This window comes from Trachypithecus francoisi, unplaced genomic scaffold (genome assembly GCF_009764315.1).
Source record: "Trachypithecus francoisi isolate TF-2019V2 unplaced genomic scaffold, Tfra_2.0 Lachesis_group1, whole genome shotgun sequence".
NCBI classification, from domain to species: Eukaryota; Metazoa; Chordata; class Mammalia; order Primates; family Cercopithecidae; genus Trachypithecus; species Trachypithecus francoisi.
The window spans coordinates 65,201,075-65,309,354 of NW_022681454.1; the positions used below are offsets into that span (position 1 = coordinate 65,201,075).

The window sequence follows — 108,280 nt, forward strand, 5'->3', positions numbered from 1 at the left end:
GATTATGAATCATGCTACTGTAAAGAAACATTCACAGGTGTGTTTATTGTGGCACTATTCACAATAGCAAAGACTTGGAACCAATCCAAATGTCCATCAATGATAGACTGGATTAAGAAAATATGGCACATATACACCATGGAATACTATGCAACCATAAAAAGGATGAGCTCACATCCTTTGTAGGGACATGGATGAAGCTGGAAACCATCATTCTGAGCAAACTATTGCAAGTACAAAAAACCAAAGACCGCATGTTCTCACTCATAGGTGGGAACTGAACAATGATAACAGGTGGACACAGGGTGGGGAACATCACACACCGGGGCCTGTTGTGGGGTGGAGGGATGGGGGAGCGATAGCATTAGGAGAAATACCTAATGTAAATGATGAGTTAATAGGTGCAGCAAACCAACACGGCACATGTATACATATGTAACAAACCTGCACGTTGTGCACATGTACCCTAGAACTTAAAGTATAATAAAAATAAATAAATGAATAAATAAATAATTAAAATACCATAGGCTAGGTGATTTAAACATAAGATTTAATTCTTACAGTTCTGTTGGCTGCGAAGTCTGAGATCAGGCTGATCACGTGGACGGGTTCTGGTGAGGGCCACTGTGGCTTGAAGATTGTTGCCTTTTGACTGTATCTTCACATAGGAAGGGAGGAGAGAGAGACAGAGAGAGAGAAAGTGAGAGCACACTCTCATCTCTTTTTATAAGGATGCTAATCCCATCATGAGGGGCCTGCCATCACAAGTATATTTGAAACTACCTCCCAAAGGCCCCACCTCCTATAATACCATCACATTAGAGGTTAGGGCTTCAACAGATTAATCTGGGGAGACACAAGCATTCCATCCATACAGTGTCTGAAGGCCATCCCTCCCTCTTCAAGTAAGTAAATCACATCCCTGACTAAGATGCCCCATTGCTGTTTGTCTTCTCACTGTCTAGTAACGTCCTTCCATTTTCAGACATCTGCATATCATCCATTTGTCATTCATGAAAACAGTCATCATCCTACTACCTCCCAAAGGCCCCACCTCCTATAATACCATCACATTAGAGGTTAGGGCTTCAACAGATTAATCTGGGGAGACACAAGCATTCCATCCATACAGTGTCTGAAGGCCATCCCTCCCTCTTCAAGTAAGTAAATCACATCCCTGGCTAAGATGCCCCATTGCTGTTTGTCTTCTCACTGTCTAGTAATGTCCTTCCATTTTTAGACATCTGCATATCATCCATTTGTCATTCATGAAAACAGTCATCATCCTAAAACAGTATTGAGCCCCCATGTGAATGATATCCTGTGTGGAAACCCCTATTTTCATCAGTCTACACCATGAGGAGTGGTGGTGGTGTGGAAAAGGAAGCTCAGCATCAATACTTGAGTGGAACTGGACAGTGACAAATTCCTATACCAGTTCACTCTTAGCTCTGTGAAACCTATACAGACACTCTTATCTCTATGAAACCATCTCCTCCTGGTCTTCCTCCTACCTCACTAGCAGTTTTTCCTCGGTGTTTTCCCTTTTCCTCTTCTACCTAACATTTATGTGGGCTCATATTTAGGGATTCTTGGTTTGTTTGTTCATTCTCTTCTCCTTGGGAATATCACCCAATTCTATATATGTGTATGTGTTTGTACGTACATGTTTGTGCACAAAAAAGTGCATGCATATATATATAATTAAATTTATTTATTTATATAATCTATATTAATATACAAACTGATATATATATTTAGCTCAGATGTCTCTCGTGTGCTATGGAGTCATAGATCCAAATTCTTACTTGGTTTCTCCAAATGCACAGCCATTAGACATCTTAAACTAAATAAGTCTGTAATGTTATAATGAACTCTCCATCTCTCCCCTAAATCACTTTCTCATCTATTCTTCCCATCTCAGTGAAAGCACCAACACTGCCCATTTTTTTCAAGCCAAAACCTGGGACTCATCCTTTATTCATCTTTCACTGGTATCTTATATTCCAGCCTGTCAACAAGTCTAATTCACTCAGTCTGAAAAATATTTCCCAAATCTCTATCTCCATTTTACAAATCTCCATTTCACAAATTTATATCTCCATTGTTACTGATCTAGTCCTATCTGTCATCACTTCTATCACCTGATTAGAGCCACATTCTTCTCACCGATTTCCTATTGCTCTCCTATAACTGATTCTCCACTATGCAACTAGAATGCTCTTTTCAAAATATAATCAAAATATAACTCACCTACATAAAATCCTTAATGACTCCCCATTGCACTTAAAATAAAATCTGGATTTCCTTCCTTGATGTTCTTTTTTTTTTTTTTTTTTTTTTTTTTGAGACGGAGTCTTGCTCTGCCACCCAGGCTGGAGTGCAGTGGCCGGATCTCAGCTCACTGCAAGCTCCGCCTCCCGGTTTACGCCATTCTCCTGCCTCAGCCTCCCGAGTAGCTGGGACTACAGGCGCCCGCCTCGTCGCCCGGCTAGTTTTTTTTTTGTATTTTTAAGTAGAGACAGGGTTTCACCGTATTAGCCAGGATGGTCTCGATCTCCTGACCTCGTGATCCGCCCGTCTCGGCCTCCCAAAGTGCTGGGATTACAGGCTTGAGCCACCGCGCCCGGCCCCTTCCTTGATGTTCTAAAGAAACTTTGAACAATAGTTCCTGGCTTCAGGCTGAAAGGCTTTGGGACTTTGACAATGTAACATTTTTCCTTCTCCTGGGAAAAGATAGAATTAATAAAATGTCATCATTGTTCCTAAAGAATAACACAGCAAGGCCTACCCTATACTCCAGGGAAAAATATATGTGTATATGTAATATATATTTTATAGATATATCTATATTTAATAGATACCTGTGTATCTGTATATGCACATATATACACATGAATATATACATGTATATAGACATATGTACACATATATACATGTGTAATACATACACAAAATATATAATATATGCCTGTATAATATATAATTTATATGTAATATAATTATATATAATTATAAATATAATTTATATATCATTTATAATGCATATAGATTATATATATTTGTAATTTTATAAATATATTTATATATACATACTAAGAGAAATAACATACTCAAAGCTCTGCAAAATTCTTTATGATACCTTTGTGTAGAAATGATACAAGTTTGCTATCTCAATGTTTTTATTAGATACCAGAGAAAAATACTACCTTTATCAGTTAGAATGCTTTAAGCTACAAGTAACTGAAAACACAACTAAAAATGGCTTAAGCAAAAAGACATTTACTATTTCACATAACAATCAATCCCAGGGTGAGTTGATTCAGAACTCCAGTGAATTTAGGACTTCAGCATATTCACTCTGTCAAGTTTTTGATCTCAGGCTTCTCCATAATGGTCAGGAGAAACCTCTAACAGTTACAAGTGTCACTCCTTCATAGAACAATCCCAAAGACACAAAAAGGAGTATTTTCTTAGTTTGTCTGTTCTTATCAAAAGGAATAATCTTCTTTAGTCACCCATCTGTAAGACTATCCCACACTTATTATCCAGAATTGTCTCACATGCCAATGCCTAAGTCAATTCACTTTTGAGTGGACTGGGATTATGATTATTTTAGACCAATTGTTACAGGACCACCAGGTTCATATGCCTGCTATGGAATAACAGACCAATACACTGAGACAGCAGAGTTAGCAGCAGAGAGTTTAGTGATTACAGGGCAGCTGAGCAAGGACATGGAAAAAACCCTGAAATCCATCTCCATGATGAGTTCTGGGCTGAGGTTTTTAAGGGGTTATGGACAGCTAGGGGTTGGAAAACTGAGGTTGCTGATGGGTCAGGAGAGAGAGATGAAATCATCAGGATGTGAAAACTGCATTCTTTGGTGAGTCAACACCTCATCACCTCATGGGGTCCTTCAGACCTGCTGGCATCAGTAGTTTCACATCAGTAGTTTCACCGGTATGCAGGACTTCCAAGAATATCTCAAATGGAAAAAAGCTTCACAATGCTTACGATGTTATCTAGGGGAACTATAATCTTGTGACAGAGTCTATATGATTCTAGGGCAACAGTCAGGAAACAACCATGAGGAAGCAGGTCAGACAGCAAACTGACCTAATGATTAATGCTGAATGTTCTCCAAGCTTGGTTCATTTTTGTTTCTCTCCTTCCCTTCTTCCCTGGTTAATTTTATGCAGTTGATAGGGACAGTTTCACAGTCATAACTCAGTGTGAAACGCTAGGGAAAAACAGCCTGTCATGAAGCTCATGGCAGCACTACATCTGAACAAAATTGGGGTCCTGTTAGCAGGAAGAAGGGAGATCTCTTAAGAAACAAGGAATATGGTGTCTGTCACACTATCAGCAACTAAATAGAATTTGTGATTAGGTGTCATCAATGTCCATCATTTCTGTCTAGTGGAAGTAATAAAAGTAATGGGACCATCTGGCACTTAAAGCATTCATCAGATTTATCCACAAAACTTTAAGGTGTAAAATCTATTTCTGACCTATTTCCTTCATCTCTAATTTCCCAAGACATAGAAATAACTATGGAATCTCACCAGCAGAGGGCTAAGAATTTATGCAGGTAATTTTATTATTATTATCTTTATTTGATAATAAAGAACATGTAAGAAAACTTTTATGAGTAGTGTTTACCTGTTGGCATACTAAAACTGTCATTTTACTCCTTCATAAAAATAGATACTTTGATTCTCAGTTAGTAGGAGATGATAACCTGGACTTAGTATTTGCTCTCACATCTTTACTTCCTATCCCTGCCACTATGCATTAAAGCATCCCTAACTACATCGGTGAGGGTATTATCCAGATTGTAAATAACTTGTAGGAGTTCTAATGCATGGAATATAAAATTTAGCCCAAATCCAATGCCAAACAATAAGAGCATTCTGAGAGAAGATGACTCTTTCAACACCTTCTTCAACGGGACTATTGTGGTCAAGCATGACTCCACAAAACTGTTTGTGGACCTAGAGCCAACACTTGGTGATGAAGTTTGCCCTAGGATGCGACCACTAGCTAAGAAGATGCATCAAATAGCTTTGCCTCTAGTCACCACACCATTGAAAAGGAAAGCATTGACCAAGTGTTGGATAGGATTTAGAAGCTAGCTGACCTAAATACAGGTCTTCAGGCTTTCTTGAATTTTTGCTGGTTGGTGGTAAATACAGTTTTTATTTTGCCTTTCTGTTGATAGAATCTCTATCAGTTGATTATAGGACCAAAATTCTCCATTTTCCCAGCTCCTTAGCTTTCCTTAGCTTAAGCTGAGGTCTTCAACTCCATCAACTCTTTAGCACTTTGATTGTGTCTTCATATTAGATAATGAGGCCATCTGTAATATTTATGTAGAAACCTTAATATTGCATAGCCAATATACGATAACCTTAAGCACATTTGCAACCAGTGTGTATTCTCCATCACTGTTCCTCTCAGATTTCACGGTGTTTTGAATGTCAATATATCAAAATTTTATACTTATTCTCTATCTTTATGTTTACTTCCCTCCATATATATATCCCACCTATCTCTGCTTGGAAAACCTACCACAAACATTTTCTGTAGCAGAGATAACTTGTGCTTGCTCTGAGCTAGCCGACCAGATAATATGCAACACTTGAAATGATAAATGTATGACTCACTACCTATTGTACAGTATTATGGTGATAATGTGTTATTACTATATCAGCATAATATGGTTTCCACAAATATGAAGATTGCATTGCCACCATCAAGACAAGTTTGCAGATCTGTGCCTCTCTGGCTTCAAGGTTGGCATCAATTATCAGTGTCCCACTGCAGTTCTAGTAAAGACTGCCAAAACAAATGCAGTTGTGTACTCATGGAGCAATACTGCAGTCATAGCTGAAGCCTGGGCTTGCCTAGACCACAAGTTGGTCATGCCAAGAGTGCCTTTGTTCATTCTGTATAAGGGCGAAGAGATGAAAGAAGGGGAGTATTCAGAAGCATGGATGGCCTAGGGAAAGATTATAAGGTAATGTGGATTTCAGAGGATGGGGGAAAGAAGGAGAGAAATATAAGTTGTCTATTCCCTTTAACTTGCCACATCTTAGCACAGCTTATCTTTAATTTAAATCATCAGTGCCTAGTTAGATTGTCTTTACTTTCAAATGTGATCACTCCTACATAACTCATGTGTACCTACAATTTTTTTTTCTATTTTCATCCATGAAAGTAAAGGCTTTAACAAACAGAATGACATATAGATGTGTGTATGCATGAGGGTGTGTGGAGAGAGATGACAGAAAGAATAAGTTTAAGGCTGCATGTGGTGGCTCACACCTGTAATCCCAGCACTTTGGGAGGCCCAGGCAGGTGGATCACTAGATCAGGAGTTCAAGACCAGCCTGCTGAATATGGTGAAATCCCCCTACACTAAAAGTACAAAAATTATCTGAGAGTCGTGGAGGACACCTGGAGGGTGCCTGTAATCCCAACTACTTAGAAGGCTGAGGCAGGAGAATCAATTGAACCTTGGAGGCAGAGGTTGCAGCAAGCCAAGATCTCACTACTGCACTCCAGCCTGGGCAACACAGCAAGATTGCATCAAAGAAAAGAAAAGAAAAGAAGAGAAAAGAAAAGAAAAGAAAAGAAAAGAAAAGGCTTAAGAAGGAAAGACTATCATCCCTGAACTCGAACCTGAAATACTTGTTGTATTTACAAATCCCAAGTAACTCTGCTCATGCTCCTCTCCAGTTTTATTTTGAACACTCTTCCTCTTACTGACTACAGTCTAGCTGCATTAGCAGGTAGATCCTGATGCATTTATACCAAAAAGCCTAGAAAGTCATTTTATGTTATATACTTTTATTATTATATTTTGAAGTTATTATATTTTGTCTCCAGTCACTGTTTCTTAAGTAGTCAAGTCGAACAATAAAGTGTGAAGATAGAGGTGTTGGCAGCAGCAGAGGAACAAGCGGCCCAGGCTGGTCCCAAGTAGCGGAGGCAGCAGAGCTGAGTGGCGCCCCAAGTGCTGGATGCCTCAGCTGGAGGCCATCAGCAAGCTGGGCTGCTGTCACTCGCTGGAAGAGACAGTGAGGCCAGAGCGCCACCCAGTGCCCCCGGGCATGCCTGCAGCTGCCCTGCCTGCTGCTCTGCCTGGCTGACCCAGTGAAGCAGTTATGTTGTCTGGGGTATATACCCTGGAGTTCATCCTTGCATGCCAGGAAAATTTAGGACACGGACACACACCAAGAATTTTGGAGAGGAGGTTTAATAGACAGAAGAGAAGAGAAAGAGAAACAGCTCTCTTTATAGAGAGAGGGGTCCCTGAGCTGAAAGGACCACCTGCTCGGCCAATGCACCTGATTTTTTAGTCAGGTTTGAGGAGGCAGTGTATGATTTACATAGGGCTCACAGATTCGTTCTGTCAGGTATGACTTTTACATAGCGAGTGAGAAAGACTGATCACCCCACCCTAATCTTATTATGCAAATAGACTTTCCAGTTGATCCCGGCGCCATCTTGTCTGGTCCTAACTTTACACTGGCCAGCAGAGAAGGGAGGATGGAGCCGCCATCTTAAACATATCTAGTCCCTAGTTCCTGCTGGCATTCCTCCCTGCAAGCTCCCAACTTGCTTGTCTATGTCTGCAGTTCAACTTTACAAGGCTGCCCTTTGTTAGAAAATGATTTGGGGCTGCTTTTCATTAAAAAGAAAAGCATTACCGAGGACTCCCATACCCTTACTATTGGCCTAAGTAATTTCTTCTTTATCACCAGCAGAAAGTGCAGCACTCTAGCTGCACACCTGCTGGGCCTAGGCCTGCAGTGTGCCATGTGGCCCCAGTGAGGCCCTACAGAGCAGGCAGCCATGGGAGGTCTGCAAGGTGCTGTGTAGGGCACTCTGCAGCTGTCCTACCTGGCAGTGGGCTTAGGAGACACTTCGTTTGTTCCCTACCTGGGCACCATGTGTTTCCATTGTTGAAGAAAAGACTCAAACTTTGTAAAATATTTGGAGAGATTTATTCTAAGCCAAATTTGAGTGACCATGACCCGTGACATAGCCCTCAGGAGACCCTGAGAACATGTACCCAAGGTGGTCAGGGAGCAGCTTGGTTTTATATATTTTAGGGAAACATGAGACTTCAAGTACATTTAAGAAATACATTGGTTCCATCCAGAAAGGCAGGAGAACTCAAAGGGTGGGGAGGGAAGGGGAGCATGGAGTTTCCAGTCTATAGGCAGATTTTAAAAATTTTTAGTTGACTATTGGTTAAGTTTATCTAAAGACCTGGGATCAATGGAAAGGAAATATCTGGGTTGCTATAAGAGGTTATGGAGAGCAAAGTTTTATCATACAGATGAAGCCTCCGAGGTAGTGGGCTTCAGAAAGAATGGGTTGTAAAAGTTTCTTAGACTTACGGTTTATGTTGATGTTAATGCTGGAGAGTTATAATGAGGCATGTCCAACCCCCACTTCCCATCATGACCTGAACCAGTCTCTCAGGTTACATTTTAAGAGTGCCCTGGCTGAGGAGGAAGCCCATACAGATAGTCTGGCTGGTGGAGGACTTAGAATTTTATTTTTGGCTTACACCATTAGCTCAGAGGCTCATTGATGATATCCCTCAAGTCTGACAAGCGGAGACCTCTTCTGGTGGTGTTACTGCAACACTGGCCTGAGTTCTTTGGCTCACTCATAAGTAAAAATTAACACCAGTGCAAACAGGAATTTATTTCAGGCAAATTTTAATAGGCTTGTGGCTCTAGCAGCATAAGGGAGCAGAGTATAGAAAAGGAGTCCTGATGTTATCTCCCAAAAGGGCTCTGCTCTTGTCATTTTAAGGAAGTTGAGGCAGGAAAAAGGAGCAATGTGTAGGCAATGTTTAGGAAGGGTATTCTCTGTACCTACACAGTGAGGTCTCATGCCCAAACATAAGGCACATGTGTCACAGACATTTGAACCAGAGTCACTCCATCTGGAATAGGGGCTGGGTAAAATAAGGTTGACACCTACTGGGCTGCATTCCTAAGAGATTAGGCATTCTTACTCACAGGATGAGATAGGAGGTCGGCACTAAGTACAGGTCACAAAGACCTTGCTGATAAAAAGAGTGGTAAAGAAGCCAGCTAAAACCAGCCAAAACCCACCAAAACCAAAATGGCAACAAAAATGACCTTGGGTCATCCTCACTGCTCATGCATTAGCATGCTAAAAGATACCTACCAATGGTGGCTGAGGCTCCAGCAAGAGAAGAAGCCTAACATCTTGAACAACACGATCAAGGAGTTCAGAGTGGTACCAGGGAATGTGGACCCAATGCTGGAGAAGAGGTCGGTGGGCTGCTGGCGCTGTGCTGTTGTGGGCAACTCAGGCAACCTGAGGCAATCGTCGTATGGGCCTGAGATAGACAGTCACAATTTTGTGCTCAAGATGAACAAGGCACCCACGGCAGGGCTTGAAGCTGATGCTGGGAGCAAAACAGCCCACCTCTGGGGTACCCTGAGAGCTTCCGGGAGTTGGGGGACAATGTAAGCATGGTCCTGGTGCCCTTCAAGACCATCGACTTGTCGTGGGGGGTAAGAGCCACCACACGGGTGCCATTTCCCACACCTACACCCCATTTCCTGCGAAGATCAGGGTGAAACAAGATAAGATCCTGATCTACCACCCAGCCTTCATGAAGTATGTCTTCAATAACTGACTGCAGAGCCACAGGTGGTACCCATCCACTGGCATCTTCTCAGTCATCTTCTCAATGCACGTCTGAGATTAGGTGGACTTGTATAGCTTCTGAGCAGACAGCAAAGGGAACTTACACCACTACTGGGAGAACAACCCGTCTGTGAGGCCTTTTTGTAAGATTGGGGTGCACGATGCAGACTTTGAGTCTAACGTGACAGCCACCTTGGCTTCATCAATAAAATCCGGATCTTCAAGGGGAGATGATGCAGTGAAGGGTTGAGGACGGATGCACTGTCATGCCTCTGTGTTTCCAGCTCCAGCATCTTGCCGGAGTCAGTTCATCCAGGAGCTTGGAGGGTCAGCCTCAGGTGTGTGCCCGGGTGCCACTCGCAGCCTCTTGCACCCAGTTGTTGGCAGCATCTACTCAGGAAAGTCACCACCCAGCGTGGCAGAGCACATCTCAAAACCTGTCTTGGGTGGGGACAACGTCCCCCTCACTGCTGCCCCAAGGCTGGGGAGATGCTGGAAAAGGTTCAACCTCCACACATTAAAATCATTTTGACTTCTGGGGTGGGCTTGGGGAACAAATGTGGAAGATGTCCATATTCTGAGAGACAGCATGGTTTCCCAAGGAAGATAGACAGAGAGACTTGAGGGGTGATTACCTCCAGCGCAGAGACACGCCAGGCGGTGTCGGCGCTGGGGGCGAGATGCTGCCCTTCTTTGCATGAAGTCTGGCCTCTCCCTTGGCGTGATAACCCTGCCATCCCCTTCTTCCCAAAGCTCATTTAAGCGCCACCAGAGGCTTCTACCCCAAACATTTTCACAGAAACTTGAGGCCAGGTGCTGTGGCTCACACCTGTAATCCCAACAATTTGGGAGGCCAAGGCAGGAGGATCATTTAAGCCCAGGAGTTCAAGACGAGCCTGGACAACATAGTGAGACTCCTGTCTCTGCAAAAATAAAAGATTTTTAAAAAATTAGCCAGGCATGGTGGCACACACTTGTAGCCCCAACTACTAGGGAGGCTGAGGTGGGAGAATCTCTTGTACCCAGGAGTTCAAGGCTGCAACGAGCTGTGATCACACCCAGAATTTTCCCCAAGGGCCCAAGCTCAGGGTCCAGTCCCTTCTCGCCACCTTGGGGCTGTCACTGGGGGGCTGGGTCAGGGACATCCCAGGAATGGTGACTGGCACATACTTTATCTTCTCGCTCCCCAGCTACTCTCTTTTCCTCGTTAGCCTTCCTGATTATTGATTTTTTATTTTTAATTCAATTGACATTGTTTGCACTGGGGCTCTGTTGGTGGTCCTGTTTTAATGAAACTTGCCTCACTCAGCAGCTGGGAAATAGGGGGGCTTAAGGAAGGCTTAAGGAGTCCTTGGACTTGGGATATTGGTGGTATCTAGAGATTGGATGGTTTGTGGAACGTCCACAGTATCCTCCCGTTCCAATCCAACCTTCCTTCTTCCTCACTGTGGACTTGGATTCATTCTCAGGCTAGGAGTCTCCAAAACTCTGTGAAACCTTATTGCTGCTGGGTAGGGAGTGAAGAGTGACAGGCATGGTGGGGACAGTGATTGTTGGCTCCAGTTACTAATGTTTAAGCAGAAAAACCACTTTTCTTGTTAAAAAAAACACATCTCTTAAAAGGCCACTGCTGCTCTGAGGAGGTGTGACCTTATCCTGGTGGAGTGTGAAGGAGGCATGGGGCCTGTGCTCCCAGACTTGGGGAACCCGCCTCTACACACTGGGAGGGAGGAGCTTGGGAACACCAGTCATGGGTAACAGATGGCTTCAGGCCATTCACAAGAGTCCCTGGAAATCGCATGCCAAGTTTGGTTTTTTCCTTGAATCTCTGCATATAAGCATTTTTCTGGAGAGAGGTTCCATAGCTTTCATTAGATTCTCAAGGGTTCAGAACATGGAAAGTGTTAAACAAACAAAAAACCTGTTTCAGCTTTAAAATCCTCCAAAACTTTAAGACTTTTTTTCTGATAAAGGTTGGTAAACCACTGAGTCATCATCATTCACATATATCCTCGAAGGGCAGAACTCACAGACAGGTATGACATGAAGAATTAAGCAAACATTTGTTGATGTCTAGTCAAACACTGATAGAAAGAGTGATGCTGTCTGCTGAACTCTTCCCCTTCTCCTAAAAGTGAATCTATTCAGGGATGACTGGTTCAGGCTGAGCAATCAACTTCTCTGGGGTTTGCTGAGTAAGAATAGGTCCCTCAAAATGAAGATACGTCTGTGTCTGAGCCGGATGCTGCTTGGGTCGCTCATCTGCTCTCTGTCTGATCTCCCTCCGTCCCACCAGGATGTTCAAGCTGTGAGATATCTTCCAGCCTCCAAATTCAGCTCTCCCATTTTACTGATAAGAAAAGCAAGGCCACATTGCAGTCGGTGGGGAGTGGAGAGTGACAGGCATGGGAAGACACTGATTGTTGACTCTAGTTACTGAGTCAACAAGACTTTTACCAAAAGAAAGCCATGCTAGAGGCCAGTCCCACCTGGACGTGACTCTGGCTTCTTGGCAAAGGTGGAATAAAACCACAGAGAACATTTAGAACTGGGATGTTGCTTTGAGGTAATCTGAAAACAAGACTAGTTAAAAGTCTTAAAGTTTTGGAGGATTTTAAAGGTGTAACTAGTTTAATCAGCAAAAACACCTTTACTGTTGAGCACATTTCCTAAAAGGCCGCTACTGCATGGGGAGGCGTGGCCTTTTCCTGGTGGAGTACGAAGGAGGGAAGTGACTGGCAATCATGAACTGGCTGGGACAGACAGCACAAGTCAGAGTTTTAGCAACAACAGGGTGTTCCTGGCGCCATGTTTAAATTGTGTGGAGGCAGGCTTTCCCAGCGAGTCTCCATTCAGCATCTCAGAAAAGTGTAACCGGAATGGAAGTGTCTTACTCTCCTCTGCTCTCTCAGCACTGAGCTGTGTCCGCAGGGTGCCTGGATGGCCCTGGGCAAGCTTTTGTCTCTGCCTTCTCACACCCTCCAGTGCAGGAAATGGCATTTCTCTTATGAGACATAAAAGAAGCCCAGCAGACATCTCTTATGTCTCATTGGCTTAGCAATGAGCACTTAATGGAATAAAAGCCACTTGTTGTGGCCAGAATTAAATGTATCAGTTTGGCTTAAACCAACTGGAACCCTGGGGTAAAGGTGGCTGGGAATTAGACAAGAGTGTTAGCCAAAGGGCAACATGTGTGCTGTCAGCAGGAGAATGAGGAGCACTCTTGCTGGACAGGCAGTGGCAGGGGCTCCCTCAGGCCCCTGACTCCCAGCCTAGGGCTCTTTCTACTCTGCAGGCAGAGAGTTCCTTGGAGACCGGCCCTGGGCTCAGGCAGGGAGTAGATGGATCCCTGACTGCAGCACCCAGAGCTGAACCTGAAGCCACAAAGATAGGCTGACAAGGTGGCCCATGAGGTGTCAGCAACATCCCAGCCCCCTGGGTCTCCCCAGTGAGTCAGGTACTGATTTGCTATAGCTGGAGCTACATGCCCCTTCCCTCCCCTCAGTCACTTTTTAGGGGAGAAAGGAGGGCAGATTTGTAACCTCTGGTGCTCTGCAGGGATCCTGGGCTGGAAGAAAGTTCATAAATGGATGAATGCCTTTTAAAATTCTGGCTTGTCCAAGCATCATTCAGCAAAGCATTTGGCTAGGCTTAGAGAGAAAAGCCAGATATGAGAAAATAGAATGTAAAATAGAAAAAAAAAAAAAAAAAGTCAAGAAGGTCAAGAGGGCAATTAAGATCTGGGTGATTCTTTAGGGAAAGGGCTGGTTGAGAGGTTTTGATGGAATCCCATTCTCTGACGTGGCCAGAAGGCCATGCTAGAGGCCAGTCCTACCTGGATGTGACTCCGGCTTCTTGGCAAAGGTGAAATAAAACCACAGAGAACATTTAGAACTGGGATGTTTGCTTTGAGGTAATCTGAAAACAAGTAACAGAGAAACCAAAAGAACTCACTCTCCCTCACCTGGTTAGGATCAAAACTACTTTATGCAGGGAAGCCCACGCCCTGAGGGGCCACTGTCCAGCTAAAGATCACTAGATGCCAGGCATGTGTCATCAGGAACCAGCACCTATCCTCACCCCTATGAAAAGCCCTGGGGCTATCATTATATCCATCATGAGCATCTCGTTTGCAGCAAATGGGACTACATGCCACAAAGATCATCCTGCTCCGTGGACTGGGCTAGCCAGTTTTGATATAGAGTCAACCTCCCTCTTCTTGTTTGTCATGAAAACACCAGCTCCTGCACCCCTGGGGTGCTACCTGACACCTGTGCAAAGAAAAGGAGGAAGACTAAGAAGAAAAGGCAGAGACAGGCAAAGCAGCATCTCAGCTTGTCAGGATCAGGACATTACTGACTTTTTTTTCTTACCAAAAGATCACCGAATTTCCTACTGGCAGTGAGTCGCCTTTGCACCTCCTGTTCTCCCTCCCAGCCTATCAGGTGATACCATCACCTAGCCTCATCATTCAGCTTCTTCCTAGTACAAAACTGCCATCAGTTGCACATTCTGAGCTGTGCGATGTCAGATTTAGCCATAGCCTGCGTCAGGGCCTCCCCCTCCGGCCCTTGCCCCTTAGGGTGATCATGGGTTTATTCCCTTCCTCCTACACAGTCGTTTCCCTTCACCGAATTCCCTTCAAAGGCAAAGTTTCTTGAGCACTTTTTCCTCTGTGCAATCTGTGTGTTTGTTTGGCTGTTAGTGTTTTAAAATTTGCTCTCTATTCTCCCTCACCTCTCTCTGTGTTGTTGTGCAGCTGAGTACTGGTTGGGATGCATTTGAATGATGTTAGCAAGATCCTGTTTTCCTCATCCCCTGCTCTGATTTATTTATTGTTGAATATTTCCAATGATCCAAATCAAAGTGACTAAAAAAAGAGCTATTTTACTTAAAAAAAAAAATACTACCATAGATTGGGTGGCTTCTAAATGACAGAAACTTATTTCTCACAGTTTTGGAGTTTGGGAAGTTGAAGGTTAAGATACTGGCAGACTCGGTGTCTAATGAGGGTGCACATCCTAATTTATAGACAGCTGTCTTCTCACCTGCCCATGGCTAAAAAGGCAAGGGAGTTCTCTAAGCTCTCATGTCACAAAGACTTCATATGACACTGGGAATTAGGTTTGAATATATGAATTTGGTGGGAATATAACATTGTGTATAGCACACATATTCTAATTTATAGATAATTTAAGTAGATAATTATTCACATTTATTGAAAGGGTTATTTTCTTTACCATGGAATTCCCTCCGGGTTCTAAGTAGCCTCCAACTAGTTCAAATGTTACTACAACACCTTTGGGCAAAGAAGCTATTCTTCAAACGCGAAAGGTCAGCTGCTCTCCAGCTGTGTTCATGAAGGCCTGACCTCAGGACTCAGTATTTCCTAGTCTTTTTGATAGTCACAAAACAGATGTTCCAATTTTTGATGTCTGGGCATAATATACTAGAAAAACACTAGATTAGGAAGAAAACTAGGTTCTAGTCCTGACTCTGCATCTACAATTATGTGAATTTATTCAAGCCATTTAATGTCTTTGGGTCATCCTCTGTGAAACAAAGGGCTTGAACATTTAGATGATGGTAAAGCATTCTTTCTGTGCTAATACTCAATAATTCAGGAGTATAGAGTAAAAGCAATACATTTTAAAATGTTCTGTAACTATAAAACATTGGCATCTGACACCAGGGAGAGGCCATTTCCTGATGGTCCACGCCTATTGCACTAAAGTGTTCACTGAATGCAGATGCCAGTGAGAAGCAACTTCCTGAGCATGTGCATTAAGAGACAAAATGGCAGAACATGAGCTTCCAGGGGCACAACACCGGAAAAGGGAAGAAAGCCTCAAATGGGCATACATACAACTTCCTAAACACACTGCTTGTGCTCACTTCCCAAGTGTAACGAGGGCACTCTACATGCAGGCATTTCACCTTAAGGGAAGAATTATGGGAAAGGGGTACAAGACACGGGAAGGAGGGCCAGCCTATGAGGTCCTGGAATCAAGGTTAAACACTGCATTTGACCTTCTCAGTGCCCACTTGGGTCTCTTCCAAGCACACTTTCCTTTCTTTCCTACTCCAAAGCTTTTTAATAAACTTTTATTCCTGCTCTGAAACTTACCTTGGTGTCTTTTTCTGCCTTATGCCCCTCACTCTTTTTTCTGAAGAGGCAAGAATTGAGGTTGCTGCAGACCCATGGCCCCACTGGATTTTGGACTTGCATGGGGCCTATAACCCTGTCATTTAGGCCAATTTCTTCCATCTGAAATGGGTGAATTTACCCAATGCCTGTACCTCCATTGTATCTAGGAAGTAACTAACTGGTTTTTGATTTTACAGGCTTATAGGTAGAAGGGATTTACCTTGTCTCAGATGAGACTTTGGACTGTGGACTTTTGAGTTAATGCCAAAATAAGTTAAGACTTTGGGGTACTGTTGGAAAGGCCTGATTGGTTTTGGAATGTGAGGACATGAAAGTTTGGGAGGGGCCAGAGTTGGAACGATATGGTTTGGCTATGTCCCCACCCAAATCTCATCTTGAATGGTAGCTTCCATAATTCCCATGTATCATGGGAGGGAACTGGTGGGAGATAACTGAATCACTGGGGCGGATTTTTCCCATGCTGTTCTCACGGCAGTGAATACCTCTCATGAGATCTGATGGTTATATAAAGGGCAGTTCCCCAGCATACGCGCTCTTGCCTGCTGCCATGTAAGATGTGCCCTTGCTCCTCCTTCAACTTCTGCCATGACTGTGAGGCCTCCCCAACCATGTGGAACTGTGAGTCCATTAAACCTATATTTCTTTATAAATTACCTAGTCTTGGATATTTCTTCATAGCAGTAAGAAAACTGACTAATCCACATGCAAATGCAAACCAAATGTGAGCAGGAATAGCTGTACTTTTATATAATACAGCAGTCTTTAAGTCAAAAGCAACAAAAAGAGACAAGGTTGTTATATAATGATAAAGGGATCAATTTAAAAGAAGACATAATGATTGTAAATATATATGCAAAACATCGGAGCACCCTGATATTTAAAACAAATATTACATATAAAGGAAGAGATAGGCTCCAATACAATAATAGTTGGGGATATCAACACCTTGCTCAGGCATTTGACAGGTCATCTACACAAAAAATTAACAAAGAAATATTTAATTTAAACTGCACTTCAGATCAAATGGACCTAATAGATATTTATAGCACATTTCATCCAACAGTCAGAGAATGCACATTCTTTTCATCACACATGGAAAATTTTCCAGAATAGATCACACGTTAGGCCACAAAACAAGTCTCAAAAAATATTAAAAAATTGAAATCATATCAAGTATCTTTTCTGTCCACAATGAAAACTATAAATCAATAACAAGAAAATCTTTCAAAACTATACAAATGCATGGAAGTTAAACAACATACTCCTGAATGATCAATGGATCAATGTAGATATTAGAAAGGAAATCTAAAATTTTTCTGGAATCAAATGAAAATAAAAACATATGATACCAAAACCAATGGAATATAGCAAAAGAATATTGAAAAAAAGCATTATATTGCTTTTATAGCAATAAACACCTGCATCAAAAAAATAGAAAGACTTCAATTAAATCTAATAGTGCATTTCAAGGAACTAGAAAAGCAAGAACAAAACAACCTCAAAACTAGTAGAAAATAAATAATAAAACCAGAGCAGAAATAAACAAAATTGAGATTAAAAAACCATTAGGTAGACTAACCAAGAAAGAAAAAAAAAGACCCAAATTTTAAAAATCAGAAATGAAAAAGGAGATATTACCACTGATACCACAGAACTAAAAGGATCATTAGAGACTATTAAGAATAACTATACACCAACAAATTGGCAAGCCTAATAATGAAAATGAATAAATTCCTGAACATTTACACCTACCAAGATTGAACCAAGAACAAATAGGAAACCCAAACAGACCAACTACAAGTAATTAAATTGAATTAGTAATAAAAAGTGTCCCATCAAAGAAAAATCCAGGACCTGGCGGCTTCACTGTTGAATACTATCAAACATTTAAGGAACTAATATCAATTCTTCTCAAACTCTTCAAATTAAAGAGAAGAGAATTCTTTCAACTTATTCTGAGACCAGCGTACCCTGATACCAAAACCAGACAAGGACACAACAAAAAAAGAAAACTATAGGACAATATCTAAGATGAACATAGATGCAAAAGTCATCAACAAAATACCAGCAAACTGAATCCAGCAGCACATTAAAAAGATCATTCACCATGATCAAGTGGAATTTACCCTAGGGATGCAAGGATGGATTAACATATGAAAATCAATAAACATGATACATCACATCAACAAAATGAAGGACAAAAACCACTTAATCAACTGGGTGCAGTGGCTCATGCCTGGAATCCCAGCACTTTAGGAGGCCAAGGCAGGCAGATCATGTGAGGTCAGGAGTTCAAGACCAGCCTGGCCAACATGGTGAAACCCCATCTCTACTAAAAGTACAAAAATTAGCTGGGCGTGATGACGCATGCCTGTAGTCCCAGCTACTTGGGAGGCTGAGGCAGGAAAATTGCTGGAACCCGGGAGGAGGAGGTTGCAGTGAGCTGAGATCCCGCCATTGCACTCCAGCCTGGGCAACAGAGCGAGACTCCATCCCAATCTATCCCCTCCCCCCAAAATATAAAAAAAAATGCCACTTAATCATTTCAATAGTTGTTGGAAAAGTATTAATAAAATGCAACACCCTTCATAATAAAAGTCTTCCAGGTATAGACTAGGTTTAAAAGAACATAACTCAATACAATAAAGGCCATATATGATAAACCTAAGGCTAAGATTATGCTAAATGGGGAAAAGCTGAAAGCTTTTCCTCTAAGAACTAAAATAAGACATGGATATTCACTTTCACCACTCTTATTCAGTGTAGTTCTGCAAGTCCTAACCAGAGCAATTAGGCAAGAGAAAGAATAAAAGGCATTCAGATTGTAAAGAGGAAAGTCAAATTGTCCCTGTTTGCAGACAACATAATCTTATATAAAGAAAGCTTTTAAAGATTTATCAAAATACTATTAGAACTGATTAAAAAAAAACTCAGTAAAATTGCAGGATACAAAATTAACATACAAAAATGAGTAGTGTTTTTATATATCAACAAGAAACTAGTGAAAACAGAAATCAAGAAAGCAATCTGATTTATAATACTTACAAAAAAAGAAACCCTATGATATGGTTTGGCTGTATCCTCACCCAAATCTCATCATGAATTGTAACTCCCACAATTCCCACTTGTCATGGGAGGAAGCCAGTGGTAAGTGATTGAATTATGGGAGCAGGTCTTTCCTATACTGTTCCCATGATAGTGAATGAGTGTCATGAGATCTGATGGTTTTAAAATGGGGAGTTTCCCTGCACAAGTTCTCTTCTATTGTTTGTTACCACGTAAGAGGTGCGTTTCACCTTCCACCATGATTGTGAGGCCTCCCCAGCCATGTGGAACTGCAAGTCCAATAAACCTTTCTTTTGTAAATTGCCCAGTCTCAGGTACATCTTTATCAGCAACGTGAAAATGGAGTAATACACCCTAGAAATAAATTTAACCAAGGAGGTGAAAAATTGTTATAAGGAAAATTATGAAACACTGATTAAGAAAATTGAAGAGGTCACATACAAAAATGAAAAGATATCACATGCTTACAGACTGGAAGAATTAATATTTTTTAAATGACCACAAGCCAAAAGTCATTCACAGATTCAATGCAATAACTATCAAACTTCCAATGACATTCTTCACAGAAATAGAAAAAAAACTCCTAGCGTTCATATGGAGCCACAAAAGACCCTGAAGAGCCATAGCAATCCTGAGCAAAAAGAACAAAGCTGGAGGCATCACAGTATACTTCAAAATATACTACAGAGGATCACAGTACTGGTATAAAAACATACACAGAGAGCAATGAGACAGAAGAGAGAACATGTAGAGAATAGAGAAACAAAAGGCATTCAAATTGCAAAGGAGAAAGTGAAATTGTACCTATTTGCAGACAACATGATATTATACTTTTTAAAAAGTCCTAAAAGCTTCATCATAATACTTTTAAAGCTGATAAACAAATTCAGTGACGTTCAACTTATTTACAACAAAAGTGTTAAGAACATTCAGTGAGGAAAGGACAGTCTTTTCAATAAATGGTGCTGGGAAAAACTAAATATCCATATGCAGAAAAATGAAATTAGATTGCTATGCCTCATCATAGGCAAAAATCAAATCAAAATGCATTAAAGTCTTACATACAAGACTTGAACCTATGACACACCTAGAAGAAAACATTAAGGACATACTTTAGGACATTGGTCTGCGCAAAAAATTTTGGAGTAAGACCTCAAAACTATAAGCAATCAAAGCAAAAATTGACAAATGGAATTACCTCTAGCTAAAATTATTCTGCGTAGCAAAGTAAACAATCAATACAGTGAAGAGACAACGCATTGAATGGAAGAACGTATTTGAAAACTACTCATACAAGAGATTAATAATCAGCTTATATAAGTAACTCAAACAACTCAATAGCAAAAATCCCCAAATAATCCAATTTTAAAATGGGCAAATGATCTAAATAGGCATTTATCAAAAGAAGGCATATATATGGCGAACAGACATATGAAAAAATGCTCAACATCACCAATCACCAGAAAAATGCAAATCAAAACCACAATAAGATATCATCTCACCTCAGTTAAGATTACTATTACCAAAAAGACAGAAAATAAGAGACGCTGATGAGGATGTGGCAAAAGGAGAACACTAGTGCATTGCTGGTGGGAACGTAAATTAGTACAGAAACTATGAAAACCAATATGGAAGTTTCTCAAAAATCTAAAAATAGATCTACCACATGATCCAACAATCCCATTCCTGAGTATACATACAAAAATGGAATTCAATAAATTAAAAGGTATCTGCATGCCCATGTTTATTACAGTACTATTCACAATAGCCAAGATATGGAATGAATATAAGTATCCATCAACAGATGAATGGATTTTAAAAATGTGTCATCTATACAAAAACACAAAATCATGTAGTATGAAGCAACATAGATGGAACTGGAGGTCATTGTTAAGTGAAATGCCAGGCATAGAAAGACAAATAGCGCATATTCTCACTTAAAAGTGAGAACTAAAAAAGTGGATCTCATGGCAGTAGAGAGTAGAATGATGGTTACTACAGGCTGGGAAGGTTGGGAGTAAGGAGGATGAAAATGGTTGGGTAATGGGCACAAAAACACAATTAGATAGAGGTAACAATTTCTAGTGTTCGATAGCACTAGAGGGTGACTATAGCTAATAATAATTTATTGTGTATTTCATAATAGCTAGAAGGAAAGATGTGAAATGTTCCTGACACAAAGAAATGAACAATGTTTGAGGTGATGGATATCCCCATTACCCTGATTTTATCATTATACATTGTACGCAAATATCAAAATACCCTATAAACATATGCTTATTATGTATGTATTAATTTTAAAAAGAAATAAAACCATAATATTGTTGAATATTACATAAAAGCAACAGAAAAGGGAATTCTCTGAAATTAGAAAAGTTTTCCCCAAACCTGAGAGAAAGTAAATAAGCACAGAATAAGAAAGTAAAAATCTGCTTTGCCATTCATCAGGTATGGGATAACAGGCATAAATAAAGCCAGCTGTGAAATTAACAGAAAATAATATTTCTCTCTGGAAGATGTTTTAAAATGTCACACATACACATACACACATACCCTTAGAGGAACTACTGATTTTTTACTCACACAATGCCCTTTTCTCTAAAATCATAGAGAATTTATGACAATATCAAAAGATTGTCAAAAACTCTACTGTGTAAATCCTAGTATTAAGGCTGAAATATCTCACTCTTGGCTAGAATATCTAAAGTCATATTGACACAGATAAATAGCTTCTACTTCTGAGAGGCAGAACTTTGCACTTTCCGAAAAACAGAACCCTGGGTCCATCTGGTATTAGGTTGGTGCAAAAGTAATTGCGGTTTTTGCCATTACTAATAGTTTAGGTGTAGTGTAGACTTCTTTACAAACAGCCTTGCTTTCTTTTGAGTCTATCAAAGCACTACTTCATTTTAATTCCTTCTAAACTCCATACTTCCCCAAATTCCTACAATAAATCTATCTCTTCCTCTGTTGGTGAGGCACCCCGTGGTTCTTCCGGAATGTGGGCTCCCTCCTTGCAATGAGCCAGTAAACCTGATGATATGGTTTGCTTTGTGTCCCCACCCAAATCTCACCTCAAATTGTAATTCCCATGTGTCCTGGGAGAGAGCTGGTGGGAGGTGATTAGGTCATGGGGGCAGTCCCCCCATGCTGTTTTTGTGGTAATGAGGGAGTTCTCCTGAGGTCTGATGGTTTTAAAAGTGGCAGTTTTTCCTGCACTCTCATTTCTCTCCTGCCACCATGTAAGATATGTCTTGCTTCTCCTTCACCTTCTGCCATGATTAAGTTTCCTGAGGACTCTCCAGCCATGCGGAACTGTGAGTCAACTAAATCTCTTTCCTTTATAAATTACCCAGTCTCGGGTATTTCTTTATAACAGTGTGAAAACAGACTAATACACCTGACTTTCTAGAATACAGTTTTGTTCCTGATAAACTTAGGCTTATTGGGCTAAGAAGCCTGTCTCATATTAGTGCAGGAACATCAATTTCACATAAAAATGAGCAACAACTCATGCCTGTAATCCCAGCACTTTGGGAGGCCAAGGCGGGTGGATCACGAGGTCAGGAGACCAAGACCATCCTGGCTAACATGGTGAAACCCCATCTCTACTAAAACTACAAAAAATTAGCCAGGCGTGGTGGCGGGCACCTGTAGTCCCAGCTACTTGGGAGGCTGAGGCAGGAGAACAGCGTGAATCCGGGAGGCAGAGCTTGCAGTGAGCTGAGATCGCGCCACTGCACTCCAATCTGGGTGACAGAGCGAGACTCCATCTAAAAGAAAAAAAAATGAGCAACAAGAAAAGCATCAAGTTCAAATCCCATGCAAAGTTATTATGTGAAAAGAGAGAATAAGGAATATAACATCGTCATCACAGATAACAAAAACATACCTGAAAGATGCACTACAAAACAGTTTATTATTTTGAAACTAGCTAAATGACATTAGAGAAATGATGCAAAATACAGAAGAACAACTTGATTCTGAATTAGAAAAACCTCAGAAATGAGGTGACAGAACTCAGGAGAATTAGTAATGAAGAATAAACTAGAAGAAACACAAAAGCTAATAAATACAACAGATTATGATTTGCTGTAAAGAACCTGAGTCAATACTTAAGATCAATGTTTCTGTAATAATTCTAACTGTCAGATACTCTTTCTCCAATTAATTATTCAGGAGGGGCTCATGATAATACTAGTCTCATCAAATGTTGGTATATCAATCGTTGAAAACAGTTTGTACCTTTCGTATATGAGTTAGTTTTGCTGAATGTAAAAATCCTTGGCCTATACATTTTCCCCCTAAGTTTCCTCAATATGTCATTCTACTTTCTCATGACATAAAGCCTCACTGTCAAAAAGTTGTGATAGCCTAGTTTTTTTTTCCCATTTTACATATGTGACAAAACATTAAAATCTGTTAAATCTGCTTGCTTGTTACATGCCTGAAATAATTCACACCACATTTTATCAAATCTAACATGCCCTCAAGCTTAAGATGCACCATTATTTTCTGTATTTATTCTTAAAAAATTCGTCATCTATTCACGGATCTTAAAATATGAAGAAGTGTGGGCAATGGTAGGCCATTGTTTTGGACTAGCCTTCTACACCAGGCTCCATCAGATCAAACTAGAATGGAGTTGCTTGTGCTAAGCACCATGTAATTAAAGTGGATTTTGAAAAACTGAGCCAGTTTTAAAAAACAAACAAAACAAAACAAAACAAAACAAAACCCAAAAAAAAACCCCAGGAGATTCTAGTGAACCTAGTGGGAATAATAAGGAAGTATGCTCTGTTTTAACATTTACAAAGAAAGAAATGTTGAAATAATCTGACTTTTGTTCTGTTTCTGCTTTCTTCAGTCCTTTTCTGCCTATAAAGCCAACGTTCTCTGTTCAGCTCATTGGAACACTCATTCTATTTCATACAAAAGTCACTTTCTTAAATTTTCATTTACTTTCTATTTTTGGCTTCCCACGATGAACCTGATAAAACTGGTGAGCAATGTTATCTCTATTGTCTGCTTATTGTTTAGTCATTAGGTTCTTAATGTTTAATAGGCATTCAACAAATACTTAGGAAGAAAATTAGTATGGAAGGGAAAGCAGAAGGAGGGAAACAAAGAAACTGACAGTATCTGTAGGGTGGGCTAGCCAAATATATTTTACTTATTAACTTTAGAATAAAGAGAAAAGACAGGGAATAAACTTAGTGCTAGAGCAGAGCCTTGAAAGAATACAACACAGATCAAGTAAGTTTTAATGTGGAAAAGGTTCACAACCGGATTGAGGAACACGGATAATGCTATAGGTGAGCAACATAAAGTTTCCAGGTATTTTAAGATGTGCAATTCTGAAGAGAGTAGAGGGGCACAAAGGATAATAGAGTTTTGCCTGGACCCTCATCTCCACATGAGAGAGGAAAAATTTCTAATTAAAAATATGATACATCACTGAAAATTACATAATACTCAAAGTCAAAGCATATGCTAATTTTAAAAATCCTGCAGATGTTTATTCAAATATACAGTGTTAGAGTGAAAGACAAATCCTAATGTTATTGTGTCCAACCCATTGTTGCTTTCTAAGGTGACACGAAGTAAATGAAAAGAATTATATGAGAACTCCTTACACACGTGTTCTGATAATCTAACAGTTATTAGCTCTATGACCTTGACCAAGTCACTAGCACTGACCGGAAGTTCCTTTCCCTTACCCACAAATTTGAGGGACCAAACTGGATGATCTAACGTCATCTATGGCACTAAAAATCACATGATTCTATTAAATCTGAGGCAGTGCCTCACATGTAGTGGACTCCCAAAATTATTTATTAAATGTATAACATCTTTAAGTGGAATCCCCTCACTGACAATCTGGAGCTATTAGCAGCCTTCAGTTTATTTATAAAATAAAGCTGTTTCTTCTTCTTACTATAAGACTCTTTTAAGGATATGCAACGCAATCCCATCATTTCGCGGGTTACTAGAGTCCTGCATGTTTGGCTGTAGAGCAAGGGTGACGCGTAACTTCTGGACTTTGGTTCCATCTACATCTGCCGGATGCGGATGCCAGTCGCAACAGTAACGCCCCCTTCGGCCACCTGCACCACAGCACGCTATGCGGCCACACCCCAACCGGAAACCAGGACGCCCCTAGGGTTGACGGGAAGGCGCTGCCGGGCTCCTAGCTTCCCCAGGCCCGCCCCTCTGATGACGTCTCCGCCCGCCCCTTGACCCCCGCGGTCCCGCCTCTTTCCTACCTCCCAGTAGCCGGCGGCGGTGTCTCAGGCGGCAATGGAAGGATCCAAGCCTGTGGCCGCCCCTCAGGGGGAAGAGGCGTCCTGTTCTTCCTGGGGGACTGGCAGGTGAGAGGACGAGGCGGGTGAAGGTGAGGGGGTCGCGGGTGGGACCCAGGCTCCGGGTTTCTGCTTCTTTCTTTCCGGCGGGCTGGGGGCGCCCGAGAGGCCGTGGGGCCGAACAGAGCCGGCCCTGGGAGGAGAGGGGCACGCGGAGTGGGTGTGGCGACGTGGGCTAGGGCCTCTGCTGTTCCCGGCTTTCCTGAGGAAAAGTCCCCTTTCCGCACCTTTGAGCGCTTTCTCAGTTTGCTGGGGATTCGGGATCCTCCTTCCTCCGAGTCACCAGACTTGGGGGGCTCCGGCCGAGAGCGAGTTCTGGTCCCGGTCACTTGGCGTGAACTTCCCCACTGGTGCCAAGCACCTTTCCTCCTTTCCGTTAAAAGAAAGCGAGGAGCGCCACTGTGCACCTCCACTGAGATCCTCTTTTGAAAACTGTTACCAGAAGGAACTTGGTAAGAATGAATCAGTAGCAATCTGGACACCCTGAGGCCTCTGTTGACTATGGAAGAAAAAAAAAAAAAAGCCAGGAAAAAAAAATACACAAGTTACCCATTCTTATTTCCCACTTGGTTTTCAAATTCTTTAGGTCTTTCCCGCCCCTGTAAAATTAGGGGGGAAATATTTGTGCTAGGCCTTTACCAGTTTCTTGGTTAGTAGTTCCTCTTTCAATCATCTCATAATTAATAAAGCAGGTAGTTATATTCTGTCCACCACTGTCAGAATACAGCATGCCAAAGATAGAAGTGATGGATGTATTATTTTCAGCTGATGCGACACTTTGTAAACCTGTAGCCTTTTCGCCAGTTTCAGACTGAAGGGATGCTTTCAGTTTTATGGTGTTGTCTGCCATTGAAGACACTGCCAGACTTGAGGGATATTATGTAATATAACGCGCGCCTTATTCGAAGCGTTTTTGATTGTCTTATAGATCATATTATTTTTGCATATTCTTGAAACATTCCAGTGAGGTACAACTTTCTTAAAAGTGCCAATAATGCCATTAAGCGGCAGAGCTAGTTAGAATGTAGCTCTTCTCGTTTTTATTCAGATTTACCCACTAGGGCTATTGCCCCCGCCATGCAAGGAGAGCAGCAAGTAAAAGTGTACTAGGGATAAGGTGATAGGAAAATAGATAATAAAAAATTTTGTTGGCTGGGTGCGGTGACTTGCAGTCCCAGCACTTTGGGAGGTCGAAGCAGGCGGGTCACTTGAGCTCAGGAGTTCTTAGATGACCCTGGGCAGCATGGCGAAACCGCGTCTCTACAAAATACAAAAAAATTAGCTGGGTGTGGTGGTGCACGCCTGTAGTCCCAGCTACTCGGGAGGCTAAGATGGGAAGATCGCTTGAGTCTGGAGTGGTCGGGGCTGCCGTGAGCCGAGATCGCGCCACTGCACTCCGGTCTGGGTGACAGAGAGAGAGACCCTGTCTCAAAAGAAAGAAAAGAAACCAATTTTGTTTATTTTTATATTTTGTTTCAATGCCCAAACAGAGTATGTTGTGTATGTGTGTGTGTTTTTTATTAGATAGGTGATCTCTTAGAACACAGCTGTCTTCTGATTTGCTTTGGTAATTGGAATCAGTTTTTTTAATAGCTATCCATTTAATTAACTAGAAGCTGGTATCATTTGGTATGTGTCAGTGTTTGGTGAGATAAATGATAACATTTTAATTACCTTTGTTTACAAATTCTTTGGCTTATTTATCAATGCTAGGACTAGAAAGTTGGATTCCAAACCTGAATTTGACGCCATCGCACTGTTTTTAGAATCCTTTGACGATCAGAGCTTCTCTGAACTAGGAATGGCCTGCACTTCTGCTAGTATATTGATCTCAGCTCTCACAGTGGTTCAGCTCCAAATGCTCCAGACTGGTTCCCTGTACCTGGAAATTATCTCTGCTTCCCAGTGTTTCCTACAGATACGTTTTTTGAAGGCCATGCTGTGAAAAAATTGAGACAAGCACTGCTATAAATAATGTGCTACTATAATAAGTATACTTTGTCAGATTGGTATATTTAGATTCGTTTTTCTTCCTTTAAAATTTATTAATTTAACAGTTTTTTTTTTTTTTTTTTTAAGTCAGAGTCTTGCTCTTGTCACCCAGGCTGGAGTACAGCGGTGGGATCTTGGCTCACTGCAACCTCCTCCTCCCGAGTTCAAGCCATTGTCCCACCTCAGCCTCCCAAGTAGCTGGGATTACAGACGCCTGCCACCACGCCTGGCTAATTTTTGTATTTTTGGTAAAGACAGGGTGTCACCATGTTGGTCAGGCTGGTCTCGAACTCCTGACTTCAGGTGATCTGCCCGCCTTGGCCTCCCAAAGTGCTGGGATTACAGGCATGAGCCACCGTGCCTGGACCATTTAACAGATTTTTAAAGTGCTTCCTTTATGTCTACTATTAGAGACAGTAGGCAGTATGTGTGGTAGTCAAGAGCTAGACTGCCTGGGTTCATATCCTGGCAGTGCCATTTGCCTGCTCTGTGACTTTGGGCAAATTTTAAGTTAACCTGCCTCAGTCTCTTTTTTCCATCTGTTCGTTGGAGATAGCAATAGTGCCTGCCCACTGTTTGGACAAGGTTGTTGTAAGGGTTAACTGAATTAGTACATCTAAAGCACTTAAAACAGTGTTTAGCACAGGGTTATCTATTATTATTAAATGCCTGGTACTGTTTTAGTTATTTGAAATACAGTAGTGAGTTTTTAACAGACCATACGTTTTTTGGTAGGAGTGTCAGACAAACAGTTAATGGTAAGTGATTTGAAAAAACTGACAGGTTAATGAGTTAGGCAGTGACCTAAGGATAAGAGTAGCCATTTTATTGATAGGGTGATCAGGAATGATGTGTGTGGTATTTGTAACACAATATTTTAATAGAGGCTTAACTGATAAGTCAACTATTCCGAGATTTTAAGAAAGAACATTCTAAGCAAAAGAAATAGTGTAAAAACTCTGAAATAAGAGCAAGCTTGTCTTCTTGTGAAATAGCAAGCAGGTCGGTGTGGCTTGAAGATAGTAAGCAAAAATGGAGAGTGGTGGGAGTTGAAACTGGAGAGGTAATTGGGAGACAGAACACATTGGCCCTTTCAAGCATGGCGAGGTGTTTGAATTTTAAGAGTAAAGGAAATCCACTGAAGGGGAGTCCAAATTCGGGGGATAATTTCTGACTGCATTTTAAGATATTTAGACTGTGTTATGGAGAATAAAGGGGAAGGACAATGGTGGAAATAAGAAGACTAGCTAGGAGGTCTTTGAAATAGCTCAGGTGAAATGTGATGATGGTTTGGCTTGAGATTGTACTGATTGAAATAGTAAGAAGTGATCAAATTTGAGATCTTCTATGAAGGTAGAACTAACAGGTCTCAAATGGAGAAAGTTGGGGAATGATTTAAGCAAGAAGATCCCTAGATTTCAGGACTACCCAGTAAATGATGGTAGCAGAAAATGAGTTAGGAAAAACAGGAAGAATACATTAAGCAGGGGTAATTGAATTCTCTTTGGAGTTTGTTATGTTTGTGATACCAGTTAAGACATCAGAATAGTTATTGTTTTGGCAGTTGTATACAATCTGGAGGTCAGAGGAAAGATCACACATGGAGAAATCAGTTTCAATATAATCAATATATATTCATCCATAGGATTGAATGAGTTTATCTAGGAAGAGTATATATATATCGAGAAAGTTGATGGTACAGAATTGCTGAAATACAGATCCATTAGAATATATGTACCAAACAGCGGGGCACAGTGGCTCATGCCTGTAATCCCAGCACTTTGGGAGGCCAAAGCAGGTGGATCTCTTGAGGTCAGGAGTTCAAGACCAGCCTTGCCAACATTGTGAAACCCCATCTCTACTAAAATTACAAAATTAATTGGACATGGTGGTATGCACTTGTAGTCCCAGCCACTTGGGAGGCTGAGGCACGAGAATTGTTTGAATCCAAGAGGTGGACGTTGCAGTAAGCTGAGATCATGCCACTGCACTCCAGTCTGGGTGACCGAGTGAGACTCCATCTCAAAAAAGGGGGAAAAAAATTATATATATATATATATATTTATATCAGTGATAAAACAACACCTGAGATCTGAGAATAAAAGATTATGAGCTCTGTAATCTTAAAATCTACACAGGAGAGAACAAGCAATCTGATAATTTTAGGCCATTTAAAAAATATAAGTAAAGTGGTAGACAATAAAATATATGTTTGGTTTGTGAAAACCTTTAGTAACTGTTGAATCTGATCACACGAGTAATCAAATATTATATTATAAAATGTGAATATTTAATAACCATGTTTTTTTTTTCCAGCACAAATAAAAATTTGCCCATTATGTCAACAGCATCTGTGGAGATCGATGATGCATTATACAGGTGAGAATCTCATGGAAACTGAAACTTATTTTCCTCATTAATTGTTCTCAAATAATCAAGTAGTCTCTTTGAAGATACCATTCGGCCTATGCGGAATTATATATATATAAAATATATATGTTATACATGTATATACATACACTATATATATGTATAAAGAGTTCCTCTCAAGTTAAAATTAGGGTTTCTGTGATTTTTTTTTAACTACATTCGGATGATATTTAAATCTCAGTTGTTTTAGGTTTAGGTGATAGGACTAAGAAGGATTTTGCCACCTTCTGCAAAATAAACCTTTCATTTTTGGACAATAATTCATATTTAAGTTCTTGATAGTGCAGGAATTCATGAAGAATAATATTTCACTGTAGTCATACAATAGCATCTAGAGAATATGATTACTTCATTGTAATCTCATTAAAATATTTCCTGTTCTGTAATTTATAGACGGTGGAGAAATACTATGTGATTGAAGAGTTGTAATTTGAATGGAATTTGATGGGACTTTTAAAACTACGCTTTTTCAGTAAATTGGAATGCTTTTTTAGTAATTAAAGAAAGTATTGTATGATTGAATAGTTGTGTTTTGAATGGAATTTGATGAGACTTTTTAAACTATACTTTTTCATGAAATTTGAATACTTTTTAAAGTAATTAAAGAAAAAGATGCAGAGTCAATAATGGGCACTTTATTAGGAGCTAATACATACCATCTGGCATGTTGAGTCCAAATTCTGTTTTGTACTATATGCTTGGGAAAAGAGATAAAAGACTAACAATCTTGCTCATATGAAAATTATTTTACAGATGGTTTCCTGATTATAAAATATGGTTTAGAATCACCTCAAGTTGTTGTATAAGGGTTAACTGAATTAGTATGTCTAAAGCACTTAAAATAGTGTTTAGCACAGGGTTATCTATTATTAAATGCCTGGTACTGTTTTACGTATTTGGATTACAGTAGTGAGTTTTTAACAGACCATAGATTTTTTGGTAGGAGTGGCAGACAAACAGTTAATGGTAAGTGATTTGAAGAAACTATGATAGGTTAATGAGTTAGGCAGTGACCTAAGGATAAGAGTAGCCATTTTATTGATAGGGTAATCAGGAATAATGTGTGTGACATTTGTAATACAATATTTTAATAGAGGCTTAAGTGATAAGAAGTCAACTATTCCAAGATTTTTAAGAAAGGACATTCTAAGCAGAAGAAATAGTATAAAAACTCTGAAATGAAAGCAAGCTTGCCTTCTTGCAAAATAGCACGCAGGTCAGTGTGGCTTGAAGACAGTAAGCACAAAGGGAGAGTGGACTCTTAAATTGGGATTCTTAATCTATAATTATATTCTTAATGTCCTTTTGGTCATTTTTTTTTTTTGATATAACAAATGGCACCTCTTTGAGATAGTATTGACTAATTTTATTCTTTTTTTAGTTTAATCCTTGTGAAACTTTTTTTATGTCCCTCCAACCCTGTAATGCTGATAAATAAACGTAATTTTCAGTAGCTCAGTGACTAAACTTTCCATTTACAATGCTATGTGAGTAGGCTGCAGTTTGCTTTACTGAGAGTTACAGAATATAGCAGTTTAGCTGTTATTATTCGAGGTAAGCCATTTTCTTTTGTTTGACGGAGAGTATCTTTTGGTGTAGTTGTTTGCACTTTGTGTGCATGTCGTATTGCAAACATCTAGTTGTTTACCAATGTGCATATTTGAGTTTTAATATCTTCCTTAAGAATTTGTCATAGTGAGGGCAGGAATCATTAATAAATGATAAAGCTGGGAATTTATGTGGGTACTAAAAGAGTGAATTATTAGGGAATACTAAAAGAGTTACTGACTACATATAGGTTTTCTTAGTAGAAGTACAAAGATGTGGCCTGGTGCGGTGGCTCACGCCTGTAATGCCAGCCCTTTGGGAGGCCAAGGCAGGTGGATCATGAGGTCAGGAGATCGAGACCATTCTGGCTAACACGGTGAAACCCTGTCTTTACTAAAAATACAAAAAATTAGCCGGGCGTGGTGGCAGGCACCTGTAATTCCCACTACTTGGGAGGCTGAGGCAGGAGAATGGCAGGAACCCGGGAGGCGGAGCTTGCAGTGAGCTGAGATGGCGCCACTGTGCTCTAACCTGGGCAACAGGGCGAGACTCTGTGTCAAAAAAAAAAAAAAAGAAATACAAAGATGTGTATATTACAGAAGCCAAAATGTGAGATTTTCACACAAAAACTAGGTCTTATTTTCTTAGATTTAAAAAATTAACTTACATGTTTGAGAGTTTGGTGTTTTTTTTTTTTTCTTTTGTTATAGTGGCTGAATCTGAAGATTTGGGAGTTTATATTTTTGCTTTTTTGAGATGGAGTCTTGCTTTGTCATCCAGGCTGGAGTGCAGTGGCACGATCTCAGTTCACTGCATCCTATGCCTCCTAAGTTCAAGCGATTCTCCTGCCTCAGCCTCATGAGTAGCTGGGACTACAGGCATGCACCACCACACCCAGCTAATTTTTGTAGGTTTTTTTTTTTTCTGTAGAGACGGGGTTTCACCATGTTGGCCAGGATGATCTCAATCTCTTGACCTTGTGATCTGCCCGCCTCAGCTTCCCAATGTGCTGAGACTACAGGCGTGAGCCACCGTGCCCAGCTGTATTTTTTCTTTTTTTAAATCTGTATCTGTTGCTTATGGGGACTAGTATTAGACCTAGGACTTTGGACAATGATTAATGTATTTTAGGGACGAGGCATGAAATGAGGATCCTTAGCCTCTTAACATCTCGGGGAGATAGATGTCAGTAGTGAACTTGATGAAGGTAGGATAAGATAAAGATAAATTCCAGAAGTTCTCTTTTCTCTCCATTCTCTTTAACACAGCCACAGTTCTGACCATTTTGTCTCATAGTACAAGTCCAAATACTATAGCTTACTGAGTCATTTTGAACATAACTCCAACTTACCTGTTAAAAAGTTATTATTGTAGTAAAAACACATAACATGAACTCTACCCTACTAACAAGTTTTTAAGTGTGTAGTATAGTATAGTTGACACTTGAACAATGAAGAAGTTAGGAATGCCAACTCCCCAGCACCCTACCTCTTGTGCAGTTGAAAATCCACATGACTTTTGACTCTCCTAAAGCTTAAGTACTAATAGCCTACTATTGACTGGAAATGTTACTGATAATGTAAATAACACACATTTTAAATATTGTATGTATTACATACTGTATATATACACGGCATTCTTACAATAAAGTAAGCTAGAGAAAATAAAATGTTAAGAAAATCATAAGGAAGAGAAAATATATCTATTGTTCATTAGGTGGAACTGGATTATCATAAAGGTCTTCATCTTTGTTGTCTTCATGTTGAGTAGGCTGAGGAGGAGGAGGAATGGAGGGAGTTGGTTTTGTCTTAGGGGTGGCAGAATCAAAAGAGGTGGAGGCAGAAGGGTAGGGAAGGAGAGGCAGGCACACACTGTAACTTGATGGAAATATATAACTACTGTGTGACTTTTTTGCTTTCTCATTTCTGGAAAAATGTTTCTATACAGTACTGATCCTCCTGTCACTTTCTTTAGTTTCTTTTTGGTGTCCCTGTTGTAGAAGGGTCCATATCTTTAAAGAAATCAATGCAATCTTGAATCATCAGAACCCTTCTGCCCGATTGGCTGATATCAGTAACAATGACAGCATCTTCAATGGTATAATCTTCCAGACTTTAATAATGTTCTCTCTCTTGGGGTTCTCTTCCATAGCATTGACAATCCTTTCCATAGAGTGCTGTGTGTAATGAGCCTTAAAGGTCCTTTATGATGCCCTGATCTAGAAGCTGAATTTGAGATGTTGTGTTTTGAAGCAAGTAGACCACTTCAGCACCTTCCTTGTTGAACTTATGGGGTTCTGGGTGGCCAGGTGTATTGTCCAATAGCAAAAGAACTTTAAAAGTTCTTATTTGCGAGACACTTCCTGATCTCAGAATCAAAGCGTCAACAAAACCAATCCAGAAAAAGGGTTATTGTCCAGGCCTGCTTGTTATGTAGCCGGAGGACTGGCAGCTGGTGTTTATCTTTTCCCTCCAGTGCTAAGGAGTTAGGAGCTTTATACATAAGGACAGTCCTGACCATAAACCTGAATGCATTTGCACAAAACAGTAGAGTTAACTATCCATTTCTGCGTTAAATCCTGGTGCTTGCTTCTCTTCTTTGCTAATAAATGTCCTTTGTGGCAATTTTTTTTGGAATAGAGCACTTTCTTCTACATTAAAAACCTATTCAGGTAGATATCCTTTCTCTTCAGTGATTTTCCTTATGGTGTCTAGAAACTCATTGTTGCCTCTTGATCGGCAGAAACTGCTTCTCATGTTGTGTCTGACTTTTCTTTAAGCCAAACCTCTTTCTAAAATTATCAAACTATCCTTTGCTAGCGTTAAATTCTGCAGCTTTACTGCTTGGGTGATGGGTGCTCCAAAATCACACAAATCACCACTAAAGAACTTATGTAACCAAACATCACCTGTACCCCAGTAACCTGTGAAAAAAAAAGAATTCTACAGCTTTATATCCTTTGCCTTCTTTTTGCTTTAAGTGGTCTTATAATGACTTCACTTTTTCTCAAATCATGTTAGAGTCTATAAATATGCCTTTGTTTCAGCAATCCTGCACCCATATCAGTGCTGCATTTTCAATACAAGATAAAAAGGTCTTCACAAAAAGTGCAAGGTTTTCATACTTGCTGGTGTAGTTACAATGATGGCTTTCCTTTTTTTTACAATGGTCCTTCCACTGGATTCATTTTATCTTGAAATGGCAGGCAACCACAGCTGCAGACCTCAGTCTACAGTGCATATCAAGCAATTCAACTTTTTGTTGTAATATCATGAGTTTTCTCAGCTTCTTGGGAGCACTTGCAACATTATTGGTGGCACTTTGTATGGGTCCCATATATGTCATTCAAGATTTACAGTATTGCACATTAAACATGATGGAAAAATATGCAAGAACCTCAAGACATCGCTTTTTCCTGCAATATTCAATTTACTGGAGAGAGGAACTACTCAGGCAAAGATGAATAGAGTCACATGCGCTTTAACCAGATACATCACTTAAGCTCATCACAGTAACAACTGGAAGTAGCTACAAAATTATTACAGTAGTGCAGTATGTACTACAGTGACTTTTATGCACTCATGACTGAATACTGCATCTTTACATCTGTTTACATGCCTCTTAACTGCAAATGGCGACATCTGTGGTCTGTAAATGTATGTATAAGTTTTGATAAATTTTAACTTTTTATAATTTGTGTGTATTTCATGGTAGTAAATGATAAAATAGACTAATATGTACATAGATTTCATGCATTCATGACATACTTTTTCTTAATTTTTGGATATCTCTAGGCTACAAAGTTCATCTGTGAGTTTTTTCAAGTTGTCACAAATGTCCAAAAAATTTTCAGTATATTTATTGAAAAAAATCTGCAAATAAATGGACCTGTGCGTTTGAAACCCATGTTGTTCAAGGGTCAACTATATTATTAACGCTGTGTACATTGTCATATAGCAGATCAATGTAGCAAATATTTCTTCAAGATCTTGTTTCTAATTCTTTTGGATAAATATCCGAAATGGAATTGCTGGATTATATGGTAATTCTATTTTTTAATTTTTAAGGAAGCTTCTTACTGTTTTCCATAGCAACTGCACCATTCTACATTTCCAACAGTGCACAAAAGTTCCAGTTTCTCCACATTGTTGCCAATACTTGTTATGTTTTGTTTTGTTTTGTTTTGTTTTGTTTTATAATGGTCATCCATACAGGTGTGAGGTGATCTCTCATTGTGGTTTTCCCTTGTATTTCCTTGATGATTAGTGAGTGTTGAACACCTTTCCATATACTTGTTGGCTATGTGCATGTTTCTGGAGAAACGTCTGTTCAAACTCTTTGTCCATTTTTAAAAATTGGGTCAATTCAGGGGTTTTTTGGTATTGAGTTATAGGCATTCGTTAGGATATTATTAACCCCTTATCACATACATGGTTTACAAATACTTTCTCTCATTCTGTAGGTTGCGTTTTCATTTTGTTGATTGTTTCCTTTACTGGTTTTTAGTTTCATGTAGTCCTACTTGTCAATTTTTGCTTTTGTTGTGTGTGCCTTTGGTGTTATCCAGAAAATCTGTGCCAACACCAGTGTTATGAGGCCTCTTTCCTGGTTACTTCTAGGAGTTTTATAATTGCAGATCTTACATTTAAGTCTTTGATTCATTTTGATTTGATTATTTTGTATGGTATAAGGGTCCATTTTCATTCTTTTGCATTTGGAAATCTAGTTTTCCCAGCACCATTTATTGAAGGCCTCAACCACCTTTTCCTCTGAATACCCTGGCCATACTAGACTACTTCTTTTATCAAAGATAAGATAGGTAATTGCAGTTTATACCTTTTTATCTCAACTGTCTTTTCCTGTAATGCTCTTTTGTGCTTCAAAAATACCTTCCAATGATCCTTTAAGAACTCACTCCTATATCTGCTGTGTGATATCTTGCCTGAGTTACTTCTCATCCTTTCTGCTCAGCCCTAAAGCATCTTATTTTTATTGCTATTAAATAAACACATTATCACATAGTATTTGTTCACATGTATGTCAACTCTATCAGACCATGAGCTTTTCTAAGTCATAGACTATGACACAGTGTCTAAGTCTTAGAAGATACTCATTAAATGATTATTGAATGAGTAGGGAAGACAGTGGGTTCAGATTGGCTTGTAGTCCAGAACCCAAGTAGGTACATTGCCTACGTAGTGGCAGTTCAGTGGCTGGGCAGGAACCAAAACTAAGGATATGACAAAAAAGTCTGAAAAAGGTGCAGATGGTACTAACAATAGAAGAAGTGATGATACTAAGAAGGCACTTATACATTCCATGTTTAGGCAAAAACCAGTATTACTGGCCAGGTACAACATTCCCTGACTTCTGAATTCTGACATGAAGCTGCTACGATAAGATCATCCTTTATATCTGGATATAGACAGGATCTTGCTGTTGCCCAAGCTTGGGTGCAGTGGCGTGATCATAGCTCACTGTAACCTCAAACCATTAGGCTCAAGCAATCCTCCCACCTCAGCCTCCTAAATAGGTAGGACCACAGGTATGTGCCACCACACCTTGCTGATTTTCACATTTTTATGTAGAGATGGGGGTCTCAGAAATCCTGTTGATAGTGAAAGTGAAAGTTTTAAGGTGGAGATGGCAAACTCAAATGCTTATAGTGACCACTGAGGTAATAAATGAGAGGAACAGGAAGGAGTTGATTGTGGCAAATCTGGAGCACATAATACTTCTGCCTAAACAGGACAACTCCTACTCAACTCCATCTGTCTATTGCCTTGAGGGAATATAGATTGTGGTGCCAAATTATCTGATTTTTCAAAATATGTCATATATTTGGCATTTAATTCAGAAATGTTTAAACACTGTGCAAATCATTCAGAACAAGTCTGTGGGCAGGATTGAGTTCCTAGGCTTTTTGTTTGCAAACAACTTTAAGAGATGTTATAATTTTAGTGAAATAATTTTTTGTTTTTTGTTGTGTTTTCCATGTAGTCGACAGAGGTACGTTCTTGGAGACACAGCAATGCAGAAGATGGCCAAGTCCCATGTTTTCTTAAGTGGAATGAGTGGTCTTGGTTTGGAAATTGGTAAGCAATATTTATATTCCTAATTTTGTATGACACTTTTGAGCAATGTAAGATAGTTTAAATAACTTCATCCCCTTATATTTCCTGTAACAGAAATTAGATCCAAAATGTTGATCAGATTCAGTTTTTAATCTTTGTCAAGACTATTTCATGATGTTGTTATGTTCTTCCACAAATAACCAGTAATGACTCATTGCTTCTTTTTGTGATTTTAATAGCCATTAATTATCGTTCTCTATATCCATTAATTAATTATAAGTAGCACACATACATATACTGTATTCATAAAAACATGTCTGGAAGAATACATTGAAATTTTAGGAGTGATTATCCCTGGGTGTTGTGATTATGCACATTTTAATTTTTTCACTTTTAACCTGTATTTTGTAACTTTTTAAAGACAAGGAACTGAAGTAGAAAAAAAAGAAGTCAAAAGTGTCCAATCAGATATGTGACTAAGCTCTGTGAAGACATATCCAGTATGTATTCCCAATATTGAGCTATTCCTTTTTCTTTTGCCTTTCTAGCAAAGAATCTTGTTCTTGCAGGGATTAAGGTAAGTAAATGTCCTTTTTCTCTGTGAGAAAAATTGTTATGAGCCTTTTATTGGCTCATTTGTTGTGGTAATATTGTTTATACTTTGTTTTAATTTTTGTCTTTAATGCTCTACTTTTAAAAAATCACAGAAATTTCAGAAATATACAAAAGTAGAAAGAATTGTTTAACAAAACCCCACATGCACATCAGAAGGCTTCAGTTACCAACTCTTGGGGACATTTGTTTCATATACCTCCTTCTCATGCCTTGTTGCCCCCAACTGCCAAATTATTTTGATATAAATTTCAGACATTGTATTATATCATCCTTGAATATTTTAGTAGTATCTTTAAAAGGTAAGAATATCTTTTGAAGCAGCAATACTATTTTCACACCTAAAATGTAACAAGCTCTTATACCATTGTATCAGTTTACCTGTTGCTATAAAACAGTTTACCCCAAAATTTGTAGCTTAAGCAATATTTTATTGTCTCATAGTTTCTGTGAGTCAGGATTCGGGCATGACTCTGGTCATTATGATAAACTCATGAATTTAAACATAATTTGATGTGTTTTCATCTATTATAGTTGTTTTCATTGATGCTCAGATTGTTCCATCTTTGGTTATTGTGGTTCTCTTCATGTTTTTTGAGGCTTTTGGACACAGCCCCCAGTAGTCTTTGTCACTGTTTACAAAGTCTTTTCAGTGGGCAGAGCTGAAACGTTCATAATGAGTAAACACTGAAATTTCTGATTTTCAGGTTTAGGCTTGTAAAGTATTACTAAACTTTCTAATTTTTACTTTGGATTATAGCATATTTATTTCTGTGATTTTATATTTGTGTCTTATTAGGATTTTGGTTTCTAATGATCCATTAGATGCTTTATCCTATATATCCTGTATATTCTTTATCGTATTATATTTTACCCGTATGGCATAGTTTCAGAATGCAATTCCAATATTGTTAATAATAATGTATTATTAAAAAAAATTAGTTTTTTGATCCTACCTGGATTTGGCAGGCAAATTAACTGCTTTTAAAAGTCACTTTAAATAAATCTCTGTATATAGCAGACTCCATAAACAGTTTAGTGCATGTATTCATTTTGCTTTGGATTTTTAGAGATTGCTTTTTTAAAAGTTTAGTTTTACTGTTATGTGAGATTTATGATTCAAAGTCAGATTTTTTAAACAAAGTATTTTCAGATAAGTCTAGCTTCTTGCTACTTTGTTTCCTCCTTCACTTATTAGGTTACTGTCTTTTTATATTTGGTTTATTCTTCATTTGTTTTTGTAGATAGGTAAATGCATACACACATACATGTGTATCTGTTATGTGTGGGTATATATGTTTATCTCCTCCCACCTTTCTCATATAAAGTGCTCTTCTTTACCTTGCTATCTCTTTACAGCATATCCTAGAGATTACTCCATATTTATAAATACATCTTTCATTTTTTTTAAATAGTTGCATGATTATGCATTGTATGGATGTATCATCTTATAGCCAGTTCCTCATTGGTGGGCTTTTTGATTATTTCCAGTCTTTTGCTCTTACAAATGGTGTGCTACGTTTAATACTCTTGTATATATATCTTTTTGTATTTCTCCCAGTGTGTCTTTGAGATAGAGTCCTAAAAGTAGGATTGCTGCATCACAGAATAAATGCAGGTATCTTTTTGCTAGAGATTGCCAAATTCCTTTGAGGTTGAGCCACTTCACACTGTTATCAGTAATATATGAGAGTCGCTGATTCACCTCACCCTCACCAATAGACTGTGTTGTCAAACTGTGAATTTATGCCAATCTAACAAGTGAGAAAAGTTGTTTCGTTTCTTGGCAAGGTTGACCATCTTTACATATTTTCAAGGACCATATGCATTTCTTTTTTCAGTATGATCCTTGTTCATGTTCCTCTTTCTACGAGGTTTGTGGCCTGTAATATAATTTACAAGTATTTCTTTCTACTTTGTTAATTGTCTTTCTTACTTGAAACATGGAATATTTTGAAGTGTTTGTTTATATGCATTTTCTGGATTTTTGTGTTGATTTTTATAACATGATACTTTTATAAATTTAAATTATCTTCAGGTTTAAAGAAATTTTTCCATCAATTTATTGGGGTCTCCAGATGTATATAGATCTAATTTTATATCCTTTCTAATTCTTATGCCTTTGCTTACTTTTCATTATCTAATTACACAAAATAATAGTTCTAGTACATTGTTGATAGTACTAGAGAGACTGAATATCCTTGAACTCCTGACTTCAATCAATACTTTTTTCTTTTTTGAAGGCACTTACAATTCATGATACAGAAAAATGCCGAGCATGGGATCTAGGAACCAACTTCTTTCTCAGTGAAGATGATGTTGTTAATAAGCGAAACAGGTAAAGATATTTTGATGTATTATGAGGTTTTTTTTACTCATTTACTTAGAATATTCCTTTATCTAGAACGCCAGTCATAGTTGTTTAATTGATCACCATAAATTCATACTACTATGGCTAAATAAATTTGGTATATACTTAATTTTTTGTATTTCTCAAATTTTTTATATATTTACATAGTATGTGTTATATAATGTATATGATATATAAATACATATTTTATATATATTACACTGCTACCTAGAAATGTATTTCCTTGAATTTATTAAAGAAAGACTTTAGTGTTGCTAAATTATTAAGAAAGTTAAGGAGCCTGGAGCTTAGAACTATTAGGGTACACTTTGAGATTGTGTGGTGTACTGTGCAATATGATAGTATATTATTTCAAGATTGTATAGTTATCTGTAAAGACAAGTAAGTCTTGGTTTCTTTCTTCTACAAGGTAAGTTTCCATTGAAATTTTGTAACATGTCAGGTTCCTCTGATGTCATTACAGTGTCCAGCTTGAAGAGATTTGAGTATATTGAATGAAAGGACAGTAAAAGTTTATTTTATTTTTTTAGGGCTGAAGCTGTACTTAAACATATTGCAGAACTAAATCCTTATGTTCATGTCACATCATCTTCTGTTCCTTTCAATGAGACCACAGATCTCTCCTTTTTAGACAAATACCAGGTTAGTACTCTATTTTGTATTAAATGTTATTGACAGATTCCAGGGCGAAATTGTTAAGTATTAATATGTTTAACTAATTTAACCTAGTGTATTGAGGAACAGAACAAAAAAATTTCAAGGTAGAAGACATATCAGAATAAAACCTTTCAAATTCTCCATTTTAAGGAAGGGACCTAAGAACTACTGACAAATTAGTTTTATCAGTTGACTTTTTTCTCAGTAATATCCATTAAAAACTACTCAAAACTTTGATTTATAGCAACATGCATTTATTTCTCTCCTATGTAACTGAATGTCAGTTGTGGTTTCTAGGCTGAACTCAGCCTGGATTAAACTCCAGAGTTTGGTTCTCCTCCATGTGTCTCTCTTCTGGGACCAGGAGGCTACCTAGGCCATGTTCCCATGGTAGTAGCAGAAACAGAAGGTCAAGTCCAGACACACATGCACATTTCAAGCCTCTGTTTTTGTTATGTCCATTAACATTCTGTCAGCCAAAGCAAGTCAACGTTATCAAGCCTAAAGTCAAGAAGCAGAAAAATACTCTTCCTAAAGCCATGGGCAAGCGGTACAATTACAGGGGAATAAAAATACATGGATCGGTAGTTCAATCTATTATAGGTAACAATTCCTTAAATAACAACAACAAAATTCCCAGGACATTGTATATTGTAAAAGTGACTAGGTTGACCCTGATTTTTTTTTTTTTTTTTTGCTGTGAGTAAATTATGCTGTTACCCATTAAAAAATGAATATAGACTTCTATTCTGGACTAGATAACTTAAAATTCATCCTGGTACAAAGCACCTAGAATTTCTAAACAGATTTTCTTTTAAATGACTATCCAAGCTCAAAATAATGTTAGGAAAATCTGTTTATGTGTTTCTAAACAGACTTTCTAGAATTTCTAAACAGACTTTCTTTTAAATGACTATCCAAGCTCAAAATAATGTTAGGAAAATGCTCAGAGGCCACAAATGAACAGTTAGCTAAAAGACTAGTGAACTATTATCTGTAGTTACTCTTAGCGACAGGAGTTGTCTGTCACAGTAACCAAAGTTCTTGGGAATTGATGTTCACATAGAGACAGAAGATTCAGACCTAGAACTACATAAACTAGAGAAATGGAATTGAGACCTCCCCTTCTTCATAAAGCTGGAGTCTCAGAGAGCTATGCCCTCAGTGAAAGGGTGGACAAGAACAATCTTTACCAATCAGAACAAGAAGCTTGTCTGTTTTCTCTTGAGCTCTGGATGAAAAGTAAAGGTTTTCCTAGGGAATTCATAACCACAGGGCTGCTGTCACATAGGTTTAGAGATTAAACTTTATAATCTTTTGTGATCTGGAAATTCCTAAACTGAGAACTTAATGTAAAAAGTAGTACTATAGGCTGGGCGCAGTGGCTCACACCTATAATCCCAGCACTTTGGGAGGCCAAGGTGGGCGGATCACCTGAGGTCAGGAGTTTGAGACCAGCCTGACCAATAAGGAGAAATCCCGTTTCTACTAATAATACAAAATTTAGCCATGTGTGGTGGTGAATGCCTGTAATCCCGGCTACTTGGGAGGCTGAGGCAGGAGAATCGCTTGAACCCGGGAGGTAGAGGTTGCATTGAGCCAAGATTGCACCACTGCAGTCCAGCCTGGGCAACAAGAACAAAACCCCATGTCAAAAAAAAAAAAAAATACGAAAAAGTAGTACTATGATGGCCATGCCCTAATGTGCCAGACAAAAACAAAACTAAACAAATCTTGAGAAGTATACCCTCCACTAACTTACAGGGTATGGCAGTATATAAAGTCCCTTTGAGTTCACAGTACAAAATGACAAGATGGGAAAAAAAGCAGCTCAATATGACCAAGAGTCAACAAACTATTAAACTTCAAATAATTTTTATTTATTTATTTTTCTTTCTTTCTTTTCTTTTTTCTTTTCTTTTGTTTTCTCTTTTCTTTTCTTTTCCTTTCTTTCTTTTTCTTTTCCTTTTTCTTTTCCTTTCTTTTCCTTTCCTCCCCTCCCCTCCCTTCCCCTCCCCTCGCCTCCCTTCCCCTCCCCTCCCCTCTTTTCTTTTGGAGTCTTGCTCTGTCTCCCAGGTTGGAGTGCAGTGGCACAGTCTGGGCTCACTGCAACCTCTGCCTCCTGGGTTCAAGCGATTCTTCTACTTCAGCCTCCCGAGTAGCTGGGATCACAGGCGCATGCCACCATGCCCTGCTAATTTTTGTATTTTTATTTGTTTATTTATTTATTCATTTATTTTTTATTATACTTCAAGTTCTAGGGTATATGTGCATAACGTGCAGGTTTGTTACATATGTATACTTGTGCCATGTTGGTGTGCTGCACCCATCAACTCGTCAGCACCCATCAATTCATCATTTATATCAGGTATAACTCCCAATGCAATCCCTCCCCCCTCCCCATGGTAGGCCCCGGTTTGTGATGTTCCCCTTCCCGAGTCCAGTTGATCTCATTGTTCAGTTCCCACCTATGAGTGAGAACATGCGGGGTTTGGTTTTCTGTTCTTGTGATAGTTTGCTAAGAATGATGGTTTCCAGCTGCATCCATGTCCCTACAAAGGATGCAAACTCATCCTTTTTTATGGCTGCATAGTATTCCATGGTGTATATGTGCCACATTTTCTTAATCCAGTCTGTCACAGATGGACATTTGGGTTGATTCCAAGTCTTTGCTATTGTGAATAGTGCCGCAATAAACATACGTGTGCATGTGTCTTTATAGCAGCATGATTTATAATCCTTTGGGTATATACCCAGTAGTGGGATGGCTGGGTCATATGGTACGTCTAGTTCTAGATCCTTGAGGAATCACCATACTGTTTTCCATAATGGTTGAACTAGTTTACAATCCCACCAACAGTGTAAAAGTGTTCCTATTTCTCCACATCCTCTCCAGCACCTGTTGTTTCCTGACTTTTTAATGATTGCCATTCTAACTGGTGTGAGATGGTATCTCATTGTGGTTTTGATTTGCATTTCTCTGATGGCGAGTGATGATGAGCATTTTTTCATGTGTCTGTTGGTTGTATGAATGTCTTCTTTTGAGAAACGTCTGTTCATATCCTTTGCCCAGTTTTTGATGGGGTTGTTTGTTTTTTTCTTGTATATTTGTTTGAGTTCTTTGTAGATTCTGGATATTAGCCCTTTGTCAGATGAGTAGATTGTAAAAATGTTCTCCCATTCTGTAGGTTGCCCGTTCACTCTGATGGTAGTTTCTTTTGCTGTGCAGAAGCTCTTTAGTTTAATGAGATCCCATTTGTCAATTTTGGCTTTTGTTGCCGTTGCTTTTGGTGTTTTAGACATGAAGTCCTTGCCCATGCCTATGTCCTGAATGGTACTACCTAGGTTTTCTTCTAGGGTTTTTATGGTATTAGGTCTAACATTTAAGTCTCTAATCCATCTTGAATTAATCTTCGTATAAGGAGTAAGGAAAGGATCCAGTTTCAGCTTTCTACTTATGGCTAGCCAACTTTCCCAGCACCATTTATTAAATAGTGAATCCTTTCCCCATTTCTTGTTTAATTTTTGTATTTTTAGTAGAGATGGAGTTTCACCATGTAAGCCAGGCTGCTCTTGACCTCCTGACCTCAGGTGATCCTCCTGCCTTGGCCTCCCAAAGTGCTGTCATTACTGGTGTGAGCCACCATGCCCAGGCTAAACCTCCAAGAATTTAGGACAATAGAATTGTTTGAGAAAGATTATAAAATACAGATGTTCAAAACTACTAAATCTCAAAAGAAGTTATTAAATATATAATATTGAAAAAGACCAGACAGATGTGATAAAGAATGAGGTACAACTTATGGAAATGAACATGAAGTCTTAAAAATTAAAATTCATTGGATAGATTAAACAGTAAATAGATAATAGCTGGAATAAACATTAGTGAATTGAAAGATAGACCTGAGGAAATTACCAAAACTATAGCACATAGAAATAAAGAAAATATCCTAGCACTTTGGAGGCCAAGGCGGGCAGAAAACCTGAGGTCAGGAGTTTGAGAACAGCCTGGCCAGCATGGCAAAACCCTGTCTCTACTGAAAATACAAAAATTAGCTGGGCATGGTGGCGTGTGCCTGTAATCCCAACTACTGGGGAGGCTGAGGCAGAAGAATTGCTTGAACCTAGAAGACAGAGGTGGTTTTGCAGTGAGACCAGATCGCACTGCTGCAATCCAGCCTGGGCAACAGAGTGAGACTGTGTCTCAAAAAAAAAAAAAAAAAACCCAAAAAAGAAATAAGAGAAAATACTATGGACAAATTAAAATAAATGAGAGCTTGAATGAAAAGGTCCAATTTATGAGATTGGATTTCTAGATAGCAATAGATAGCAATAGAAAAGGGCAATATTCAAAGAAAGTATGGCTGAGAATTTTCTAACATTGATAAAACTCAAATCAGTTTCAATATGTGTTGGATCTAGTCTTTGATGTTTTTATTATTTGCAACGTAGCCTGTTACTGTTTCACAGATGCAGGAAATATGAGATTCCTGGGTCAGAGACTGAGAAGTTTATTACTTAGTGCATAATAAAAAACATGAGCATTATATTGCATTTTCTTCCTCGCCCCCTGTACCCCAAGTCCCTCTATTTCAAGGCAGAGGGCTCAGTGAATGCCTGCACATGTAGTAGGTTGCTTTAGAGAAGAATGCTGAGCTTGGGGAATTGGCTGTTTTAAAGTAAGCTAAGACATCTCTTTGTCCCTGAGGAAGATCTTACCTCATCCCTTAAGTTTTTACACAGCAAATACAATTCTGAGAAATGACCTCAAGTAAAGAGTGGTAAGGACCTTGCATTCATGGCATACGTTGTGAGAGTGTATAGACGAGAGACCCATGGAGGAATGTCTCCCTACAGGAAGCAAACCATATTGCAAGCTAGATTTAAAAAAACTAAATCCACAGATGGATTTGTTCTAGTAGCCAACTAATGTGTCTCTTAAAAATGTTGTCAGGTTTTTAAGCTAGCATGAAAGTAATACTCTGGTAGCTAGGTTAGTATTTGTGTGATAGTAATACATGAAGCAAATCTAATCACTTAGAGTCCATAAATACCACATAGAATATTAAGGTTTGCTTTTATCAAGTTTTATGTGTGCAGGTTTTCCCCTGTATATGTTATTTTTATTTTTGTTATCTGTACTTTGTGAAGGTATTAACCTTGGAATGGAATTCCATAGGATTGTAACTTTTCAGTGAGATTAGTGATGTGTCTTTAGCACAGTGCAAACTGACATGCTTCTGATTATTGTGTATTACAAAAATAATTATGTATTTTCTAGTTTTTAATTTGTTGTTTTCTCAACAGTGTGTAGTATTGACTGAGATGAAACTTCCGTTGCAGAAGAAGATCAATGACTTTTGCCGTTCTCAGTGCCCTCCAATTAAGGTAATTGTATCATTAAGTAATGACATGTAGTTAACCACTTTCACTACTAGAATTTTTAACTTATTGATGGGTTGTATAAGAAACTTTTTACATAATAATCACAATAAGGTTTTTTTCATTAATTTTGATATATTCATTTCCTGTTTTTAAAACTAGGATCTAAGTTTGGTTTATAGACAGATTGCCAAAACTAAGGAAGAATTAATGTTAGGAATGGAAAGGATGATAAACATTGAAATCATCATCTCATTTTTTTTTTTTTTTCAAGACAGAATCTCATTCTGTCGCCCAGGCTGGGGTGCAGTGATACGATCTTGGCTCACCCCAACCTCTGCCTCCCAGGTTTAAGCTGTTCTCCTGTCTCAGCCCCCCAAGTAGCTGGGATTCCACGTGCCCGCCACCATGCGTGGCTAATTTTTTGTATTTTTAGTAGAGACAGGATTTCACCATGTTGGCCAGGCTGGTCTCGAACTCCTGACCTCAGGTGAGCCATTGCTCCCAGCCTCTATTTTTAAATGTCGTTATGATGGTGATTTTCTAGAAGTCCAGTGGTTCATTCAATGAATATTCATTGACTATCTATGTAGTGGAGATAGTTATATCCACTAGAAATACAGTAGTGAATAGAGACAAATTTTCTTACTCATGAAAATTACCTTCTGCTAGGGAAGATATACAATAAACAAGAAAATAAATACATCATATGTTTTTAAATAGTTTCAAGTCCTATGAAGAAAAGAAATCTGAATAAAGAAAAATAGAGATCGCGCCACTGCACTCCAGCCTGGGCGACACAGCGAGACTCCGTCTCAAAAAAAAAAAAAGAAAGAAAAATAGAGAATGATATCTGCATGATGTAGGGAGAAGGGCCAGTTCTGGTTCTCTTAGATTAGAAGGTTAGAGAAGTCTTCACTAAGTCTTCATGACGTTTGAATAGAGCCCTGAATAGTGAGAAAGAACAGGCTATATAAAGATCTAGGGGAAAGCATTCAAAGCAGGGAAATCAGCAAATGTAAACATTTGCAAGTGTAAAAATTACGTTGGTGGTTTTGAGGAACAATAAGAGGCAAGCAGGACCAAAACAGAGTGGTAAAGAGGAGAGGATAGTAGGAGTAAAATATACCAGAAGATTAGTTTGGGAGAAGTAGGTTGGGGCCATACGTTATAAGATCTTTGAAGACATTTGAGTTTTTAGGCCTGTGAGTTTTAATCTGTTTTATATTTTTAAAGGATCATTATGGCTTGCTGTATGGAGAGAAGATTATAATTGTAGTTTCCAAAGTGTGGTCCAGGGACACTAAGAATCCCTCAGACCCTTTCTGTGGTTCTGCACAGTCAAACTTTTTAATTTCATATTACTAAGATATTATTTGCCTTTTTCATTCTGATTATCTTAGGAGGCAGAGTGGAGTTTTCCAGAGTCTATATGATGTGTGGTGATATCCTTGCTCTGACAATGGAATGTGTATATTCTTGTGATTTAAATTTCTCTCAGTTTTAATTTCTAACACAGTAAATATTGATAGGTGTAACTCACATAAACAAAAGCTCTTTGGGTCCTAAATAATTTTTAAGAGTATGAAGGGGTCATGAAAGATAACCAAAAGAAATAGAACTGTTGGATTATAAGAGTAAAGTAGAGGCAGCTAGACTAGTTAGTAGTTACTGCAGTAGTTCAGCTGAGAGATGCTGGTATCTTAGACAGAAGACTTGGGAATAGAGATAGACAGAAGTCATTGAATTTGAGGTGTCTTTTGTTTAAGAAAAAGGGCGGGGTGGAGTGGGGGCCTAACAGAACTTGTAGATAGATGAATGAGTTGTGAAGGAGAGAGTGAGTGATCAAGAATGACTCATAGTTTTTTTTTTTTTTTTTTTGCATATTAATCTTACATTTTTACTTCAGTGTTAGTAAAAACAGTAGTAAAAAGAAGTTAGTTACTTGCTTTTTCTTTTATACTTGGCATCACACACACATGTTCTGCACGTTCTGAGAAGAAAGTTTCAGATTGCTTCCTATTTGAGTTTAGATACAATCGCTACTCTTGCTGAAAGCCAATGAAATTGAAAAGCTTAGCTTTGTAAGTAGAGTTTCTGCTTCTTTGACTGTAGTTGATAATATTGTTTCTCAAGTTTCCTTTGGCAGGTATTCTCAGGAAACGTTCCAGGATATTATAACACTTCTGGTTTGATTAGAAAATGATTCATTACTTGCCTTTCAGCTCTTTTTTTTTAATTTTTATTTTTTATTTATTTTTAATTATTTTTAATTTTTTATTATTATACTTTAAGTTCTAGGGTACATGTGCAAAACGTGCAGGTTTGTTACATATGTATACTTGTGCCATGTTGGTGTGCTGCACCCATCAACTCGTCAGCACCCATCAATTCATCATTTATATCAGGTATAACTCCCAGTGCAATCCCTCCCCCCTCCCCCCTCCCCATGATAGGCACCGGTTTGTGATGTTCCCCTTCCCGAGTCCAAGTGATCTCATTGTTCAGTTCCCACCTATGAGTGAGAACATGCGGGGTTTGGTTTTCTGTTCTTGTGATAGTTTGCTAAGAATGATGGTTTCCAGCTGCATCCATGTCCCTACAAAGGATGCAAACTCATCCTTTTTTATGGCTGCATAGTATTCCATGGTGTATATGTGCCACATTTTCTTAATCCAGTCTGTCACAGATGGACATTTGGGTTGATTCCAAGTCTTTGCTATTGTGAATAGTGCCGCAATAAACATACGTGTGCATGTGTCTTTATAGCAGCATGATTTATAATCCTTTGGGTATATACCCAGTAGTGGGATGGCTGGGTCATATGGTACGTCTAGTTCTAGATCCTTGAGGAATCACCATACTGTTTTCCATAATGGTTGAACTAGTTTACAATCCCACCAACAGTGTAAAAGTGTTCCTATTTCTCCACATCCTCTCCAGCACCTGTTGTTTCCTGACTTTTTAATGATTGCCATTCTAACTGGTGTGAGATGGTATCTCATTGTGGTTTTGATTTGCATTTCTCTGATGGCGAGTGATGATGAGCATTTTTTCATGTGTCTGTTGGCTGTATGAATGTCTTCTTTTGAGAAATGTCTGTTCATATCCTTTGCCCAGTTTTTGATGGGGTTGTTTGTTTTTTTCTTGTAAATTTGTTTGAGTTCTTTGTAGGTTCTGGATATCAGCCCTTTGTCAGATGAGTAGATTGCAGAAATGTTCTCCCATTCCGTAGGTTGCCTGTTCACTCTGATGGTAGTTTCTTTTGCTCTGGAGAAGCTCTTTAGTTTAAGCATATCCCATTTGTCAATTTTGGCTTTTGCTGCCATTGCTTTTGGTGTTTTAGACATGAAGTCCTTGCCCATGCCTATGTCCTGAATGGTACCAGCTAGGTTTTCTTCTAGGGTTTTTATGGTATTAGGTCTAACATTTAAGTCTCTAATCCATCTTGAATTAATTTTCATATAAGGAGTAAGGAAAGGATCCAGTTTCAGCTTTCTACTTATGGCTAGCCAATTTTCCCAGCACCATTTATTAAATACGGAATCCTTTCCATATTTCTTGTTTCTCTCAGGTTTGTCAAAGATCAGATGGCTGTAGATGTGTGGTATTATTTCTGAGGACTCTGTTCTGTTCCATTGGTCTATATCTCTGTTGTGGTACCAGTACTATGCTGTTTTGGTGACTGTAGCCTTGTAGTATAGTTTGAAGTCAGGTAGCGTGATGCCTCCAGCTTTGTTCTTTTGACTTAGGATTGTCTTGGCAATGCGGGCTCTTTTTTGGTTCCATATGAACTTTAAAGCCGTTTTTTCCAATTCTGTGAAGAAACTCATTGGTAGCTTGATGGGGATGGCCTTGAATCTATCAATTACCTTGGGCAGTATGGCCATTTTCACGATATTGATTGTTCCTATCCCTGAGCATGGTATGTTCTTCCATTTGTTTGTGTCCTCTTTTATTTCACCGAGCAGTGGTTTGTAGTTCTCCTTGAAGAGGTCCTTTACATCCCTTGTAAGTTGGATTCCTAGGTATTTTATTCTCTTTGAAGCAATTGTGAATGGAAGTTAATTCATGATTTGGCTCTGTGTTTGTCTGTTACTGGTGTATAAGAATGCTTGTGATTTCTGCACATTAATTTTGTATCCTGAGACTTTGCTGAAGTTGCTTATCAGCTTAAGGAGATTTTGGGCTGAGACGATGGGGTTTTCTAAATATACAATCATGTCATCTGCAAACAGGGACAATTTGACTTCTTCTTTTCCTAACTGAATATCCTTGATTTCTTTCTCTTGCCTGATTGCCCTAGCCAGAACTTCCAACACTATGTTGAATAGGAGTGGTGAGAGAGGGCATCCCTGTCTTGTGCCAGTTTTCAAAGGGAATTTTTCCAGCTTTTGACCATTCAGTATGATATTGGCTGTGGGTTTGTCATAAATAGCTCTTATTATTTTGAGGTACGTTCCATCAATACCGAATTTATTGAGCATTTTTAGCATGAAGGGCTGTTGAATTTTGTCAAAAGCCTTTTCGGCATTTATTGAGATAATCATGTGGTTCTTGTCTTTGGTTCTGTTTATATGCTGGATGACGTTTATTGATTTGCGAATGTTGAACCAGCCTTGCATCCCAGGGATGAAGCCCACTTGATCATGGTGGATAAGCTTTTTGATGTGCTGCTGAATCCGGTTTGCCAGTATTTTATTGAGGATTTTTGCATCGATGTTCATCAGGGATATTGGCCTAAAATTTTCTTTTTTTATTGTGTCTCTGCCAGGCTTTGGTATCAGGATGATGTTGGCCTCATAAAATGAGTTAGGGAGGATTCCCTCTTTTTCTATTGATTGGAATAGTTTCAGAAGGAATGGTCCCAGCTCCTCCTTGTACCTCTGGTAGAATTCAGCTGTGAATCCATCTGGTCCTGGACTTTTTTTGGTTGGTAGGCTATTATTGCCTCAATTTCAGAGCCTGCTATTGGTCTATTTAGGGATTCAACTTCTTCCTGGTTTAGTCTTGGAAGAGTGTAAGTGTCCAGGAAATTATCATTCTTCTAGATTTTCTAGTTGATTGCATAGAGGTGTTTGTAGTATTCTCTGATGGTAGTTTGTATTTCTGTGGGGTTGGTGGTGATATCCCCTTTATCATTTTTTATTGCGTCTATTTGATTCTTCTCTCTTTTCTTATTTATTAGTCTTGCTAGCGGTCTGTCAATTTTGTTGATCTTTTCAAAAAACCAACTCCTGGATTCATTGATTTTTTGGAGGGTTTTTTGTGTCTCTAACTCCTTCAGTTCTGCTCTGATCTTAGTTATTTCTTGCTTTCTGCTAGCTTTTGACTGTGTTTGCTCTTGCCTCTCTAGTTCTTTTAATTGTGATGTTAGGGTGTCAATTTTAGATCTTTCCAGCTTTCTCTTGTGGGCATTTAGTGCTATACATTTCCCTCTACACACTGCTTTAAATGTGCCCCAGAGATTCTGGTATGTTGTATCTTTGTTCTCATTGGTTTCAAAGAACATCTTTATTTCTGCCTTCATTTCGTTATGTACCCAGTAGTCATTCAGGAGCAGGTTGTTCAGTTTCCATGTAGTTGAGCGGTTTTGATTGAGTTTCTTAGTCCTGAGTTCTAGTTTGATTGCACTGTGGTCTGAGAGACAGTTTGTTATAATTTCTGTTCTTTTACATTTGCTGAGGAGTGCTTTACTTCCAATTATGTGGTCAATTTTGGAATAAGTGCCATGTACTGAGAAGAATGTATATTCTGTTGATTGGGGTGGAGAGTTCTAGATGTCTATTAGGTCCGCTTGGTGCAGAGATGAGTTCAATTCCTGGATATCCTTGTTAACTTTCTGTCTCGTTGATCTGTCTAATGTTGACAGTGGAGTGTTGAAGTCTCCCATTATTGTATGGGAGTCTAAGTCTCTTTGTAAGTCTCTAAGGACTTGCTTTATGAATCTGGGTGCTCCTGTATTGGGTGTGTATATATTTAGGATAGTTAGCTCTTCCTGTTGAATTGATCCTTTACCATTATGTAATGGCCTTTCTCTTTTGATCTTTGATGGTTTAAAGTCTGTTTTATCAGAGACTAGGATTGCAACCCCTGCTTTTTTTTGTTCTCCATTTGCTTGGTAGATCTTCCTCCATCCTTTTATTTTGAGCCTATGTATGTCTCTGCATGTGAGATGGGTCTCCTGAATACAGCAGACTGATGGGTCTTGACTCTTTATCCAGTTTGCCAGTCTGTGTCTTTGAATTGGCGCATTTAGTCCATTTACATTTAAGGTTAATATTGTATGTGTGTGAACTTGATCCTGCCTTTATGATATTAACTGGTTATTTTGCTCGTTATTTGATGCAGTTTTTCCTAGCCTCGATGGTCTTTACATTTTGGCATGTTTTTGCAATGGCTGGTACCGGTTGTTCCTTTCCATGTTTAGGGCTTCCTTCAGGGTCTCTTGTAAGGCAGGCCTGGTGGTGACAAAATCTCTAAGCATTTGCTTATCTGTAAAGGATTTTATTTCTCCTTCACTGATGAAATTTAGTTTGGCTGGATATGAAATTCTGGGTTGAAAATTCTTTTCTTTAAGAATGTTGAATATTGGCCCCCACTCTCTTCTTGCTTGTAGAGTTTCTGCCGAGAGATCTGCTGTTAGTCTGATGGGCTTCTCTTTGTGGGTAACCCGACCTTTCTCTCTGTCTGCCCTGAAGATTTTTTCCTTCATTTCAACTTTGATGAATCTGGCAATTATGTGTCTTGGAGTTGCTCTTCTCGAGGAGTATCTTTGTGGTGTTCTCTGTATTTCCTGAATTTGAATGTTGGCCTGCCCTACTAGGTTGGGGAAGTTCTCCTGGATGATATCCTGAAGAGTGTTTTCCTGCTTGGTTCCATTTTCTCCCTCACTTTCAGGCACCCCAATCAGACATAGATTTGGTCTTTTTACATAATCCCATACTTCTTGCAGGCTTTGTTCATTGCTTTTTCTTCTTTTTTCTTTTGGTTTCTCTTCTCGCTTCATTTCATTCATTTGATCCTTAATTGCTGATACTCTTTCTTCCAGTTGATTGAGTCGGTTACTGAAGCTTGTGCATTTGTCACATATTTCTCGTGTCATGGTTTTTATCTCTGTCATTTCGTTTATGACCTTCTCTACGTTAATTAGTCTAGCTGTCAATTCTTCCACTTTTTTTTCAAGATTTTTAGTTTCTTTGTGCTGGGTACGTAATTCCTCCTTTAGCTCTGGGAAGTTGGATGGACCGAAGCCTTCTTCTCTCATCTCGTCAAAGTCATTCTCTGACCAGCTTCGATCCGTTGCTGATGAGCTGCGCTCCTTTGCAGGGGGAGATGCGCTCTTATTTTTTGAATTTCCAGCTTTTCTGCCCTGCTTCTTCCCCATCTTTATGGTTTCATCTGCCTGTGGTCTTTGATGATGGTGACGTACTGATGGGGTTTTGGTATAGGTGTTCTTCCTGTTTGATAGTTTTCCTTCTAATAGTCAGGACCCTCAGCTGTAGGTCTGTTGGAGATTGCTTGAGGTCCACTCCAGACCCTGTTTGCCTGGGTATCAGCAGCAGAGGTTGCAGAAGATAGAATATTGCTGAACAGTGAGTGTACCTGTCTGATACTTACTTTGGAAGCTTCCTCTCAGGGGTGTACTCCACCCTGTGAGGTGTGGGGTGTCAGACTGCCCCTAGTGGGGGATGTCTCCCAGTTAGGCTACTCAGGCGTCAGGGACCCACTTGAGCAGGCAGTCTGTCCCTTCTCAGATCTCAACCTCCGTGTGGGGAGATCCACTGCTCTCCTCAAAGCTATCAGACAGAGTCGTTTGCGTCTGCAAAGGTTCCTGCTGCTTTTTTTGTTGTTGTTTAGCTGTGCCCTGTCCCCAGAGGTGGAGTCTACAGAGACAGGCAGGTTTCCTTGAGCTGCTGTGAGCTCCACCCAGTTCGAGCTTCCCAGAGGCTTTGTTTACCTACTTAAGCCTCAGCTATGGCGGGCGCCCCTCCCCCAGCCTGGCTGCTGCCTCGCGGTTAGATCGCAGACTGCTTTGCTAGCAATGAGGGACCCTCCCGGCCAGGTGTAGGATACAATCTCCTGGTGTACTCGTTTGCTCAAAGCGCAGTATTGGGGTGGGAGTCACCCGATTTTACGGGTGTTGTGTGTCTCAGTTCCCCTGGCTAGGAAAAGGGACTCCCTTCCCCCTTGTGCTTCCCAGGTGAGGCGATGCCTTGCCCTGCTTCAGCTCTTGCTGGTCGGGCTGCAGCAGCTGACCACCACCGATTGTCCGGCACTCCCTAGTGAGATGACCCCAGTACCTCAGTTGAAAATGCAGAAATCACCGGTGTTCTGTGTCGCTCACGCTGGGAGTTGGAGACTGGAGCTGTTCCTATTCGGCCATCTTGTCACGCCTCTGACTCATAGATTTTTAAATCTCCAGCATAATTAGGTGCACAGTGACTTTGGGAAGAGGTTTAGATGGGAAAAATCACAGTTCTTCACATGTAATTTAATTCATTACTAACCTCATCTCTTTTGTTTTGGGGATTGTTTCATTGGAAAAAGGAAAAAGCTACTTGTTTCTTTGAGTTAGGCACTAAGTCAAAAATCATAATTTATGATGTAGGTGTGTTGAAAATTTTTGGATTGTGATATTTACATAGCATATTTATGCTCTGTAGAGCATTTGTGCTGTGGTTTACAATTTAAGCATGTGATTAAGACAGAATAGCTAGTAAACTTACAGTAGGGCACAGAAATGTTACAAAATAAATATGCAAGTTTATAAATTAAAATATTTGTTTACATAATTGATACATTCTTTAGCGTTAAACTTTAAAAAAAGCTTCTAGGTTTCTGTCCAGTTTTATGTCTTGTAAAAAAAAATGCTGTATGTACCCATTTTGATCAGTAAAGTCAATATATGGTCAAGTGGGAGGTGGTCTTCTGTTATCCATATCACTATTTTATGTAATTGGGATTATAAATTATTTTAATATGTTCTTATACCATAATATCAATATACTTAACTATGTTTGAAAAACATTATTTTATGCAAGATTGGGTGCATTACAGAATAAGGATCTCTCTCTATTAGCAGTAGCTCTAAAAATAGCTTTAAGCCCAAAAATAATTTATTTACAAATTCTCAGAATGGAGACAATGCATGTGTCAGAAAAATTGCTTTTAATAAAACATCTATGATTTAAGAACTTAATGTTTTATATTTCATGGCTTTGATTTGTGATACAGTTTTTCAGCCTTTTTTTCTGTAGACTCTGCTCTCAGCTTTTAGCTCTATTCTATTTTCCATTAACTCTGCTGCTTTTGGTAAATGAGCACTTCATTCCTCTTTCCTAAAATAACAAGTAAGAATTCAGTGCTGGACTATTAAGCCAAAGTATCTATTTTTTTTATGTTGTGCCTGAATTTTGTGACAAGCACAAAATTTTAAAATCACAGAATTTTTGTTATTTAAAAGTCGTAGAATTTTTAAAGATGATATGCTGATATTCTAATTTTGTTGTACTGGACATCCATTTACTAAAAGTACTGAAAATCTTTGATTCCTAAACCAGTCTACATCAGTTTATCCTGTTTATTATTTACTTTGTATTCTATAGGTTCTACAGGGTATACTTAATTATAAATGAAATTATCATGAAATGAGCTAGGATAGTAGAGTTTTTTTTTTTTCTTTATATAAATAAGCTTGAACTTGTTTTTGCCATTTTACAGTTTATCAGTGCAGATGTACATGGAATTTGGTCAAGGTTATTTTGTGATTTCGGTGATGAATTTGAAGTTTTAGATACAACAGGAGAAGAACCAAAAGAAATTTTCATTTCAAACATAACGCAAGTATGATTATATTAATGAACTTTTAAAATAAATTTTGTTAAAGTTGATGTGAATGCTATTTTCAAAAAGGCGGTGTCAGCAACGTATTACAGTATGTAAAATTTGTTTTATAGTGTTTTAAGATAATGAGGGAATATGTAGCTAATTTCTTGACTTCATTATATTAAAACTAAATTAAATCTGGAATATTAATTGTTAAAAATATTCTGGATTTCCTCTGACAAATAATACTTGATAGGGCCAAGCACGGAGGCTCATACCTACAATCCCAGCACTTTTGGAGGCTGACAGGGGTGGATCACTTTAGCTCAGGAGTTTGAGACCAACCTGGGCGACATGGTGAAACTCCGTGTCTACCAAAAATACAAAAAATTAACCAGGTATGGTGGTGTATGGTCCCAGCTACTCAGGAGGCTGAGATGGGAGGATAACTTGAACCTGGGAGGTGGAAGTTGCAGTGAGCCAAGATCACACTACTGCACTGCAGCCTGGGTGACAGAGTGAGACCACATCTCAAAAATAAAGAAAGAAAAAAAAATAATAATAATACTTGATAGAGCAACATTTGCTTGTCATAAATTTTAATTTTATTCTGTGTTACCTCCTATGGGTCATGAATTGTGATTCAGTGTTTACTGAATTGTTTATTGTGTTAGATAGTGGATGCACTAAGTATGTTGTAAGTCACCTAGCCTAATACTCTAAAAAGGCACACTTAAATCATATTAGAGAAAAGCATTTCTAATTTATTATATTTCTAAATCATTATTTAGAAGGTGTAGAAAGTTTTGATTAACCTTCAAATTCAAAATTTTCTAACCATACTCTTGATCATGCATAAGCTCAATTTTTTATTCCATAAAAGAACTGGAGAAATCATTATGATCCCCTTTTACTATCCTTTTACCCAGATAATTTACTTTATTTGTATTCTTTGTAATCAACTTACGTTGAAGTCCAAAAGAAGACAAAATAAGGGAATAATAGTATACTTTAACATACTAGTATTTGTAATTTGTATTTCTTGTTTTTATACTTTATTTTTAAACCCAGTGTAATCTCATGGTGATAGAGACCCAGTACTCTCTCTCTCATGCCTTTTTAAGAAAAATTTATCAAAAAGTCATTCTGTATATCTTTCTGCTTACGGAGTGATTTATTATTCTACTTGAGTTACTCTTTCAGGCATATTACTACTTAACCTTTTACTTTCTCTAGTTGATTTTAGTTTGTCCCTGAGAAAAACACAGAGAGTAAATTCCAAAATGTGGTGTGGATTCTTACTGCATTGGTGTTATCTTTTATTGAATACTATAGGAAATATAGCTGATAAGCTACACAATATTTATTTAAAGCGTTGAGCAAGCTGTAAACTAACAGATTCCCATCTTTAAAATTTCTATCCTCCTTCTTTACTATTCTTTGATCTTCAGTGTCAGGCTTTTATCATTTATGCCCATGGTTTTTTCTCACATTTAAAACTATTAGATAACTTGGAATGTTTTTTACAAGTTACAAGAGTTTTTGAATCTATTAAATATTTGATCCTTTCTATGGAATCTTTGAACATCTCCTACCAAACATAGAAATTACATTTTCAGCATTCATTTAAAAAGTAGTAATAATTTGATCATTATTTTGTGATAGCTTTTTAAAGGCTTGCTTTTACTAACAGAAGAATAGCGTAGAATTTTGGTTTTGAGAATTTTATGATAACTTTGCCATTTTTGCTTAAGATTTCAATTTGTACACCAAGAATATGTGAACTTCTTTTTTAATAGATCACTCTTATTTTTAGGCAAATCCTGGCATTGTTACTTGCCTTGAAAATCATCCTCACAAACTGGAGACAGGACAATTCCTAACATTTCGAGAAATTAATGGAATGACAGGTTTAAATGGATCTATACAACAAATAACGGGTAAGTCAATGTGTTTTCTTAATTCATTTATACTTACTCAGCAAATTTATAGTTCAGACACTTTACTTAGTATTGGGAACAGAACGTCAATTCAGAGAGACATGATCTAAAGCCCTTGGCCTCAAAATATTCAATCCAAGTGAAGATGTTGTTAAACACTGATGATATTAAGAGAATATACCCATTTTGGGGACACCAAACTTAGCAAGGAAACCTACCCAGTTTTGGGACAGCAGCAGTGGGACAGGGTGTCTTGATTAAAATGTGAAGGTTGCATTGGCTTAGGAAGGTATTGAAAAAAGATTATGCAGAGACGAACAGAAAAGGCTCAGATGCAAAACAGTACTAAAGGAACTACAAGAAATTAATACAGCAGGGCTGGCAGGGAGAATTGAACTCACAAGTCTTAATCTTAAGATATTTAGAAAGAAACTTGATCACATACTGTAGGTGAGTGAAGATTTCTACATGGTCAGTCAACATATTCACTTAAGGAATGCAAGAAAGGGAGTAGGTTTTATAGATAAAGAGTATAGTTTAGCTTTGTAAAATGAGGTAGCAATGAAGTATTTAAAGGAAGATGTCTAGATGTTGGTTGGGATATATGTTCTTGTTCAGTGGCTTGAATAAAAGGGGTGAATGTCATGTCTGCAGGCAAGTTTGTAGGTTTGTTGGCAAGCAGTTGAAGGAGTCTGTTTTTTCATTGGACTAATGTGAAGTCATTGCCAAAAGGCAATGAAAAGTACCAAAACCAGGAGGAAAGTAGACATTCTTGAAAATGGAAAGATGTCAGGCATCATATAGGGCCCATTTGAAGTTTAATATAATGAATTTATAGCAGAGTTAATCTGTGTAGTTTGTGTTTTCCCTTCAGCCACATTGAAAAGAGTCAAAGACAGTACTGGACAACCCATAACTATATGGCATGCTTACACCTATTTAGGGAAAATTGATGCAGTTTTATCTTTAGGGCATTTGAAAATATAACTATGTATTTAATTTATAGATAGTAAATGGAATTACTTTTTTTTAATGACGGCAAAATATATCCTCAGAAGAGGGAAAAATCAATTCTTATTACAAACTGTTTATAGATAAACAACTTTGAATCTATAAGTATTTTTGATAACAAAACTATTTTTTGATTTTTTTTGCCAGCTACATCTAATTATTTTAAATACAGGTTCAGATCATAGATATTAAATAATATGTCTTTTTATTAAAATTAATCATTTAGGTTTATTATTTGTAATTTTAGCATGCATGTTGTATAACAAAACTGTTTGATTTTGTTTCCTGATTACATCTAAGTACTTTACAGGTTCAGATCATATATATTAAAGAATGTCTATTTTTATTAAAATTAATCATTTAGGATTATTATTTGTAATTTTGGGGTCCATGTTGTGGTGAATTGTGGTGAAGGTTCAGATTATGAGGTGGCTTATATAAAGAGGAGCCACTGCATGTCAAGAAACAAAGAGAAAGAAAACTCACATTTTGTGCCAATAATTCTTTGGAGGGAGAGATGAATAAGTTTAGAGTGGCTGTTAGGAAGCTTTTTTTTCCCTTAACATTTATAAATTGCTACTTACTGATCTAAAGTAATATTCTGCTAGCATGAAAAGATGTTTTGTTTTTTTGTCTGTGGTTTGTTTTTTGGTTTTTTTTTTTGAGATAGCATCTTGCTCTGTTGCTCAGGCTGAAGTGCCGTGACATGATCGTGTCTCACTGCAGCCTCAGCCTCCTGGGCCCAAGTGATCCTCCCACCTCAGCCTCCTAAGTAGCTGGGAACCACAGGCGTGTGCCACCACACCTGGCTAACTTTTTTTTATTTTTGTAGAGACAAGATCTCTCTATGTTGCTCAGACTGGTCTCAAACCCCAGGACTCAAGTCAACCTTTCCCCTTGGCTGTCCAAAGTGCTGTAATTACAGGCATGAAGATCAAAAAAACCTCATGACCAGCCAAAAAACACTGTTAAATAGCTAAAATAATACAAACTTATTCTAGATATATATGTATGTGTATATGTTTAAATAGGGTTAAAAATGAATCCTACTTCAGACTTCCTTTCCTCTCCAGAGGTAACAGCAGCTAAGTTTGGTGTTCACTCTGCTGACCATTCTGTCTACTATATATATTTATTATATATACACATATATAGTATATATTACATATTATATAGTATAGAAGCCTGTATTGTATAATAAGTAAAGGGGAGGGCTTACTTGGTTTTTTTAACTTAATTTTTTGAATAAGCAAATGGTTCAGAAATGAGAAACAGTAAATGTTTACAATGAAAAGTGTTCTGCCCAAACTTCATTTCACCCTCACAGTTCTCATCCACTACCACAGGTAACTGTTAGTCTTAGTTTATTGTGTTTGTTTGTTTGTTTGTTTTTAACACAGAAGGAAACACATTATACAGTGCTGTCCTTTATCTTTTTATTAAATAAAATATATTTGTGATCTTTTCTCATTAGTAATTGGAGAACCTCCTTTTTTTTTCCTTTAAATTTTCTTTTAAAGCTACCTAATATGTCATAATATAGATGAAAATGTTATTGAACCATGTTTTTTCTTTTCAAGAAATGAGGGTCTCACTTTGTTATCCAGGCTGGAGTACAGTGGCTATTCACAGGTACAGTTTAGCACACTACAGTCTCCTGGGTTCAAGTGATCCTGCTGCCTTGGCCTCCTGATTAGATGGGACTACAGGCACATGCCACCATGCCCAGACAGAGCATAATATTTTTCTGGTTTGCCATTTATCTTTTGATGTTGCTTATAATGGGTTTTTGTCATGAGATTTTCTTTTTTATGTTTTCATAATCAAATTTTAATTATTTTCTTTTATGGTTTTTATTTAGAGTGTTACTTAGAAAAGCCTTCCTTACTACATGGTTTTAAAGGAATTTTTCTCTCATGCTTTTGTCTAAGAAATTGTTAGCATCTTTTTTGACACTTAAAACTTTTGTCCATTTGCAATAGGTGTTTTCCCAGATGTCTTTTTTCTCTATCAGATTTATTGAATAATCAATCTTATCTTTTCCTTACTGATTGAGGTGCCACCTTAATTTTGTCCTTTGTGTACTTGAGACTGTTTCTGAATTCTCTGATCTTTTCCAGTTGTCTGTTTATTAACCAGTACCATATTATATTATTATGATAGGTAGTTATTGGTATGTTATTGAGGCTTTATGATATATTTTAATATCTAATAATGAGTAGCCCTCATTACTCTTTTTCTATAAGTCTCCTTCGTTATTTTTAAGTCCTGGAGTTTCACATTGGAAAAAACACTCTGTCTAGGTCCCCACACTCCTCCCAGCTCTTCATTAAAAAACAAACAAACGAACAGAAAAACCACTATGCTGGAATTTTTTAATTTTGTAAATTGGGAATAATTAAAATTTTATGACAGTAAGAGTTGAAATTTAAATATCTGTTTCCCTGTGTAACTTTTCAATTTTTTTCTTCTAGTGATATCGCCATTTTCTTTTAGTATTGGTGACACTACAGAACTGGAACCATATTTACATGGAGGCATAGCTGTCCAAGTTAAGACTCCTAAAACAGTTTTCTTTGTAAGTATTTTTTTTTCTGCTTAAAAAATATTTCTTTACAGAAAAAGAAAGCAGAAGAGACAATGAAGTAACTACTCAGTTAACCAAACAGATTAAATGTGAAACAGAATTTTTTTTTTTGTTTATACCTGCTTTGAGGGAAATGGAATTAATCTAATGAAATAAATGAATAAAATGGATATTAACAAAAAATTTACACATCTTTTATAGCCAGAATACCATATACATATAGTTGAGCTAAATGGGTATACCCGAAAGGAACTATACCTTTGTGAATTATCAAAGAGTTTATCATACTTATTACAACTTACTTTCTAAGACAATAAATAAAACTAATGTATTTTCAAGATTTAGCAAGAGTTGTTTTACTTTATTATTATTTAATTTTCTAAAATGAAGATATTCAAATTATACTTGTTAATCCTGGTTTTTAAAATTTAATTTAATTTTATAAATTTCAGAAAACAGTATGTATGTTGGAAATGTAAAATAATTTCTAAAAACAACTGGCATTGAAAGGAAAATGTAAATAGCTGAATATAGAGAATGTAGTGTCAGGGAACTAAGGGATCTTGTGCTACTAAAATCCTTGGGCTCCTTCTCAGGATAAGCTAACACATCTCTGTTTTTTCTTACAAGTTCTCAAGGTTTTAATGTAATTGCCTTTTCTTTTCCAGAACTATTAACAACTCCAGGTGTTTACAAGACTTTGTTCAACCCAAAGTTAGAATACAAAAAAAATAAATAATATATCTAGTCACATGTGCTCCTGCATATCTCCTTGTGCTTTGTCTCCAAGTTTTAATTGGATATGTCTCAATTTTAGATTGGTTGGATGTTTTGGGGTTTTTTTGTTTGTTTGTTTTGCCTTTGTGTTCTTCATACAGAATTGAATAAGTCTTGATAACCTGGTATTAGAAAAATATGGTAGCTTTTACATTAAAAAATAAATTTTTTTAGGTATGCAAATGTTTTTACTAATTGTTCCCAAATTTACTGTGTGGAGCAGGTTGTTTTATTGCATTTAACTTTTTTTTTTTAAGTATGGTCATAAGAGTGGTAGCTAGTTTCTATTTCAGTTAAAACATATCAGCCCAACCCTACTTATTTCAGACCCTTGGGAGAGTTCCCTGGTTTTTAGTGCGCTGATATATAACAGTATATTTTGTCCAATAATCACTCATTTGCTCTGAAGTAATGATTTTTTTTTTTTTTTTTCCATATCAGGAACCACTGGAGAGGCAGATAAAACATCCAAAGTGCCTTATTGTGGATTTTAGCAAACCTGAGGTAAATAAACACTTACAGGTTTGAGAGAGGCAGCAGAATCAGAGATGAGAATTAGCGAGTGATTATAAAGTTAAAATGGAATAACCATGTAGATATCTTACTGTTGGGCCTTATAATGTGAGTATAATAAAGGTTATACTCACATATCGAAAGTTGACTTCCGAGGATTAAAAATAGGAATTTGTGTCATAGAAAAAATGTGAAAGTAAAAGGAAAAAGTTTCACTTTTATAATGATTTGCCAACTTTGATAATTAAAAGACGATTTCAATAACTTGTACAAATGATCTTATTAAAAGATTTTCTGAATCGTATCATTTTTATATAATGCATATTTCTTACCAAAAAAGCCTTGAGTATGTATTCTATTTTTTTTTTTTTAATGGATGTAATTTTATAGCAGGAAATGTGATAAGGAAGGAACTAAAAGTTTCCAAATTTGTAAATTTTAATAAGGAAAGGGGATTAAGTCATTTACCTTCATGGCCTTGAGGTTAAGTCATTTAACTTCTAACCTTCAGTTTTCTTATTTGTTAAATAGAGTTAATAATAGTATTAAGCTAATGTGTTTATTGTGATGGTTAAATAGTGTTTTAAAAGCATTTAGCCCAGTGCCTGGGACATACAAGCACTCAGTAAATGTTGGCCAATTTTTAATGTTCTTAATAGGCACCTTTAGAGATTCACACAGCTATGCTTGCCTTGGACCAGTTTCAGGAGAAATACAGTCGCAAGCCAAATGTTGGGTAATGTTTTAAGTTTAAAAATAAGTATTTTCCTTTTTATAAAAGTAGTAATTCAGAAATTATAATTTAAAAAGTAACTATGCCCTTTGTAATTACAATACCAATAGATATGCCAAGCTGTGTAAAGATTTATTATGACCTTCTAGTCCTTTTCCTGGTGGGAGTGGAGAAATTGGTTTTAAAAGTGGAATCATACTAAATGTGAATTTTCCCACTTTGAAGCCTTTAAAAATTAAAGCTTTTTAAAACAAACAAAAAAAAATTCTGAGAATTACTGAATTATTGATCCATAGTAATTGTTTTTTAACTTTATACCCTGTTAAGTCAGAGTACTGTTGCAGAAGGTTTTTACTTTTTATATTTTGGATTAAATCTTGGGGTTGGGTGTGGTGGCCCACGCCTATGATCCCAGGACTTTGGGAGGCTGAGGCGGGTGGATCACTTGAGGCCAGGAGTTCGAGACCAGCCTGGCCAACATGGCGAAACCCTGTCTCTGCTAAAAATACAGAAATTACCAGGCATGGTGGTGCATGCTGTTAATCCCAGCTCCTTGGGAGGCTGAGGCATGAGAATCGCTTGAACCAGGAGGCAGAGGGTGCAGTGAGCCAAGATTGCACCAGTGCACTCCAGCCTGGGTGACAGAGTGAGAGACTGTCTCAAATAAAAAAAAAAAAAAAAAAAAGACTAAGCTTCTTTATATACTAAGTGTGATTTTGAAGTAATGTATTTATAAGCCAATCATCTTTAAATCAGTAAAACATTTTGTGCTACCTGTTGGCAAAATCCCACATTCTTTTATATATTTCCTAAATTTTAATTTTGAGTATGTCCTACTGTTTATGGCAGTTGAGAAAACTAAAGTTAGGGTTTTCTGTTTTGAGTTGTAGATGCCAACAAGATTCAGAAGAACTGTTGAGACTAGCAACATCTATAAGTGAAACCTTGGAAGAGAAGGTGACTATTGAAATTTATGACTGTCCGAATATCTGTTTGTTAATACATAAGTGTTCTGTATATTAGTATTCTCTTTTCCTTCACATCCAGCTTTGCTACTCTGTGGCATTAGACAACTTTATTTCACTTTGTTCTGTTTTAATTTATAAATCTATAAAATAGAATTAACCTACCTTCATAGGGTTATTGTGAACATTAAATGATTTAATTTTGTAAAGTACTTAGAAATGTCATGTGACATATAGTAATTACTATTTGCTGCTGCTATTTTTTACTATTATTCTTTATTATTCTGTTATGATTTACTTGATTTGTTAACCCACTTAAACTTGTATATGTTAGCTTTCTTCTAAGTCACCTGTTATATACATTATACATTCACATCTCTTTATCACATTTTGCACATCAGATTTAGATTTAAACATGTCACCTAGAAAATGGTTTTTTTGTGTGTGTTATGATGCCAGTGCCTGCTTGTCAACAGTTTTATTTAAGCAGCTATAAACATGGTGGTGTTTGTGCAATTATTTGAAGATTCTATTATTTTTGTTCTTATTTTATAAAAATGAGAGGGAAGTGTATTAGTCCATTCTCATACTGCTATGAAGAAATTCTGAGATGGGTTATTTATAAAGGAAAGAAGTTTAATTGACTCACAGTTCCTCATGGCTGGGGAGGCCTCAGGAAACTTACAATCATGGCAGGAGACAAAGGAGAAGCAGGCATCTCTTCACAGGGTGGCAGGACAGAGTGAGTACAAGCAGGGGAACTGCCAGGTTCTTATAAAACCATCAGCTCTCATGAGACTCACTCACTATCACTCACTGATTACCTCCACGTGGTCCTGCCCTTGACATGTGGGGATTATGGGGATAACAATTCAAGATGAGATTTTGGATGGAGACACAGCCAAAATATATCATTTCATCCCTGGTCCCTCCTGAATCTCATGTACTCACATTTCAAAACACAATCACGCCTTTCCAACATTCCCCAAAAGCGTTAGCCCATTCCAGCATTAATCCAGAAGTCCAAGTCCAAAGTCCTATCTGAGCAAGTCAAGTCCCTTCCACTTATGAACCTGTAAAATCAGAAGCAAGTTAGTTACTTCCTAGATGCAGTGAGGGTACAGACATTAGATAAATGCTCCCATTCCAAATGGGAGAAATTGGGCAAAACAAAGGGGCTACAGGCCCCACGCACTGTAAAATCCAGTAGGGCAGTCATTAATCCTTAAGGTTCCAGAATGATCTTCTTTGACTCCATGTCTCACATCCAGGTGACACTGATGCAAGAGGTGGGTTCCCATGGTCTTGGGCATCTTCACCCTGTGGCTATACAAGGTACAGCCCCCACTTCCAACTGCTTTTATGAGTTGGCATAGAGTGTTGCAGCTTTTCCAGATTCATGGTCCAAGCTTTCGTTGGATCTACCATTCCGGGATCTGGAGGACTGTGGCACTCTTCTCACAGCTCTACTAGGCAGTGCCAATGGGGACTTTCTGTGGGGCCTCCAACCCCACATTTTCCTTCTGCACTGCCTTAGCAAGAGGTTCTCCATGAGGGCTCCCCCGCCGCAGTAAACTGCTGTCTGGACATCCAGGTGTTTTCATAACATCCTCTGAAATCTAGGCAGAGGTTCCCAAACCTCGATTCTTGACTTCTGTGCACCCGCAGGCCCAACGCCATGTGTAAGCCACCAAGGTTTAGGGCTTGTAACCTCTGAAGCAACAGCCTGAGCTGTACATTGGCCCCTTTTAGCCATGAATGGGACACAGGGCACCATGTCCTGAGACTGCACAAAGCAGCAGGGCCCTGGGCCCACCCCATAAAACCATTTTTTTCCTGTTAGGCCTCCAGACTTGTGATGGGAGCAGCTGTCTTGAAGACCTCTGACATGCCTGGAGACATTTTCCCATTGTCTTGGCAATTAACATTTACTTGCTTGTTATTTATGGAAATTTCTGCAGCTGACTTGAATTTCTCCTCTGAAAATGGATTTTTCTTTTCTATTGTATCATCAGGCTGCATTTTTTCCAAACTTCAATGCTCTGCTTCTCTTTTAAACATAAGTTCCAATTCCAAACCATCTTTTTGTGAATGCATAAAACTTAATGCTTTTAAGAGCACCTCAGTCACACCTTGAACGCTTTTACTACTTAGACATTTCTCTGCCAGATACCCTAAATCATCTCTCTCAGGCAACGTTCTACAGATCTCTAGGGCAGGGGCAAAATGCCGCCAGTCTCTTTACTAAAGCATAGTAAGAGTCACCTTTATTCTAGTTCCCGACAGGATCCTTGTCTCCATCTGAGACCACCTCAGCCTTGACTTCATTGTCCATATCACTATCAGTATTTTGGTCAAAACTGATAAGTTCCAGACTTTCCCACATCTTCCTATCATCTACTGAGCCCTCCAAACTATTTCAACCTCTGCCTTTTCCAGTTCCAAAGTCACTTCCACACTTTTGGGTATCTTTTTCGCAGCACCCCACTCTCTGCCGTACCAATTTACTATATTAGTCTGTTCTCACACTGCTATAAGGAAATACCCAAAACTGGGTAATTTATATAGGAAAGAGGTAATTGACTCACAGTTCCACATAACTGGGGAAGCCTCAGGAAACTTTACCATCATGGCAGAAGGCACAGGAGAAGCAGGCAGCTTCTTTGCAGTGTGGGAGGACAGAGTGAGTGCAAGCAGAGGAACTGCCAGACGCTTATAAAACTGTCAGGGCCGGGCGCGGTGGCTCAAGCCTGTAATCCCAGCACTTTGGGAGGCCGAGACGGGCGGATCACGAGGTCAGGAGATCGAGACCATCCTGGCTAACACCGTGAAACCCCGTCTCTACTAAAAAAAAAATACAAAAAATTAGCCGGGCGAGATGGCGGGCGCCTGTAGTCCCAGCTACTCGGGAGGCTGAGGCGAGAGAATGGCGTAAACCCGGGAGGCGGAGCTTGCAGTAAGCTGAGATCCGGCCACTGCACTCCAGCCTGGGCGACAGAGCGAGACTCCGTCTCAACAAAAAAAAAAAAAAAAAAAAAAAAACTGTCAGATCTCGTGAAACTCACTATCATCAGAATAGCATGGGAGAACCACCCCCACCGTCCAGTAACCTCTGCCTGGTCCCACGTTGACATGTGGTGATTATGGGGATTACAATTCAAGATGAGATTTTGGGTGGGGGCACAGCCAAACCATCTCAGGAAGTGAGAATCTTAACATCAGTGGTAAAAGCTTTAACATCGTATGTTCTATAATTACACAAAGAAAGAAATAATAAATGTACTGAAAACAGTGACTGACTAGCCATAGTGAAAGACCTTGTGTTGCATATATAGTGCTTTGAGAAAATAAAATGTATGAAAAGCTAGAAATAGATTGTAGAAGTCTGTGATTAAACAGAAGGATGTGATTAGGATTTATCAAGTTTATTGATGTGAAATTTACATAAAGTAAATTTTTCACTCTTTTTAGGTGTGTAGTTATAAAAACTTTTGTACACTATCAATTCAGATGTATGCAATTAAGTCAAAGTGTACAGTAATGGGTCTACCACCACACTGAATATATAAAACATTCCGTAATGCAAAAAAGTTCCCTCATGCCTCTTTATAATTACCTCCCCAGCCCATAACCAAACCTTAGCATCCACTATAGATTTTTTCTTTTCCAGAATGTCATATAAATGGAGTCATATAGTATGTGTAGCCTTTTGAATCTGGTTTCTATCACTAATTATAATTAACTTGAGTTTTATCCATTTTGTTACATGTTCATTTCATTTTTGTTTTTTCTTTTAAGTTTAGGGGTACATGTGCACGTTTGTTATATAGGTAAATTTGCATCATGGGGGTTTGTCATACATATTATTTCATCACCCAGGTATTAAGCCTAGTACCTGTTAGTTATTTTCCCCGCCCTTCCCACCCTCCCGTAGGCCCCAGTGTGTGTTGTTCCCCTCTGTGTATCCATGTGTTCTCATCATTTAGCTCCCACTTGTAAGTGAGAACACGTGGTATTTGTTTTTTTGTTTCATTGTGTACTACATTTTATTTTTACATCACTTGATGGAAAATATGGGCTGTTTCCGGTCTGAGCAATTATGAATACAGTTATTACAACTACTTGCATATAGATTTTGATGTGGACATATGTCTTTGCTTCTCTTATATAACTACCCTAAAGTGTGTTACAGAGTCTTATGATATGTGTATGTTTATTTTATTTATTTTCTTTTATACTTTAAGTTCTAGAGTATATGTGCACAACGTGCAGGTTTCTTACGTAGGTATACATGTGCCATGTTGGTTTGCTGCACCCATCAACTTGTCGTTTACATTAGGTATTTCTCTTAATGATTTCCCTCCCCCAGCCACCATCCCCTGTGATGTTCCCTGCCCTGTGTCCATGTGTTCTCATTGTTCAGTTCCCACCTATGAGTGAGAACATGCGGTGTTTGATTTTCTGTTCTTGTGATAGTTTGCTGAGAATGATGGTTTCCAGCTGCATCTATGTCCCTACAAAAGACACGAACTCATCCTTTTTATGGCTGCATAGTATTCCATGGTGTATATGTGCCACATTTTCTTAATCCAGTCTGTCACTGATGGACATTTGGGTTGATTCTAAGTCTTTGCTATTGCGAATAGTGCTGCAATAAACATATGTGTGCATGTGTCTTTATAGCAGCATGATTTATGATCCTTTGGGTATATACCCAGTAATGGGATGGCTGGGTCATATGGTATTTCTAGTTCTAGATCCTTGAGGAATCGCCATACTGTTTTCTACAATGGTGAACCAGTTTACAATCCCACCAACAGTGTAAAAGTGTTCCTATTTCTCCACATCCTCTCCAGCACCTGTTGTTTCCTGACTTTTTAATGATTGCTATTCTAACTGGTGTGAGATGGTATCTCATTGTGGTTTTGATTTGCATTTCTCTGATGACCAGTGATGATGAGCATTTTTGCATGTGTCTGGGGGCTGAATAAATATCTTCTTTTGAGAAGTGTCTATTCATATCCTTTGCCCACTTTTTGATGGGGTTGTTTGTTTTTTGTTTTTTGTTTTTTTGTACATTTGTTTTAAGTTCTTTGTAGATTCTGGATATTAGCCCTTTGTCAAATGGATAGATTGCAAATATTTTCTCCCATTCTGTAGGCTGCTGTTCACTCTGATGATAGTTTCTTTTGCCGTGCAGAAGCTCTTTAGTTTAATTAGGTCCCATTTGTCTGTTTTGGCTTTTGTTGCCATTGCTTTTGGTATTTTAGTCATGAAGTCTTTGCCCGTGCCTAGGTTCTGAATGGTTATTGCCTAGGTTTTCTTCTAGAGTTTTTATGGTTTTAGATCTTACATTTAATTTTTTAATTCATCTTGAGTTAATTTTTGTATAAGGTGTAAGGAAGGGATCCAGTTTCAGCTTTCTACATATGGCTATCCAGTTTTCCCAGCACCATTTATTAAACAAGGAGTCCTTTCCCCATTGCTTGTTTTTGTCAGGTCTGTCAAAGATCAGATCGGTGGAGATGTGTGGTGTTTTTTCTGAGGCCCCTGTTCTGTTCTATTGGTCTATATGTCTGTTTTGGTACCAGTACCATGCTGTTTTGGTTACTGTAGCCTTGAAGTATTATTTGAGGTCAGGTAGCGTGATGCTTCCAGCTTTGTTCTTTTGACTTAGGATTGTCTTGGCAATGTGGGGTCTTTTTTGGTTCCACATGAACTTTAAAGTAGTTTTTTCCAGTTCTGTGAAGAAAGTCCTTGGTAGCTTGATGGGGATGGCATTGAATCTATAAATTACCTTCTTGGGCAATATGGGCGTTTTAACGACATTGATTCTTCCTTTCCATGAGCTTGGAATGTTCTTCCATTTGTTTGTGTCCTCTTTCATTTCCTTGAGTAGTGGTTTGTACTACTTCTTGAAGAGGTTCTTCACATTCCTTGTAAGTTGAATTCCTAGGTATTTTATTCTCTTTGTAGCAATTGTGAATGAAAGTTCACTCACAATTTGGCTATCTCTTTGTCTATAATTGGTGTGTAGGAATGCTTGTGATTTTTGCACGTTGATTTTGTATCCTGAGACTTTGCTGAAATTGCTTATCAGCTTAAGGAGATTTTGGGCTGAGAAGATGGGGTTTTCTAAATATACAATCAGGTCATCTGCAAACAGAGACCATTTGACTTCCTCTTTTCCTAATTGAATACCCTTTATTTCTTTCTCTTGCCTGATTGCTCTGGCCAGAACTTTCAACACTATGTTGAATAGGAGTGGTGAGAGAGGGCATACTTGTCTTGTACCAGTTTTCCAAGGAAATGCATCCAGTTTTTGCCCATTCAGTATGATACTGGCTGTGGGTTTGTCATAAATAGCTCTTATTATTTTGAGATAACGTTCTATCAATACCTAAGTCATTGGGAGTTTTTAGCATGAAAGGCTGTTGAATTTTGTTGAAGGCCTTTTCTGTACCTATTGAGATAATCATGTGGTTTTTGTCATTGGTTCTGTTTATGTGATGGATTACATTTATTGATTTGTGTATGTTGAATCAGCCTTGCATCCCAGGGATGAAGCCGACTTGATCATGTTCGATAAGCTTTTTGATGTGCTGCTGGATTCGGTTTGCCAATATTTTATTGAGGATTTTTGCATCAATGTTCATCAGGGATATTGGTCTAAAATTCTCTCTCTTTTTTTTTTTTTTTTGTATTTCTGCCAGACTTTAGTATCAGGATGATGCTGGCCTCATAACATGAGTTAGGGAAGATTCCCTTTTTTTCTGTTGATTGGAATAGTTTCAGAAGGAAAGGTACCAGCTCCTCCATGTAACTTTGATAGAATTTGGCTGTGAATCCGTCTGGTCATGGACTCTTTTTGGTTGGTAGGCTATTAATTATTTCCCCAATTTCAGAACCTGTTATTGTTCTATTCAGAGATTCAACTGTTTGCTGGTTTAGTCTTGGGAAGGTGTATGTGTCCAGGAATTTATCCATTTCTTCTAGATTTTCTGGTTTATTTGCATAGAGGGGCTTATAGTATTCTCTGGTGGTAGTTTGTATGTCTGTGGGATCGGTGGTGATATCCCCTTTATCGTTTTTTATTGCATCTGTTTCATTCTTCTCTCTTTTCTTCTTTATTAGTCTTGCTAGTGGTCTATCAATTTTGTTGATCTTTTCCAAAAACCAGCTCCTAGATTCATGGATTTTTTTAAGGGTTTTTTGTGTCTCTAGCTCCCTCATTTCTGCTCTGATCTTAGTTATTTCTTGCCGTCTGCTAGCTTTTGAATGTGTTTGCTGTTGCTTCTCTAGTTCTTTTAATTGTGATGTTAGGGTGTCAATTTTAGATCTTTCCTCCTTTCTCTTGTCGGCATTTACTGCTATAAATTTCCTCTACGCACTGCTTTGAATGCTTCCCAGAGATTCTGGTATGTTGTGTCTTTGTTCTCATTGGTTTCAAAGAACATCTTTATTTCTGCCTTCTTTTCGTTATTTACGCAGTAGTCATTGAGGAGCAGGTTGTTCAGTTTCCACGTAGTTGTGTGGTTTTGAGTTTATTAATCCTGAGTTCTAATTTGATTGCACTGTGGTCTGAGAGACAGTTCATTGTGATTTCTGTTCTTTTACATTTGCTGAGGAGTGCTTTACTTCCAATTATGTGGTCAGTTTTAGAATAAGTGCAATGTAGTGCTGAGAATAATGTATACTCTGTTGATTTGGGGCGGAGAGTTCTGTAGATGTCTATTAGGTCCTCTTGGTGCAGAGCTGAGTTCAAGTCCTGGATATCCTTGTTAACCTTCTGTCTCATTGATCTGTCTAATATTGGTAGTGGGGTGTTAAAGTCTCCCATTATTATTGTGTGGGAGACTAAGTCTCTTTGTAGGTCTCTAAGGACTACAAAGGAACAGTAAATATTGCTGCCTGATCCTTCCTCTGGAAGCTTCGTCCCAGAGGGGCACCAACCTGTATGAGGTGTCTTGTCCGCCCCTACTGGAAGGTGTCTCCCAGTCAGGCTACATGGGGAGGAGGCAGTCTGTCTGTTCTCAGAGCTTGAACGCCATGCTGGGAGAACCAGTGCTGTCTTCAGTACCATCAGACAGGGACATTTAAGTCTGCAGAAGTTGTCTGCTGCCTTTTGTTTAGCTAAGCCCTGCCCACAGAGGTTGAGTCTATAGAGGCAGTAGGTCTTGCTGAGCTGGGGTAGGCTCCACCCAGTTCAAACTTCCCAGCTGCTTTGTTTACTTACTCAAGCCTCAGCAATGGTGAAAACCTGTTCCCTCGCCAGGCAGCAGCCTCGCAGGTGGATCTCAGACAGCTGCGCTAGCAGTGAGCAAGGCTCCGTGGGAATAGGATCTGCCAAGCCAGGCACAGGAAAGAATCTCCTGGTCTGCTGGTTTCTAAGATGGTGGGAAAAGCAGAGTATTTGGGCGGAAGTGTACCATTTTTCCAAGTACAGTCTGTGATGGCTTCCCTTGGCTACGAAAGGGAAATCCCCTGACCGCTTGTGCTTCCCAGGTGAGGTGACATACCACTGTGCTTCAACTCGCCCTCCTTGGGCTGCACCCACTACTCCAATCAGTTCCAGTGGGATGACTCAGGTACCTCATGTTGGAAATGCTGAAATCACCCATCTTCCACGTCAATCTTGCTGGGAGCTGCAAACTGGAGCTGTACCTATTTGGCCATCTTGGAGGACCAAGACCATGTTTAATTTCATAAGAAACAGCCAAACTGTTTTGCAAAGTAGCTGTACCATTTTGCATTCTCACCAGAAGTGTATGAGAATTTCAGTTGTGCTGCAGCTTCCTTATACTCTGTGTTGTCTGTTTATATGATTTTAAACATTTTTATGTGTGTGTGGTAGTACATCATTTTGGTTTTCATTTTCATATCACTGGCCATGAATTAAATCATCTTTTAATATGATTATTTGCCATTCATATATCTTCTTTAATAAACTGTCTTTTAAAATCTCTGCCTGTTTTTAAAATAGTTTTTAATTATTGATTGAGAGAGTTTTTATGTCTTTATATATTTGGATATGAGTTCTTTATCAGATACATATTTTACAATAGTCTCTGAAATTCAATTTTTCAAACCACAAAAAGAATACTTTTTTGTGGTTTGTGCTTTTTTATCTTAAGAGCTTTTTTAACACAGGGTCAAAACGCTGTTTTCTTGTAGACAGTTTATGTTTTTGTAATTTTATAAGTTCATTTTTGCATATGGTGCAAAGTATTGATAAAGATGTGATCATACAAAGTAGAGATCAGTATGCATGACTTTACACTAATTTTGTGCACTCTTTTGTAGTTTTATGAGTTTGTCTTTATATACTGCACAAAGTATAGATGAAAGTTAATTATTTTGTATATGAATGCCCAGTTATTCTAGCCCATTTGTGGAAAAGGCTATTCTTGATTGAAATGTCTTGGCATTTTTGTCAACAGTTTTTTTGCCATATATGTATAGGTCTATTTCTGTACTCTACTGTCTTCACATTGTTTCTGTCCTTTTGCCAGCTCCATCTTGTCTTGCTTATTGTGGCTTTTATATTAAGTCTTGAAATCAGGTTTAGTCTATTTCTGAAAAAGGGCTTAGAATTATGGTATTTCCTGAGTTTTTATATGTTTCATATTTTTTCTGTAGCTTTCATAGTTTTAAGCTTGGCTAGATGTAAAATTCTGGGCTGTTACTTTGTTCACTGGTATGTTGCTTTATTTTTTGCTGTTGAAAAATAAGATGCCAGCCCAATTTTCATACTCTTAGAAGTAATGTGGTCTTTTTGCTTTAAGGCCCTATGTGTTTAATCTTTGTCTTCATCTAATAGTTTTACCAGATTATATCTCAGAGTTGATTATTCAGTAAAGTTTCCCATGTACACCATAAGCCCATTTTGATATGCATAGTCAAATGTTGTTTAATTCTTTTCTGGAAGGGTAAAATGGATCATTTCTGTTCTTAGTTTTTAAATTCCTTATTCAAGGTTTTTTGTGATGTTTTTTCCCCCCACATTGCCAAGTACTTGTTAAGAATATATAATTCACTTAAGTATCTTCTGACTTTTGATTAGTTGTGGGGGTGTGGATTTTCATTAGCTGAAATGTTTTGATTCTGGTTTCTGTTTTCTTCTTACATTAGCTTTGTATAGTAGAGTGATTTTTGTGCTTACTTTTTGGACAGGGTAAGGGTTTTAGGTGCTTTTTAGATTCCTACTTTTGTAGTACTCTCTTCTCTTAGGATACTGAAAAGGAGCTTTTAATGGATGACCTTTTTGTGGTGGAGAGGTACTGGTGTGTTTTGTAGGTCTCTTTGATTTTTACCAAATTCTTAACATCTCTCTAGCTTTCTCTCTCAAAGAATGTCTCCCCTTTTTTGTTAACATCTTTCTCTCCCAGATTGGCATTCTTTGACGGCTGAGATCTGCCACCAGTTTTATACCTCTCATCAATATTTTCTGCACTTGGTGTGGGAATTTCTTTTTCTTAGGACGTGTTTTGTTACCGTTAGGCCGTTCATTTTCTTCTGTGATTTCTTCATATTTTCTGCTCTCTGCCCAAGATTGTAGCAATGTGAAATCCAGTGAGAGTGCTGATGGAGTTTGCAAAAATTTATAATATTCTGTTTTCTAGTAATACTGAAGCCCTGTCACTGTTTTATTTCTCTTCTTGTGATTATGCATATGTTTTGGAGATTATGTAGGGAAACAGGTATAGGCTGCTGTCTTCATCCTATGGTAACCAAAAATTCCCAAAATTTAGATGTTTGTTTACTAAAAAATGAATCCTGGGAGGTTGCATAACCTATTGTTGAGAATAAACCTATGACTTTTTGGGTCTAGATCCTGGCTTCAGCATTTACTAGCTATAAAATCTTGAATAAGTTACTTAATTTTTCAATGTTTTGGTTTTCTTGTATAATAGAAATTGCATCTATAAGGATTATTTTGAATGTTATGTAAGGACTTAATATATAACCCGGCATGGTAAGTGTCCACTTATACTGTTGTTGTTATTCTCATCATTGTTTTTAATATCACCACCAACAATATCTGCATTCAAAAATTGCAGAATTTAAATTGTAATTGATCTTGGTTGAGGTTAATGCTCAATAGTTGTAAATAATGAGATGTAGAAAGTTGAAATGGAGGGGTGGAATAGTAAGTAGTAACCATTTTGTGTCACAAATATTTTTTAGAATGTAATAAAAACTCTTCTCTTTCCGCTCCTAAATGTACAAGAACTCTTCTTTTACATAGGATTTCAGAAGATTAATTAGGCAAATTTGAAGTTTAGTGATAAAATTAAGATTACTGATGTTTAAATAGGAAGAGAAAGAAAATAAGCTCATGAAAACATCTTTGTCACATATAAGACATTGTACTAAAATAATAGATCTAAAATTCAGTTTTCCAGTATTTCCTTTAAAATGTTCTATTTTGAGATACATAACTTTTAAGCGTGATTGAAAACATTATCTCTAACAATGTATTGTGTTATTCATTGCAGTTTTTATTTACAACTTTCAGCACAAACTGATAGCTTATCATTTTTAAGATCATTTTATTTTCATTTATCGTAGTTCAGGGTTTTTTCATAGTAGTTTTCATTAACAAACTTTAAAAAAAGTCTATTTATTTGTAAATATGTCTGACTGGCATCACAGAACTGTTCTTTGACAAAAACTATAAATGGTAGATACTCGAGTTAATTATAAATGATGTCCTAGAGTGACATATAGAGTCCAAAAACAAAAATGGGCAGGTACTAGTAAAGGGAGACACTACTTAAGGTAACACGCATATGGTTCTGTTATCATGAAATCGGGACATTTTTAGAGTTATTTAGTAGGGGAATTGAATAGCTTTTTAAGAAGTTAAGTTCTAATTCTCACATTTAGTCATTGAAATTTTAAGTATACCGTTTAAATGCTGTTAATATTATTGTCTTTTATGGCTTTTGTTTTAGCCTGATGTAAATGCTGACATTGTGCATTGGCTGTCTTGGACTGCTCAAGGCTTTTTATCTCCACTTGCTGCAGCAGTAGGAGGTGTTGCCAGCCAAGAAGTATTGAAAGCTGTAACAGGAAAATTTTCTCCTTTGTGCCAGTGGGTTAGTTCTGAGTTTTTAAGGTTGAATTCTTTACTCATGAAATGGAATGTGTTACATATTATAATGTAGTATTAATATATTAGAAAAACGACCTTAAAATACATTTTGATGCATGAAAGAGATGCAAGCAGTATGCCTCCAACACTTGATTCTGTGATTGAAATTAGCAAGATGATATTTTAGGGCTATTGAGATATAACCCAAAGTTCTCCTTCTCAAATGTATTTCCCTTAGTTGTGATAGTAAGGGAATGAATGTTCTATCCTTATAGGTAATTGTTCTCCAGTACCATAAGCTTAGCATTCTTGGGCTCTCAGGACTCTTGAATTTGTTCCATGGAATCTTTTACTATCATGAACCTTCAGGTTCCCTTTCTATGTGTAAACTTACAAAAGTGGAGAACATGGGAGTGGTACAGGTTTTAGAGTTGCATGGGGTATGAACATCACAAGATGGAATAAAAATCCCCATTTTTTTTACCAGCAGGAATAATTGGCACAAGGTATGAAAGGATGCTGCCTCCAGGCCCTCTCTCTGTTGAAACACCATAAACATTTTGAATATAACATTTATCATTTTATTTTCTATTTCTATTTTTATTTTTTTGAGACAGAGTCTCGCACTGTCACCCAGGCTGGAGTGCAATCGTGCGATCTCAGCTCACTGCAACTTCTGCCTCCCAGGTTCATGCGATTCTCCTGCCTCAGCCTCCCAAGTAGATGGGGTTACAGACACACAGCACCACACCTGGCTAATTTTTTGTGTTTTTAGTAGAGATGGGATTTCACTATGTTGTCAGACTAGTCTCAAACTCCTGACCTCGTGATCCGCCCGCCTCGGCCTCCCAAAGTGCTGGGATTACAGGCGTGAGCCACTGCACCCGCTCATTTTTTTATATTTTAAAAGGTACTCACATAATGCTATTTTGCTGCTGAATTCTTTATTTTAACATAGAATACAAGTACATTAGTAAAAATCTGGTTTAAAGATAACCATTAGGGCAGGCGCGGTGGCTCATGCCTGTAATCACAGCACTTTGAGAGACCGAGGCGGGCAGCTCATGAGGTCAGGAGATCGAGACCATCCTGGCTAACGTTGTGAAACCCCATCTGTACTAAAAATACAAAAAATTAGCTGGGCATGGTGACACACCCTTGTAGTTCCAGCTACTCGGGAGGCTGAGGCAGGAGAATCACTTGAACCTGGGAGGCAGAGGTTGTAGTGAGCTGCGATTGTTCTACTGCACTCCAGCCTGGGTTAATTGTTAATATAGATTCTGTGTTATAATACAATAAGTAACCAGTTGTTCATGTTCAAATTTAGCCACACAAGTTACTTAAATGAAAATGAGAGTAAGACTCAGTTTTTTTCTTCATTAATTTTAATTATCTTTGGTATTTTTAAAAAGCTGAAATTTTGGTTTCCTAGATTATTTTCCTATAGTGTGTGCAATTATAGATGACATACACATACACATAGTATGTATAATTATAGATTATATATCCAAGCTGAAAAATAAATACAGAGTAGGTACTTTCTTCCCCAAAAGTAATCAAATTATGGCTGGGCACAGTGGCTCATTCCTGTAATCCCAGCACTTTGGGAGGCTGAGATGGGCGGATCGCCTGAGGTCGGGAGTTCAAGACCAGCCTGGCCAACATGGTGAAACCTCATCTCTACTAAAAATACAAAAAAACTAGCCGGGCGTGGTGGCGTGCACCTATAGTCCTGGCTACTTGGGAGGCTGAGGCAGGAGAATCACTTGAACTCAGGAGGCAGAGATCACGCCACTGCACTCCAACCTGGACAACAGAAAGACTCTGTCTCAAAAAATCAAAAAGTAATCAAATTACTTATTCAAATGTAGCTAAAATTGAATGGGGGCTTCTAAAACTGTGTAGCTATGAAAAATAGATTTGGAGGTGAAATTTCCTTTGGTTTAAAATTAGGATACATCATGTTTAGGATGGCTAAGTGACATGAATCCAATTGTATCTGTTAACAGTTCCTTCAGTTTTTACCATTATTTTAATGAGAGAATATCAATATGTATATTACATATTTTTAATTATATTTTTAAATATTTTACTCTGAAGTGCCTTTTTTTAAATCATTTTTTCCTTCATGACTATTAAATAACTATAAAGGAGCTTCTTTTTATAGTAATTTAAGTTTTATACATAATAATTGTATTTTTAATCTTCTACTTTAAGTTATATCTTGAAGCAGCAGATATTGTTGAATCACTAGGCAAACCTGAATGTGAAGAATTTCTGCCACGGTAATAATGAAATTTCTCTTGCTTTTATTAACAGGGAAATAGATTTTAAAAGTTTTGTCTAAACATACCTTTGTTTTATATGTCTTTTCTCCTAAATCACTTTTGTAGTTGTTTTTTCTCTACTTAGTAATCATTTTAAGTGTCATAATAATGTCATATCGCTTTACTACTTGATAAATAGTGAATGCAGAGTTTTAAATTGTGTGCCATGAGAAGGGTTAGCATTTAAAATACCATAATGATGTTAGATGGAAAAAACTGTATCTGCAGTCTTTATTTATATGAGTCATTCTTTACCTTTTTGGGTCATAAATCTTTTTGAGAATGAAATGTTTAGAATTATTCTCCCTAAAATGCACATAACCCAAATTTCTGCCTTTGATTTAAGTGGGTTATCAGCTCCAAAGCCCATCCATAGATTCCTCTAAGAACTTCTCTTAAAAATCTGTGGCTTAGGGAAATTTTTTTTCTAGATAAACCAAAGTCACCTTCATTTAAGTCATTTGTATTTAGACTAGTAAGCCAAGTAGAAAAAGGAAAAATGGATTTCTTTATGGGGGCTTTTCTTTTTCAATTAAGATTGGTTAGGGGAAACTTTTAAAGAATATTTCCTTTTAAAGTACAACATTAAGTTGGTATTAATGACAGTGAAACTAATTTTAATGTTTTATATTTCTGCTTTTTGGTATGTGTTATTTTTTGCAGGGGAGATAGATATGATGCCTTAAGAGCCTGCATTGGAGACACTTTGTGCCAGAAACTGCAAAATTTAAACATCTTCTTAGTAAGTATGAATAATCATGGGAATAGTATGTTCAAACTGCTATCGTATATCAACTGAATTCATTAAAACAAATTTGAGTATAAGTGTGTAGAGTACAAGTGAGTAGTTGCATCTGAGACCATGTGGCCTGTAAAGCTGAAATTGTTTACCGTCTGGCCCTTTACAGAAAAAGTTTTCCATCCTCTGGTCTAATTAATATATTTAAAGTAAAAATATGAGTATGATAATTTCAAAAATTAAATTATTTTCTAGAAATATGTTTGAAAATTGGTGGGTTTTTAATTTTTTCTCATTAAATGAAAGAATATGTAAGTGTATTCTGTATCCTTTTTTTTTTTTTTTTTTTGAGACAAAATCTTGCTCTGTCACTCAGACTGGAATGCAGTGACATGATCTCAGCTCACTGCAACCTCTGCCTCTGGTTCAAGTGATTCTCTTGCCTCAACCTCCCGAGTAGCTGGGACTACAGGGGCGTGCCACCACGCCCAGGTACTTTTTGTATTTTCCAAAGAGACGGAGTTTCACCATATTGGCTAGGCTGTTCTCGAAATCCTGACGTCATTTTCCGCCCTCCTCACCTTCCCAAAGTGCTGGGATTACAGGCGTGAGCCACCTCACCCAGCCTATTCTGTATTTCTTAATTGTCTTAGTGCATTGGCAGGGGAATTTTCTCCAATAACATAAAACAACTCCCTGCCATTTATTGTTTTAATTATTATAATTAGCCCTGAAAATTATTGCATATTCTCATTAATCATCTTTAAAATAATGTTTTGAAAATCAACTGTTATTGAGCTTTTTACATGCATATGGAATCTAGTATTATCAATTTTAGATAATAATAGAAGTCTTAGAATAGTTTTATTCAACAAATGAGTTTTGAGAAATGTCCAAAAGGGAGGAATCTTTTTTTTTTAATGTTGTACTAATATTATATTGCGTTTATTTCTATCTTACATAAGCAGTTCAATGTTTAAATTTTATTTGGAATTTTTAAATGTCTTCTGTTTAAAGAAATTGTAAAATTATGCTTTTGCTTATTTGATTTATACTTTTTTTTTCTTTGAAACACAATGGTAAAATAAACCTGGTAAATATTTCAAAGTAAAATGATTCACAAATGGTCAGATTATTTTAATCTGATAGGTACCGTTTTTCTCTTCCATAGGTAGGGTGTGGAGCCATAGGCTGTGAAATGTTAAAAAATTTTGCTTTACTTGGTGTTGGCACAAGCAAAGAGAAAGGAATGGTAAGATATCAATCCTTGAGAGTTAAAAGTTTATATTTCTATTGTTGCCCTTTTTTCAGCTGTATTTGACTGAATAAATCTGAAGTATCAATTTTTTGAAAATAGAGCATTAAACTAAAAATTGGAAGATTCTCATGCCCTTCTGACTACTTTTCGAAACTGATGTTACCTTGCAGCAAATTACTTCTCTTTCCCTTGTAGCAAATTAATTATTTTCTCAGTTTCCTTCTCTACTACTGTGAAACTGACATTTGTACTACCTATCTTGTAACGTTATTGTGATGATCAAAGGTGACAGGGCTTTGCAAACTATAAAATATGTTGTTATTTCTGTCAGATAGTGTTTATTGTTAAATGTTTAAGATAACTGAAGCTAACATTACAAAGTTACAGAGTACTCACATGTAGTTTCAATTAGTGAGTATTAAAAGTAGTGGGAAAAACATAAATCTCAGTGTACAATTTAAATTCTTAAGACTCTAAATGTGAGTTAATTGTAAGCCATGTCATATATTTAAACAGAAGTTTATTTCACTGGTGCTGTTTGCGCTTTAAGATAAACTATCTTCCATTGGTGATTTCATAGATATATCAAGGTGACTAACAGAAGATTAATTAAATGGCTAAAATTTATATGATAGTTCACCTTTTGTAACAGTTTATTAAACTTAGCTTATTCCAATTCAAAAGAGCATACATTACTATCATAGTTACAGGCAAATATTCTATGTTTATATTAACATTTCCTAAATACTGCTCCACAAACCACTATTACTTGTGGTGATTTTAAAAAGAAAAAAGTCTTTGGTTACATCAGTTTAGGAATCACCTAAATACTTTAACTCCTTGGAAATTCATGATGCACGTTAGCATATAAAGGTCAGGAAAATAACTGTAATGAAGAAACCTACTGACTTCAGATAACAAAACAAGGTAAGTTAATGTGGACATGCTTCTGTACTACTGGAAACACACAGACTTACTGTATACATTTTTTTAAAGTGTAATGTAACCAAGCTGAAAAGAGAAATTCCCAGGTCCTAGGAACCAAGAGAGAAGAAAAAATCCTAAGTTGAAAGCCATGGGAACTTACAAGTGTTTCTATCTTGAATGTCCGTCCAAAACTTTAAGTGAAAACAGAAGTCACTAATGAGAAATTGAGACTCAGAGCATGTACCACACTGGGGTAAGGGGTCCAAAATTATATCATGTGAAAACTTTAAGCAGAAAAAGGAGTATAACAAATATAAGACCACTAAAACTTACAGCCTTTAAAACAAATGTAAAACTGCATCATGATGATAATAACACACTCAGAACTATGCAGAAAAGTCAGCCTTCATTAAAGACGATTCAGATTAAAAAATGACTGTTCACTAGAAAGGGAACCACTGCAAGAATCAGCCATGGCAAATAAAATACTTAGTCTCCTAAGAATTATAGATAATAGAAGTGCTACCAATAATAGAATATTTTACAGAAAATATAACAAACTTTAAAGTTAAAAATGATCAGAGATTAAGAGGACTAGAAACGGGAAAAAAGGTGCTGAGATTTTTACAGAAAGCCAAATAAGAATTTCTGTATAATCACTAATATTAAAATTTAAATATAACTGAGGTGAGAATGGACAAATCGAAGATAAATATAAATACCCAGAATGTAGTGCAGAAAGATATCCTTTTTTTAATAAAAGAGAGTGCGTTTGCAAGGTCCAACATAGGTCTAGTAGAATTTCCAGAGATACAGATACAGGAGAAGAAGCAATATATTCCAAAGATAATGACAAAAGTTTCCAGAGTTAAAGAAAGACAAGTGTTTTCAAATTGGAAAGATAAACTAGTACCAAACAGAACAAAAGCAAAGATTAAAAAAAGAGATTGCATAATAGACTTTTCATCAGCAATAGATAGAAGATAATGGAAACATATGTTAGTGTAAGGGAAAATTACTGTTAACCTAGATTTCCATACTCAGTTCAAGAGGGAGAGCAAAGTAAAGATAGCCGACAAATAAAATGATGAAAGATTAAAAACACTTATTGGTTCTTACTGGAAGATGTTAGGTTGTGTGGGCAGTGTGTAAAAGATATGTAGAGGCATTTGTCGGCATTCTTTGATTTACATAAGTATTGATTTTTTAAAACCTTAGAGTGAGATAGTTAAACGTTTAAGTGTAACTAATCTCATGGAAAGCAGACTGTAGAGTTCCAAATTAAATGATTTAGATAGTCTCGGTTTTCAGGAGGATAGAATTTTTAATTAATTTTATATCTTAAGTCACATAAGCATGTTAAAATTTTGAGCATAACCACATAGCTTCCAGTTTGCGGAGCTGGGGGCGGTAGGAATCAAGAAAACTTGGTCAGTGCAGTACAAGGCAAAAATAGAGGAGAATGAAAAACAGAATTGGAGGAAGTGGAGAGAAAAAGCCTTAATATCAGTGAACAATGAATTGATTAAGCTTTTTGTTAAAAGATATTTTCTGTTTGACTTTTTTTCCATTGAAAGAGACACTCCCTAACATAATTACACAGAAATATTAAAAATATCAGGGAAATAACAACTAAAAGAAAATGAATGTGGAATATAGTCTGAGACATTCTACATTTAGGCAAATTTTGTTTAAAATGCTAAAGTGGCAAATGCATTTTGAATACTCTTCAGATTATCTTGAGTTTGCTTTCTTCTTGCATCTTTTAGAATGACAGTCTGCAGACTTTTTCTTAAAGGACAAGATTGCAAATATTTCAGGTTTGCAGACCAAAGATCTCTGTCACAACTTACCAGGTCTGCCCCTAGGATCATGAAAACAGCAGTAGACAATTTTTAAATGGTATGACAGTGTTTCAATAAAACTTTATTTACAAAAATAGGCAGCCTGCCTAATTAGGAGATTAGGAGTTCAAGACCAGAGTTTTTAGGCCTCTGCTTTAGCCAGAGTTCCTTTCAGATTGATACATATAAGCATTCTTCCCAAATTAATTGAGATTAAGAATAGGTATCAGTTTAGAAAGAAGAACTAGCTCCTCTGCAGGTAATCCATGTCATAGTTCTAAAAAGTTTTGTTTTGTTATGAATAATAGAAAAAAGTTTTGAACAGGAATTGCAGTTGGCCTCAGCTATTTTGTTTGATGTGCTATGTAAAACATTAATTACAATTAAGTAAAATATAAAAGAGTAGTATTGGTAACTATTTGGGAGTGTTTGTATCATTATAACCTTTACCAGCCAGACTAATTTAGAATAATTTGTCAGGACTTTTTTAGTCATACTGAGAAAAGAAAAATAGATTAAAATTTATCCATTATGTAATTTCAGCCATATTTTCTTGATATTAGATTACAGTTACAGATCCTGACTTGATAGAGAAATCCAACTTAAATAGACAGTTCCTATTTCGTCCTCATCACATACAGGTATGTTGCTATTCTGTTTCAAATTTAAATTGTGTATTATACAAAAAAGAGTAGAATTTCCTTTTAATAAATAGGAAACAGTGGTTGAATAATCATGTGTTATTTTATTAGAATCTTTCAAATTATCAATTAATGGGTATGACAAAAGGGAAGATACTAAATTATCTAATGCACAATATTGATCTTTGCATTGATTTTGGAATTGAAACCTGAGTTGTGAAACAGGCAGTATTTTTTTCATTTTGTAATCACCAGGGTATGGTGACATTTAATTTTAGAAAGTAAGTATATAGAAATATGTTTCTAATTTGAGGTTTTGGTAGTTAGCAGCAAATTTGGCACTGTCTTTGTTTATCTTTGTCATAGATCAGATAAAAGTTTAGCACTTAGAATTTCTGTGCTCTTTTGATCGTTTGACCAACATCCCTTTTTATTGTAAAATAAAGCTTGTTCTCAATTTTCTCCTTTTTTATAGAGATCAAAATATTTAAGTCAGGAAAAAAAAACATTTTTTTTTAACTGTTACCATTTTATTATATACCTTTCTACCAGCAATATATGAGAATTCCAGTGACTCCACATCCTTGTCAGCACTTATTTTTTTGTTTGTTTGTTTGTTTATTATTATACTTTAAGTTCTAGGGTACATGTGCACAACGCGCGGGTTTGTTACATATGTATATATGTGCCATGTTGGTGTGCTGCACCCATTAACTCGTCATTTACATTAGGTATATCTCCTAATGCTGTCCCTCCCCCCTCCCCCCACCCCACAACAGGTCCCGGTGTGTGATGTTCCCCTTCCTGTGTCCAAGTGTTCTCATTGTTCAGTTCCCACCTATGAGTGAGAACGTGTGGTGGTTGTTTTTTTGTCCTTGCGATAGTTTGCTGAGAATGATGGTTTCCAGGTGCACCCATGTCCCTACAAAGGACATAAACTCATCCTTTTTTATGGCTGCATAATATTCCATGGTGTATATGTGCCACATTTTCTTAATCCAGTCTGTCACTGATGGACGTTTGGGTTGGTTCCAAGTCTTTGCTATTGTGAATAGTGCCACAATAAACATACATGTGTATGTGTCTTTATAGCAGCATGATTTATAATCCTTTGGGTATATACCCAGTAACGGGATGACTGGGTCAAATGGTATTTCTAGTTCTAGATCCCTAAGGAATCGTCACACTGTCTTCCACAATGGTTGAACTAGTTTACAGTCTCACCAGCAGTGTAAAAGTGTTCCTATTTCTCCACATCCTCTCCAGCACCTGTTGTTGCCTGACTTTTTAATGATTGCCTTTCTAACTGGTGTGAGATGGTGTCTCATTGTGGTTTTGATTTGCATTTCTCTGATGGCCAGTGATGGTGAGCACTTTTTCATGTGTCTGTTGGCTGTATGAATGTCTTCTTTTGAGAAGTGTCTGTTCATATCCTTTGCCCACTTTTTGATGGGGTTGTTTGTTTTTTTCTTGTAAATTTGTTTGAGTTCTTTGTAGATTCTGGATATTAGCCCTTTGTCAGAGGAGTAGATTGCAAAAATTTTCTCCCATTCTGTAGGTTGCCTGTTCACTCTGATGGTAGTTTCTTTTGCTGTGCAGAAGCTCTTTAGTTTAATTAGATCCTGTTTGCCAATTTTGGCTTTTGTTGCCATTGCAAAAAAAGCATTTTTAGTCAAGCAAATTTCCTTTTACTTTAGAAATGTTTCAGCCAGGCGCAATAGCTCACACCTATAATCCCAGCACTTTGGGAGGCCAACACAGGAGAATTGCTTGAGGTTCGGAGTTCAAGACCAGCCTGGGCAACCTAGGGAAAAACCAGTTCTACCCTAAAAAAAGTTTTTGAAAAATTAAAACAAAAAAGGTTTTTATTTATTGTTCAACAACTCATTGCAAGTCTTAGTAAACTAAGCTTAGTAATGTCATGAACAGAAAGTAACTAAAACAGATGTCATAGTTAATCTAATTGCCTCCCTTATCCAAATATAAGAGAGAAAGTAACAGGGTCCGTTGTGAACTTAAATATGTTGCAAAGTGTCTTTTCTTAACTTGGTTCATTTTACTTAGAGAAGAACTATAAAATCCTGTTCATTCTTATTTTACTGAGTTCTAACAAAGTTTTCATTTGTTTGTACACTTAGAACACTGATAAGTGAAATATGTCAGCCTAAGAATGTGAGAAGAAACAGAAATACCATTAAAACTAGATGTGTGAATTTAAACAGAATGGCCTGAACATATTTAGTGCCAAAGCAAATGCAAATGAACAGTGACAGCACCTGAAATAACAATCACGATTTAAAAATAGTCACTAAATCATTTTAAGAAAATAAAGAATAAGTTATATTTAGAGTGCAGTAGTACCCCTTAGCAATGGTATCCACAGTTTTTCTTGCCACAGTTTCAGTTAGCCATGGTCAACCAGGATCTGAAAATAGATGAGTACAGTGTGGTACAATAAGATTCTGTATTTCGAGAGGGAGAGACCATACTCATATGACTTTTATTAACGTATATTGTTCTGATTGTTTTGTTTTATTATTAATCTCTTACTATGCCTAATTTATAAATTAAACTTTATCATAGACATGTGTGTATATGAAAATACATAGTATATATAGGGTTTGTTACTGTCTGTAGTTTTAGGCATTTTGGGGGGTGTGGAAGGCAGATGAGGAACCACTGTACTCTTTTTTATAAAACTGAAATACAAATAATTTCTGAAAATATATCCATCCAGAAACAATAATAATTTTAAAATGTTAGTACCAAAGTATTAAACTCTCATATCTCTAAGAACTTATCTTCTGCAGAGTTGATTTCCGATGTTTTACTGAGTGTGTTATCATTTTTTTCTAGGCACTTACCAAGTCAAACATTATTACTAAGGAAAAGTTGTGATTGGACTTTTAACTTTTTTTAAGAACTGTAAAGTACTTAACTATGAGATAGAAGGTGTTTAGATTTTTATTAATAATTTGTAAATTATTTGAACTAATGTGCATTATTAATGTAGTGTGATTGCAATGAATGTAATTTCTACAAGCCAAAAATGAAAACTGGTCTCATTACTCTCACTATATATATATATATATATATATGGACTACGATTGAACTTAACACATTCTTACCACTCTGGAGTATATAGAAAAATCATAGTCCTTTTTTTTGTTGTTGTTTAACATATTCCTTCTGCTTATATTATTTGTTTAGAAACCTAAAAGCTATACTGCTGCTGATGCTACTCTGAAAATAAATTCTCAGATAAAGATAGATGCACACCTGAACAAAGTATGTCCAGCCACTGAGACCATTTACAATGATGAGTTCTATACTAAACAAGATATAATTATTACAGCATTAGATAATGTGGAAGCCAGGAGATATGTAGACAGGTATGTTCTTGAAATTCATGTTCCTACAGTATTATCTTTGGTTTTCACTTCTGTTTCCCACATTACTTATTGAAAAGTTACGGAATTATCTGATTATTCTTTATGTTCCTATTGTAGTACTCCTCAAACACAAACCCTTTGATGATTTCCCGTTATACTTAGAATGAAATTCAAAATCTGTAACATAACCTAAATGTTTTTCATGGAGTGCTTTTCCCTGTTCACCACGCCAGTGTAACATTTACCAGTCTTCCTTGGCTCCCTTATTCTAGCTGTATGTATCTTTCAGTTTTTTGGCTGTCTTTTGTTTTTTCTGAATTATAAAGCTATTTTTAATACTTTGGGTGAAGTCCCATTGCAATAGAAAACAGAGAAGGGGTAACTCCTTCACCCCCAGGAATGGCCCAGGGGAGAGAGGCTACCTGAGAAGGAAGCACAAAATACACCCACTGCAAACTCAGGGCAAAGGAAATGCCATCAGTACTGGGTCCTCTGAGCACTAGAGGAGGAAACATGAGTGTGGTGGGACTGGCTTCAGGCCCATAGGCAAAGGGCACGAAGGGCACGGGGGTGGACACCAAACCATACAGCTACTTAGGTTCCTCCTCCTTCTTGTTTTCCCTTTTCTGCTTCACCTGCATGGTCTCCAAGTCCCTCTGCTTGTGGGCAGCAGGAGAAAATCCATCATCTCGGCACTTTCCCTTAACTGTTTGCATATTCTTCTGTTTTTTCATATTCTTCTACCAGGCTAGCTCATGCTGGTTACCCGCAGCAGCTCTGACCTGCCCCTGCTCCTTCTGTCTGTGCCTTTAAGTTCTTACCAGGCCTTCAGCACTTTTTTACCTCAGGGACTTACACACAATATTCTTCAGCCTCAGAAAGTTCTGTTTTTCTTGCTTTAACATTCCTGATCTCTAATCTACCTATCTACTCTTCATCTAGTTTAGCTTTTTTTCTTCATCCTTTCAGTTTCAGCCTAAATTTCTTTGTCCAAACAGACTTTCTTTTCCCCCAAATTCTAAATTAGATCCTCCTATGGTGATTTTCATAGCACTATGTACTTCTTCCTTCCTGGCACTTACTTTTACTGGTATACATATTTATTTAATGTTTGTGTCCTCACTAAATCATTCATCCAGGGACCATTTACTTTCCGTCATTGTATCCTCAGGGCTGAACACATGATGTCATTTATTAAATATTCCTTAAATAAGTAGATGAATGAATGACTTTAAATGTGTTCACCTTACATGTTTATATGACTCCTCAATGTTAGGGTATAGAGCCAGATATATTATCAGAGGATAATTTATCAGTTGAAAAATATGAAAAGTATGTAATCTTGGGCCAAAGAGGGGAAGAAAATAAAACTTTAAGAAATAAAAATTTGTAGAATATAAGTATTGTAAGTATTGAGAAAGAAGATTAATATTATTTGGGATAAAGAAAATATTGAAAAGAGATAGTGTGATACAACTTGTAGTTAGAAAATAACCAAAGAAGAAATACAAAGCAAGGGAAAAGGAGTAATACTATTAGGAATTAACCGAGAGATAAAGGTTAAGAAAGTCCCAGATTTAGGGTACTAGTAGTAGGAAAGAGAGAAATTACTAGATTGAACAACAAAATTTGTATATATAGTGCAGAATAGGGGAACAGGATTGATCCACTGTTTGTTTGATAGTACTGTATCTGTTTTCCTGAAATACTGCATTCAAGAAGTGATCAGTATGTGAAACGGTCAATAGAAAGTAGTAGGATGTCCTTTAGTTACATTGTTATTGCTCACTTTTTTGTTTTTTACTTGTTATCTTTTCAAATAGTCGTTGCTTAGCAAATCTAAGGCCCCTCTTAGATTCTGGAACAATGGGCACTAAGGGACACACTGAAGTTATTGTACCGCATTTAACTGAATCTTACAATAGTCATGTAAGTGAATCGGTATTTTGAAATAAATGTCTTTTTTATATCTTATAATTTTTGTCTTAACAATTTGATTTAGCTTTCCTAATCCTTCTGATTTTGCTGTGCCAATGATGTTCATACATATGTGCATGCACATTTTTAAAAATATAATTGAACGTTTTTTTTAATTATCAGAATTTTGTGTCTGGTGTCTCTGAAGCATTATTCTTCTGGTTACTATTTATTTCTCAGAGCTGCTTAGTTTTCTAATATTCTTTGAGTTTAAGATTGTTTGATAAGAACAAACCATTAGATTGAGGTTAGAACTGTCAACAAAGACATAAAATTTTATTCACTTGCTGAGATGAAGTGAGTCAGTTTAGATTAGGTAAACCAATAAACCTAGGCAAAATGTACTCTATAATAGAATGTGGATTTCTTCAGTGGTACTTTATCCACAAAAAAAGACTTAGGTATTTGCCATTTATTTAATACATGCTTTCTGCAAGAAACCTGTATCAGGCATTGAGGACATATTTCTGCTCCCAGATGTTTTTCTCTATGGAAAAACTCATGCTTTTCGAGCACTATACTGGGTATTCCTGAATTACTTTTCAAAGCAGGGAGTGTTATAAAACTTTAAATTTCACCTTGATTCATGAAGAAAAGAATGATTTATAGATGATGGTGTGTCATGAGTACTACATGGTGCTTTAAATGAGTAAACAAATAATAAATAAGATTCATGTTTGACATTACATAGCTGTTAACAAATAGGTTAAATGTCAAAAGAATTCACTTCTCTTATTGCCTAAGAGAGCGAAGATATAAAAATGTATGGTTGGATTTTATTTATCTTTGGATTTTTGAGCCTTAAAGCTCAAAAGTAAATTAAACCAATAAAAATTGGTCATTGCTGCTCCTTAAGTATCTGTTGTCATATTTTATAAATTAGCGGGATCCCCCAGAAGAGGAAATACCATTTTGTACTCTAAAATCCTTTCCAGCTGCTATTGAACATACCATACAGTGGGCAAGAGATAAGGTAAAAGTTCCTTTTTAAATTTATTTTCTTTGAAGTGAGAAAGAAGGTATTTCTGACTTTAAACAGCCTTCTATTTGTAATTTTTTTTCCTTTTCTCTGTTACAGTTTGAAAGTTCCTTTTCCCACAAACCTTCATTGTTTAACAAATTTTGGCAAACCTATTCATCTGCAGAAGAAGTCTTACAGGTAATAATCAGTACATTTTAATACAAACTTAACACTTTGTGTCAGTGTAATCTTATTTTCAAGTCATCTATAAGTGATTTGTTTTACCTCCATAAAGAGTGATTGTATATAAAAAGTGAAATGATACATAAGGAATCTTGAAATTAGGTCACAAATTATCCTTTTGGTTTGGTTGAACTGTACAGAATTGTTAATATTTGACCATGTTTGACTCACAAAACAGCAATTCATATGGTTCAAGCTACTAAAGATGTGATAATTATGATAGAAGGGCTACAAATAATAAAAGGGCTTTCATTAAGCCCTTTGGAAAGAAAAAATTGAGGTAAGTTCTAGTTAAAATTTCATGGGGGAACAATTATCTCCAAGACTTATTACTCTTACAGTGAAGGCAACTTTAAAGATGTTTTCTCACTTTCTTTTAATCTTATGCTAACAAGGCCCACTTTTTAGTATCAAATATTCATAGCACTTTTAGTTAGTACATATATTATAGTACTGATAACTTACAGCTAGGAAAATATGAGGATAACTTGTAAGATAACAAATCAGAGTTAAAATTTTGTGTGCTATTTCTTACCTTTCCCCTTCTCAAACAGAAAAGAAAGAGCTTAAAGAAGAAGGAAGGGAAAAGGAGCTTGAGGTGAAAAAAGAAAAGCATAAAACACATGAGTTGACACTTCAAACTTAGGCTAACTTTTGGTGGGGGATGTATATATATTTGTAATTGGAAGTATGTTGATTTTTTTTTTTTTTTCTCTACCATTCTAGAAGATACAGAGTGGACACAGTTTAGAAGGCTGTTTTCAAGTTATAAAGTTACTTAGCAGAAGACCTAGAAATTGGTCCCAGTGTGTAGAATTAGCAAGATTAAAGTTTGAAAAGTATTTTAACCATAAGGTAAGTATGCATTGTGAGACATTAAGAAAAAGTCTGACCTTGACTTATTTAGTTATTAACAAATTAATTTCATTGACCTGAAATGTATATTTTTTCTTTTGGCAAGCTTTTCAGAAGTTAGTAGTAAGTTAAATAAGAGCACATGCTAATCTAAAAGAAGATTGTTCAGAATAGAAGAAGCAAGAAACTGAGAAAATAGACGTATTCAGTCAGAAATTTTGCTGGGATTTTGCCATTTCCACCCATATTCGATAATCACACTTTATGTCTGTTTCCCCATCTGTAAAATAGAAATAATAAATTTGTACCTAATACATAAGGCAGTGGTGAGGATAAAAGGAGGTAAGACTTATAAAGCATTTAGAACAGAGCCTGGCACATAAAAAATTACTAAATATTAGCTGGTATTCTTACCTCCAGTTAAATACAGTTGCTGAAATGTGTGTTGCATTCTCTTTAGTCTTTCCCTCTCTTTAGGCTCTTTAGTTCATCTTCCTTAAAAGCAACTTGGAAAAAACAAACAAACAAACAAAAACGGGGTTTCCCTATATTTTCCAGGCTGGCCTGGAACTCCTGGGCTCAAGTGATCCCTGCCTCAACCCTTAAGTAGCTGAGACTACATGTGCACGCCACCACACCCCACTTAAAAATATTTCATTAATACTTCTTCTGTCTTTTTACTTTCGTCAGAGCTCTACTTCTTGGAAAAATGGTCTGTACTACTCAGTGTTACCACTTCCTCACCCAGTAAATTTGACTTCTTTGCTCATTACTCTTCAAATTGTTCTTAACATGGTTATCAGTGACTCCTTTTTCAAAAATCTAAGGAACTCTTTAGTTCTTATCTTCTATGATTTTTTTAAAACTTTTTTTATAATGAAAAATATTCAGCCATAGAAATGTAGAGGGAATAGTATAATGAACCCTAATGTAATTGTCATTTACCTATCACCCAGGTTTAGCAGTTATCAATTCATAGATAAATCTTGTTTCATCACCATCCCCATTCATTTTTACCTTCCCCCAGGTGATTTTGAAGCAAATCTCAAACATGTTATCATTTCAAAACTACAAAGTACTGTGTGTTTTTTCTGGTTTTGTAATTTAAGTATTAGCTCTTTAAAAAGAACAGAATGACATGTAAAATATGCCACCATTTATATAAAAAGGAGTGAAGTAATCTACATTTGTTTGCTATAGATACCACCTCCCAATGAATCTACAAATAGTGATAGAAAATGATATTTTAGATTTTTCATTTATGAGGGGCAGTGACGGGAGAATGGACAGATGGAATACAAGGGTGGTAGGGAGACTTCACTGTGTATCTTTTAATGTGTTTTGATTTTTGAAGCATGTGCGTATATTTACTACACACATTTTTTAATTTTTTTTTAAATTTTTTCTCAGATAATATTAAGTAGTGGGTGTCTTTAATTCATTCTTTTTTCTTTAGGCTCTTCAGCTTCTTCACTGTTTCCCTCTGGACATACGATTAAAAGATGGTAGTAAGTATAAATGTTGAGAATAAATTTTAATGACATTTATTACTGGCTACATACGTTGAAAATAACATTTGTATATTTTTGCCAGGTTTGTTTTGGCAATCACCAAAGAGGCCACCCTCTCCAATAAAATTTGATTTAAACGAACCTTTGTAAGTATTTATATTTAGTTTGATATGTATCCTTTATTATATATTTCTTCACTGTAAATTCCTTAACTGTACATTGCAGAGTGAAACCCTTAGGCTCTTTAATGTTAAATTATTTCATCCCTGTTCATTTAAGAGTTAACAAGTCATTCTGACCCAAGAAAGCCAGCCACAATCCTTCCCACACAAATGTGAATCCATTCATTTACATGGTAAATAACCTCATTATTTATAATAAATATCTAAAGTGAAACCAAAATCACCTTTTTTACTTTATCCATAAATTAGTAAATTTGTTTTTACATTTAATGAAATCAAATATAAGAATCTTCAGTTATATGGAGGAAGAAATAATTACTACTGAATAACTCCCTAAATCTCAAATTATTTTCAAAGGAGTTGGTCTTTGTGTGAATACCTTGAAGCACTATATTAGATACACATTAGATTCACACTTGTGTGTGTATGTATTTTTTCTATTTCTTTTTTTTTTTTTTGAAAAAGACAAGGTCTCACTATTTTTTTTTTTAAAAAGACAAGGCCACAAGGTGGCCCAACCTGGTCTTGAATTCCTAGGCCCAAGCAATCCTCCCATCTCAGCTTCCCAAGTAGCTGAGATTACATGTGCATCCCACCACACCCAAACTTATGTATATATATTTTTAAATACTTAGCTTGCCTTCACTAACCTTCCTTTCAGCAGATAACTCTATGTTTCATTTTCTCATCTGGTGGTGGTTTTAGGCTTCCAGTCACCTTATGCTGGACTGCTTCTTCTATAAGACTTTCTTTTTTTGTTTTTAAATAAACACATTTACTTAGTTTGAACTTGATATATACTCATTAAGACCGAATATATACTATTTCTTATGACTTAAAATGAATTATTGTTCACTGGTCTGAGTTTTCTGCTTCTGTCCGCTCACTCTTCCCAAGGTAGTCATGATCACTACCTGAATGTTAAGTGTTTTCGAGAATAACTGTTTGATATTTTGTGTTTTATAACTTCTGTAGTGTTTTGGTGTAGACCAGAATATTTTTGTCTAACTTAAAAAAAAATCCTGAAATAATAATTCTGTGATTATATTTCTTCAAACTACATTTAAAGGCTATAGTTCATAATGAGGTAAATATTATCTTTAAAACTGTGCATTCAAATTTTGCTTTATTTTTTAATTTCAAAAGGCACCTCAGTTTCCTTCAGAATGCTGCAAAACTATATGCTACAGTATATTGTATTCCATTTACAGAAGAGGTAAGATATTCTTTAAGCCTTAGCAAGTGATGCAAAACCAAATTAGAATTAGATGACTGATGCACTGATTTCATCAAAACATGTTTATTTGTTATAAGAATCATGCTTTTGATGTAGAACTTTTATTGTATTTTTACCCATACTAACATAATGGAAGCTAAAAGCTCATTGCAGTATTGCTAAGTAGAAGTCGGATTTTTCTTTCTGAGTTGAAGCAGTGAAAAACAGCACAATTTGTTAAAAGCAGTTAAACTTTGGTTTAAAAATATTTATAACTTGCTTATCAGCTTCAGTTATCCTAGTTATTCTAAAAAGCCATGGCAAACCATTTCATCGCAATTTTGAAATATTTCAAAGATATTTTCTTTGTTAACATTTGCTTGATTTATTTTGTAATAACTTATGTGCTTTTCAGGAAATCTGAAAATGCTCCCTTATAGTGACATTTCTTACTTTAGCATCATACTCATTGTCTTAAACATCATCTTCATTGACTAACATCTAAAGAGCCTAATACGGTTTTATTTGAGAGGCATCTGTCTCTTTTCTTCACAAATGCATATTCTAGCTAAGTAAATTGCTGTACTTTTAGGTGCACTGAACAGAGAAATATGAATCAGATCCCATAATTAATATTGGCTATTTTGGATTCAGATAACAATGTTGTAGATTAATCCTTTTTGGAATTCATACAAATAAACTGTAAATATTTGGTAAAAATAGTGGCATTCAGTCTGATATTCTTTTTGGGAAAATCAGTGGTAATTTCATGGTGAGTGTGGTAATTGACCTCAAAAGCACTATGTCTCAGCTTTTGCCAAACAGCTTCTTAATGATAAATGTAAATGCAACCCATAGCTTTAAATTCATCTAAGTTCATCTTTAACCATTTAAATATTTCCCTCCTTTTTAAGGTATGAATTCCATTTACTTATTTTACTTACTGAGTATAACTTACTTCAGGGAACTTTGTAAAACATTAAAAACATAAAACATAAAGCTAAAGGAATTAAAACTGACTGATCATGTCACTCAGTTTTATATTTACAACCAGTCCTAAAACTGCCTTTTAAAAAATTTGCAGAAGAACTAAAATTTCAAGTTTGTTGACTAATAAGTACTTTTTTACCCCTTATCTTCTCCTCCCCCATAACCTTTATGGGGGGATATTTTTATAGAAATAAAGGTAAATGTCTCAAATGGATGTCTACATATTCAGATAATGAAGTATTCACATATTGTAATATGATTAAGGACCTTTTGTAGGATTATTTTTTAGCTTTAGAATTTAGAAATAGAAGAAAATGTTTGTTGGTAAAATTACTTTTTTAAAAACAGGACTTATCAGCAGATGCCCTCTTGAATATTCTTTCAGAAGTAAAGATTCAGGAATTCAAACCTTCCAATAAGGTATGTTTAAAAATTCATTCATTCAGCAAATAGTTTGGGAATTTGGACTTATATCAAGTCCCATTCTAAACCTGGAGGATATCACAACGAATGGTTCTTGCTCTTGCTCTTGTCAGTGCAACTTGAGTTTAAAGTAGATTTGTCAGAATCACAAAACTGTTGATTAATACTAATTTTATTCTAGTGTGGAATTTTTAAAAAGATCAGTATGGACTTAGATTGTATGAGTTACTCAGTAAATATTTTTTATGCCCACTATATCATCGTGGGTATTAAAAGTTAGATATACTGGAGTTCTGTCAGTGAACAAGATACATAAAGATCCCTGTTGTTATAGAGCTTACATGCCTGTGTGAGAAGATAGATAATAAAATACATACATGAATAACATCATAATGCCTTCTAAAGGAATGTATAAAATACATTGGACCAATGATTAATAATCTGATGAAAATATAGAGAGAAAATATTTTCTGTTTGTAATTTGACAAAACAGTTAAATGCTAACCAAACTTAGATGCAGGAAATAACATTAATAAAATTATATTCATGTATTCAAAGGTTGTTCAAACCGATGAAACTGCAAGGAAACCGGACCACGTTCCTATTAGCAGTGAAGATGAGAGGAATGCAATTTTCCAACTAGAAAAGGCTATTTTATCTAATGAAGCCACCAAAAGTAAGGGAAAATCTTTATAAAAATGTTTTAAACTGGGTGAGTTTTTATTTCCACCAAGCTCTACACCTAAGAATTTGTGGAATTTAATCACAGCAACAATAATGATGATAGTATTGATTGATTTCATGATCATATTAAAGTCAGTGTTCATCTGTAACTGTGACTAAATTCGTCATTTTCCCCACTATTACCCTCAAAGATTGAAGTCCTATTCTCCAAATCACATTAACTGCTTTGTTGTTGTTTTTCTGATTGTTTTAGTTCTTTAGATGGTGAGCAGGTCTAAAACCATGAATGAATAGCTCTGTTTTTAAGGAATTAAAAATTCAGTTTAATGGGGTCCTTGTGGAAACTAATCTTTGGACAGACCCATTTAAATCACGTTAGGATAAAGAACTATAAACAGAACTCTTCTTAGGTTCTTAGTCTGCATAATTACTGACAGGGAATACAGAATGACCTATATATACTTCCTTGCTAGATGGACTTAAATATAAAAATACAGGAAAACTGAATTTTTTAATTCCTTAAAAACACCCATATACTCATCTGTTTTGAGCTGCTCACCGTCTTTTAGTTTTATAAATTAGTGGTTCCCAAACTTTTGGGATTTTAAGCATGGACCAGTAGAATTTCAGGAAAAATAACCCAGAATAACAATAATTAGAAGGATCTTGGGAACCACTGATCTACGAAGATTTCAGAAATTACTTGTTTTAATTTGACCAACTGAGCCTATTCTTAGTTACCAGAAGGAAAATGTTTCAGAGTAGGATTTGTGGAATAAATTTTTGAACTATACCTAATGTTGGCTTTTTTTTGTAAACCTCTTAATAGCAGATGTGCCATACACAACTTCCTTATTTTGCTATTTATTAAAAATTTTTTTTAAATACAGAAACGTCTCTAGTTTAGTGGCATTAAAACCATCATTTTCTTTCTTTTTATTTTTTAATTTGAAAAAATTGGCTCTCTTTAATCATGGGAAAAGCTGTTTTCATGGCCTTCAATATTAGTTGCCTGGATTCTTATGTTTCTCAGTCATGTAAAAATATAAAAAGGAATCTTTAAAAGTTAGTAAACCCACACTGCTTTTTACCTATTAAAATCTTTACTGCTTGCTATGGAACTTTGTTTTTCTGGTTGGTATAATCAGGTGACCTTCAGATGGCAGTGCTTTCGTTTGAAAAAGATGACGATCATAATGGACACATAGATTTCATCACAGCTGCATCAAATCTTCGTGCCAAAATGTACAGCATTGAACCAGCTGACCGTTTCAAAACAAAGCGCGTAGCTGGTAAAATTATACCCGCTATCGCAACAACCACTGCTACAGTTTCTGGCTTGGTAAGTTTATTATTCCTTAAATAAAAATGCCCCTTTTTCATTGCCTCTTCCCTAACTTCCCCATCATACCAACCCAGTCACTCAGAGATATTAGAAAGGGAAGGATAGATATTGGATCACATAATTTAAAATTTCAAAATACTTTCTGAAAATGCAGTCATCTGTATTTTGAAGTTTTACCTAAATATACATTTTTTTTTTTTTTGAGGTGGAGTCTAGCTTTATCGCCCAAGCTGGAGTGCAGTGGTGCGATCTCGGCTCACTGCTAGCTCTGCCTCCTAGGTTCACACCATTCTCCTGCCTCAGCCTCCCCAGTAGGTGGGACTACAGGCGCCCGCAACCATGCCCGGCTAATTTTTTTTTGTTTTTTAGTAGAGATGGGGTTTCACCGTATTAGCCAGGATGGTCTCGATCTCCTGACCTCATGATCCACCCATCTCAGCCTCCCAAAGTGCTGGGATTACAGGCATGAGCCACCACTCCTGGCCCTAAATATACATTTTTAAAATAAAAAATAAGCTCAAGATAGATTATAATTTTTCTTATAGGCAATAATCTTTTCACTGATCTTTACGTCTTTCAAAAGCAGGTACTCTGTTTTTCTTGAATAAAATAAACTTCCCTGATCTGTATTCATAATGATTCAGAATCTTTAAGTGCGGCCCTAGTTATTATGCCATATTACATCATTACTCTATATAATTATCTATGAAGCTATGTAGTTATTTACCCCTGTATTAAGTGATTTTAGACCATTGTGTTTTTTGAGTTCTAGCATGTGCTTTCAAAGTAGGGAGACTATATGGTTGAATTAATATTTTTTTTAAATAACTGTTACTATGTATAAAGTAGGTTGAAGATTTGAAAGTATAAAATATAGGCCGGGCGCGGTGGCTCACGCCTGTAATCCCAGCACTTTGGGAGGCTGAGGCGGGCGGAGATCAAGACCATCCTGGCTAACACGGTGAAACCCCGTCTCTACTAAAAAATACAAAAAAACTAGCCGGGCAAGGTGGCGGGTGCCTGTAGTCCCAGCTACTCGGGAGGCTGAGGCAGGAGAATGGCATAAACCCGGGAGGCGGAGCTTGCAGTGAGCTGAGATCCGGCCACTGCACTCCAGCTTGGGCAACAGAGTGAGACTCCGTCTCAAAAAAAAAAAAAAGAAAGTATAAAATATACTAAAAGTATAGAGACCTATAATAAGAAATTTACATTAGTCTTATAGCTGCTTTTACTATCTGTAGAGAAATGCTTAAAAACTTGTGAAAATTGAATAGATCCAATTAAAATCACAGATAGTTTTAGGCTATTTATATTATCATATCACCTTCTCTTATCTAGGTTGCCTTGGAGATGATCAAAGTAACTGGTGGCTATCCATTTGAAGCTTACAAAAATTGTTTTCTTAACTTAGCCATTCCAATTATAGTATTTACAGAGACATCTGAAGTAAGGAAAACTAAAATCAGGTATGTATGAAGGTCTATTTCTCTTGTGTAGTGAGAATGAAATAAAATACTTTACCTTTTAAAAAGGAAAAATACTAGCTTCACCTCTTTTTTTTCTTCTATTGTGTATGTGTAAATTCTTGCCATCACTTCAAGATCAACTCAAACCTCATCTTCATTAAATATTTCTGACTAAAGTAGCCAAAGAACCCTTACAATACTTTATCTACCACATTATTTGGCATATAGGTTTCATCTGTGTCTACTAGATGAATTAGAAGGTACCCTGGTGTCTGAATGTGTAGGTCATGAGATTTAGAAGAACTCCATAAGCTTGTGACAAAGCAGAACAATTCCTGGGCCTGTACTTTTTAGTTTTCAGATTGGCAACAACCAAAAACTTGAAAAAAAGCTATCTTAGCAAGGGTGTGAGAAAGGAGGCACTCTCATACATTACTAATGAGAGTACAAAATTGTCCAGTAACAGGGGACTGGAACATCCACACAGTGAAACCCATGCATTTTAAAAAGAGAGAGACAACACTCTCTTGCTAAAACGTACGGATTTATAATGAGACACTGGAAGGATCAGCAAGGTACTGATTAAAAGTGATTATCTGTATGATGTGATGGGGAAATAAGATTGGACTATTTTAGAAGGTATATTATCCTTTATTTCCCCACATTAATTTCTAGCCCAATCACAAATAATGGACTTCTGGAAGTGGTTTTTTTTGTTTTTTTTTTTTCTTGTATCATCACTAAAGGGAAGAAAATTTCAATGTTTCTGTTCTGAATATTTTTCTATAACAGAAATGAAATATCGTTTACAATTTGGGATCGATGGACTGTACATGGAAAAGAAGATTTCACCCTCTTGGATTTCATAAATGCAGTCAAAGTGAGATACTTTTATTCGTTTGGTTCATTAGTAGCTTTATGTCTGGTTTCTGTTTTGTTTTTATTTATAATTTTATTGGAAGTTATAATTATTTAGCATGAATTTGCTTTTTTTTACTGGTCATAAAACATTGTTTAGGAACAATGTTAAATAAGCATTTTATGTTTGAGCGAGGCTTTCATCGTTTTTTTTTTGGATATTCACTTTTAGGAGAAGTATGGAATTGAGCCAACAATGGTGGTACAGGGAGTCAAAATGCTTTATGTTCCTGTAATGCCTGGTCATGCAAAAAGATTGAAGTTAACGTAAGTATTCAATGTTTTATGCAGCAAATAACAAGAATTTAAAAATAAGTTGTTGCACACTAAAAAATTAAATATAGAGGTTGCTATAATTCAGATAAAAGCATTAGTCTTGTCTAATGACGTTAATAAAGACAGTGAATCTGCCAGATGAAGGCCAACAGACTACTTCTCGAGAGATTCAGCTCTTCAGTTAATAGGTTTAGAAACCTGATTTGGTCAGTACACTTAAGTAAAAGTGGATCCGTCTCTTATGTTGAAACACTTAATGACCAGGCTTATGAGGAATCAAACTGCCAAATCACATTTATTCAACAAATTATTGGCCGGGCGCGGTGGCTCAAGCCTGTAATCCCAGCACTTTGGGAGGCCGAGATGGGCGGATCACGAGGTCAGGAGATCAAGACCATCCTGGCTAACACGGTGAAACCCCGTCTCTACTAAAAATACAAAAACTAGCCGGGCGAGGTGGCGGGCGCCTGTAGTCCCAGCTACTCGGGAGGCTGAGGCAGGAGAATGGCGTAAACCCGGGAGGCGGAGCTTGCAGTGAGCTGAGATCTGGCCACTGCACTCCAGTCCGGGCGACAGAGCGAGACTCCGCCTCAAAAAAAAAAAAAAAAACAATTATTGTTTAAGGTGCCAGCTGTGTGCCAGGTACTATTCTAGTCATTAGGGAGATAGCAGTTAGCAAACTACAGTTCTTTCCTACTTAAGGAGTTTGCATAACAATAAGGCAAGTATGTTAGGTGGTAGTAAGTATTATGGGGAAATTAAAGAAGAATAAAGGGAAAAGGAAATATGGGAAATATGGGGAGTTGAGGGTGTTGAGTTGCTATATTATACTGAGTAGTCTGGGTTTTCCCTCTGCCTGTCGTAGTCTTGCCTGTTAAGGTGGCATTTGAGCAGAGACCGAAAGAAAGAACCAAAGAAAACTAGTCTTTATAGTGATCTGCAAGGCTCTAAATGATTCCTAGTTATCCTTCTAGTTCCTTCCTTCCTTTCCCCTCACAATATTCCAGCTACACTGGCCTTCTTATTTGTCCTTGAATACTCACTCTAATCATGCTCCAGCGTGGGACTTTTGCTTTAGTTGTTCTCTCTGCTTGTAACTCTGAGACAGTGACCTGGGCAAGTCTCACCTCTGGTCTTTGCACTTCCTGAAGAGGCCTCATTTAATATTGCAACCTGTCCCTGGCCCCAGTCTAGTATGCCTAGTCCCCTTTACTCTTCTCTACTTTTTCTTTTCAGAGCACTTATTACTGTCGTATGACTGCTGTGCTGCTGTGTATTTTGCTTATATTTATTGTTTGTTTTTGTTTTTGAGGCAGAGTCTCACTGTGTCGCCTAGGCTGGATTGCAGTGGCGCGATCTCAGCTCACTGCAACCTCTGCCTCCTGAGTTCAAGCGACTCTCCCGCCTCAGCCTCCTGAGTATAGCTGGGATGACAGGCGCCTAACACCACACCTGGCTAATTTTTGTAATTTTAGTAAAGACGGATTTCACCATGTTGGCCAGGCTGGTCTTGAACTCCTGACCTAAGGTGATTTCTCCCACCTCAGCCTCCCAAAGTGCTGGGATTACAGACATGAGCCACCGCACCTGGCCCATGTACTGTATATTAGCTATTTACCTGCTACTAAAACATGTATTTCACAAGAGTGGGAATCTTTATTTGATCTTGTCACTGTTGTATCTCAAGCCCTTAGATAAATACCTGGCACATAAAAGGTTATCAACAAATATTTGTTAGACGAGTAAAGGAATCTCTGCATGATGGTTGTGTTTAACGTATCTATTGGCTTTAACTATGATAATCAGTTGAGGTTAATCATTCTTAAATTATAATCCGGTCTGTATTATCTATACCTTAAAAAGTAAAACTACTGTTTTATTAGATAAGGCATTAATTTGCCTTATATTGTTTTCCATTAGGATCCCTCAGTATCTTGTGGATAAAGCAAGAGTAGTGTTTAGAATTCCTTTATTTTATGCTGCAGTGGTCATATGTGTCCACTTTTTATGTATGTGGTCATAAAGTGTATTGACTAGTGGAGTTTAAAATTTGTGGCAAATTATTTAAAAATGCTTTTAAGATTTGGCCAATATTTGAAACTTCCAGCATAGTAATATTTTTCATTTTATTAGATTGTCCTTTTAGCAAGTATTTATTGAGTACCTGTTAAGTACTGAACACATTAGGTCAGTCAGTGGGATTGTGATTAATAGCATGAGGTTGACTTTAGAAAGACCTGGGTTCACATTCTTGCTCAGCTACTTAATTTTGTTACCTGGAGTAGCTTTTGAAACTTAGTTTCAAAAAGCTGCAAGTCCACAAATAGGGATGATTGTGCCCATAGTTGAACACTAAAATAATAGGGCTAATAGTATAATGGCATGTAAGAAGTATTCCACCAATGTTAGTCCTGTTAATATTTTGTTATCATACATGTTCATCAAGCCCTGCCCTCAAACAGTTCACAGTCTATTAAAGGAAATTGATTCCTAATTATCCTGCTAAGTTCCTTCCCTACTTTGCCCTCACAATATTCCAGCTACACTGGCCTCCTTATTCTTGAATACTCACTCTAATGATGCTCCATTGTGGGACCTTTGCTTTAGTTGTTCCCTCTGCTTGTAACTCTTGAGACAGTGACCTGGCTAGGTCTCACCTCTGGTGATGTTAATCATTAAAGTATAATTGAATAACTGTGATAATGAAAATTTTTACAGAGTGTTGTGCTAACTCAGACCTCTAGTTCAGGGTAGATTTCATTTGAACTACCTTTGAAGAAGGATTATTCCAGGTAAAATCAACAGTCTTTGCAGCTAAAAAGAGCATACATACAAAAGTAAAACTACTGTTATATTAGCTAAGGCATTAATTTGCCTTATATTGATCTTCATTAGGATGCCTAAGTATCTTTTGGATAAATTAAGAGTAGTATTTAGAACTCCTACTAAATTCTAAATTTGGGAATTTAGAATTCACACTTTTTTTTTTTTTTTGGAATGACTCAAGCATGAGATGGTGAACATGAATGGTGGAAAGAATGAAAAGTTTATGTACCGGACAAAATATCTTTGTGAAATGGAAAGAGCTACTGAGGATTAAATTGATTACATAGTTCAGAGCCTGGCATGAAGTAGGTACACAGTGTATAATAAATAACATTATTAGGCAGGAGAATACAACAAATTTATATTTTAAGAGAATTCTAGGAGCAGTGTAGATTGGAGGTAGAAAAGAGACTAGAGAAAGCTAGCTAGAAGAGAATACAGTTATCTAAGGGATGTATAGATGATGACTTCATTTAAGGCAGTAGTGACTATAGCAAAGAGTGATTTTTTTCAGTAAATAGACAGGATAAAGATTGGATATAAGGGAAAAAGCTGAGAATGTCTTTTATTTCATATTTCTAGCTTGCATTTTAAGGTTTAAATTCTAGCTTGCTTTTTTACTGTTTACAGAGAAATGTTTGAATTTATGATGCCTCCAAACTTAAGAGGAAGTTTAGGAGGAGAATCAATTTTTTAAAATCGTTGCAACCTCCGTCTCCCAGGTTCAAGCAATTATCTTGCCTCAGCCTCCCGAGTAGCTGGGATTGCAGGCATGTGCCACTGCTCCCATCTCGTTTTTATATTTTTAGTAGAGATGGGGTTTCGCCATGTGGGCCAGGCTGGTCTCAAACTCCTTTCCTGAGGTGATCTGCCTGCCTCTGCCTCCCAAAGTGCTGGGATTACAGGCATGAGCCACCACGCTGAGCCTTTTTGTCTTTTAATAAATGGTTTGTATTCTTTATCATGAGCAATGTGTCCAAATTTATTCACTGTTAGGTAAATGAGTTGAGTTCAGATCTTTTAGTAAAGGAAAATGAATATATGAAAGCAGAGTATTATTAGATGTTAAAGTCTAGATACAAGTCCAGGTTCTCTGGATGGCATTAGTCAGCAAATCATTTTTTCATTTTATAGAATTTACCAAAGTATTCATTTTTGCTTATTTTTCTTAGAATGCATAAACTTGTAAAACCTTCTACTGAAAAGAAATATGTGGATCTTACTGTGTCATTTGCTCCAGACATTGATGGAGATGAAGATTTGCCTGGACCTCCAGTAAGATACTACTTCAGTCATGACACTGATTAATACAGGTTGTCTTAATGTTACTCCAGGACCAGTTAATTTTGGAAAGAGTGCATTTAATTCAGAAGCTAAAAAAAAATCAGCTCATGATACTATGGATTTCTCTTTCATTAAGCCTTAATTTTAAGGGAAACATCAGTAAGAAACTGCACTGAAGAATTATAAAACATTTTGGGGCTTAGTATACACTTTGTCTCACGGTTCACACATGGCTATGATCACAAGCAACTTTGATCTGGAATGCCATTTACAGAAGTTTTGTGTATCAATCTGTGTATTAATCTCTCTGGATAAAAAGAAGGAAAAAATATGTATGACCAGAACAGATATGGATGAAGAAATTGAAAGCAACAAATGCAGCTATCCAAAAAGTTTTATTTTATTTTATGAATTTCTTTTTTGTTTAGTATTGAAGACTGATTTTCTATACAAATAGTGTTCGGCACCCTGCACCTCTCATATGATTAGGCTTTGAGAATCCAATACCACTGGGAGGAAGAGGTATGGTAGCGGTGGATGAAGGGTGGACATTTTAAATTGTGCAGTTACAGTTTACCATCCTGTTACCTCTACTGGTTTTACCAGAGTTTGTTATATCACTGTGTCCCAAAAATCAGAATTTTTGTTGATAGCATCAGTGTTGTAGGAGCAGTAGGTCAGATGAGACATGATAACTTAGACTAAATGTGAACAGTATTATATGGACTCACACAACGCTCTTAGAGAATCCGTGAATGTGAACAGACAAATGTGGCTAACCATTTGATTCTTCAGTATGCCTTCTAATGTGGAGATTTTATTTATGTGAGACTTTAAACCTGATTGTTCTAATATATAAAACTAAAAGATTTTGTAAAGGGAGTGTCTTTAGAAATAGATGAAAAGTAGAATGTTAAACATTATTGCTAGGGTAGTCTTTTTTTTTTTTTTTTTCCCAGAAACCTAATTAGGGTATTAAATTTTGTTGTTGTTGTTTTTTTTTTTTTTTTTTTTTTTTTTTTTTTTTTTAAAGAGAAGCATGTTATTTCATTCTCATTCCCAGAAAGGGAGTTAATGAAGATAAAAATTTATTTTTTAAGGTCTTTATTGAGAGAAACTTTCTGTTTTCTGGTATGAACTATTGCAGATGTTTTTATAAGTACTTTCATTAAAATGATGTAAATAGTAGTACCCAACACTGTAAACTCAGTGAAAATAGTAAATGATTCTTTTATTACTAAGACTATCATGCATTCTGAAGCAATTGGCTTTTTTTTAACCATAGGAAGTCATTTCCCTCTAGCTCCTTTCCTTCTACTCTCCTTCTCAGACCATTAGCAGGTACTTTGTTAAATAAAAGACTAGGTTAACATCAGTGTTACTCCAATTTGGTATCTTTTTACACTATGTATTATACTTTCTTTCTTTTTATTTCATTTACAAATACTTTGAATTACTTTATCAACCAGCTGTATTGTTTCCCTCTTTTGTAAAAGTACCAAAGTGAGGAAACTGTATGTGGAAGTGGAGAGTGAATTTGCATGATTAAAGGATTATCTGTACATTGGAAAGTGGGCAAAAGTGGATAGGATGAATTTAAAGAAAATGACTACCTTTGGAAAAAATAAATTTTGTTCACATAGCCTACCCTTTCCCATTGTGCATATCCCAAGTGTCATATTTAAAATTAAGATTACTTAAAATAGAATCCAGGAATATCAAGGCTCTGTGGCTTGGAATTTTAGAGGATAGGACTAATAAAAGGACTTCTGCAAAGAAGACTTTTTTCCATGTTCACTTTGTTTTGTGTTCTTTGAAAGTAACTGATATTTTCCGGGTAGTCATTCAGCAATCCATAAATATGATCCAGTAACTTGCTTATATTTTATTGAAGTCTCGACATCTCTTCAGAAGTAAAATTTAGAACGATGCTGTCAATGCATATTTATAGATAGTAGTGTTTTAGCATATAAAACAAAATCAACAAAAATTAAGTTCATTTTGTGATTAAATCTGCAACCATTTTTCCATTACTTTTTTTCTATAGTTAATGGTTATTGCCATAATTTCTTCTGTTTGGTTGTACTGAGCTAGAAAGGCAGGATGAAGTTAATGATAATTCCCATTATTTTATTTCTGTACCATGAAATCACTGTTGATGACTGAAATAACAGGTGCAAAAATTAATGATTTGATTTTTGTACAGTTTCACTGAGTAATTTTTTACTTATTAAAAATAAATTAAGAAATGTAAGCATATCTTTGTAAATCATGTTTCATAAGTTGACTCCAGAGATTCTGATTTTGCTGTTTATTTTGTGAGTAATGTTGCTTTGGTGTTTCCTAATTTTCAAGTTTGCAATCATGGAGATACAGCAGTTATTAGGTGTGGAGGGACATTGTGCTCCTCAAATGTCCTCAAATGGCTCCAGGAAATTATTTTAAAACAGTTGGAGAGAAATAGTCGTGACCATGTAAAACCTAGAAGATCTGCTAAGTACCATACTACTGGTTAGGGATTTGTAAAGTCTATTTCTTTTTAGAGTTCAAAGCAGTTCTATTACTTGTCTGTAAGTTCCTCATAAATTGTCCCAAAGGTAGGATATGGAAATAAATGTATATCTTTATTTTTTAATCTTCTATGTCACACTCTGGTGAATTCATGGAACATTAAAAAAGCAACTATGTTTATAATTATTTTATAATTAGTAAAATGAAGACAGAAAATTATTCTTTTGAAATTTTGGGGGAAAAAAAAATCTTGTGACCTAAATCTTTCCACTATAATGAATATAATCAAATTTATCGTGATTGCACATATCTAATTTTATATAATCACTGTGTATGAATTTAGTGATTTCACTTTTCACAGATTCAAAAACATATAATCTGAATGCTTTCTCTGAAACAAAAATCAGAGAGTTGAGCTCTTGAGGATCAGAGTAATTATCCATTGGTAATATGTGTTCATTTTGCTCTTTCTATGTCATAACTTTGTTTTTTATTGAGAAATATATATTCAAAAATACATATATATTCAAAAGTACATAAAATATAAATATGCAGTTCAAGGAATAATTTTAAAGTAACTATATAACTAGCACTCAGCTTAATAGAATATATTGACAGCAGTTCAGAAACTACCCATGTAGTTCCTTCCCAGTCACAACCAG

At 36.9% G+C, this 108,280-nt stretch overlaps 2 protein-coding genes, 1 long non-coding RNA gene and 1 pseudogene across 5 annotated transcripts; 2 read left to right on the forward strand and 2 right to left on the reverse strand.

The window, feature by feature from the left end:
* The first annotated feature begins 9,201 nt into the window (after positions 1-9,201).
* Positions 9,202-9,942, forward strand: LOC117084907 (annotated as a pseudogene).
* A 15,241-nt stretch (positions 9,943-25,183) lies between these two features.
* Positions 25,184-107,376, forward strand: UBA6 (ubiquitin like modifier activating enzyme 6). Of its 3 annotated transcripts, XR_004437997.1 has the most exons (34): positions 25,184-25,314; positions 29,614-29,676; positions 37,276-37,370; positions 37,898-37,926; positions 40,205-40,299; positions 40,863-40,974; positions 46,297-46,377; positions 56,095-56,217; positions 58,016-58,139; positions 61,625-61,728; positions 62,956-63,018; positions 63,687-63,763; positions 64,651-64,717; positions 76,683-76,826; positions 79,040-79,107; positions 79,813-79,891; positions 81,060-81,140; positions 84,481-84,558; positions 87,769-87,950; positions 89,774-89,879; positions 90,811-90,900; positions 91,006-91,086; positions 91,858-91,986; positions 93,443-93,494; positions 93,580-93,643; positions 94,826-94,895; positions 96,234-96,305; positions 96,867-96,984; positions 98,141-98,334; positions 99,676-99,803; positions 100,596-100,683; positions 100,894-100,988; positions 104,005-104,128; positions 104,996-105,125. XR_004437997.1 is itself a non-coding variant. In XM_033214549.1 (33 exons), the coding sequence occupies exons 1-33, from the start codon at positions 25,244-25,246 to the stop codon at positions 105,129-105,131; spliced, it is 3,159 nt and encodes a 1,052-aa protein (XP_033070440.1). In that variant the 5' UTR covers positions 25,184-25,243; the 3' UTR covers positions 105,132-107,376. The 3 variants fall into 3 exon arrangements, 2 of the variants coding, with proteins under 2 accessions (XP_033070440.1, XP_033070441.1); XM_033214549.1 differs by lacking the exon at positions 104,005-104,128 and having other exon boundaries at positions 104,996-107,376; XM_033214550.1 differs by lacking the exons at positions 76,683-76,826; positions 104,005-104,128 and having other exon boundaries at positions 104,996-107,376.
* LOC117085556 lies at positions 73,433-85,154 on the reverse strand. The gene is made up of 3 exons (XR_004437998.1): positions 85,108-85,154; positions 77,931-77,935; positions 73,433-73,479 (listed from the first exon to the last, which is right to left on the reverse strand). It is a non-coding gene; the product is annotated as an uncharacterized LOC117085556 (long non-coding RNA).
* LOC117085554 (small EDRK-rich factor 2-like) lies at positions 88,541-88,711 on the reverse strand. The gene has a single exon (XM_033214551.1). It carries the CDS (start codon positions 88,682-88,684, stop codon positions 88,541-88,543), a length of 144 nt encoding a protein of 47 aa, XP_033070442.1. The 5' UTR covers positions 88,685-88,711.
* Positions 107,377-108,280: the final 904 nt, after the last annotated feature.

Bases quoted from the DNA above. Each gene is read 5' to 3' on its own strand.
- LOC117085554 (XM_033214551.1), bottom strand. From the start codon at position 88,684: ATGAAAAAACAGAAGAATATGCAAACAGTTAAGGGAAAGTGCCGAGAT.
- UBA6 (XM_033214549.1), top strand. From the start codon at position 25,244: ATGGAAGGATCCAAGCCTGTGGCCGCCCCTCAGGGGGAAGAGGCGTCC. The intron at 93,495-93,579 runs GTAAGTATAAAT...TATTTTTGCCAG, and splicing joins CATACGATTAAAAGATGGTA to GTTTGTTTTGGCAATCACCA. The intron at 100,989-104,995 runs GTAAGTATTCAA...TATTTTTCTTAG, and splicing joins GCAAAAAGATTGAAGTTAAC to AATGCATAAACTTGTAAAAC.